Source organism: Manis pentadactyla, chromosome 19 (assembly GCF_030020395.1).
Source record: "Manis pentadactyla isolate mManPen7 chromosome 19, mManPen7.hap1, whole genome shotgun sequence".
Taxonomy (NCBI): Eukaryota; Metazoa; Chordata; class Mammalia; order Pholidota; family Manidae; genus Manis; species Manis pentadactyla.
This window is the reverse complement of record NC_080037.1, coordinates 1,697,657-1,834,998: the sequence shown is the minus strand read 5'-3', so window position 1 is coordinate 1,834,998 and position 137,342 is coordinate 1,697,657. Positions and strand designations below refer to the sequence as shown.

Genomic DNA, 137,342 nt, shown 5'->3' with positions numbered 1-137,342 from the left:
GGACAGACATTCCCGCTCCCGGAATGAAGAGGTCGCTGGCCCCAAGCAGGCTTTAAATCCAGCAGGACCAAGTCCATCAGGCTTCACAGGAACCCTCCGTGGCTCCAGGCCACCGCCTCTGGGCCTGTGACGGCTCTGCCCTCGGGGCTACCCTTCCTTCCTTTCCTCATGTTTGCAGCTGAGTTGATCAACCAGCCAATTTCCCGACTGGAGGGTTTTGGAAGGAAGACAGCCTTCTTTCATTTTTTCCTATCTCTGCCAGCGATCCATAATTACATCTGCAAAGACCCTGTTTTCCAAATTAGGCCACGTTCACAGCTTCTGATTAGAATGTGGTTGTGACTTTTGGGGGCCCCCATTCAACCCACCCCCTGCTCCGATCCATCGCCTTGCCCAGTATATCCGAGTGGGTCAACTGAGACTGAAAGTGGGGAGAGTGCGAGCCTCCGCCTGGGCTGGACTGGCTGTGAGCTCACTTTGGGCAGGTGCAGCGGTGCCCCCCTCCGCCGGGGTGGGGAGGGCCTCTGGGGCAGCCGCTTGCCGGGTCTCCGTGGGCCTCCCTCACCCCCACCTGGCTTGGAGGTTCTTCTCTGTCCCTGACCCAGCTGAGATGTACCTGGAGTGATGGTTCAGAACAAGCCCCTCCTGGCGCCGGAGCAGCTTTCTCCGCCAGTTCCTCTCCACCGACTGGTGGGCGTCCAAGTGTCATTCTGAGTTCTGAATAGCCATAAACATTTTTAGTCCAGATTCACAGTCTCTCTGGCAATATAACTGGGATTAAAAACTCACTGTGATTCTTATGTTTGATCCTATTTGGCTCCATAAGCCGATAACCGTGCCTACAGTCCTTCCCTTATATTGGCTACATTTTTTATCTCATGCCTTCTTTCAAATTATTTGTAAGTTTCTCAGTCAATAGGGCTTTTGGTGGGAAAAAACACGTATCCAATTTCTTTTCTCTGAACTATTTTGTTTAATTGAAAATATCTGCTGGTACCACACAGGAGCCTGGGTGTGAAACTGCACCCCATAACTAATAGGTGGAGAGCTGGAAACATTTGGGAAAGATCTTTAATCACCACCATGCCCACAGTTCAGTGTTTTCAGAATTGGAGCTGACATTATGTTGATCGAATAGAGCACGTATTGAAACAAGGAGAAGTCCCTTTTTTGTGAACTACTAATGTTTAGATCCTCAGGAGTTAGGCCAGCTTTGCTGACTAATACTGACCCGTAGGCACCATTACACCCAGGACTCCAGTTAGCTAATGTAAAAACTAGGATAGCTTCAGCTGTGAGGTCTTTTCTGTCTGTTTGAATGAAGCTAAGGATATGGTTACAAGTGAAAATAAACTGCTTGATTAATTTTTGAGGTTTGATGCGAAAGTGCTTAACAGACAGCACAATGGATACTAAGGTTGAGAATGTACATGATATGCAGTAGCCGTTACCTAATGCATTAGGATTTTTTGGATTGCAGAAGCAGCAGAGCCTCACCCCCACCCCAGCCAGTGCACCTGGGCCATTAGTAGGAGCAAGAAATGCAACTTTGTATTTAAAATCCAGTTGAAGTTTCTTTGTTGCCTCAACAAAATCTTTGCTTAACTAGCTGAAACCAAAATTGAAACTGTTACTGGGGGCTGGAAGGACCAAATGGCAGGTGTCTTAAATTAGCAGGAGATTGTATTGAAGGCAGGCGGGGTCATGGAATAGGTTGTGAAGGAAAGCTGAGAGACCAAAACTACTGCAGGGCTCGGGTGCCTGAGACCCTCAGGAGCAAGTGAAAGTGAAAACTAAGATATACTCGGGGTTCTCTTTCACTTCTGCTTTTTCCCGTAGATCAGCTTTTTTCTCTTCTCACCTCCGTTCAGAAAATATGGCTGTGGACAGGTGTTTTTTAGTTTTATACATTACAGTTTGGGTCACTTGAATGGGTGAACTTTGTCCCAAGTACACAAGGAAATCCAAAGAAATGGATTCACCTGCGTGGGGCACTGTTCTCACCGTGGACCCAGGAGCTGTGGTTGCAAATGCAGCCTCACCGGGCGCCTGTGGAGCGTGACGCCGCCGTGCTCCCGCGGGGACTTCCTGCCTAGTGATGCAACTGAAGCAAGCTTGGAAGGGGTGACACCTGCACAGGTATCTTCACTACTTAGTCCAATGTCCTTATTAGTAGTAGTGTTGTTTCCTAACTAGATTTGCTGGTCAGTTGCATAGGTCAAATCAACCACTTGTTTTGGACTCATTTAGGAGGAGTAAACATTTCCTTTAACACATGAGGATGACAGAACAAGCAATTCATGAGGATGAGGCCAGATGTTTTCTAGATGAACTGACAGTGTTTTAGAAGGTCTTTTATACACATGATCTATCAGTGGAAAAATGTTGGAGAGGCATTTATTTATTTCTTAGGACACTACGGGTCTCAAAAGGCATCAATTACCACACTAAGTCCTGGTCCCTAAGTATTTTATGTCCCAGCCAAGGAGTAATTTTCCACCCTTTTCTCTGGGTGTCTAAGCTATCGTAGCAGCCTGCAACATCAAGACTATTGCTTAGAGACGAACCCAGTGACTCACAGCTTAATAGTGACTCCAGAAGCTTTGGCTGACCTCTGTCCCAAGCGTGTGCATTTATCCAGCTCTTCTCTCCCAACAGCAGATGCTAACACCATGCAAACCTTTGCTGTACTTCATTAATCATTTAACCGTGCTGGGTCCCTATTTGTAGGGCACATATATATAGTGCATTGCAGGGAAAACTCATGCCTACCATTATTTCCTTTCCTGAAACTGGAGTGATGAGAGCCACTCCATGTCAAAACGACATTTTCTTTGAGCCTGACTGTGGGATTCTGGTTGGTCCCCCAGGTCAGAGCTATTTGCTGTTCCTTATTTTACCTTGATACGTACATTTGAAAGAGATGTATAACACGTTTAGAGTCTGATTGTTCAACTCTTTGCAACTGAAAGGGTAACAACTGCTTTGAAGGAACAGGGTGAAGGTTTTGAAGGACTCTGGGCTCCTGGAGTGGGTAAGACAAGGGCTTGGGTGGAGAAGTTTCTGTATCTTGTCTTTTCTGTGAATGTTCCAAACTGTTCCTTTGTGAACAAGAAGGGCCCATATCTGAATTTTTTAAAATATCTTTCTCCAACATAGCAATTTTGGCAGTTATGAGATTAAAATATAATTAATATCATTTGAAAATGTAAGTGAAGGTAATGTTTACTCAGAATAAAGCTTCAACAGAGGGGTGCTTGAAGCAAATGGAATGCTGGTTTAAAAAAAAATTCAAATAACCCAAGAAGAGCAGAGAACTAAACACTGTTCTGAGTCACGTCAGCTCCCAACACTTCGGTGTCTGTCTCTCTTGGGTAAGTGCCAGACACTGAGCTCACAGTGATGAACGAGAATAATACCAGGTCAGGAAATGAGGCCAATGGGAAATACATGGGCATATGAGTTACAAAAATCCGTCTGTACTTCAGTTAGATCTCTGGCCCCAGCGTTAAACTCCAGTCTGAAGATTTTGTGTGTGTTGTATTCTACAGCTGCTGTCTTACCTGACTTTGATGTGATGGGGTAGCTTTGTTTCCTTGTCTTTTTTGATGTTAGGCCTCTCTCTGGCTGTTTACAAATTCCATTGTTCCTATGCTATTAAAGTCTTTAATGGGCCTGTTAGGAGCAATGCAAATCGGAGGTGATGTTCATGAAAGTCAGACGATGCCAGAGCTGGCTTCAGGGGGATTCTTTAGTTCTTCCAGTCTTCAAGGCCCTCACTGGCAACATGGTGGCACTGAGCTACATCGCCCATGGGGTTTCAGTGAGGGCACCTTGTCTAAGTTACAATAACTCAATAAATGGCAGCCTTCACAGCTGTGAACCATGGCTTATGAGATGCAGGTGCTTCGATGCACCACTTACCAGGGGGATAGTGAAGCGGGTTTCTCGCTGGCTGAGGACTAATCCAGACGGTTTTTAAGTTCCCTTGGATTTCAGGATTCTCTGCTCCCTTGGCCCACTCTTAGCCTAAGTTTGTATTATTGTCATTAAAGAGTAATGTTTGGCATGTAAATCCCTGGGAATTGGTTAAAAGAACCCTTCACTCATCTCTTAAAGGCTCCAGCATAATAATGGACCGAGGATGGGCCTTCTGCCAGCTGCCGACCCCGGCCGAGTGCTGACCAGACACCGGGAGGAGGGGCGTGGTGACCTGTGGCGATGGTCCCAAGGCCTTGGGTCCAGACGTCCCCAGTTCTGACTGCTGTTTATAGCCTTCATTTCTGGAGCGCGTAAGTAAGTCACGTCGAAGGAGCTTATCGGAGGAAAGCAAGAAGCTACAAGGAGGCTAGTGTCCCTTATATAATTATGACCTTGGATACACTCATCCTGAAAGGTGCCCACTGGCGCACACCTGGGTTACACTCGGACTTAGGAGTGGACGTGAGAAAGTGAGAAACAGCATCTCTGTGCTACTCACGGGTCTTACGTGCTCAATGCCAAATGCCTGCATTTCCTGCTCTGTGCAGCTGCTCAGCTCCCCCGAAGCAGCTACAGTGAAACAGTCTGGGATCTGGGGATTCCTGTCAAGCTTCATCCCCATTCCCTCTTCCTGTGCAAAGGGACGGAAGAGAAAAAGATGTTGCTGCTGAAGCTGCTGTCGGAGGGAAGGGACGGGACGGAGGGTCCACACCTCCTCCCTGAGTACCCGCGTGCACACGGAGCTCCCCTGCACAGGATGCCGACCCTTGGTAGGACCGGGATTTGGGGCCTGTTTCCTCGTGTTCCAGGGTCAGGGGTGACGGTCAGGTCTCCTACCTTGGGGGGAAGGTGGGCTGTGGCAGGTGTCATAGGAGGAAGTAACTAATGGCTTTATAGAGTCTCTAAGCAAAAAACCGAGCAGTGAAATAATAACTGGGTAGTCACTTCTCAGTCATCTGCTAGAAGAACATGGTGAATGAAGCTCTGCTGGAAAATTCCAAATTATTCAGCAGCCATGGCTGTGTGGAAATGTCTGAAGTCATGATTTTCTGTGTCAGTCCAGGATACAGTACCAAGCATGGTCAGACAGGTAAACATTCGTTAGCTTCATGAGCACGATGTTCGTGCAGATTATTTGGTTATGACTTCAAAGGCGATGCGTGGAGACAACCAAGTGAGGTACTTGCCAGAAATTTTACAAAAGGGAAATAGAATTGCCATCAGAGACAACCCCCTATTGCAGCTCAAATACCTAATGCCAGTTTCCTAGTTAGGATGGTGGGATTTTACTGCAGTGGAAGCGACTCCGAGACCTCCGTGGTTCAGACATCAGGGCTCGTTTCTTATTCATGAAACGTGTCCTCCACCTGTTGTCTGCAGGAGCCCAGCCTGGGCCCTAATGCGGACTCACTCCAGGGCGTGCCTGCTGTCGGGTATTTTGGCAGGTAAGGAGAGGTCACTGCTGGGACTTACAGGCCCCCATCTAGCTGGCCCACTTGGTACCTGTTGGTCAGAACTAGTCCTGTGATGTCCCCAGACTCGGGGGTCTGTGATGTGTGTTCAGAAGGGTCAGTAACGTGGCAGCTCCACACCTTCACGACTGGGTCCCGGGCCAACATGATCTGTGATCACAACTGGACCGAAACAGTTAATATGTGTGAGGTGTGTGTCAGTGGGATTGTAGAGGAAGGTCCCCTGCCTTAGTACCATGGGACCAGTCGTAGATTGAGGCGCTGGCTACAGTCAGTCAAGCCCTCGCCAGGAAAGAGGGGTTTAGATAGACAGAAGCAAGCATTTAGTTCTCCTGGGAGGTAAATCCTGCGGCAGAAAAGGAAGCGTCAGTTAGCAAAGCCTGATGTCCTTTGACACCTGATTCTGTTTCCCCTCTTTGCTTACTTTATGGACATCAAGCAACCTCTCAGAATCAGGCTTTCCTTGACGCTCCTCTACAGGAAAGGAGAGGTCAGGGACAGGCAAGCCTTAGTTCACTTAGTCGTTTCATTTAAAATCAATGCACTGATACTCTAGTTGCATAAATTATTTTCATGTGTGCTTAGTCAGCTTGACGCAGCACCCTAAGCTAAGTTGACCCCAGGGTGCTGAAGAGATGGGCGGAAGGCAGACGAAGGTGGGCACTCATCTGCGGAGCTCACCGAGGGGTTTCCGATGGTGTCTGTCAGGAAGTTGGCTGGCTTACCCCGAGTGGCCTCCCCTGACTTCGCACAGATCTGCTCTGTGGAGCCCTGGCCTCTCCTGCCACGTGCAGACGGAGGAGTAGGCAGAGGGCTCTCAGCAGACACTACATCTCCTGGCACCTGGACCTGGGGCTTGCAGCCTCCAGGACTGTGAGGGGCAGATCTGCAGCCCGCGGCATTTTGTCGCGGCCCCACGGACTGGGGCAGGCTCGTGGGAAGGCAGACTGGCCACGCAGGAGGCAGATAACCCATGTTTCAGTCATTTGACACCCCAAACACCTCTGCTTTCAGCCCCCGTTTGGCGCTCTCCCCCCAGCCTTCCGTCCCATCAGGCCCTCTGCATACCAGGACGGAGCTGCCTCAGACAAGGTGCTTTCAGGCCTGAGCCCCGGGCAGTCCAGGCGAGGAGTGCAGGGGAAAAGTGAGGTGTGATCGTGACCCTCGGGCCAGAAAGCAGGACTGCGGTGCTTGGACGATCCGGACAGGGAAGGGGGTCACTGCTGGCGACTGGACGCCGGGCAGAGCTGGGCATTGCCTGGGCCATCAGCTCACTGCCCCATCCACCCACCTGGACACAGAGGGGAAGCCTGTGCTTCTGAGCCAGGCTGGCCATGAGACGTTCCAAGCAAGGCCCACGAGACGAGGGAGGCAGGAGTTCTGGGAACCTGGCTCCCCAGGAGGTGTCCCCGAACACGAGAGGCTCTGGCTGCATCTCTCAGGGTTTCCTTGGTCCCTCACGTCCACACTCTTTAAGGAACCCTTTCTCTCTTCAGGGTCTGCCGACAGCAGCTGGTCCTCAGCCCTCATTTCCAGAAGTGAACTTCCGCTCAGTTCATTGCTGGTGGGTCCCCAGTGCTCTCCACTCGGGCGGCGCCAGGCAGAGCGTGTCACGCGACCAGCTGGTCGGCTCTGCGGACTCGAGGCGTGGATTGCCTGCACTCCAGTGCCATGCATTTCTGTCTCCTTTAATCCTCTTCCTCTATTTTTGCTTGTGTTTGCCCAAGCTCACTCCACACCCCTCTTCACTGCCCAGACCCCCTTACTGCACATGCAAATCTAAGGAGGCATATGGAGCCCTTGAATCTTTTAATCCAGTTGAGCGGGGGCTGAATTTTCCAGGGGGTGGCCCGTGGCTGAGACGCCTTCCTTCTGCTGCAGAAAAACAAACAAAAGCCCTCAATGAGGAGCTTCTGAGAATGTTCATTTTCTTTCAGGATTTAAAAAATTCACTTTCTTCCCTCTCTTGTCTCAGGGGAAGAAGGCTCTGCCTTAATGACCTGCTGTCTGAATTTCCCTCTTTTTCTCTGTTGTTCATGTATAACAAAATCAAAAAGTTTCTGCAAAACTTGGAACGCTTTTGTGAAAACAAAACCAAGCCATCAAAACAACAGAAAACACTTCTATTTCCTGAGTAATATTTTGGCCACGCTGAATTGCACCACAACCTTGAGCACATTTCTGGAACACAGAAGTACTGCCAGAGGATGAAAACGAAGTCTGGGTCAAGTGGAAAGAGACACTTTGTACAGCAAACCTTAGAGCATGAGCCCCTCGGCCCCCTCGTAGACGGGCTGCTCAGGCGAATGCAGCCTGCACACAGCTTTTGGGGAGAGGAGGCTTTTCTTTGACGTTGGAAGATTTTCATTTTGGCAGTGGGAACAGAGGCAGAAAAATCCAGAGCTGCCAGCTGGAACTCAGGGCACCATTTAAAAAAATGTTGGGGCAATTAGAGCCGTCTTTTCCCCAGCAGTCTTCCATGGTGACCGGATCTCACAAAGGCTAAGAGTTCTTTTCTTGGTGCTGCTGGGGATCCTGACCCTTGGCATTGCAAAAATGTTGGAGAAAGCCAATGAGTTTGCTGCCAGGCATGCTCTCGGTGCCTGGCATCTTGCTTCTGCCTTTCTCAAAGTTTTTAATTTGCTTGGCAGCGATGTGCCAATGAAGCTCCTACGGAGCACATTCCATGTTCTACAACTGGAGTGGTTGGTGCTACAGTGTCTGTCACTGAAATTGAGTAATAAAGGTTACATCCCACTTCACAGAGAAAACAAAATCTCAGAATAGATATCTGATTTTAGCTGTTTCTCCCATAAACGGCTTGCAAGCCGTCAACACCGGAATGAAAAAGTAGCTCATAAAAAAAGAAAAAGCAATATTTATTAAGGTGCTTGATTGAAAACATGCCTCTTGGAGTCCCAGCTTTGTCTCTTATGTGGGCAAGTTAATCTGTGGCTCAAACAGTTTAGTTTTATCGTCTGTGAAATGGAGATATGAAAACAGAGCCCGCTGGGTAACTATTCAGTTAGACACTGTGTGTGAGGACTTTGATATGGTTCTCTTGCCTATGTTACAGACTCAAAAAGTGCTCCTCGTTTTTAAGAGATATGGATACTTGCAGACATGACCAGTCACCCTCTGGTAAAGTATTTTTCCTGGAATTATGTGCATGCAGGTTTCCTTGTTTCTACTCCAGGGACCCCCTCCTCATGACCACGTGTGCAGTCAAAGTGCTTAGAATTTGCTCTTCAGCCTCATCGTCACTTTGTTGAATGTTTCCCAATGCGAGTGCCGACACTCCCATCTTTTCCTAGGAAGACGGGAATCCTGCTGAGACTGAAGTTTGGAATTCCATCTTTTTATTTCCCTTGGGTTAATGTGTTGTCTCTTTTCTAGTGTAAAAACAAGACAACAGGCCCCACACGGAGTCATTCAGCGAGGCCCCCACCACCAAGTCAAGACTCAGTGACAGGGTCGGCTCTCCAGAGGCGGAACCTTGAACCAGCTCATCGGGAGCCGCCCCATGGGCACCGGTGAGGTCGTCCGCCCGCAGACCCCGGCCACCCCCTACGGGAAAGCGACTTTGCAATGACCAGCCTGCCTTTTGCCTCCTGTAACTTCCTCGTCCCTGCCCCCATCTGCCTGTAAAAGTCTGTCATTTTGTACAGTTCTTCCCAGCATCTTCTATCTGCTAGATAGGATGCTGATTCAAGTCCATTTTAGCCCAAATAGACTTAACATTTTTCAATATGTCTCAGTTTATCTTTTAACACTGGTCTCAGCTCAGGAGTAGCTCCACTAAGGGATGAGTTTTCCTTCAGTTTACTCTCTCTGGATGCCCAGTCTCCACCATGTCGTGTCCGTCCTTCACGGATGCTTGCTCAGCCTTCCTACCTCCCCTTCTGTTGGGTAGGAATCCATCCTGCAGGGTTCACCTAACTGGCCTTAAATCTAAATACTGCCCTGATTTTTTTCAGGCTTTGTTTCTCCTGTTTCCGTATCTTCTCATGACTAGCTTTGAAGCCTTTAAGGTTAGGAGTGCCACTTATGTTTTTCTTGATCTATTGTCACCTTGTAGCTGTTGGCAGAGTGTGGGATTCAAACCGGGTGCTTAATGAATAGTTGCTTACAAACTCTTTCCTATTTCGAAGCTGAAGGCATGAAGGGACTCTCAAAAGAAAGATTAACTCGAGCCACCCCAAATGGCAGGTAAGAATGTGGAATTAATCATATGAATACTAGTCATGAATCAGCAGATGGCATTTATATATGTTTTATCGTATCTAGGTTGACCTCATGTGGGGGCCAAGGGCAGGCCACCCCAAAATGTGCCGCTTGGGCATATCGATTACTTTGAATTGAAGCAACTGGAGAAACAGCCAGTGCAGGACCTCTGTCCCCCCTGAACACAGGGACTAAGTCTCCCCAGGGAAGGTACCCTCCCTGCGCCTGGACGTGGACAGGTGTCCTTGTCACAGGGGCAGGGGGTGCAGAGCCCAGGAGGTGGCAGAAACTCTTGCTGCTTTTACTAATTTCCTAATTTCCTAATTTTCTACCCCAGCCCAACTGCCATTTGGGGTCCCTTGCTAACTGAAGCTCCTAAACATAACTTTTCTTTGTCCAGTGAATTCCACACAGATGTACTATCTCTTTGACTAAGATGTATTAAAAACTGTCTGCTTTGGTCATTTCTTAGGGTCTTCATTTCATTACTGGGCCTCTGTGCCCACGTGATGAAAATCTGATTTTCTTCTCCTGTTAATCTGTCTCCTGTGAATTTCCTTCTTAGACCAGCTGGAAGAACCTTGAAGGGTAGGAGAACGTTCTTCCTCCCCAGCACTGCCGGGAACTCAGTGAGGGAGGGAGGGTTTGCTGTGGTTACCTTCATGATACAGAGCAAGACCGGCCCCGTGAGAAGTGAGCTTCTTGCCCCAACTTGTGCAGAATGAATACTGAGAGCAGACGGGGAGCCGGGGAGCCTGACCGTACCCCACATGCTCCCCGTGGGCCTCTGCCACCACGTTCCCCACGCAGCTGATGAGCCGACCCCCTCACACCTCCTGTGCGCATCTGATCCCAGGATGCTGTGTCTGTCCCACTGGGCCTGAGAAGCAACAGGCCTCACTGTAAAGGAATTCCTTTCCTGCTTTTCTTATCTGAACTAGATTACCCAAGATTTGTGGTCCTGGTTGGGGCAGACTGTTCGTATTCTAAGATAAACGGTTGTCCTTCAGGGAGGATGTTTGTCTTGGAATTTAGCGATTACCTCAGGTGCCCAGACTTGGAAGTCGGCAGGTAGAAGCCAGCTGCCCGATGCTGGGTGGGTCACCCAGCAGCTGCCGCCTAGCCTGCGGGTGTTGAGGACAAAGAGGCTAGCCCCCGGACCACCCTTAGGCGCTCTCTCTCCTCCGCTGTGATCCTTCAGAACTGCTCTCGTGAGCCAGAACTTTGAGAAAGCCCGCCACAGAGCTTGTACTGACTCTCAAATCCTGCAAGAGCCTTCTTTCGACTTCCAACCAATTCTCGGGGATTCGCCCTGGGGAGAAAGAGCGGCCATGCAGGACTTGGATGCAAGCTGGACATTTGCCTCAAGCATGCGGCGCTGTCTTCCCACCAAGGGGAAGAAAAAATCAGAAGCTCCAAAAGAATCTCATGGAGATTCAGATCAACAGTTTAAGACACAGAATGTCATGGAAAAGTAGAGGATGCTGTGACTTTCAGTAAGTGTGTTATGCTTGAATCATAGCGATAACAATACACTGAACAATGAACAAACATTTAACAAAAGGACCATGAAGTATTGTAAAAGAGTATAGAGATATGAAGGAAGCCAGAAGCTTTAGTATGAAAATATATGAGTGGCCAAAATGAAATTTATTAGAACCTGTGATAGATCAAAATACAGTTTTAATGCAGTCATGGTGCTGTTTATCAACAGGAGTCCAGAATATTTCATGTCATCACCCTGAAGGAATGAGGCAATATGAAGACTGGCCAAGACTACAGCTTGGTTTCACTCCTAACAGTTCCACTTAAGTCATCTGGTTGAATAAATCAGACCTATTGTTTGTCCCTTCTCTGCCCTGATCAGTTGCTTGATGGAACAATTTAGTCATAGTGGCTGAATTACGGCAGAATTAATGGTCTCCATAAATTCAGTCTAGAGAGGATTATGTACTTTTTGGGTTAGAGGACACCTTGAAGATTTCCTCATCCATTATATGGAACCAAATCTGCTTTAACAGATCTCACCTATAAAATCTCGTGCTGGAAGGAATCTGGGAGGATTCGGGATACTTGGCAGCAAAATCTGACCCTTGCCTCTTGAATGATACTGGGAAGAGCTTGGGCTTTGGGGTCAGAAGACTGGAGTTCAAGTCTTAGTCCTGTCTCGGATAGCTGCCTAAACGTGGGCAAGTCACGTCTCTGGATGCCCACTTGCTTATTTGTAAAACCGTATGGTTGTTATTATGTTTGTGGCCATTGGTAATAATCGTGAATACAACACACGTGACTGGGACCAAACTGGTCCTCGGAGATGGAGATGAATTTGCACTGGACTCGTGCTATCAGTGCATATTTGGCAAATCAATGAAGAGGCAAGCACAGGAAGTATATGTTAACGCTCACATCCTGCAAGATCCTTCTATGTCCAGCCATCCAAATCCTTTCCACTTCCTCCATGAAGCCTTCAGGGACTGCCTTCTCTCATCAGAGCTACAGTGGTTAGCTTCTGAGTTTTGGGGTCATAGATTATATTTTATTGCTCTTGGGTGTTCTCTGTTCTACCCAAGTAAACCGTGAGCTGCTCAAGCATCAGAAATCTGTTATTTTATTATACCCCATTGCATCAATGTAGTGCTGTCCCCACAAGGAGTTGTTAATAAATACCTGTTGACAGATTATTGAAGCCTTTTGCCCGATGATGATGATGAGGGGCATCATGTGATGGCAAACAGGGAGACAGAACACGTAACGGATGCAGTCGGTTGCTGTGTAAACTATCAGTAAATGTAACGATATTAGTATAGTATCATTAGTTTTGAAAATGCATATTAAAGCCTTTTTGTTTTATGAAATTCACTGCATTTTATGAAGGCTACCTGCATTTTTATTTTCTACTTATCTTGTATGATATAATCAGACCCCAGTCTGTCCCTGAGTATTCATGAACTATTTCCCTCAGGTGAAAACCTTTAATGAGAAATGTTAAGTCCCCAAACATTCTGAGATAACATTAAATTTAAAACCTGCTGGAAGGCCTGGTTTTTGTACAGAAGTTTGCTTTTCTTTGCAATACTTTTCCTGCCACCTCACTGCTGTGTTTATGGTTAGCTAGTACTAATTCAGTGGAGGAGCACCTGCTTCAGGTCAGAGACTGTAAACTAGCAGATTCAGAGGTAAATGTGACACAATCCTTGTCCTCAAGGAATTACCTGTCTGGCAAGGGGAGCGTCATTTTGAAGAGTTCCCGTAAATCATCATGACAACTGCACTCAGCACGGTGGGGCCCCCTGAAGCCCTCCTCACCCAGTCTGGGAGGGATTGGGGGAGGCAGGGAATGGGGAGACAAGCAGGGGACACTCCCTGCTTGGAGGGCATTGGTGCTTTAGCAAGACGAGGAACCTAAACCCCTGCGTTCTGGGGTATCCGCGCTGGGGTGAAAGGTCCCTCTGGTGGGTGACTCTGGCGGCAGAAGTGCTGACGGGCCCTGGAGAGAGGCGGGTGGAAGGGCCTCCAGGTGACGTGGTCAGAAGAGTCTTTACACTTGAGCAAAGGTAGTGTAGTGTGACTTTAAAAGGGGAGACAGGTAACAACAGGGAGAAGGGGGCTAACTGGGAAGCTGACACGGAGGTTCTGGAAGGAGCGATATGTTCTGCTTGCAGTTATTTTTCACGGAACTGTAGAATCAGGTGTCGGATGCACCTCTTTGATTCTTTAAATATTTCTATAGTTAATAGTTAATAAATACCTATTTATTATTACTATTAAACACTGCTGGGCATTGGGTACAAAGGGACAAAGAGAACACTTAGTCTCTGTGAAAACAGGACAATGCACAAGCATGTCAAGGAGTAGGTGTAATTAGGTATCTGACCAGTGAGGGGCTTCTAGCCCACCCGGCAGTCAGGGGACATGGCACTGCGGGTCAGCGGGGGAAGGAAAGTTCAGGTGCAGGGGCACAGGGTGTGGACGGGCACAAAGACACAGAGGGACGGGTCTATTCAGGGAAATGCAGAATTCTGCAGGGTGGTGGAGGGTGAAGGATACTACACACTGAAGGTGATGTATGACTTGCTCAGAGGTGTTTAGGGATCATGAAAGAATTTTTAAATAGATATGCAACATACTGGAATTATGTTTGGAAAAAGTCTTCTCTCTGTGGGTGGATGTATTTCCTGAAGAAAATGTGAAATATGGGAATAAACCCGTGAGTCATTTCTTTAGTGCGATGTTCGGCTGTGGAACTATGGGAAGCAGAGCACCAAACCTTCCTCTCTTCCCGTTGTCAAAGGAAAGCCTTGAGTCCAGGTTGGCAGAGCTCAGAGAAGGTGGACCAGACTCAGCCTCAAGGTCCCCTCCCACCAGCTGTGTGACCCGGGCCACTCACCTGCTGTTTCAGAACTTCGCGCTCCCTATAAAGGACGTCGCCAAGCCAAGCTCCCAGAGTCCCAAGTTCTAGACCCAGCTCTGCCACTTACCTGTGGGGTGCCGTGAGCATCATTTACTCAGTGGGTGCCAGCCTCCTCTTGCTAAGACATGGGAAGTGGACTCATGACCCCCAAGTCCCCCGTCAGTGTGAAGGAGCCGCCTCACATCCACAGGCTGGCTCAGTCTGTCTCCATGACTGCGTGACGGACAGTCTATGTGGACCCGGTCCTGGGCCTTCTGTCCCACTGGCCCACCTTGACCCTCCAACTCTGCAGTGGCGCAAGGGCTCCTCTGTGTGTCACTCACCGTGCGCCTGACTGCCACCTGCCTGTTAGTCGTTAGCCTTTCTGGATTAGCAGTTGGCATCATGTGTGCAAAGCACAGGCACGTGAGATTACGGGTTTAGAACAAGGAAGGGTGCCATTCTGGGAAGGGCTGACCCCCTGCCACAATAATCCGCCTGTCCACCAATTTCCATTTCTTTCTACCTCTCTGCAGAGGCCCCCTGATTCTCCCAAGGCTCACCTGTGCATGGAGGGCTAAGAGCCTGCCCTCACTTTGCATTTCTGTGGGGTGAAATCCTTCTCCAACCTGAGCTGTGCTGTTTTGTGCTGTGAGAAATTTTCAATTCCTTCATCCTGGAAGCCAGTGGGCAGAACCAATCGGCATGACATCGAATTTCTCAGTAGAGGACAGGTGGGTATGACTCTGAGCGTGTTTGGTTTCCCTAGAACATCTTCCTGAGTGGCAGTGGGAAATGAGCTCGCCTTTGAGTCTCCCAACAAAAGAGGCCCACAGAAACCCTCAGGTTAGCTGAGACCCACCGGTCACCGAGGGGAGACGCCAGACACCGGCGTGGTCTGGGAGCACCTGCCAGGCAACCGTATAACCAGGGCACCCTAATTCTGGGAAGCTGGCTTCACCGCTTCAGTCCAGCTAATCACCAGCTAACCCCACAAGTAAACTCTCAGTGGGAGTAACGAGAAAAAGCAAGGGTCATAAAGCCGACATCCGTAAGTCATCAACTGGCTGGGGTTTGTCTTGGAGATCTGCTTTCATTTATTCATCAAATATTTGTTGTGCAAGGGATACATCAAACACAATCACTGCCCCCCATCCCAGAACTCATGTGCTCTATGTGACTTAAAAACAGCATGAAATTCATGCAGAATTCACCCACTTTACCCCCACTGAGCCCTCTGCTCTCAGTCCCCTGGCCTCTTCAGAGGCTGGTCCGTAGGCTCTGTCTCATGCCCACCGATCATCTCATCCCAGGCTGGTTGCTTGGATGTTAATTCCAGTGTGGCATTCAGGCGGCTGGTATGGCAACGTACACTTTCTGAACACGTGGCACTGAGACTGACTGGTGTTTTCCAACAGCGCCGTCCTTAGTGAGTAGCCCTTTCAGGGATGGAGTTTGTGGTCGCCTGCTGATGCTGGCGACAGAGTACAGGGTTGGCATCCGCTCTTTCCACATCTTCACAGAACCCCCAAGACCCTGGTGGAGCCCCACCATTTGCAAAGTGCTCTTATACAGACGCTCAATCATGGATCGCTTGGCGCTTTCAAAGGTCTTCCCAACAAAAACCGAAAACTAACCAGGAATCCAGATAAACTTGGGAACATTAGGTTCAGAGGCCCACGATGTGTAAAACCTTGCCAGGCACTAGACACCCGCCAAGAATAGGAGAGACGGACCTCTGCCCCCAGGGCAGTGGGAACAAAGGCACGGGGTCCTGGGGGACCTGAACCCGTCTCAGAAGGGACAGCACGTTTCCTGGGGAAGCTGAGCCCAGGCTCAGCCCTGAAGGACACACAGGACACACGCTATTGGTGGAGGAGTTTTAAGTGCTTGTTTCTTATTGGCCGTATGACAGAGTCAACATCTGTCCCGCTGCCTCTGGGGTTGGTGAGAGATGCTGGGAAGAGCAGGTGATTCTTTATATTAAATTAGGATCCCTAGGCAGCTTATGAGATGAAAGGGTCTGGTTTATAATCTCCCCCTTTCCTTGAAGCACCATATGCTCACCTTTCAGCCAGAATGTGGTCCTAGGGCTGACCTGCTTGACAGCTGGTAACTGTTTTTGTTTCATCAGATTCAAATTACTTTTCTTTTTTGATTATAAACAGCATCAATGATAACTGTTTTTTCAAAGTTGGGAAAGGCAGAAAGGGATTAAGAAGAACAAAGAAATAAAAGTAACACTATAATACAGAAAATATTATAATTTGCAAATGTGAACATTTCTATTCAGCATTTTTCACTGATGTAGACATGCATTCACAGTGATAGCTGGGCTCCTCCTGGGTGTGCCAGGAAGAGGAGAAGCCTGTCACACGACAGTATATTTCCAGTGCTTAGCGAGGCACAGCAGAATCTAATAAATAGGTTTTGAAGTACATAGGAGTTTTGGTTGGTTTTCAGTTGTCAGGAGCTAATGCATATTCTATTCTGTGAAAAATTACAGGTCCCATGAAAATCTGAGCTATGTGTGACTATATTATTACTTAAAATGAATTTTGATGTAAGTGTGCTTTCTTATTCTTGCTCTACACAGGAGTAGGTGGGTAAACGAAATTCAGCAGGTTCACAGGAAAGGGACGACACACCCGTGCAGGTCCAGGCACCATTCTGCAAAGGGCTTTGCTTCCTTCCCTGACCCTGGACCCCAGAATGGAAACCACGCTCAGGTACCACGTCTTAACAGAGTGATTTAGTTTCATGGACCAAACAGAAGTGGTTTAATTAAAATCAACTGAAGTTTTGTAAGGAGAGCGGATGCTCCGACTATATGGCCTGGGTTTGCTGGCCACATTGCTGTGCACAGCTGTTGGGGCACAGGCTGCCTGCAGAGCTGTCTCCCCTCGTTATCAGGGGAGAACAATCTGAGAGCCAAGAAGAAGGCCAGGGAGACGGGGGGCTGGAGGCAGGGGGTCCCTGACCGCAGGTGGGTGGGAACGACCCACAGAAGAGGAGGTGCCTAGGCTTTAAAGCTGTACTTGGTTCCTTATTTTTGTGTTTGTGGATTCACAGATGCTCTTGTGAGAACACATTCTTCTGAAGGAACTAAAAATAAATGTTGTGTTTCATGTCTGGGTCAAAGCAGTTGACCATAAAGACAGTCCGTGTGGATGAAGACCCAGAGTAGAGAGAGGCCTTCCCGGGTCCTGGTATTGTGTGTGGGGTGTTGGCGTTGTGGGGGTCAGGGAGGGTGGGGTCGATGAATTCCCTCTCCCTAGATTTCTGGGAGGCCTCAGCTGAAATGTGAGTTGCAGGTGGATGAGGGTAAATTGCAGTTAGCGTGTCCAAATAGCGGCACAGCTTCTGGTGGTGATGGGAGCCCCAGGCTCTCACCAGGACCTGGTGATGCTCGGCGGGCCACCCATGCCCTCCTGGTGACACTCTTATTTCCCAGGGCAACTTTCCTAAGCCCATCCATCCCTTTATGCCTCCCGTGTACTGTTCGCATTGTCTGAAATGCCACCCTCCCCTCCCTGCCCCACGCCCCCCACTCTCTGCGGAGAGGCCGCCTGCCCCCGACTCATCCGTGGGGACGGGGATGGCTTATCTGCTTGTCTGACTCCTTCAGTCCACAGTCCTCTGGAACGCAGGAACCGTGGTTGGCGTATAACAAGCACTGAACAATTTTCTGTTTCAGTCATCGAATAAATGAATGAACGAGAGCGAAGCGTTAAGTCCCACCTCTTTTCGGGCTTTTCCTGTTACTGACCTGTACTGACATGCAGCTCACCTGAGGACCATTATTTCTAATATATGCTAATAATACTTCCATTCCTCTTCCTACATTTATTGGGTACTTGTCATGTACAAGACATTATGAGGCCTCCCTTAATCCTCACGACAACCCCGTGACTCAGACACTAGTAACACTAGTACCCTCTTTACTGGTCAGGAAACACAGTCTCAGGAAAGGCGGTGCCTGGGCCAAGGCCACGCGCTGGGAGGAGGCTGAACCGGGTTTTGTGCTGACAGGCGGAATGCAGGGCCCACACGCTCTCACTCTCCCAGAAGCCCTACCTGCCCTTTGGGGCCACGCGTGGACTCGGCCTCCTCAGAACATGCTCCTGCACGAGGGTCTTTAGTCTCTATTTTCTCATCTCTCCCCGGTGGGCTGCAGGCCCCGTAAGGTGGGAAGCGTGTGCCCCTTCTCCCCATTCTACGTGAGCTTGTTGGCAAAGGGATTCCCGCCCCCACCGGCAGATGAGGAGGCAGATGAGGAGGTGGAGGCCTGCAGACCCGTCTGCTGTTGCTCAGCTGCCCCTGCTGGGGCCGGGCTAGGCCCTGGGCACCTGGCTCTCACGCCACGCTTCTCTGTAAGAAAGCACCCTAGGAAAGCCCGCTGTGAACAACCGGGGGTGGATGATGGCGTGCACAGAATCCTAATCGTGGGAGACCACGCTGACGACCAGATGGGGCCCCCCCAGGGTGGGAGGGCCTCGGGCAGGGCCGCGGAGCAGGTTGGTGGAAGGGCTGGAGCAGTGAGCGCTTGTGGTCAGAGGGTGTGGGGTTAGCCCCAGTCCCACACTGAGTTCTTGCTGACTGGCATCTAATAGAAAGTATTAGAAAGCTAAGTATTCAGATTGGAACCAAGGTGAGAGTGTCTTTGACTGCTGTCCTTCACCTGTACGCAAAGAACAGTGTTTCTGCTGGTAAAAACCTTTCCATTTATTCCGCTTGGCCCAGGCCTTCCCTGGGTGGCTTTGCCGCTCTGCTCCGGACTTGTGTCGGCCTTCAGGCCTCCGGCCTGCCCTCCGGGCACCTCCCCACCCATCTGCCTGCCCTGTTCTCCCAGCCCGGTGCCAGCCTGTTCTCACCGTGGCTGCCTGGCCAGCCCCTTGGCGGGGTTTGTCTCCCAGCTGAGCTCCACACACCAGCAAAGGCCTCTTCCCAGCTCCACCCTGAGCCAACACTGCAATTGCTAAAATATTAATAGTCCCTTTGTGAAAAATAACACAGTGAAGCCTATTGTAAATTAGAATTGCCCGCCTTCCCCTTCCCAGGAGGGGGCCTCGCCAAGCACCGCCAGCTGATTGTCACCCCCGGCCGCACAGGATGCACAGCAAGGTGGGGGCCCCATGGCCGGCTGGCTGCTCTCCTGGGCCTGCAGGGGGAGAGGAGACAGGGCAGCGCCGGCCTGCAACACGGCGGACTGTGTGCATTACGGGGACAAGTGCTCCCTGTGGCTGAAGATGCACGTGGCACCCTGGTGCTGGGAGGGGCTGAAGGGCGCCGAGCACCACCAGGCTGGGTTCGAAGGTAAGAAATGCGGTTCCAGCCTTTGCCCAACCTTAATGCCCCTGGTACTTTCTGTTTTACTGGTTGGACTCCCCCCATCACACGCTGTCACGGCCATCGCTGTGTTCCTGGCGCCGTGCGCGGTGCAGGCACGACAAGCTGTTTTCTGAATGGACGGATGCGTGATCAGGAAGGGGAGGTGGAGGGCGCAAAAGCTGACCCTTAACATCTGCAGCCTGGTGCTGAGGTCAGTATTGTCATTCCTTCCACGATGAGGAGAATGAGTGCAAAGGGCTGGGGACAGGAGTGGGGAGCATGGGGCTGCCTTGCAAAAGACGCCCCTAAACTGCACATGGTGGGGAACTGGACTCCCCCCGGCCCAAAGCAGCCTCTCCCGCGCAGAAAACCAGGACCAGTCCCGTGAGTCTGCCAGTAGCCTGGGACTGTGGGGCACAGGCCAGCCTCCCAGAGCCCTGGCCACACCCCCTGGTGCCGTTTCCCAAAGCGCCTGCCCTGGGCTCCCCTTCTCTGACCTCTCTCTTCTCCCTTGTTTGCCTTACTGAAGGCTGATTCTCAGGGGCTGCTCTGATCCCTGCCTGTTCTCTTTAGGATCCTCTTCCGGTTCAGGAGAGTCTTCCAGTCCTGCCTCTCAGCTCCGCCCCAGGCCCGCCAGTCTCCCAGCTTCCAGGCCCCTCACCCCTGGCAGTGAACTTCCAGGCAAGTACAGCTTATGTGGAGGGCAGAGGGGAAGCAGGTCCCCAGGCCTGGGGGCTCCCTGGGTTTCACCCGACCCCGCGTGGCTGCAGCACTTTTTCTCTTGTTTGGAGGAGCACCACCAGCCGGCCAGGCAAGCCTCCCTTCAGGCGGAGCCCCCTGGAACAGCGGCGTTTCCACCAAATGGCTGCCATGCACGTGTTGAGGGTGACAAGCGTGGTTTATTGTGGATTTTATTAGAGGCGTGACACTAGTTGGAGGGGCCTAGAGGGCTGGTGTTGCGGCTACCGAGCGCTCAGGGAGCCGCCCGGGGGTTGGGCAGCCGAGGTCCTCGGCCAGACGGGTCCACAGCAGACCTACACGCTCACAAAGTCACAGTCGTAGTCCGTCATCCGGCACATGATGAACTTCCACTGCCGATCCCTGTGGGGAAAGTCAGATCAGGCTGGGTGAGGGAGGCACGGAGGCCGAGCCACCGCCTGGAGAGGTCAGGAGCTGGAGGGACACCCCACGCCATGTGGGTCTCAGGAGACACCTGAGTGGGTCTCCAGGAAACCAGCGGGGAGCCCCCCGTGCGCCCCGGCAGGCTGCACCTCCACGGTGACGCACGTGGCTGACGCAGGGGCTGCTCACCAGGCTCTAGCCCAAGGGTACCTCAAGGGCACAGAGGCCACCCGCTTGGGAAACAGGCATTGATTTAACATTGTCTCCATTTGGTTGTAAAGAAATCTCCTCCTCCACCGGACATGCATTTGTTCTACACTGTTTTCTTGACCACATGCTAGGCCTTCAGCTGTGCACTATGGGTTTCCTATTACAGGTGCCCTTACAGAGAAATGAAGTCAGGGAGATGGACCTAAAACCCCATACAGTGAAAACGAAAATGCCTGCCTATCTTGCACAACAGAAATCTAATTGCATATTTGTTTAAGAGGTCAGGCATGGGTGTGAGAGGATGTGGAATTGCTCAATTTTGAAAAATGTAGTGTGGATACATTTCAAGGAATGTTCTTTGCTAAGGGCAAGCCTCTGCTCCTTGTCTGCCCATTTAATAAAAATGTGTGGGGTGCCTGCCTAGCAGTAAGGTGCATCTCTGTTCTTATCTCATTAGCATCATTAGCAATGGAAACAGCAATGTGGCACTACTGCCGAGTATGGCCCACGGTCTGGGTGAACCACATGCCCTCTGTGGGTTCTCATTTAATCCTCACAGGGCTCTGTCGTTTAGGTGAAATGCTGAGTCAGGGAAATAGGAGACTTTCTTTAAGATAATTAGGTGACAATTTCAGATTCCAAGTTTGTTGAATTCAAGTCTTGCTCTTTCTCCTACGCCACAATGTCTCCACCAGTAGATACACAAAACCCCCTTAGGGGACGTGGCTGTCACCTCCTTTGCAAAGTCCAGATAAAGGGCAAAAATGTCATTCCTTATTTATATGATTGTGCAAATGCTTCCAAAGCACATGGGTCCTTCCACCTTAGAATTCTCCTTCTCCCTTTTCTGCCTGCAAGGCCTTTCCCCCTTCTCTCTATGCTAAACACCAGCCCTGACAAGGTCTCTGTCCAGCCTCTGATCTAGGAGGTGAGACTGACCACTGTCAGTTCTGGAAGAAGCTCTTGCTCAAGCAGCCTAAGGCAGACTTGGCAACTCTGAATCTGCTGCTCCGGTTCAGAACACTGGGAATAGGGCCTCCCAGGACAAGTCGTTCAGAACCTGGGTCACCACTCTTAATTAATACTTACTCCTGCAGTTGTCAACAGAGGACCTGGCTCACTTTGGAGATCAGCAGTTTGGTGGCATGTGTGTTTATCAGACGAATCTCATTACTGCAGTTAAGCCAGGCCTTCACGCTGTCTTTTCAGAGGCTATTAATGATGCTGAGCAAAATTCAGACTTGATTGTATGAGGACTGAGGACCAAGAACCTACCCAGGAGACTCACTGGGCTGGTCTCTGGTTTCCCTCCAGGACGGGGGTTTCCCAGTAGTAGCAACTTTGCCCCTCCAGGGTGTTCAGTCATCACAATCGTGTGGGGCGGTGGGGGGAGGCAGCGCCTGCCAGGTAGGGGCCAGGAATGCTGTTAACTTCTAGAATGCACGGACAGCCTCCTGCGCCAGGAGCCGACAGAGCACAGGCCGAGTGACTCGTTCCAGGAGGAAACCACGAAGATTTGCACATGGAGGGAAAGCTCTGCCCGGACCCTGTTTCCAGGGCCAGCAGAGCGGAAGGAACCCTCGCTGTGACCTTTAAGCCACAGATCACTAGTGACCGCAGCAATGCCGTGAGCATAAGCCTTGTGAACCAGGGCGGGACACAGTACCTCAGTTTTCCAAAGTTCTGGGTCTATTCACATAACTGAAAATGTCTCAGCCCACAGGAACGGGACAAGTCAAACTGCCCAAAATACATTTATTTTGCCACCATTTGGGAAGGTGTTCTTTCCTTACTGGCTTCTTTCCTGCCTTCTCAGACAGAGAATGCAGAACCGATACCCTGAGTGACTTGGAGTCACTGGGCTTCCTCGGCCTTTGAGTTCTTAGCTCTTTCTTTCCCTTAAATCTATATTTAGCGTGTGTTGCATCATTCAGCTATTCTCACTGGTGAAGCAAGTTGCATTCTGAGTACTGTCATCTCTTAATTTGCTGCTTCTAGAAAATAGGTAACTAAGCTAGTTAAAAATGTATCTAAAGTAAAAATGATCGATGTGAGTGGCTCTCCTGTGAGTCACCACAAGGGGGTTTGTTCACGGAACCTGAGCACATATTGTGTCTTTCCAGAGTTACTTATTATTTCCTTTGGTTTTTGCTCTTTAAAATTCTGGGCCATATGCGATATCTTCAGCCAGGCTTGATGTCACTTCATTTGGAACATAAATATACATGGAAGTGCAGTGACACTCGAATCCATCATAGCCCAGTATTTGATAGTTCATGTAGGTTCTGTTCTGTCTGCAAAACCCTTGTTGGTAACTTTTCAGGAATTCGCGGGCTCTGTAAAGTGATTATTAGCTAACTCAAAGTAGGTCCAATTGACCTTTGAAAGCCTGAATGTGTCCACACCTCCCCCCTTGTTAGTGGGGAAGGGTCCTGTCTTCTCATTGTCCTGCTCTGATGTGTCTGGGAGCTGGGTGTGCGGGGGGTTAAGAAGGTGGGTGCGTTTTTCCCCTGGGTTACGTCAACCCTCCCCTTCATTTCTGTGTGGCTGGGAATTCGTGTTTTTCTACTCTCCAGGCCTCTCTTTCTCCTTGTTCTCCCAAAGTGGGGGTGACATGGCCCACGGCACTGGAGAGGGTGCAGGTAGTGGGAACTCTGTCAGCCTCTTTGCCCTCCGTTCCTGATGGTCAGTGAGGAAAGTGCTCTTGAGACTAAAGGAAGGGAAATGCCCTGGGCACCAGGCTGAGGGGCTCCTGCACGGGAGCAGGCTGAGACCCGACCTCCTCCCCACGGGCGGGACGCACCCTGAAAACGCACCCGTGTGAGCTGCCCGACCCCCTGCGCCCACCACCCTGTCAGTCCCACTCATCCTGGACCAGGTGGGAAACTAAAGCAGGGAAAGCCCCAGGTCGGGATCTCTGCAGGCACGGCCCTTGCATGCAGCCTGCCCCCGGCTCCTGCAGCTCCCTGCCCGTGGGAGGCTCACCTTTCCACCGCAGAGAAAGTGGTCGTTGCTCCCCGGATGTAGTAGTCGTAGTTGTAGGAAATCATGTCCATTTCTTCACCATAGTGCCCTGGATATTCTGTTGTCAGCCTACATGGCAGGAATAAAAGGTTAGAGGAAAAAGATGAGGCACAGTGTTACTGCCAAGCACAAACAGACACGGCATTAGAACACTGTGGAAACCAAACCGGGGCCAGATGCTGTCCACTGGATCGTCCAGGCTACTTGGCGAGCTGCGTCTCCACTGCTCAGCTGCCTTCTAGACTGAACTATGCACTGAAAAAGATGTAGCTGACTCCCCAGGCCTTGAGGAAACCCTGATTATCATCAATAGTAGCCCAGTCCCTTCAAGTCCCTTAGAACTGGGTTCCCAAACTGGACTGTGAATCATCACTGGATCATGAAATCAATTTAACTGGTCCTTGCTAAGTGAGCTTTAGAAAGATGAAGAGATAGAATAGAATATACCAGAAAAAGCACTGCATACACTAAAATTCTTATGTACGTGTGTGAAAACTGTTTCAGATGCATGCATGTATTTACATGGTGTATGCACTGCATGATAGTTTAATATGCATTTTTCACTGTGGGTCATGACCCAGAAAGTGTTCGAAATAATATGTTAGTTACAAACTGAAGAAAACCCTTTGAAACTGAAGGTATTTTTAAGGCTGATATAGCATTTTCTCATCTCAGATTCTTAAAGCACTGAAATTAGCATCAGATCCAACTAGAATCAACGTACGATGGCTGCCTCGTGCATCCCACGGGCTGAGCCGCAGCTGACAGGCCCCGGCTGGTTTGCTGTGTGACCAGGACACGTCACAGAGCTGAGCCCAGATATGTGTTATCACACTTATTTTAACAAGGAGAGTAGAGAAATGATTTAGTTAGATAAAGAGGCCAATTTCACTTATTGTTAGAGGTCTGGATGAGGACAGGTTCGGTTTTTAATAGTTAAATGAAGGGATTCTGAATCGATTCCTTAACAGAAGGTGACTCAGTATGGGTTTATCAAACTCCACCTCTATCGTTGATGACCGAGCAGTTGAACCTAAAGCCAACCTTCAGAGAAACAGGATCTATTTTTTCTGTGCCCGATCTGAGGGCATTTAGGGGAACCGGATTATTTGGAGGCGTGGTGAAGGTTCCCCTTTTCAGCCATGTGCCCCGCAGTGCGCACATTGGCATGTGGGGCCTTGTCCCACAGCCCCAGGTCAACTGATGTCACATCCCAACCTTATCCCACTTGGGAGGACACACCAGAAACTCACACAGACTCCCCACCACAAACACTGGAAGAAAACCCCAGTATTTACAAGCTAACTCCCCAGAGTGGGATAGCTGAGTCAGTCATACTTCAGCTTTTTTCAAAACAAAGATAAACTGGGAATGTTTCCCTACCCATTCTTTGGGGCTCTGTGTGCACTCAGACATTTCAGAGGCACTTCTTCAGGTCAACCCAATCTCTAATCGGTTTGTTCCTATTCTCTCCACTTCCCAATTAGTGCCTTATTTTAAATATCCTATTGCAGTGTCCTGTTACCTGTCGGCACCACACAGTTGGTTAGCATTTGATTAAAACACTGACCAATCCAAGGAGCCCCTGGAGGCGTCCCTGGTGCACGGCAGCACGTACACCTTTGTGAGCTGGTTCGAGGAGAAACCCAGCATTTGTGGAGCTGATGTGTTACGGGTGGCGACATTCTGAATCCACCTAAAAAGAGGATGTCTCTCTCTGACAGGTAATCATTGAGAAGTTTCCTAAATAAACAGAACTGGTGTGTGCCCATCCTGCTGCCGAATACCAGAACAGGTAAGCCACAAGGAATGGGGAGACTTCAGGCTGGGCTAATTGGCCAACACTTGGCACCCCCACAGGTGCCGCCTCAGAAACTGTTTGAATTATTTTTGCAAAGATGAGAAAAATAAAACCCAAATGCACTCATGCATAAATGAAAAGCACCCTCCAAGAAAGAGCAGGAAAACCGGCTGAATGGGACCAAATGACCAGGGCCGCTGCAGTCCTGAAGGCCCTTCCTGTGGGGAGACCCGGGCCCTGGGTGTGACGTAGGGCGTCGCATATCTGTGCCTGTCCTCTTGCAGCAGTTTGGAGATTTACGTTTCAAATTGTTCAAATATGCATCACAACATGGGGCCTCAGTTCCAGGGATACCTGTGGCTCAGATTAGAGGAGGAAAGGCCCTAAGCATTTTCCAAACTGTGCCTTTGGAACTGGGTTGCTAGCTCCCCGTCCAGGCCCAGGGCTGGTCAGAAACCACATGTGTTTTGACTCATGTCAGCTTTTACGAGCCAGTTACGTCACAGTCACCCTCGTCCTGCACACGGGCAGGGACAGCTCCACCTCCACCTCTGTTTTCACTACTGGATGCCTGCTGAATATCACCCTGGATGCCTGCTGCCCGTCACCCAGGACTTCACTTCACCTGGCTGGGTCTCGTTTCCTGCTCCTGACTGAGAGCTCAGCAGTGCGCAGACAGCACAGGGTTTGGAGGCACAGGGACCTGCTTGGATTTAGTCGGAACTTTGAACAAGTCACAGCCTCTGCCCCTCAGCTCCCTTGTCTGTGTAACGGCACCATCGTGGCTGCGTGTGAGAAGTAAGTGGACTAACACCACACCTGGCGGGTGCTCAGTGAATAAAAGTTGCCATCATCAGCATTGTTAGGAACTGAGTCAAAGTCTAGGAGTTGAACTTATTTTACATCCACTCACATTTACTGGCTGATTAAATGAATGAATGAATGGAGGAATGAATGATTGTCTCTTGGCTCCAGTAAAGGGGAACAGACTTGAGAGAACGCAGCAACAGATGTGGTCTGTGCCTGTGAGGTTTCCTTTGCTCTGCGGGGTCGTAGGGCCAGGCCTCGGTCAGCCAATACTTGCTAGACTATCAGCCACATCTCTGAAATTTCTGCTCTTGAAGTTTGAGCCCAGGGAGGGAGGCATCAGCGACATGCAGCAGCAAATACTATTCATTTCTGAAATATAACTATGGCACAATAATTACAACGGCCACTCTGATGAGACGTATGATGCGTTCTGGGCCAGCTCAGAGGGGCTTCCCCCAAAACGAATGCTCTGTGCCTCATGCAGCACAAGGCTACCGCTGTTCACAGGGCACAGAAGCATCTCAGTGCAAGCAGCGGGTCCCGTTTTCTCAAAGCGTGGGTGTCTCTGTCTCTATAGTAGCAGCTTCAACCTTGCTTGAAAGAACAGCGTAGAGGCTGCTCTTCTGGCAGGGCCTCTGGGAGCAGTGCAGCAGCAGGCATCTGAGCAGGGCTGAGGGTGGCCCATGACTCAGCAGAGGTGCCTGGGAGGCCATCCTTGCCCTGCCATCATTTCTCAGGGAATGGTCCGGTCATGCAAACACAAGCCACCCCGCATTAAAGCCTGGACAATGGGAGAAGGGGTTAAAGATTAGCTCGGGGTGCAGAGGGAGGGGAGAACTTTCTGGTTACTGGTTTGCTGTTCATGAGAACGACCTAGGAACAAAGAGGAACCATCGTCTGGCTTATGACTTGAGCGTAGGGAGAGGGGAGCTAGGCAGTGAGAACGCAGCATCTGGGAGCCAGAGAGTCTCGGGGTTGGAGGGAACTGGAGGTCATCCATGCTGACTCTGAGGAAGGACATTATTTTTTAGGTCAAAACCTATTATCTAGTGGAACTAAAAAGGTCACCGAGCTGGAAAAGAGCCATTTAGAAAAGAAAATAGATGCTCAATTAAGAACAGTCCTTTCCTGGAACTCATAGTGGACGCCTGGGCAGCCTGGGCAGGCCGGCAGGGACAGGCGGCAGGGATGGCCCAGGGCGTGGCACGGTGCAGCTGGAGCTGTCTGGAGACTGGGGAGTTGCTGCCAACAGTCTCTGAAGGGTCGTGGCTGCTTCTGTGACACCTCTGTGGCTTGCAGATGACTGGACTAAGACTTCAATTGTCATATATAAGTATTTGAGTGTAAAATGTAGTCACGTATCCTACCAGTGGGGACCGTTCAGTGACGGCACATCTGCACCTATCAGGAATTCGCTTCCCTGCCAGGGTTCAGCGATGCTCTAAGAGTTAACAAGGAATGGCCCAGACTGGATGGGGGTGGCCCAGCAGCCCCCCTGGACCACTAAGTCCCACCCTCACTGGTGGCTGTTGGGTGATCTGTTTCTCCTGCAGAGAGGGGTGCTGTGCCCGAGTCCTTAAATGCTTGCAGACACTCATCCAGCTGGTTCAGGACAATGTTGGGTTCAGTGCTTGCAGAAGGCCTTTCAAAGCAGGAAGAGAAAAATGTCCCCACCCACACATGTCCAGGGCCCTGGGAGGAAATTCAAGCTAGCTCAGTAATGTAAGGGAAGGCCTCCAAGAGGAGGCTCACCAGCAGCCCTCACACAGTGGGGACCACATGGGGAAGCAGTTGTCACTCTGAAGGGCTGTTACAAGGATCAGAGAGAGAACGCAAGGGAGAGAAGTCCTTTGCAACCATAAAGCATCACGTGTCAATGTCAGATTTCATCCTCGTGACTGTTCCTAGGGGCCTGCAGCACGCCCTTCTTTATTTGAGACATTTATTAAGGGCCAGGCAAAAAGCTGAGGTGCTGAAGAAATAAGACCTGATTTATGCCCTGGAGGCTTCATTCAATTTAGGAAGACATAGACTATAATGTGATGACTCAGGCAGTTTAAAGATGCCACCGAGATGTCTAGACACCCCAGCGGGACGATGACTCATGCCCGCGTACTGTGTGCGCACTGCAGTCTCACTCTGCTGCTTCTCCACGGTTCCCTTTAAAAAGTACCATTTCCTGGGAGACCGCGGCAGCGCTCAGCTCTGCCAACCATGCAGTCGGGGATCCATGCAGCCAAAGGATACGCACGAGCCTTCCTCAGTGGGACGGGCCTCAGAGTTCAGTTGTATGTCTTCCTGAGTAATTCCCTCCCCTGTCCCCAACCCTGTGGTTCTACCGACCATCAGGGACACATCTGGGTGGTGGTGTGGGGTGCAGAGGGTGAGAGTGGGGGTGGGGGTGGGGGTGGGCAGACCAGTGCAGACCAAGGCCCGTGTAAACTTTGCTCTGAGGACCTGCGTGTCTCAGGCAACTTCAGACACGTTGCTCAGCCCTCTGTCTGTCTTGAACCTCAGGACTTTGTTCCTACGAATATAATGCCAAGTTCATTAATTTCTTAGCATCAGAGCAATCAGTAGGTGGCATCTATGGGAACTGAAAGTCATTTCTGAAGCACTTGAGGAGGACGCCTGCCGTTCGTGAGGGGCAGGGGGAGCCCGGAGCCAGCCCCCAGGTGGCCCCTGAACTCAGGGGCATCGTGAGGGATTCAGTGGAATTTTCAGACATAAAGGCCTGGGAAGCTTCCTTCAAGTAGCTGCGCTTAGGGAGGTGACACAGGTCACAGAAGCCACGGACCACGGGGATGCTGGGAAGAGCTAATGTTTTCCTCCTGTCCCCTCCGACCTCCATCCATCCCCCACGTCTGCTGTGTGACAACTTCCCTGAAGCCTGCAGGACTCAGTGTCTTGCCTGCCTTTGCACCCAGAGCTCGGGGCCCTGACTCCACTCCCCGTGGTTCTGTCTGGCCAGGAGCCAGGTGGCCAGCCTGTGACGTCAGACACAGCCTGGCAGCTGTCCCATCATCTGGCAGAAATGTGGCCTCGCTGTGGGGCGGAGGAGCTGGGCCGTGTGTCTCCTCTGCTGGCGGGGCCAAGCCAATCCCCACCAGCAGCCTGTCCAGGTGGCGGACCCTTGTCCCCTGGCCTAACCAGTTCCTCGAGCGGGCTGATCCCTGACTGCCATGACCTTGGGCCAGCTGCCCTAGAAAGCCTGTTAGCGGTTAGTTGGTCAGGGGGCTGGGTCCCTGCTGCAGCTGGGAGGGTGAAGGGGACTCGGCTCCAGGCCAGGCCAGCCCTGGGTGATAGCAGCCCTCCAGGCAGGTGTATTCATTTAGGCCTCACGAACTAGGGAGTAGGCTACGGGTACTTGTCATTGAGTGCCCAGGAAGTGAGGGGCATTGTTTCAGGGGCTCAGGCCTCCACCTGTGCAGTGGATATGCTCCAGGGCACAGGGGCAGAAGGGGGGGCAGATGAAAAGAAACCTTCTAGAGTAAATAATACAGCTTGTATTTTCTGGGCCCTCTCCCGGTACGCCTGCCCTCTTGAAGTATTTATTCAAACATTCATTCCCTAAGTATTAAGCAGATGCTACCTTCTGAGCACCATGCTGGCCACTGGGGATGCAAAGAGCACGGGGGTCCCTGCATTCCCAGGTGCCCCCAGCCCAATGGGAGAGCACAGCTCGTACACAGTGGCGTTTCATGCACAGTGGCAGGCGTGGAGGGCAGGTGAGCCCCGCACCCCATCTACAGCCCACGCAGGGCCCGGGCCCACTGCCCTCTCACCCCCTCCTTTGCACACGTGCCTCCCTGGCCCTGCTGTGCACCCCGACCCTGACCTGATGCTTGAAGCCTGATGAAGGAAAGTCTTGCTCCTGTGGTAATGGATTAACTGCTAGCTTGTTCTTTGCTCTTTCAGATAATCTATCCCCATTCTAACTGGCTTTTAATGCCTCTCAGAAAAGGGAGGCAGATTTCCTTGTGAGGATGGCCTTCTGGTAGCAGAGCAGGAGGGGAGGCTGGGGACGCCAAGCTTCTCTGGTCTCAGCGGGCAGGCTCCCACCTGCTGCTGCCCCTCACTGGGGCCGCTCCTGCAGAACCTTCATCCCGTCTTTGAAAATGATTCCAGGCGTCTGGATTGCCTTTTGCAAAAGCCCTTGTGGGGCCAAGAAGTTTCTAGGGCTCAAAACAGTCTCAAAGATCTTTTAACCCTGGGGGTTTGGACTTTGATCCCACACCTGCCCATGCGCGGCCTCCCCGGAGTCTGAGGGCTCCTGAAATCCTTGTGAGCTTTTGCACAGATGCACTTAAGTGTCTTTTCTTTTTCCCGAAGACAAGGCCTATGGCTTTCATCAGATGCTTAAAACTCAGAGGCCCAGAAAAGGTGGTCATCATTTTGAGCGATGGAGTTGTGGCTCCATAAGAACTAGTGGCCTTCTGGAGAGGGCCCAGGCACAGGGGGAGGGGGCGGATGGAGGCCGGGGCGACACCGAGACTGGACCTCCAGCTTCCCGGGGTCCACACCAGTGCCCTGGCCCTCTGCCCCACCCCTGGAGATCTTCAGGGCTTTCCTTCTGGAAGGGTCCCAGTTATGCCCTATAGCCTTGCCATGCCTGCTTCTGCCATGGTGGGGAAAGAACTGCTTTGTGGGGGCCGTTCTGGAGAGCTGGGAGGTCCCTGCTCCATCATTCAGTGACCGACACTGGCAGACCTGGGGCTCTGCATTCACTGCTCATCGCTGCCGGAAGCAGGGAGAGGTTAAGCTTCTGCAGTTCCCTGCCCCCCGAGACAGAGCGCCTCACCTGGGCGTCTGTGCAGGGGGACTGTCTGCTCGCAGAGAGCACGTGCAGCCCGTGAGCCTGCCCTTCAAGCCTCGCACCGTGCAGTGATAAATCACCGGAGTGAGCCAGCCTTCAGCGTGGACACCTCAGTGCCTTTGTCCAAGGCAGAAACGCCTGGCTTTTCTGCAGACAGGTGACCCTGGGCCACGTTGTGTGGTCAATGCCCAGTGTGAGCTGTCAGGGCGAATAAACATACACACATTCTGCTGGTCAGGTTGAGGGCTGAGTCAGGGGGTATCTGCATCAGCCAGGGGGGTGTTGGGAAAGGAACGAAATTCCACAGGCTAGAATGACAACGATCTAGAAAACACTAGCCTAGTTTCTCAGGCTATAATTATATACTGTTTGCCCCTGTGGCCAGGGACAGGGTTGGTTTCTTCCAAAGAAGATCTGCAAGGAAAGACGGGTTCTCAAACAGGCCCAGGAGCCTGGGATGTGATGAGAGGTCCTCGTGACAGAGGGGAGAGACCTGGGGCAGGAGCCAGCACACTTCAGCTCCGGAGGCGCCGCCCCATGGAACGGCTGGGCGGCTCCGGGCAAGTCCCTCCCTGCTCTGTCGTTCCATTTGTTCCCTTTGCTGACAAATGAGGGGTGTAGGGACGCTGGTTTCATGACCTGCAAGGTCCTTCCCAGTGTGAATATTATTCGGGCCTATTCCTTCATTCACCCCATCCACGTGCTAGCGGCTGCGTTCTGAGCTTACTGCTGACAGGCTTATCTAAAGCAGAAGCGGGGACCCCAGCGCCCCCCATGCTCCCCTCCAGCCTCGGGGCAGTGGGGGCCGAGCCTGGCTCACCAGCAGGAATACGGACATCGCTTGCTGTAGCGACAGCAGAAGAACTGCCACTCGCGATCCAGCACCGACTCGAAGTAGCGGCTCTGGAACCCGGCCACCAGTCCGTTGTTGGAGCACGTCTGGTACCTGGAGAGAAGAGGAAGTGCCACGTGAATAGGGACAGTGACACCCCCACAGGCCCCTTCCCAGCCCCCAGCCCCCACAGCTGCCGAGTCGGGCCGTTTTCCACTGACCTAGATTCCTAATAATTTATTCCATTTTTTTTTTTTGCAAATAATACTTTGCTATATTTGTAGACATGACATACGCTGACCATTAAAATTCAAGTGTTTCAGCATCTTTCACCTGAAGGCAATCGGGAGACCGCTGCTCCCACCAGACCTCTGTGACACGCAGTCATTCGGAATGATGCGCAAGTGGGTGGATACGGAGGCACCCAGATTTCACAAGGACTAGACTATGTTATTCATACCATTTAAAATAAAAGATACTGTAATTCCTTTTCCTTGAATTTAAAATAAAACAAATACAACAAACCGATGAACTCCAAATATGCATTTCTTCTGCTGAGGAGGTAAGCCCTGGAAATCGAGCATAGGACGCCCCACCCCACCTGGCAGACAGAGCAGAGATGGGCCAGATTGGTCCCGGGCACCAGAGCTCCAGGTTCTCACCACCCATGCAGGCATCTGTCTACTGCCCACTAGGCTGTAAACCCCGTGGTCAGACGTGTTCTGCTCCCCCAGGGTCCGGGCCACTTCGGCCTGGGGAGTCCCTCCTTATGGAGCTGCGGCAGGCCGGCCGAAGCCCTCAAGGCTCTTTGCAAGGCTAAGGGTGCCTTTCCTTTCCTAGCTGCTCAGTTCTAAGTCTGCGAAGTAGGTAGCCCCTCCTCTCCGGTCCTCTGACCCTCCCTGCACCCCGTTGTTCCCCTTTCATTCTTCTTGGGAGGCTGCTGGGTGGGAATTGGCCCCTCTCATCTTCACTGCACCCTCCTAACAAAGGCTGGCTTAGAGGGCATGGTTATTTGCACCCGCGTCCTGTCTGCAGCACAGCTTTCTCCTGCTCTTGGCCCTGGTCCCACTGAGCGGTAGGTGTGCTGTGCCTTGGCCGACGATGAGGACGCTGACGCCCACCTGGCCGCGGGGGGCTCCCACTCGTGGGAGTGGGCAGTCTCTCTAGCCCTCCCACCGGGCGTCTTCAGCTGGCTTCTTGTCTTGCCACCCAGCCACTGATCATGGTCCCTCTTTGAGGAGCAGAGTGGGCAGTTATCTGTGTGACATGGCCTGACAGCTGCTGGAATAAAACCCTGTTTTCCAAGTAAAGACAAGTTTGCAGAAAACACAATAGATCAAGTAGGAGTGACTGCCCCGTGGGTGGGGGGGACCTTGCTGACCTTTGGTGCCGGCTTTCACTTTATTATTGCCGGACATGGTTTTGTAGGTCTGACAAAACTAGACAGTAAATATATTTCATATCTCTAGTCAGAAAGCTTCTGTCCTTTTCATTCATTGATAATTAATCAATTCATTCATACTTATGTATATTCGAATGTGCATTTATTTATTTGCCCATCCACTCCACATACTTGTCCTCTGCTGTCCTGTACGCTTCACTGTACCTCCGTGTTGGGAGAGGGACTGAGAGATGGGCTTGGCACTGGGTCACCCATCAGGTTAGCCTGGTTCCCTGTCCCCAGGACTTATAAGAAGTTCTGACAGACTGAGAGGGCTCAGCTTTGCAGCTACAACACAAGTCAGGACAGGAATTCAGGCCTGTGTTCTTCCACGATGGGGCCTCCTTTGCTTGGCTGCTGTTCCGTGTCACCAGGAGTGGTGATGCTTTGCAATCACCGGGCGCCTTTCAGGGAGCCACAGGCCTGGAACGGGTCTGAGGGTCTGGGAAGTGCCCGGGTAGCTTTGGGGCAGACCTCCCAGGCCGTCTTTCTATCCTAGTTCTGCAAGGTGAGAGAGAGGCAACCTCGACAGAAGTTCTAGGAGTTGTGAACAAAGCTCATACGTGCCCTGTGATCTACCCCTTAAACCATGGCTGAAACCCTGCCGTCCCCCCCATGGCCCTGTCTGAGCTGGGCTGGGCCATGGCTTCCCTGGGGCTGTGTCCTGCTGTTGGGGGCTGTCCTGTGTACTCACACCAGGATGCCACTCCCGTGGCAGGTAGTCAGTTCCCTTAAGGAAAAATAGATGCTGAGAGTTTCCTGGGCAGAGGTGCTGAAGGCACCAGTCTCATGAATCCCTGTGCTGTCAGCCAGGCTGATGACGCTGCCCCGGGAAGGGTATGTGGGCACTACAGGCCAGAGCCCAAGAACATGTGGTGGCAGTCAGGGAAGGTGACAGGATGGGACCTCTGCCCACAGCCTGTCCACTGCCTTCTCATTTCAGTAGGCGAGCCTGCAGGGGAGTCTGGCAGTGCACGTGGACAACATGAGGACATCGTTTGGTCCAGAATCACATCTTCGCAGGGGTACCTTCTCATGCGCATGAGGGGCCATGTGGCAGAGCAGCTGGGAGCTTTGGCGAGGCAGCTGGCCTGGAGCTCCCACCCCGTGTTGTATCGCTGCAGGCGGCTCCATTCCCACTGGCAGCGTCAGTTTCCTCCTCTGTAAGATGGGCATTGCAGCGCTGCGTGCTTAGTAAAGATTCCGTGAAGACCAGGTAAGGCAGTGCGCACGCAGCTCCGGGGATGTGTCTTAACGTGGAGCCCGTCTTCATTGCAGTGTTATGCTTTCATTTAGGCACGTGGCGGTTGGTGGTCGGCTCTGTGAACACTGCCCTGGGCTCCCCAGCCACCCATCAGGGGAGCCTATAGACACATACCTTCCCTGAGCTGCTCCCCAAAACCAAGCTCACAGAGGTTGGTCACCTCATAGCTGGTACAAGGTGCTGGGGACCCAGGTACTTCAGCTGGGCTGCCACCCCCAGAGGCAGCGAGTCCTTGAGGGAGCAGACAATTGACCTTCACTTTGTACTCCACACAGTGCCTGGCCCAGGGTGTTTAATGGGAGAACAGATGGACGGAGGACGGATGGCCCTGTCCGTGATCGGAGGTGGGTCCGACTCGCTCAAGCCCAGACTGTCCCCACCTGCTGTGAGATGCTCCCTCTCGCCACCCCTCAAAGGCCGGAGGCTCAGCTTTGTCTCATGTCCTTGGCACTTTGGCACCTGGCACTGGAGAGTTTCTAGAAGGACAAGCACAGGCCGTTGGGACCCCTTCCTCTGACAACGGCTCTCATGGACTTTCTGGGAACATGGCCGTCCTGCAAGGGGCTGACCCCAGGGCCATGTCCCTGAGAGCACGGACGGACACCTTCTCGTCTACAGCAACACCCCTGCACCCACAGTTCTGCTTCCGTGGGTCAGTTACCCGGGTCAACCACAGCCTGGAAGCAGATGGCCCTCCTGGCACATGGTCAGGCCGGTGGTGCCCACAGCCACGTCACAGTGCCTACGTCCTCCACCTCACTCCATCCCATCCCACAGGCATCCTGTCATCCCACATCATCACAAGAACAGGGGTGGACATACAATATTTTGAGAGACCACATTCACGTAACTTAGCATATTATTCCTATTCTATTTTATTAGTTGTTGTTAATCTGTTACAGTGTCTAATCTATGTATTAACTTTACCATAGGTGTGTATGCATAGAAGGAAACTTACGCTCTATGGGGGTCTGACTGTCAGTGGTTTCAGGCATCTGCCAGGGGTCTTGGAACACATGCGCTGCTGACAAGGGGGCCTAGTTCATGTGCAGTAGCAACAGGACAGACAGGAGGAGCCCTGGCCACGGAGCCAGCAGACATGAGCCATGACCTCAACGTGCTGTGCGCGGCCTCATCTAAGGCCCTGGAGGCTGGATGGAACGGTGTCTCCAGAACTCTTCGCCAGGCTAGAAAGTGGAAGTGCCAGGGTTCAAACTCCGATTTTCTGAGGCCAGGGTGCCCATCCGTGAGCACCCAGGATGCCCTCTGAGACTGCCTTCTGCATCTGGCCTGTCCTCCAGCCAGGCTTCTCTGCCCGTTTTCTGGGCCCTTCAGGGTGCCTAGGGCTGTTGGCCGGGCTGAATGGGAGAGGCTGGGACAGGAAGGTGTGGGCACATCTTCTGTTGGTGAATTTTGTGCAGTTTGTCTCTTTCTGGTCTCTGCTCATCTCAAGCCAAACTTACAGAAAATCCACCTTAACAAGTTGGGAGGCAGCCTGGGGTTGGATGTAGAACCAGGTAAAAGAAATGGCATCGCCTCGGCCAAGGGCTTCCCCGACCCTGCCAAACGGAGGGACTGCTGGGGTTGGCCTCTGGCCTCCCAACTCCACAGACATGCAGACGTGTGTGTCCCCAGGCCCACCAGCCCATCCCCGACATTCAAGACACTCAGAATGCACACTCAGTATCTATAGATGGTAGATGACTTACATGTCCCAAAAACAAGACGGTACACAACGGGGGCCTTTGTAATCTAGCGATTTGTATTTCAGCTCCAGCTTTATAATCTACCAACTGCAAGACCTTTGTCTGTGCTCTACGTTCCACAGAGCAGTCATAACAGGAAGGCTAAGACACTGTTACAGAGGACTTATCACGTGCCAGGCATTGTGTGAAGCTCTCTATCTGCATGGTTTATTTTAATCATCAAAACAATCCTATAACATGGGGTCAGATAATCCATTCCCCACCACAACCACTCTGGATATATAAAGAGACTCAGGTTGAGAGGGTCAGGTATTCCCTAAAGGTCACACGGCTGGTAATGCACGTACATTTTCTCATTCAATTCTCACCACAGTTCTGCGGAGTTCTCGTTGGAGAGGCAGAAACCAAAGCTTAGAAAGTTGACCTGATTCGCCTAAAGGTAGTAGTAGTGAGACTGTATTTTGAGAATTATTCAATTTGACTCCAAAATTCTATCTTTCCACTACTTCAAGATCTCTCAAAGAAGCACACGCACGCTCAGAGGAAGGTGTCTAGCTCTGTGGAAATGGCTTATTTACTGGGAAGACTGTGTCTGACAAGGACCCAGAAGGAGGTAGATCCCCTACTGGGACAGGCCACGGTGCCACGAGTTAGCAATGCCTGCCTCCTGGTCCCACGAGGAGCGTATGAGACGGAGCCACTCAAGGGCACAGGCGGCACGCATGGGGCCCGGGCTACCAAGCTCTGCGTTGTGCACCTGCGCCGCTTCCCACTCCGGCCTTCGCGCGTCATGTACGACGTGAGGAGGAGGTTCCGGGTCACACCCCCAGGGCTGGGATGCTTTGACCCTGTTGGGCGTTTGCCTTTGAACTCCCAGCAGGGACGCTGGCAGCCTGCATCCTTGTTTATAATCTTCCCATTTTGAAGCGATTTTAGACTTACAGAAGAGCTGTCCCAGTGGCACGGAGGACTCAGCAGGCCCTCCACGCAGCTCCCCTCGCATCGGCCTTCTCTGCTCTGGCGCTGTTACCATTTCTGTATGAAACCAAAGCTTGTTTGGAATTCACCAGTTTTCTCACCAATGCCCGTTTTCTGTTCCAGGATGCAAACCAGGATACCATGTGGCATTTAGCCCTAACGTCTTTTGAAGTAAAGAGTTTAATGTTGTACTTTTTTAAGCTTATGGGGATATTAAGATCTTTGGGGTGGTGGAAAGCTGTGGAAGAACTTGTCCTACGGTAACAAGTGCGTCAGCCTTCCACTACCAGAAGGAGGTAGTTTAGAGTTTCAGAGATCTAAAAGGACCACCCTGCATGGTGGCAAATGCCCAAATGAGATGTGGACGATGAAGCGGAACCCCACCCAGGCACTGGGATACTGAGGCTCAAGAATGGGAGCAAGATGGTTCCCTCAAAGGAACACCTGCTGGACTCTCTGCTGAGGGCGGTGGGGACGCTGGCTGGGGTTTGGAGTGGATGCCTGGAGCACCAGCCGGGCTGATCTCACCTTTCAAAGGTATTGGGTGGGGCCTGCTATGGGCCAGCATTATTCTAGACGCTTGGGAATGTCGTTCTCTAGGGAGTTGAATGAGACAGCGTCCCTGCATTCGAGCAGACAGACACGGCCCACCAAGCAGGTAGGGCCAAGTGCACGTGAGGAAACAGAGCAGCCAGGGACTAGCAGAGGGGGGGGTGCAGGCTCAGAGGAGGAGGTCTGAGAAGCCTCCCTGGAGGGCAGGTGCCGTGCAGACTGCATGCCGCGAACCACGGTCAGGACGGGCGGCTCTGTACGGACAGGGCCTTGGTCTCAGTTAGAGTCGGATTATGGGAACTGATACCCTGTCCACATGCCCGGCTGCAGATTCTCCCTGCTGTAACCTGCCTCCGTGGGATGGCTTTCCTGTCCCCTCCTCTCCGTCATGTGGCTTATCATTGGTAAGTTCATGAATTCAAACAAACAGCTATAATACAAGCTGCCATGCTGAAACGTCTTCTTGAGATTTTTGGAGCCAGGTGCCCATGGCCAGAATACTGTTCCCTGAAGTCACCCATGTGCTGCTGGCTGTGCAAAGCCAGCCTCCCAGAGTCCCAGATTCGCTAAGCTGGCCCGACCTCCCTGCGGCGGGGGGGCGTATGTTTCAGGCTTAGGTTTGCTGAGAACCTCTGCACGCTCCCCTGCAGGCCCATGGGAACGTCCCCACCAGCCTGCCAAGCGACTGTCACACCCTTTTTTTTCCCCCCAGAATGAGAAATCAAACACCCAAGGCCATAGAGCTGAGAGGTGATGGTTGAAACAGGAGCCGAGAGTCCAGGTCTCCCAATTCCCAGACCAGAGCTCCTCCCACCTCACCAAGCTCAGCCTCACTAGCAGCACTGCATTCCACATGGGTCCTACAGCCTGTGCCCACTCAGTGACACAGGACCCCCGAGGAACCTGGGGCATGCCTGAGATGGCAAAATGCTGCCCAGGGGACCCAGGTCGAGCCTTGTGGAGGTGGTGAGGGCACCGCACGCACCCTTCAGGATCTGGCACCGTGGCAAGCGGGCCGCTCCGTTCGAAGACTGTGCTCCAGGTAGCGTGTGTCCCCAGCAGATCCCATGTACAGTGTCAGATCTGCGTTCCAGGCACATCCCTGCTTTGGAAATGACCCTGCAAACTCAGTTAGTTACACGAGGCAGCCAAGTTGCACAAAGCCATCAGCGGCTCTTCCCCAGCACAGACTGCAAGCCTGCAGCCAACGAGATGCTGTCACTGCTCCCCAGCCTCTGAGCAATTGCTTTCGTTCCAGATTTTTCACGGAGCCTGGAGTCCAAACTCAAAGCAATAGTCATCTAAAAGAACCGCCTCTTGGGTAATTTAAAAAGAAGTCTAAAAAAAGTCCTGGGGCAGCTGAGGCGTGTTGTAAAGAAGCTGTTTTTCATGTCTGCATTCTTCACTCTGTGATTAGTGTGGGGAGGCAGCACGGTGGGCCAAGGCAAGGAGCAACGACCCGACTGCGTGCCCCAAACCGCGGGGGAAGGTGGGTGGGGGAGAGTGCGCCTGTCGGCGTCTCGCTTGACTCCCACTGGCCGAACAAAATCACGTTTTTATTTCCACACCCTTCCTCTCTGCTCTTCTTCAAATAGCCTGGGAGTTAATGACAAGCCAGACACAGCTTGGCAAGTTCATGACTAAACATCATTCACCTTCTCTCCCTCGCAGGGATAAACACAAGGGATCAGCAGAATGCAAGAAAAATCCAAGTGCGTTTTTCTGGGCCAAGCAGAGCTCAGAGCATTGCAGCTGCGAGGACTTGCAGGGTCAGCCAGGGTGACCACTCATTGTTCAAATGAGGTGGGTGTCAAGGGAGCTGAGCCCCTGGCCCAGGTCACAGGGCAGGTTGTGCACCGGGATACAAACCCAGGCCTCGTGGTGGAGAGCCCAGAGCTCTTCTTTGGGAATGTAAGGAATCATCTCTGAGAGTTGTTTTACTGTGGCTCTAAAAAGGGGTGTTAGGAGCTGTCCTGCTCATAAAATGGCCCTAGCTGGGGGCCCAGACAGACAGGAGTAACAGGTCATTCCCACGTTCCGTGCCGGGCTGTGGGCCTGGCTCCAGACAACCTTCAGAGACTGTGTCTTTGAGGCAAGGCTGGGCTCTGAGTCAGCCTTCCGTCAGAGGCTGGGATAACTGCATCTGCTCCCCAGGGCAGCGGGCTGGGCCAGGAAGGCGCAGTCAAGGGCCTGCATCCTTCTGACAGCTGTTTGAGCCCCTGGGTCCCCACCCCTGCAGAGGGGGCTTCTGCCTGCTCATGCAGGCCCCCCCACCCAGGGAGAGGGGCTTCCGAGGCCCCGGGGCCCTGGCGGTGCGGGCTCTCTTGTAGCCCCCCACCCCCCGGACCTGGCACAACCGCTCTGAAATCAGGACTCACTGGGTCCCGACCCCGGTTCCACCCTTTCCAGCAGAGGAGGCACTGGGCCCCAGCCGGCAGTCCGCCTGCCTGGGAAACGGCACAGGTTTGCTGTGAGCGGTGAGACAGCCACGCAGGGCCCTCGGCATGGTGCTTGCACCGGGTACACACTCAACCAGGGGGCGGCGGCTTCCAGGACTCAGGGGGCCCCTCTGCCCCTCACACCCTTCCCTCTCCTCTCCCGTCACCGTCTGCCTGCCGGTCAAGTGACCCCCCCAGAATTTTATGCCTCACCTCCCAGCCCCTCCAGAGCATATGCCACCTGGAGCCCCCATGGTCCTCTCTCTACAGGTGCCAGAGCAGCAGGCTGCCCCCCAGGGCCTCCTCGGCATCCCCCCTCCTGCCCCCAGGTCCTCCTCACCATGCCCCCTCCTGACCCTCCATCTGGCCACTGTGAGTAACCAGCCTACACCACCGCTGTGGGGATGGGTCCTGAGCCAGCACAGGGCTGGGACAGTCACGCCAGGGCCAAGCGCAGGTGTGGACCACGTCCACGCTGCCGAGCACAGCCCAGGCAGGTAGGAACAGCACGTCTTCCTAAAAGCCTTTCAGACACTGTTTTCCAGCAGGGGAACCTGCATGAAATCCAGACAGAGCCTCATAACTCAGAGACCACATCTAAGCAGGGCAGCAAGGAGCTTATTCAACTTCACTCCTTTTTGCTTAAATGTATTTGTCCCTCTTCCCTGTTCACTTGCCCTAAATCAGTATTTTCCAAACTGTGGTCAAGGTCCAGTTGTTCATTTTTCCTAAACTGTTACGGACCAGTAAAGCAGTAAATACATATTCCTGCAAAACTAAAATGCCGTTTGGATGTCACGACAATGTTAAATTGGTATGAAGTTTCCTAAACACTTCCAATCTCTGTTCTTATCTTTTTGTAGGCTGGCATACATCTCCCAGACCCACACCAGTCCCTGGCCCAAACTGGGGGCGGTGCTGCCTCTGGAAGGAGCAGAACCACAGAGGAACCCGTCTGCTCTGGACACCCCCACGCGGGTGCTCGTGCTGTACGTGGGCCACTCAGCACAGCCCTTCCAGGCCCAGAGCCGGCGAGGGCAGCGTCCTGGCCTTAGCGAGAGCTACTCCCTGAGCGCCGAGCCGACTCTGGGGAGGGACGTGCTGCCCTGTTCCCAGCCAGCGGGCAGGCTGCCCCTTACCATTCCATGCCAGCCCTGTTGATCTCCTCCCACCAGCACTCCGTGGGCTCCCCGAGGCTCTGGGGCGTGGGCATGCAGGCGTAGTTCCACTGTCTGTCTGAACCTTCCTTCTTGCTGAAGATGCTCCGCACGGCCACCACCACCTGCCCGTGGGGACACTGGTAACTGAAGCCCTGCCGGTTCAGATTCACCCAGCCATCGTCGCCATAGTCGTGGTACTGCTGGTACGGATACCCGTAGTCGCCATACTGGCCCCAGGCCACGGTGACCAGGGGCAGAAGCAGCCACAGAACAGTGAGGTCCATGCTGCCTGGGCTCCTGGCAAGGAGTGTCCCTCTCCGCCGGCAGGGCTGACGGCTTTGGGCGGCCGCCGCCAGCATGTGGCTCCCAGATGTGGCCGAGGAGGCTCCAGCTGCAGTGTGTCATCGTTTAAGCAGGAGTTTTTCGGCGCGTACATACTGGCAGTAAGTCCATCCGGCTTGTTTTAAGGTGGAATTCTAGGAAAATGTAGGGAGCGTGCAAATGGAAGCCACTCCCCAGAGAAAGAACTGTGCAGATAAGTCAGAAAGCTCAGCCCCTTGGCCCCTCGTGTCTCAGCCCCTGGCCTCTCCCTGCACCCTCCCACCCCCCACTAGCCTTCCAGGACCACGCGGATATCCAGAGAGTGATTTCCAAACCCCAAAATCCTCCGGTGCCAGGATGGAGTCATTGAGATCTCTGCACGCCTGGATGCCTGTTTCCTTGAGGTTCTCAGCCTGCCGACTTTTAACCCCAGGTGTAACCACAGCGTGCCCGGGGGCAGGGCCGCCTGAGAACTCGTAAGTCACACGGGGAAGTGCTCTGGGCCCCTGGAGAGATCAGCTGGTCATTGTCTCTACACATAAGCATCCGTTTAAGCTGCTTAAATAGGATCCAGAGACACCTAGAAACTGTGCTTTGCTCTCAAATACGTAATGAGTTCAAGTTGAGCAAAGCCACTTTTGAGCCTTCGGAGACTTTCCCCTTCACACGGAGTTTTCTTTTAATTGAGGTGTAATCTACATAAAATAAAATTCATCTTTTAACCTGTTCAGCATGCGGTCACGTAACTCAGCCCCCTCATTGTGACGTAGAACAAGTCCCCCACCCGCAAAGGCCCTTAGCTCCTTGGTAGTCAAATGTTCCCCCAAATCCAGCCCCTGGTGGCCCGTCTGCTTCCTGTCACTATTTTCAGAATGCCAAGTGAGTTGGGTCATATAATGAGCAGTCTTTTGTGTCTGACTCTTTCCCTTAGGGGTCTTTTGAGGCTCACCCATGTCACCGTGTGGGAGGAGTTCGTTCCCTTGTTCCGCCGAGTGGGGTTCTCCGGTGGGGCTGTGCTGCAGACCGCTTGTGAATTTACCCGGGGAAATACATCTGGGATTTTTCCAGTTTTTAGTAACTATGAATAAAGCTGCTGTGAACATCCACGTACAGGTTTTTTTGTGAAAGTTTTTATTTCATCTGGGTAAACCCCTGGGAGTTGGATGACTGGATCCTAAGGTAAGTACGTGTATGTTTGATTTTCTAAGAAACTACCGGTACCTGCAGTGGCTGGACCACTGGACATCCCTGTAGAAAACTGCCATTAAAAAATATATATTTTTGCCATCTTAATAGGTTAATTCTCGTGGTATTTCAGTGAGGTTTGGATGTGCATTTCCCTAATGACCAGTGATTTTGAGCATCTTTTCATGTGTCTTGTCCATATGGTTTAGCTGTTCAAATCTTTTGAGCCCTTTGGGAGTCTCCTAAGCATGTACTATTTCCCAGTTTTCATCGGAGTTGTCCTTAAGGAAGTTTCTTAAAATTGTGGTTGTAGAATAATTATCTGTTTATCCCCTGATTGTAAAAATGTGGACCCCTGGGCTCCAATCTGAAACTACTAAGTCATAACCTCACAGGAGATGCCCAGTTATCTACAATTAAAAAAAGTTTTCCAGGTGATTTGTATTCACACCAAAGCTTACGAGCCACTCTCTTAAAGGATGTGAAGCCAGCGAGAGAACCGCTCTAAGCCCCACCCCTTGCCCAACCTGTAGCACGTCACTGATGGCATTCAGGAGCGGCTAAATACCAAGGCAACCTTGAGGGACAGTTACCCTGGGAAAGAAAGCAAATGTGAGTCTGTGTGTGTGTGTGTGTGTGTGTGTGTCTGTGTGTGTGTGTCTGTGTGTGTGTGTGCCTGTGTGTGTCTGCCTGTATGTGTCTGCCTGTGTGTGTGTGTCTGCCTGTGTGTGTGTCTGTGTGTGTCTGCCTGTGTGTGTGAGTCTGTGTGTGTCTGTGTGTGGCTGCCTGTGTGTGTATGTGTTGGACACACATTTTGCTCCGATGATCATGGCTACCAAAGGGGGCGGGTGTGGCTCTGAGCTGAACAGGTGTATGAGCCTCAGTTTTCCCTGGGGGCCACCCTCTCCTGTCACTTCTACCACTAAGTAACTCTCCCCAACTGGCAGCTGGGATCCTCCGAGCTTAGAATGCCTACTTTGATTGGAGCTGGAGCGATGATCTTTCTCAACCTATCAGCACTTGAGAATTAACCGGGGACCTTCTGAAGAACACAGTGTGTGAACCCCACTCCAGACCCAAGACATCAGAAGCTTCTGAGCAGGGCCCAGGCCTTTAAGCCTTCCTGGGTGATTCCCATGTGCGGCCAAGGCCGAGAGCCCCTCACGGGCTTTTCGAATCGCTCCTCCTGAGGTTCGGGCATTATATCCTGCATTCCGTGTGACTTATGAGCGATCTTAAACCTTAGAGAGCTCCAGGAGGCAATGCAGATCGTTGTAAGCACTTATGTGCATTGTACACTCATTTTCCAACAATTTCCAGGCCCTGCCTGCTCCTGTTTCTGCAGGCCCCTCTCATCCTACAGCTCAGAGCAGCCGTGCCAGACTCCCAGCAACGTGTAAAAGTAAGCAACTTTATTGTTTAGGCCAGTTTGGGTGTAGATGCCGTTGCTTAGAGCTGAGAGCATCCCAGCTTACGCGGTGTCTCAGGGGAGGCCAGAAACTGCTGGGGGCTCACAGAGAGCGCTTCCTCTGAGCAGACACGGCCAATGCCAAGTTAATGCATTTACAGTTTGCCACGTGTTTTCAAGGAGGTTGTCCTATTTTCTTTCTCACAATCTTACGATATATATTAAAAGGCATCATTGGGCTCCTTTTTCACAGATGAGAAAACTGGGGTCAGAAAATGTTCGGGCTCATATTCCTACAGCTGGAAGGCTCCGACCCTCTGGCCTTCTGATCGCTTTTCTCCCAGATTCTAGAGCCATAGGCCAAGGTGCACATCTGCTCCCTGAGAATGTTTCTGGCTTTGTTTTCTTCCCCGTTTCTGAGTTGGCCGGCTAGGCTCCTCTGCCAGGTACCCAGCTGCTGGTCTGGGTCGGGTGTGCCTAGCACCGTGGCACATGGGCTGTGCTGGGGGCTTTGCCTGCTCTCTGGAGCCACTGCCTGCCTCCTGCTTGTGTGCTGCCCGCACAGGCAGGGACAGGACAGAACCGAGGACTGCAGCCCAGTGTCCTCCCAACCCTGTCAACAGCCTGGAGCTGAGCACGTTGCACACTGATGGCTTCTATTTTCCATCACAGCTTTTAAAATGCTGCAGTATTAACCCCTACCAAAATAATGCAACTCTTCAACAGCGGGCTCGCTTCTTCTGAACAGAATACACCACGAATAAAACGGCAGCATTTCTGTGGGGTTGCCAAAGCCGTGCAGGGTGTGTGTGTGTGGTGGGCTGGGGCGGGGGTGTATGCACACATGTACTTTCTCACAATCTTACGATATATATTACATACATACACACACATCCCTGCACTTACACATATGTGTACACACTTTCCTTTCATTTATCATGGAAATAAATGAGATGATACATGGAAAGTGCTTGAACAGAGCTTGATACTAAAAAAAAATATGTCACCATTTGCAAGATGGTGCCCTGGATTCTCCCTGCCCCACTCTCTGCATCTCTCCTCCTTCCTGCACGGTGCCCTGGGAGATTTAAGGGCTGCACCAATGTGCTCTCCTGTCTGCTGGCCCCTGGTTGGCCTTGGCCAATAGGAGGCACCAGTAGGATGTGGAAAGATGAGAAGAGGGGCGTGGAAATAGCCCCCAGGCTCCCGCCTGCCTGCCAAGCCCCAGCTGGCAGTGGTTGGGTTTCTCTGCATGGGGCCTCAGCGGCTGCTGGCTGGCCCCTCTTCCAAGGCTAGGGAGCTCCCGTGACCCCAGCCTGCCACTCAGGCTGGTGGTGGCGCTCAGCGGCGTCCAGCCCCAGCGTCCCCAGGCCCCCCTTGCCCTCGCTCACACAGTTGTGCGGAGTTCTCCCCCTAATTCCCTCCAGGTGTCCCTCTTGTGCGGACGGCTGTTTGCTGCCTATGAGGGGTAACTGGCTAGCTTCAGTACAAGGAAAGCCCGAAACGGTGTGTGTCCCCAGCTGTGCGCCAGGCTTCCCCACTGGGCCGTGCAGCCTGTCCCTGGAGCTCCCTGAGCAAAGGAGAAAGACACCCCAACCTGCCTACTCACCTTGCCATGAGTCCGGGCGCACACCTCTTACACTCTCTGTATTGCATGTCATCCCCACGGCCTCTGAGGGGCGTCCTGTCCCAGGTCTGTAAAGGGGATGACAGGTGCACAAGGAGAAATTTACCCACTGTCCTCCAGGCCTGTTAGGACACAGAGCCTGTGCCCTAAACACGAGGGAACTCTCACGTCTGCCTCTGAATCACCCAGAAAGCTCTTTGCAAAAAATTGGGCTCCTGCTCCCCATTCCAAGACTGCCGCTGGTCTGGGAAGGACGTGGAACGGGGGTCCACGACAAGCGTGCCACGCGGTCTGCCTGGGGAGCTCATCTCCTCGCCGCCCCTGCAGAATGTTCCTGTGTGAGATCTCAGTGTAAGTCCAGGTCCTGGGGAAACCTCTCGACCTCCGGGGCTCAGATGAAGTCCTCAAACCCCATCTCATGACACTATGACACCTTCCTCATAGCTCTCTTAAGACACAACCTTACCTTGATTTTTGTAATTACCTGGCAGCATCTGACTTCCGCCTCTGGACTGTATGTTCCCTCAGGACGAGTTCTTCATGGACCCACTGTTCTTTTTTCAGGGCATAATAGTTGCCTGATACATAATAGTTGTTGAAAACATTCAACAAACATTTTCCAGATGTCCGTTGACTGAAGTCAGGAGACTGAACTAATGATCCTGAGGTTGCTCTGAGCCCTGCGACCCTGTGAGTACCGACCTTTAGGAGCAAGGCATGGATCCTGTTTGTGGGCTGCCTCCCAAGACATGAAGTTCGGGTCAAGAAGTAACTCAGAAACTACGGTTTCTCTGATTTAGCGTTGCTGGTCAGATGAGTCCACGAGAACCGAGCAGGGGTCTGGTGAGCAGGATGGTCGGCCGCTGAGCGGGGGCCACGCCTGTGTGTTCCCTGCTGCACCCCGAGGCCCTGCGTGGGGCTGCTGCACTGACTGCAGGCATGGAATCAGAGTCTCCTTGCTGGGATGAGTTGAAATAGGCCAACATCAGTGAGGTGGAGGCACTAAGTGACCATTCTGCGCAGTGTGGCTCGGCCAGCGCCCCCTTGGCTGGGCATCCCCAAGAAAATGCAGTTTAACTCAGAAACCTCACTAGCTACCAAGCGGCTTTATTGTGACGAGCTCAGTAACCAATCCATACACCCTGAGGCATTCTGACTTTAAGCCTTTTGACCCCAGGCCCTTCAGAGCACCCCATGGCCTTGTCCTTCAGGGACACGCTTAGCCCTGTTACTTCCACTACAACCGATAGCACGGCCGGGTTCCTAAGTCCTGGTTCAGTGGGTTAAATAGCATCTCCCAAAACTGCTGTCCACCCAGAACCCCCCAATTTTTCCTTATTTGGAATAAAATGAAGAAAAAAGAAGACCCTTTGCAGATATAACTAGTTAAGGCTCGCAAGGTGAGATCATCTTGGATTTAGGGCGGGCCTGTGGGCCACTGACAGGTGTCCTCATAAGAAGAGGAGAGGACACACAGAGACACAGAGAAGCAGGGTGTGGCCATGGGGCACAGGTGGGGGCGAGGTAGCCCCAGGCTGCGGACCACCCTGGATGGCGTGGGGCCAGCGGAAGCTAGGAAGAGGCCAGGAGGATCCTGCCAAGCCTTCGGAGAGGCACAGCTCTGAGGACACCGCGGCTCAGATGTCTAGCCTCCAGCAGTGAGAGAATACATTTCTGTTGTCTCCAGCTGCCAGGTTTGTGGTTATCTGAGAGGCGGTCCCAGGAAAGGGATACCTCTGGCTTTGAGGAGCTTCCTCCGGGGGGACAGGACCGTCAGCCTTCTGGGTCCGCCTGAACGAGATGCAATCCCTGCAGGTCCCTCAGATTTCCTTGCTCTGCCAGCTCCCTGTGACCCCTCCACACTGTCACCCAGACAACACCATGCAGGGCTGGCTTCCTACGGGGCTGAGGGGCTGCCCCACAAACTGGGAGACGGGGGCCGGGGAGGAGGGGGCAGGGCTGTCATCAGAGGGGAGGAAAGGGCAGCACAGAGCGGGAGGGGTTTAGGGCGTCCTTGCCCCCCAGCCTCCCTTCCACCGACTGCTCCGAGGTACCCCCTCTCCTTGAGGACATTCCAGACAAGCCCAGACCCCCAGGAATGTGCCGACAGGCCTCGGCCCTTCCTCCCCCCATTCTGCCCAGACAGAGCCTCAGCATTCCCGTCCTGGTCTCAGGCTCTGAATTTAGCAAAACCCTGGGAAGAAGGGTGGCAGAACTCGAGCAAGTTAACTAACGAATGTCTCTGTACCTCAGTTTCCCCTCTGTAAAATGGGAAAATGAACAGTTTCTCCCTCATTCAATCAGTAAGAAATAAGTCAACACATGTAAAGCACAGGATGGAATCAGGTGCAAGATAATGGCCGATGATGTTAACTGTTACAGGGCATAAGGAGATTTTGATCTTGATACCAAATACTATTAAGAATTCTCTATTAAGTGCCACTCCTTCAGGAACAAGATATAAGTATCTTACTTTAAAGAGATCAGCCAAAAAAAGGGGAAAAAACAGAAAATAGAAAAAATTAAAAAATGGCATGTGGGGAAGGCTCGTTTGTGGAAACAGGCCCAAGAGAGCAAATATTGTTTGTGCTCTGTCTCAGTTCATAAATAATTTTTAAAAATTTCCAATTACCATAAGAGAGAAAACAAACTTCCTGCTCCTCTTCCCAAAGGCAAAGGGCGCCCGGCTGGCCTGGCGGGGGACCTGCTGCGGCCTCCCCTCCTCGCAGCTGCGGCGGGGCTGCCATCTTGAGGCCACACGCTGGGCACCGGGCTGAGCTCCTGCCGCCCACCGTCACACGCGCCCCCTCGACAGCCCTTGGGATGGATTAAAACATTTTACGGATGCGGAAACTGTTTCACAGAAAGAAGCTAAGAAATCGCCAAGGTCACACAGGCGGACAGCGCAGCACCTGGGCTTTGAACCCCCCAAACCCTGACTTTGAGGTTCACAGCGTCCTTCTTCCCTAGAGTGGGGGGCAGTCTGAGTTTGGCCCCCAAACTGCTTCCTGCAATGATGGAGAAGTGCTGATGGAGACGAGTGTAAGGCGCTGATGCCCCCACAGAAGTGACCCATGTCCTCTGACTGCGAGGAGCTCTGAAAGGAGGGCTCCATACTCTGCAGCCCTCATCCGCTGACTTGTCCTGGCCACGAGGGGCTAAACACACCCACACACACCCCAACACATACTCACACCCCCCCCAACACACACACACACACACACGGCCCTTAGCATCTGAAGCAGGCTCCTGGTGCATCCACAGGCAGCTAGAAAGCCCACGCTTTCGAATGAGTGTGGGGCCCACGGCAGTCAGCCAGGAGGCCATGTGGGGCGGGGCTCAAACAGGAGGACTTCCACAGCCTCCTGTGTTGGGGAGTCGGGGCCCCTGTAAACTCGGCGCGCAGCGTCCTCGTCCCTGGCGGAAGGCCCTCCCTGTTTCGTCTCTGCTCGTCCTCGTGGGGCAGGTTCCCCCTCGCCTGGCCTGGGAAGGATGTGTGTGGTGTGCTGGGAAGGTGGGAAGGGCAGTGGTTTTTCTGAGCAATGAGAAAGGACATTTTCCCATGGGTAATCAGAAAGGAAGCACGCCCGTAATGTTAGCAAACCCTTTAGAGTTCCTGGGATAAAAGACATTACATAAGCCTGGTCACTACTGTGGCTGGAAGGAGGGGCCAGCGCAGGGAGGGTTCTGGGGGCTGAGCGGGGACTCCAGGGTCTCTGCCACCTTCCTGTCCTGGCAGGTGACCCCTTGGCCCGACTACCCACTGGCTTGCGGGCCACCGTCAGGTGGATGAGCAGACCGAGGACCAAGCGTTTCCCCTGCGGGCCTGTTCTTAAACTGAATCATGTGCATTTGGGGTGGGACAGAGCATATGGAAGCGCCTTGAGGCTCGGGAGGGAAGGGCTCCCGCTCTCCCGTCCTGTGCCTTTCTGCACAGGACGCATTACGGAATCGGCAGGTACCTCGATGACCTGAACACTTACATGTCGCTGATTCTGGCATGATTTTGCTGGACTGTTTATAATCTTTCTTACCAGTTTGTATGAATGTGATACCTGGACTTGGAAAAAGTATTCGTGTTGACAGCATGTATTCCTCCCATCCAGGAATGTAGTGCAGTTGCACCTTTACTATAGCTAAACATTTATTAAAGCTCGCTGGGGGTCTTGGATAAGTCACCCAACCTCTCTGAGCCTCAGTTTCCTCATGTGCTGAACAAGAGACTGCAGAAGATGAGAGGCCTTTTCTAGCTCTAACATTTAAGGGGTTCTGTATTCAAAATATCATCTTGAAAAAACAAGTGCTTTTCTTAGTGTTGACAAAGTTTCTGTCTCTGAAACCTTGAAGTCATCGTTAAATTACTGGTTTTGGAAAAGAGGCAGTTATTGAAAAAGATGAGGAGCTGGCATCTCCTGGTCTGGCCCTGCTCCTTCCAGGGGGATCTTACTCAGCCACGGGAATTACTATCAGTCACCCCAAAGTACCGTGACTATTGTTGCTTCCGCCTTGGCACGATCTCCTAACAGCACAGGATGTTCTCCACGTCCCCATTTACCCAGCTCGCCAATCCACCCTGCAGACACCAGCTTAGATGGCACCTCTCTGGGGAAGCCTTCTCCAACCTTCCCATCTGGCGCAGTCCTATTTTACCACTTCCCCGACTTTTATGTGCTCATTTGTTAATTTTTTAGAAAGAAACTTTTTTTAGATTTTAAGATACCCGGAGGTACAAATTCTATGCTAGTCCCCCTTACATTCCATTCCTAACAAAGCACCTGGCCCATTCTAGATGCCGAAGAAATACTTGTTGCTGTGTAGAATTTTAGGCTCTGAGCAGTTCTTGAGCATCAGCGGTTCAGTTCCTCTGCGGACACCTTCACGGCTCTGATCACCCGTCGGCCCTTCTGAGAGCCGCTGCCCAAAGGGCTGCTCCGTGAGTCCCCGGGGCTCCCCTGGAACCCGACAGGTGTTTGGGTACTTACCATATAACTGGCTGAGAAACATGTGATTGTCACTTCCTGAGACGGAGAGGCGAGTAATGTATGCAGGGCCCTGGAACCATGGGTGGCCCCCCTGCCACCTTTGTGGAGATGACTCAGATCGGAGGCAGTGGCCTCAGAAGGGCTCTGCTCCAAGAAGACCTCGTGAGAGAGGAAAAGCCTCATTCACCTCCTTCTGTGTAAGTCCGAGACCGAGCTCCCCAAACCCTAAAGGGTAGGACTGCCTAAATCCAAACCCTGAGGAAGGAGACCCATCTATACATTTTCACTTCAGAGTTCTTAAAAGAAGAGCCCAGAGAAGGCCAGGGATAAACATCTGCGCACAAAGTGTCTTTCATATTCATAGTCTCTATAAACACCAGCCCATGAGGAACCCCTCCCTGCTGCCTCTTAGCTACTAGCTGATTTTGACTGGGCTTTTCGCTCTCCAAGTATAAGCAGTTTCATTTGTGGATTGGGGAAAGGCATACTCATTTGGGGGGTTTTGCTGAGAACGAACCCACTCCCTTTCCTTTCTCATGGCCAGGTTATCACGGAAGGGGTCTGGGAGTCTTTTTAAATTTGCCCCTGGTCCTGGGTTGGACAAAGGCAGGAGGTGAAGGTATAGTTCTGGTTAAAAGCCAAAGTCTTTGATGAGGTTTGAGAAGCCTCTTCTTCTCGTGGATTGGAGGGGTTGGAGACGACTCCACGGGGCTTTAGAGCAAGTTGCTGCTCTCAACATGCTTTGATGTCTCAAGGAAGAAAACCTAACTCTCTGAGTCTCCTCAGTTGTAAAAATCGGGATAACAATACACCGTTCTCAAGATCCTCGAGCTAGCACAAGTGCTAACTGTGAGGGGCCTGGCTGAGTCACTGCTCGGGAGCTGAGAACCAGTCCTATGCTGTTTTCTAGGCTGCCGGGTCCTGCCCTCTGAGGCTGCACCCCCACTGCTCACCCGGTAAACGTAGAGGTGCAGCTGGAATGCTCCCCATCTTCTGCCGGTCAGAGAACCTGCTCACATAAGCAGGTGTACCGTGCGGTGAGGGGACAGGGGGTCTGGGTCAGCAAGGGCTGCCTTGGGCCCTGGGGTTATTTGAACTGTCAGCCTGTGTGTGCCCAGCTGTGAGGTTGGGGTGAAACAATGTCTGCCTCACTGGATGATGGCATGAGATGAGGGAACGCACAGCACCTTCTAGCCCTCACTCCGTAAAGGTTGCCTGTTCATCTTGTAGGTGATGAGCTCAGCTTCTCCTCTCTGAAACTTGATCACATTGCCTGCACGTCTTCTCAGCATGATATGGTCACACTGCCATGTGTTAAAATTAGTAGCTGACATGAGACTCTGGACAAAATTGTGTGCCCCTTGAGGACAAAGACTGCTTGTTTCAGCCACGAGTTCCTGACAGCCAGTGGGTACCCAGGAGAGGCCCCACAGCCACTGTTGAATCACACTGGAATGATGAACGAAAACAGAAAACTCCTCCTGCCAAACAGGACCAGCTCGAGAGGAGCTCTGTCCCCCAGACAACAGCAAAAACAGCGAGAAGCACATCAAATTTAACTGTCCCCCTGTTAGGTAGAAAGATAGACACCAGCAGCAGGCAAAGGGAAGATAAGGTTCAAAGAGAAAGCCCCCCAAACTCTGCCCAGGGAGGGGGTTCCATGTGGAGACAGCAAAGGCTTTGCAGGGACGTGACATCCTCCTGAACCAGATCCCAGTGGGTGGAACTACGAACGGCTCCCCTCACACCTGAGCGTGGGGAAAGGACATGCGCACCGAGCAGGATCTCCATGGGCACCTGTAAACCCAGTGACCCCACCTGTCAGTCAAAGAGGCACCTCCCAGCCAGAATGCAGCATGTAAGCCCCCCACCTAACAGATGGAGGCCTGTGTCCCCTGGACTCTGGCGCTCTCCTCCCGGGAGTGCATTCAAATTAAACTTTCCCTCTGCTTCACTGTGGTGTCTCTGCCTTCCTGTTCTTTGTTGCGGCGACAAGATCGAGGAGAAACACCTGCCCTGTAGCAACCCTGACAGTGGGTACTTAGGAAACTGGTGGAGAGTGGAAGTGATGGAATCATGCAAGTAAAAATTCTGTTCAACAGAAGAAATCATTTAGAAAAATACTGATGTGTTGGAACGGAAGGACTTAGGTCCTAGAGCTGAGGATCTGACCCGAGTGTTTGGACAGCACAGGGTGGATGGACGGGGCAATTTCCCAGGTTCACCAGGAAAGGGACTCAGTGTCGCTCAGCTGCTGACAGAGAGTTTAACCTTTCCAATCCAACTTTATTTACTCTCCCCCAGCTAAAGACCAGGCAGTTTACACGTTGTGTATGTAGAATAAATATTAATTGGTGGGTCACTCGCAGCTAATATTTATTCATCCCCTTTGTTTGTTTATAGGACGTGTGCAGACAGGCAACCCAAGGACAGTTCCGGGATGGGTGAGACCAGGTGAGGGGAGAAGAGAATGGAAATTAAACATCTGCAGATTTCCACTGAGACCGCTTCTTCCTTATCTATGAAACTTTATCTCCATTATTGCCCAAGAGGCTATTGTGCAAATGCCTCACACCTGAAAGACCAGTTGGATGGAAACTGGTATGAGGTCGCAGGTATGCGGGCAGATATGGGAGCACTTTTCCATGAAACAAAAGCAGACTGCACCTCCCCAACCGTAGGGCTGCCTTAGGAGACCGGACCCCTGCCCCAGCACCTGGCATGAGCAGGTGCAGGTGTGGTGCGGGAGACAGGGGGTGGCCCCTATCCTAAGTGAGAGCCTGCTTGGGGGGCCGGCAGACCTAAGCGATACAGCGTGTCCTGGTGCAACCCCAGCTCCTTGCCAACAGTGACGGGCCATGTACAAGTTTCGGTGAAAATGATATGCTTGAAAATTAACGTTAGTGTCTATTATTTGCCAGAAGGCCGGGGTGTTAGCGGGGACGATTCTAGGCCATATGCTCCAGGTAGTCCACAGACATGTCCATGCCTGCGTTCTGCTTTGCACTCATGGAGAACATCAGGCAAGATGCTTTACCTTTCAAATTTGGGAGGAGGCAGGTGGTTTCCCAGCTGGTAAAATGAGGGGATTGGTGTACCTTATCCTTGAGGCAGTGATCCTTAACATTCAGGAGATCATAGACAACTTTGAGAATTTGATGAAAATGGGTGACTTTACCTCCAGAAGAACATGCATACCTTAGACTTGTAGCAGACATTTTCAGGGAGCTTATGGGTCCCTTGAAACCACCCATAGGCCATGGGGCCCTGCTCTAAGGGTTCCTTCTTAATTTTTGGGGCCTTTGAATTCATACCCAAAGGAGGTGAACTCCAGGGCACTGTTTCTGCCCTCACACACATTAATTTTAAGTTCCATATTCCAGAGTATTAACTAAAAAATGTTTTTAAAAAAATCTGTTATTCCCCAACTTTTAACCCATACAGAATTATAAAATTCTAATCAACAACTTAAATTACATTAGCCTTAGTTTCCTTGCTATATGTTTGTAAATAGAATTAAATTTTCATAATGAATCAAACTTTCTCCTTGCATTATGACTTCAAAGATATTTCCCCAGGAGAAAAAAAAAATCTTAACCCCAGATCGTGGATATAGACAAAGAAAGTCATCGCATTTTGATAAGAAGTCATACGTTATTAGTTCTTTGGCCTGATCTGGGTTGAGGAACCATCCTGATGGGACCAGCACTTTAGAGAATGTGAGGAAATGAAATGCAGGATGGCCTACTTTGCAGAAGCCCCGTGTTGACACAATCACAGATTTCCCTTTAAAACTCTGCTTCGTGAACTGGAGCACTTGAAGGATTGGTCCGGCAGGTCGGAAAGGACACAAGCAGGTGGAGGTGAGACGTGACAACAGTAGGAGGTTCCAACAGACGGGGAAAATGTAAAGAAAATATCCCATCATAGCATGACTACAATCCCCATTTGGAGGAAGTATTAGATATCTTAGCAGCTTCCAGATCACATCCTCTTTTCTTGTTAAACGTTTGTTCAGTCTTACTCCTTCATGACTTTGCAAATCCAGGTCTACATCAGGCCCCACTGTTCTTCCTGCAGATGCTTCCTTCCACCGTCTCTTGGCAGAAGTGTCAGAGCCAGGAGCAAAAATATCTACACGTACCTCCTCCTCCCGCGGCAGCGTCTGAAATCCCATTAGATTCAGTTCCTTGGGCCCACGTGCTCAGTGCCCACTGGGTCCCACTTCATACTGTCAGTATTTCTGGACTGGTTAAGGCTTTAATGGGATTATAGTCATGAATGCCATGGGAACAGGGTCTGAGTCCCATTTCTCAGAGCTAGCTGAGGCTGGGGCATCCAGGGAACTGGAGACAGGCCGGGCTGGGATTTATATCAGGGAGGGAGGGAGCCGCAAGACGCAAGCGAGAACGCTGCTGCTGAGACGGGGTGTGCGGGGCAGGGGGGCCTCTGCAGCAGGGACGGTGTTTAAAGAGCCAGTGGAAAATGCACAGGGCACAAGCCTCCTTCTTTTCCACTTCGCCCCATGTAATTCCAGTCGGTTACCAAGAAATGACATAGACCACTACGGTCTCAGTATGGCGGTTGTTTCACTTGGAAACCTTTGCACATGGTAGGCAGGAAAAATATTTGTGGAAAGAATGAAATTATCACCAACACCCCTGAGCCATATGACAAGGTAAAATTCCTCTCGTTAAAATGCAGTTCCCAAGCCGAGGCCCGGAGAGCGGCCTTTCACGGCTAACGGTGTGGCCGTCTGTCTGGAGAAAGCGCTGGGAAGGCCATTCTCTGTAATTCTGCGTCCCACGTTTCTTCCTCGTCATGGAACCTGCGTGTACCATTCTGTTTCTGTTGCTTTTCATTGGGACCGTGTTGATAGCAGATCTTCTCAACGACTCATCCTGTCACTGGCATTTGCTGAACATCAGGCAGGTGCCGGGCATGGGGGAAAGGGGCCGGCGGTGCCTTGTCTGCATCAGGAGCACGTCGACAGTGTTCCTGTCGCTCAGAGGGGGCGACTCAAGTTCAGGGAACCCGGGTCACCCGGCTGGAAAGCCGTGAGCGGGCTCCCAGTCCAGGCTGCGGGCTTCTGAGTCCGGACTCTCGAGCCCTGTGTTGAACCGCCTGTGCTCCGCGGTGGGGGCACCCAGGCAAGCTTGCTGGCGGTGAGAAGCAGCTCCCCGCAGAAAGTGCAAATTGCAGCAGAGGTTAAGGCTCCCGGGGAGTAACGAGCAGACCGGAGGCCGGTGCCCCGTCACTCCACTTGGTCTGGAAGTGGAGAGCTTTGACTCTAGGAAAGCTGAGCCCAGCAGAGCCCGCTGCTCATCAAACTACAAGGTGCCCGGGCACGGTGGGTGCTGTCTTCACGATCTGCTCAGAGGTGCGGGTGACAGAGCAGCTCTCAGGTCTGACAGTGGCCGGGAACCACGCGATCTCTCTCCCACCCCTTCCCAGTCCCAGGGGACCCTGCAAACCCAGCCGGCTGGTTGGGTCCTGCTTTCCTGACAGTGCGGTGCCCTTTCCCTGGGAGCGGCTCCTGCGCTCACCGCCTCATCCTGCTAAGCCAGCTGGAACCACCTTGCACAGCCCTGCTCCCCCCGTCCAGCAGTAACGGCCAGGCCGGGCCTGTGCCTTAACCAAACCCGCCTGGGCCGCCCTGGGCCGCCCGTCCTCCTGTGAAGCAGGTCACGTGGCTTCCTGAGTCCCGAGCATCCCAGAGCTGGAAGGTGAATGCGGCCAGTCAGCACCTGCCCTGTGACTGGCTCTGTGAACGTAGCCTCGGCTCACCTTCATCACACGCTGCAGACATGGTCAGAACACCCCTGATTTCCCTGCTGGGAGGCTGGGGCTCAGCCGGGTGAAGCACACGCCCAGGGTCAGCGCAGACGACATCAAAGCTGAGCCTGAAGCCGGCCGGCCTCGTGTGGGGTGGACACTTCCCGGAGACTCCTGGCCGCCCGCCTCCCGCGGCTCCCGCGTCAGTGTCTTCCCGGCAGGCGCTCACCCGGCAAGCACCTCCCTCTCTGGCCCTCCTCCCGCTGCAGCCTGACTCTGCCCGTGACACTGGGAACACCTGGTTTTGCAGTTGTCTCCTGCAGCCTTCACCTGAGGCCGATCCACCTTGGCTAAGGTCCCTGCACTGTTCTCTGAAATTTCAAAACTTTGCCCACAGATCTTTCAAGAGCCGGCGCTGTTCCCCACCCACGGGGCCATCTTCCAGAACGCAGAGAGCGTGGGCTCCGGAATTAGATGGGTGGGACCCAAAGTCAGCACCTGGTCACTGCGTGACCCGGGCAAGTCACTGAACCCCTCTGAACCTTAGTTTGCTAGTATTTACCTCCTGGGTAACTGTGAAAATTGGTGACACTATTTATAACAGGCTTAACAGGGAGGGGACATAGCAGATTCTTGGTAACCCGGAGCTGTCTTTATAGCTTCCACCACCTTAGCGGTGGTGCCTCTGTCTGTGCCTGTCCCTCTCTGCAGGGTGGAAACAGTCTGAGCGCCCTGACTCTTTGATCCATTTTGCAAAAGCTTTATAAGATCCTGTCCCCAGTTACTGTAACAGACTGAGAGCTCCCTTGGCGGCTGACGAAGGAAAACCCTGACCCCCCAGGCAGAACCCCACAGCCGTCCCATCAGCACACAAGGCTCTTTTTCTCCAGAGCTCCTTGTCCTGGGAAAACATTTACTTCTACACTTTTCCTCTTCTGTTTAAGCTTCAGACACTGAGGCCCTCCCTGAGCTGTTCCAGGAGAGCAATGCTCTTCCTGCTTCTCATCAAACTTGTGGTGAGTCTGGGGTGTTGTTGGTCACCCAGGATGGGTCAGCTCACAGAGGTCAGCTTCTCTGGCATGTTATGGGCCGCCTCCAGTAACCTTCTTTTGACCCCATTAACAACTCACCTAATTATGCTGGCTGGTTAGGGATTCATTGATATTTATTGAGCACCTATGAGGTGGTAGTTATTATAAACATAGAAAATATAACAAGGCCTGATGGAGAAGCGCGGGGGCCGTTGCTGAGTAATATGAGTGTGTTCCTAGAGGCACAAAGTCCTGTGACGTGCCAAAGAGGAGAAGGAGCTCCAGCCTTGTGAGCTGGGGACAGGACACCTTGATAGAATAATAAAAATACACATTTGCTTAGATGTTCCCCAAGCCCAGGAATGTGCTGTCCTCAAACCCTCACGGCAATTTTCTGAGATGGAAATTATTATCACTCCCCTTTTTGGAGGAGAAACCGAGGCCTGGAGAAGCTAAGGGCATGTCTGTGGCCCGGTGTCCGAGCACACGTGGATGAACCTGCACCTGTCAGCAGGCTCTGCCGCCTCCGCCTCGTCTTGCCTGGCTTTGCGCTCAAGGCTTTACGTGTTTGTGTCATTTAATCCCCACCCCAACCCTAAAGGGAGATTATGTAAGAAAAGTTAGTCCCCGGTCATGGGGCCATTTGGCCCTTAAGTGCAGCGATGACACTTGAGCCCGGCCTTTCGGGTGGAGCGGGATCTGGGCAGAGGAGAAGGGCATTAGGGCTCGAGTGTGGTCTGGGTGAGGGACGCGGCACGCCGTCACAAAGCCGACGGAGAGCAGTGCTGCCTGGGCTCAGAGTGCACAGAGCAACTTCACAGTCTTCCTGTCATTACAGACACGGGCCTGCGCAGCCCTGCTAACCCAGAACCCCTGGGGCCAAGGGTCTGCACCACTGAGAAGAGCCTCAGAAGGTTCCAGTGCCCACAGTCCTTTACCACCAATCAGTGTGGGGCCAGTTCTCAGGGGCTCTGGAAGAGGAGGGGAGGCTGAAGGGCACGCTCCCTGCACCGGTCCTAATCCGCCCTCATGGTGTAGCTGCAACCTCAGACCATGGCTGAGACCTGGTCACTGGGGACACACCACTGGGATAGCAGAGCCCTCTCCTCAGGCACGAAGGTGCCTGGGCTGTGACCATAATCATGCCACAGTCAGGAGAAGGGGAGCTGGAAAGAGCAAGGGAAGGCAGAGCAGAGCCGGGGCCCCAAGAGCAAGAAGAGTGGTGACTTACAGTCAGGATGAAGGACACAGACACGGGCCCTGTGAGTGCACACTAGTCTGCGAGCTCCGTAAGGCAGGGACTGTGTTTGATTTTACTCACCAGGTCAGGGGACCCTGGTGTACCGCCAGGATGGAGGCATGCATTTCCCGGCTGCCCAGCGTGTCCGCTGCCCACAGCTCACAGCCACAGCCTTGCCCTCGGGGGGAGAGAGCCCCTTGCCTGGAGTCCTGTGCCCTCTGCGGTCGCAGCCCACAGGCCGGCCGGCCCAGCGGTGCGGAGGGCGGCCCCTTTCCCCGGTCAGGACAGCTCTGGCGGGCCGCCCTCCGCTCCAGAGACGCTGGTTGGGACTACCTCCCAGTTCAGCTCCTCCCGCCAGCCGGGCTTCCCTCTTACACACTGCAGATGTCATTCCCCAGAGCACTTCTCAGTGCACCTGCTAGCAATCTGCCCTTCACAGTCTGTTTCCTGGGGAGCTCAGGCTAAGATGCTCATTGTGGGTTCAAATAACACTTGTGCAAAGCTGAATGAACTCTACAGAGAGGTAAAGCTGCCGGCAAGTCAATTCCATTTTATAGAAACACCCCTCAGGGGAGCAGTGATGGAGGCCGTGGCTCCACAGTATCATAGTTAAACATCTCATACGACGTAAGAGCACCTCCAGTTAACGATGCTGGCGTAAAGTGCTGCTTCTTGGGATGACGGACTTTTAAATGATTACTGCAGGGCACACTGGACAAAAAAGCACAAAGTGACCATAGTCCCATCATCCATCAACTAACTATAAAAATCCTTTAAAAGTAACGGTGCTTTGCCACATGTAAAATCCGGTAGGCAAAGAATTTTCGAATGGACATTAAGTTCTCATTAATTCTCACCTGACCAAATTATCCGAAGGAGAGAGTGTGGCCTGCGCATCCCTTGGGTCCATCAGGCAGGCTGAAATCACATTAGCATGAGTGGATCAGGAATACGTGAATTAGATTACCGCTGGCTGCTGCGTGTGATCATTAAGACCAGCATCCTGGCTGGCGGAGAATGCGTGCTTCGCAGCCCAGACACCACTGAGCTCCTGCTCCTTGCAAGTCTTCAATATTCTGTGTAATAAGCAGTATGTGGCCTCTTGGTTGAGATTCTGCCCACCCCATATATCATGTTCTCTTCAGAGGCAATCATTCGTACCTCAGGAAAGGTCTCGTGTGTGCCAGTGGGTGGTTTCTGATTGGAGCCCAGAATGACATGCGCAAGATGGAGAAAAAGAGGCTCCTCTCCCTGCTACTCTCAGTCCATCTCAAAGACTCTAAACCAGGTCTTCCGTTTGTCACTGTCACTCGGGCTGAGTGGGCAGGGGCCTGCCTGGGAATGGCCGGTGTGTAGTCTTTAAAGATTCCAGGACACTTATCCCAGGGGAGCCTGCCGCCAAGGCTTGTCAGAGCGTCTGCCACCCAGGCATCGGGCTAAGTCTCTTCGTTCCGGGCACTCTGCATTCACTGTCTTGAGTCTCCATGAAAGCCAGATGTGTAGACGATATAATTATTTATGTTTATTTACAGATGACAAATTCTGAGCAGCAAATAGATGAACCAAACTGCACAGTGATGAAGAGAGAAGACCCGGGTGGGATTCAATCCCAGGAATAGACTGACAGGCTCCACGGGACATTCTGCTCCTTAGTTTTTGTGATTTCAGCTTGATGAAAGCAGAGTAGAAGCAGGACCCCAAAGGGAGAGTGAAGCTTTTGAACCGCCAGTTATCCTGGAGAAGTCAGCTAATTCCCGGCACCCTTGGTGACACCCTGGTGTAGGAGCCCACTCAGATCAGAGGGTAAAAAAAATCCAGAATGCTGTCAGGCCATCTATTCTCCATAAAAAAAATAGGTTAGATTGAAAGAAAAAAAGAAGCTCCATAAAAAGAGTCCGTGAGGAAAATTGTCTGCCTTAAACTCAGCTGCAGATGGAGAGGGGGAAAAAAATAATTGTACCCTGAGAGTTTTTAACTGAAAATTGGCTCTCCTGGGGGTTTCGTACCAAATTCATATTAACTATTTAATTAAAAATCTGCATGCTGACATTTTATACCCAGGTGGAGCCCCACCGGTAGCTCCTGCCATCTGACTACAGTGGATTCTTTAGGGAAGAATATAGTTTCAGCGGGACATCGGTCTCATAACACTCATTCCAACAAGAATCCACCCAAAGCATGGAGAAAACAAGGTGCCGTGAGTGACAGCCACTGGGAAAGAGCACACGGCAGAATCAGAGCCCCGGGGGGCTTCACACACGGGGTTTACCAGCTGTGACATAGAAAGTGTGTGTATTTAATTAAATATGGAAGATGTGTGAAAAGTATGTACAAGGAATAAGAGACTGTAGACATGACAAGGGAGAACTTGTGTGAGAAGAACGTGTGATCCTTGAAACTTAAAAGCTCCCTGGGCAAGCTGGGTGGCAGGTTACGGGTGGCTGAGAGGGTACGTTTATCTATGAGCGGTCCGTCTGCAGGAATGAGCCAGGACCCAGCAGACACCCAGTGAGCCGGAAAGCAGATGTTTGAGCAGTGGGCGGCTAGATGATGCGTGAGGTCCTGTCAGAGACCCGGAGTGAAACGGAGCAGAGGCAACCCTTTTTAAGAAGGATGATTGCCTGCACCCCCAGTTTCGGAAACCGCAATGCAATCTGGGTGAGTCGTAGCGTTTGCTGTTGCCTGGGCACCACCAGCCTCAGGTTCTCCCAGTGTCATGCTGCCTGGATGCCCCCCTCGTGCCCCTCGTCTCCTGTGGGCTGGCATTTGGGAGGCTGTCCCTCTTTGCCCTCTCCCCGTCCCCACACAAGACTGCGTTTCGTCGCCAGCCAGGGTCTTGCTGGCCTCACACATGCACCGGGTCTGGGTTGTCAGGGTGGGCTCATCCCCAACTCTCTTCTCACAGATGCCACCCACTCCCTTGGCTTGGCAGTCCTTAAATGATGATCTCCAGCTCACGTCTTTCTTCTCTCCTCGGTTCTTGACTGGGATTCCAGTGGTCCGTCGTGCATCTCTGCTTGGCTGTCCAGTTCAGACTAAACTCATATTTCCACCATTTCCTCACTCGTTCCTATTGCTCTTCGCATTTCTTTCCTTGGGGATCCCACCACTGTCTCCCCACTGCTCCAGTGCAGCCACCTGTGGCTTACCGTCCCGCTCACATCCCACAGGCAACCAGTTCATTGCCCGTGGGTCCTGGCCTCCGTCCATGCCCTTCCTCACTGTGGCCACTTGGTTCGCCAACCTGACCTCCGTCGTTTCCGCCAACTCCTGCTTCCCAGCTCTCCTCTGTCCCGTCTTCCAGACTGTATAGGTAGAACGGTTCTAAAGCCCTGCTCACATCTCCCTTGATGTTTTCTAAATAAATTATCAACCTCTCAGCATAGTCTGCAAGTCCCCTTCATGACTGGGCCCCATGGTTCATGCCCTGGCCACACCGTGGAGTCTCCTGGGTGATTTAAAAAGTGCCAGTGTGGAGGGTTTAGGAGGACGGGCCTCAGACCCTTAGTCTCCGGTGACTGAATGTCACTGATTTATTGGCCTCCACGTGCTGACTGCCTGTGTTTGGTCAAATGGCATGAGAGGTGCTTTATGGGAACTGCCTTGATGCCCGTGAGATCCCACTTCAGAAATGACCAAACAGGCTCTGGGATGCTGAGTGCCCTCCCTGAGATGGCGCCTGTTAAGCGCTGGTCTCTACCTGCACAGCGTGTACAACGTGCATGTTCACATCCTGTCTCTGGAAGCGAGGTGTGATCGACAAACCGGTCTGTCCGTATGGCTTTTCTTCCTGGAGCAGATTCGGGATGCGTGGAAATCTGTGTGCAGGATGCCCACGGGCAGGTTGTATAGACCTGCTCTGCCAGCTCCCCAGCCACGTCCTCACTGGCTCACCCCGACCCCCTTAGCCTGATGTCTGCAGGGCACCGAGCTCCACCCCAGGTGAGCGTGGAGCCCGTCCTGCCCCAGGGGAGCCTCAGCTGTGGCTGGATGGCAGCCTCGGGGACCCTGAGCCAGAGGCACCCGGCTCACAGGGTCTGATTCTTGACCCACAGAAACTGTGAGATTGTGTTTGTTGTTTTCAGATGCTACATTTTGGTGTAATTTGTCCCACAGCAAAAAATAACAAATACTGGCTGCGTACCCTCGAGCCATGTTTGAATTCGGTACACTCATTTCCTCATCTGTAAAACTGGGAAGAACACCGCAGGCTCCCGGGGCTGATGTGAACTCCAATGAGAAGATGCAAATGAAGGCTGCTTATAGGCATAAAGTGGGACATAAAGTAAGATATCCACTCGAGGAGAGTTCACAGCTAGAAGCCTTTGCAGTCTTATTTGTTTAATGCCCTGTGTTATGGGCTCCTAGAATTGAGGAGCTAGAGGTGTGTGCTGGCTTCATTGTATCTGCTGGGATGATGCCATAGTGCCCAGCTGTGCATTTAATTAATTTAACATTCAAAGGCTATAAACACCTCCCTTTTTTCATTTGTCAGCGGCTAATTAACTCCCATAGTAAAAATCCCAGCATCCACAGCGGGTGTTTTAGTTCCCTCTTTGTGTATAACCCAAGGACTGCTTCCTCAGAGGAATTCAGGAAGGGAGGGGGGAGAACCGTCCTGTCTTCAGAGCCTTGCCTGCCTCTCCCTGGACCCTGGGTCGCGGAGCAGGTGGAATGACTGTGATCAGAAATGCTGGCTCCTGAGAGTTGGAAACCCCGTCCATGTGGGCTCAGAGCCACGGAGCTCACCCACTGCTGGCGACGGAGCCTGCGAAGCCCCATGTGCAGCTCAGGGCCCAGCAGGCTGGATGCCTCTGGCCCAGGGTGTCTCCTGAGGCTGCGGCCAAACTGTAGCCGAGGCTCACCTGGGGCAGGACGGGCCCCACGCTCACTCTGGGCTGAACTTGGTGCCCTGCGGGCATGAGGCTAGGGAGGTCCGGGCAAGCCAGTGAGGACGTGCAGGGCATGCCGGCAGAGCGGGTCTTTACCACCTGCACCTGAGCATCTTGGTCTTCAGAGGAGAGGATAACCGGGACGAGGCCCAAGGCAGACAACGTTCACCCTGCTCTGGTATGTGGAAGCAACAGGGAGATGCACTACCTGGACAGAACTGCTGAAACAGTACACTGGTTCCCATCTTGTTATTACCTCACTGCATTAAAAATAATAATAATTCCTTCAATATTTTGGGGCACCTGTTGTTTGCAAAACATTGCTTAAAGTTGTGGGACATTAAATGTTGGAGAAAAGACCCTGGTCCAGAGGAGAAAATAATAATAGCACCACCATCCCAGCACAGGCACTGAGCACTAGGCATTGCGTTAAGGTTGTTTCTTCACTGCCGCAAGAACTTCGATAGGAAGACAAATCATTTCTATCAAAAATGAGGACTAAGGCTCAGGAAGGCAGCAATTTTTTCCAAGGTTATACACTAAAGCATGTCTTGGCCAGGAGTGGAGTGAGCCAAGTGTCCCCAGAGCCGCCTCTGTGCCTCCCCCCACCCCGGCCCACCCTTCCTTTGGTTGTTGATAGCATCCAGGGACATGTATGAAACACTTTGTAGGACTATGAAAGCATCTTCATACATGGTCTTGTTATTTTCATGACAAATCTCTGAAACTGGTGTTGGGTCTGAGAGAACTGGGCTCAGGCCGGCCTAGGGTCAGTCAGCAAAGCTGGGTCAACCCGAGATGCAGTATGAGACCCAGGCCAGAACACAGAGTGGGGCCCTTCAGGCGGGAAGCCCCTCAGGTCAGAGGGCAGGAGCTTCCTGGGGCAGGGAGAGGGCTCCTCGTGGGGGGCAGGAGGGGTCCTCGGGGAAGTGTGTCCCTCCAGGATGAGAAGAGCGGGTAGAGGTGACAGAGGCCCTTTCTGTGAGGGGTGTGTGAGGGTGCCCGTGTTGGGGCAGAGTCCTTGGCTGAGGGTCTGAGGCTCTGGGTGCCGGTCCCCTCTGCCCTCTGCCGAGCCTGCTCCTCCCACGGAGGACAAGGTGCACGCAGCCCACAGCGTTGTGAGTTGAGGGGACTGGGTGGGGTGGTCGGAAAGTGACAAAGCATGTTACAGATAGGAAGCCTTATTACCCCAGTGGCAGACAAGACAGGCTGGAGCATCAGCATCTTGCAGAACTTGTTCAGATCCCAGGGGAAGGCCCCACAAGATCCCTGCATCGGAACCAAGCTCCAGGGCACCAGCCAGTCCTGTGGGCCCTGAGCCTCAGTGGATGTTTGGAGAAACACGACTGCCGAGCATCGTCCATGAAGACGAGCTGCTTCTGGGATCCTGAGGAAGCAAACTCCCCAGGGAGAAGCCACCTGCACGCCGCTGGTGTGAGCAAGGCCGTGGGACCGACTCATCGGCGATGCTCGGATAGCCCCTGGCCCCCGGCTCCGCAGACGCCGGGCACACTCACCTGCCGCGCCCCAGCTCCCACCTGGAGGTCGTCTCCTCTAACGCGCAGCTTCGGGGAAACTTCTCTGTGGCAAAGCCACAGATTTGCCGTAGAAATGTCTTCAAATGCATAAAGTAAACTGCCTAGGATTGCAAAGGAGACAAATGATATTGAAATGTACTCATCGAAATATTAAAATATTTGTGACATGTATATTCTCTATTAAAGTATTACACAAACTATCCAGCAGCGGGTCTGATAAAGGACAGGAACTTCCGGAGGCCGTTTGATCACCCGGGAACCTCTCTGCTCATCGGTGATGCCCCGCACCGGAGAGACCCCCCCCACCGCCCGGTCTTCCCAAGGCCACGGCCCTCACCAGGACAGGCTTGGCCAGCTGACCTTCCCGTCCAGCTTGGAGGCGGGCGAGAGCCAGGGGCAGATCACGCCTCCCCTGGGAACGCGTCGGCCCCGCTCTGGAAGTCCTCCCGCCGTGGGGCGTCCTGTACCAAGGCCGCACAGTGAGGCCCAGCACACAGACTGGGGAACAGCTGGGGGCCCCAGCCTCCCCCTTCCTCCGCTCACGGAGGCTCGAAGAGGCAGCAGCACGGCCTCTGGATCCTCCTTAAACTTTGGGAGCCTCAGCGGCGGGACCCAAGCCCCTCCTCTGGGTGCGCGTCCAGAGCCAAGCTCTGGCTTCTGACTCCCTGGACGGCAGCCACGGGGCCGCCAGCGTGTGGGGGAGAAACATGGAAAATAACACTCGGGCCAGAACAGCACCGAGCGTCTCTGGGTTACCCCAGCCGGGGGGAGGCTTCTGCGCCAGCGTCTCGGGACAGAGACCGTGCCCTCCACCCCCACGGGGCTCATCAGCGCGAGGGCTGCGGAATGGAAAGAACTCGAAGAGACTGAAGCGCAGTCTGGGAAAACTGCAGTTCATGAATGAAAGAACCGAGTCTCGTCTTCATTTTCAGCCCTGGGGGCTGTGTGTTCCAGGGAGCTTAGGAAATCTACCTGGGTCCAAGCCTGCGTTTGGTGGCATCTGGTCTGTCCTGTGCGTGCCCCTTTTCTTTCTTAACTTTTTAGATTTCAGGTGCAAAACATGATTTAATCAAACGCCTCAGCTCATGGCGCGCTGTGAAGTCCCTTCCTTGGTCTGTCCTGGCTCCCCTCCCCCGCTGTCCGCTGCTGTTCCTTACCACTGAGCAGCACCTCCCCTAACATGTGTGACGTGTGCTCCTGGTATGCATGCATCTGTGGGAAGTATGCAGTGGGATTTGGTGTATGTATGTGCTTTAACGTGCATGATAGTGTCTCACTGTACTTCTTACCTTGTCATTTAACACCACGTTCCAGTGACTACTCACTAGTACATTGCTTCTGAGCTGCATAATATTCCCTTTGATGAAGGACTGCACTTTGCTGCTACAAATAATGCCACGGTGTACAGTTTTCCATGTGGTGCCTCGTGGGCCTGCACGGGACTTTCTCGGGCATGTCCCCAGGAGAGGGACTGCTGAACGCAGGCACGCACTGAGTCCCCCAGAGAGGCCAGACTGCTTTCTGGAGAGACTGCCAGTTCCAACTCCCACCTCCTATGCCTGTAGATTCCTATTTCCCCAAACTGGTGAAGACTTGGAGTCCTCTAGCGTTTAAATTTTTGCCAATTGAATGGATATTAAGTGGCATGATATTATTTTAATTGCTGTCCCTTACTATGGGGGAGGTGAGAACCTCCTGAACTTCAGTCATTCGGGTTTCTCCTTTGAGGCATCGCCTAGCTGCATCCTTTACTCATTTCCCTACTTTTTTCCAATGTTTATAATTCCAATATATAATTCCTTCTAACCTTACAGTTTGTGCTTATAGAGTCTTGTTTAAAACAACCCCCTTTTCCCACCCTCAAGTCATTTTTTTCTCCCACGTTGTGCCTTTGACATTTTGGTTTTGAAGCCATTAGGAGCTCATTCTTTATATGGCATGAATAGGAATGTAAATTTGTCCTTCTCAATAAGTGAGCCGGCTTTCCCAGCACCACCTGCTAAACAATGTATCTGTTCCCTGCCTCTAGCAGACATCATCTCATTACCCACATGCTCTGTTCCTGGGCACGCTAATGGGTTCCCTGTGTTCTCGCTGTTATGTTGGTGTGCTATGTCCCCCTTGCTGTGTGTGTGTGTGTTCACACACATACAACATGGGCAACTATTTATAAAGCTTAATTCTTCAGTGTGGCTGTAGAAGCAGTTTATCAAACTTCTCAAAAATTTCTGGAGCAGATACTCAAACACATTGAATATATAAGATTAATGTAGGGGAGAATGGCAAATTTATACTGTCTGATAATTCCATGCACTCGTTCATTTATTATTCATGTATTTTGAAAGACAATGATTTGAAGGATGTAGCATTTGAAAGATTTATTCATAAAATTTGGTGCATTCTTTGTTAATTTCTGTTCCTAAAAACTTGAGGAATTCTTGGTACTATGAAGGGCATCTTATTTTCTGTTACGAATGTTTCTTGTTGGTTAATGATAGTGCAAATTGGATTTGTATCTGGCAGCCTTAATGAACTCTTACGAGTTTAGCAGTCTATTATATTGTGGGTTTCCAGAGCATGTGGGCCCCTGAAACCAGATGCACGCTTGTGCTTGGCATTTCTCATCACTAAATCTTCCTAAACCTTTTCCGTGCTGGTTGGTCCTGTAACAGAAACACTGGCTATTGTTTCCTAGCATTTTCTATGCCAGGTACAACCCTAAGAACTTTACATGTATAGCCTTACTTGATTCTCACAACAACCCTATTTGATTTTATTTTTATCCACACTTTACAAATGAAGAAATGGCAGCTAAACAGTGAATTATCTCAGATTACATAGCCAGAAGCGACTGAGATAAGGCCACGTATCTTTGACTGTAAATCCCAGGCCCTCTAGAATGGAGTTATTTTAAGCCTGGGTGTCAGATCCGCTCACAACGAGCTAGGTAAAGTCCCTATGTCCCACCGATATGCACACTTGCTATGAAAAATGTGTAGTTTTTGTAATTGAACCTATGCTGTGTTTGTTCTGATTCTGTTCATTTAACTCTAATTTAATATAATCTCTAGCATAATTATAATAGATATATTTATATTAACCATAATAATAAGACAATTAAAATGGTCTCTAACAGTAAATGCCAAATTGGGGACTGGTATTTTTGTTTTTCATATACTTTTGTCTTTGCCTTTGCGTATCTTCATTTCATATTTATTTTTCTGATAAATATTGTGTCTTACATAAGTATCAGTTGATGACATTTAAAAAATTTAAAGAAGAGAAAAGAAGTGCTTTGTTTTTCCTTTTTAGCACTGATAGTTTCAAAAGCAATGAGCTGGAGTGTGTGTCCGTTCAAAAAGGCGTCTCTTGCTGGCATCAGTGTCTGAATGCAGCATGGCAGAACGAAGGTCATGCACCAGTCTGCCTGGGTGCCCGGTGTCCTCAGCTGTTTTAAGAAGGCGATTTGTATGTCTGAGATGCTCCAACCGAATGAGAGCCGTTCTGAGACAGCCCTTCCCTACAAAAGGACGCCTGAGAACGTTTCCTTGTGACGTCCCTTTCCAGCCTTCTCTGCGACTGCAGACCTCAGTGTTCAATGGATGGGATAGGCGAGACGCACTGCTGGGAAACATGAAGAGACGCCTGAGCTCTGAGCTGGGGAAAAGGCTTCTGTTTGAACAGAAACAACCAACCTTTAGATGCAACAGCCCCCCATCTGGAAAAGAACATACTGAGCTTGAGTGTGGCGGTATCTGCAGGCTAATTAGGTGGTTGTTGACAATGTTACTGAAGCTTTTTTTATTTAGAATATTAAAGTACAGTATTTGAACGTAGATTGAAGTATTTAAGCTGTCAGCACAGACAAGCTTATACAGTAATGTTGAGATACGTCATTGAATCTGTGACAAAATACATAGCATCTGTAGAATACTACAGAATAAAAAAAACAAGTAAAATATTTCAAAAAGTTTAAGATCCAATTAAATATAAAAAAAGTTATATAGAATAGTCTTCCACCATCATTCGATATGACGGACAAGTCAGTGAATTTACAATCTGTTTGTGTTAGAAACATCACTACCTGGCTGTGTTTCTGAGTGTATAATGCTGCCATGTTTCAAGCATAATAATTAGTAGAGCTAGCAGAAATAATATGGCTTTTACATTTGGATTTTAACTTTCTTGTATGTCACTTGTACAAAGATTTTTATAGCAGCCCTATTTAGCTCATGGAAAAAAATGGGAAAAAATCCAAATATTTAACAATAGGAAAATTTTCAGTAAGCCATCTTTGCAAGTATAATGAAATGCTTATTGCATAATCCTTAAAAATAAGTAAACAGAATATATCATTATGTAACAATAGCTCTACAAAAAAGTATTGGGACTGTCAAATAGAGACTTTGTCGAATATTTACATTTTAAAAAGAGCCAGAGTTAAGGTAGAAATGCAAGGGAAGCCCCCCCTAACATGTGTGCCCTAAGTAAGTCCCAGCCCTGAGCCCATCTTGCCTGGAAGTACCCATGTGTCTCCATCTCAGGAACTTTTTAAGATGACTGTAATTTAGGGCTATAGAAACTATAAATTATCTTTGTGTGTGTTTACATGATAATTACTGAGGCCTGCAGAAGCTGAATTTTAAGTTTATAAATAACATTAAAGTTATCATTTTAGTAACTTTAAGCCAATATTTCATTTTTGTTTTTCGGTTCTGTATCTTTGATCCAGATTCTCTGAAGTCTAAGTTTATATGCGTTAGTTGGGAAGAGAAGTGGGGAAAAACACAAAGGGGAAAAAAATCAGTGATTGATTGGCTTCCACTAAAAAAGTGTCCTGGTCCCAAATTGGAAGGAATCAGTTCCATCATCTGCTGTTGATACGGATGGATCCCTAGACAGAGCCTCTGAAGGCTGTTTCTTTTCTGCTAGTGACCGTTATTCCCTGGATGGCGGTGAGCATAATTGCAGGGCTGTTTCCCATGAAGAAGTGGCCATAATCGAGAACACGTTGGAAAAAACTCATTTTTCTCTTGCGACAGTGGGACAGTCTTTCATACGAGTCCCAGTTCACTGAGAACCCCGGTCCTATGCCGGGTCCCACACTGCGCACGGAGAGAGGACCTGTGTGCTCTTCCGGAGCTGGGGGTGAGGAGTGGACCACAGTTATTTCAAGAGGGAGGAAAAGTTGCTCAGACAATAATTTATGTTGCTTGCTTTAATACTAATTATCCTAACCTTTATATAAATATGTGTGAATGTAAATAGGCAAACATGAAAAAGTTATAGAACCAGTAGGAGTTGAAGAGCCTTGCATCTGAGCTTCTGGCTGCCCCGTGGTCAGGGGGTCCTGGGGGTCACTGCTGCCCCTCAGCCTCTGGGCTGGGTCTCACCAGGCCCTCCCGGTTGACAGACAGCACAGTCAGATAACTAGCTCCTCAGTACCCTGCAAAGCAGGGGACATTAGCATTATCAGATAGCACACTTACCACGTTAAGAAAATCTTCATTACAGTAAAACAACCTTTGTTGATTATCCCATATGACCTAAGACTTCTGATCACTAGTCTGCCCTCCCCTCCTTCTGCCCCATTACTGTGGTATTGAGGCAATATTCACCTGCATTCTGGGCCTGCCGCTGTGAACTCACGTGTTGATAAAGCACAGAGAATTATTATTCTCAAGTCTGTTTTCCAGATGTAAAGTCGGTAATAGGACCAGCATGTCCTCCTCCTTGAGAGAAGAGAAAAAAACTAATGAAGCTTCAAAAATCTTCCCTGAACACCTTCAGGAGTCAATCCACCCTCAAGAGGCCGTCAGACCTACTCCTTGGCCAGGGAACCTGCCGCCTGTTGTGGAGATCACTGAGTCTGTCGTGTGGCTTCTGCAAAATCATGTCCTGATTCCTCATTAACACAGGTTTTCCTTCTAAAGTTACTTCCTTTGATGTAACTGTTTCTATCTACAACTTGTTTATATCTTATAACCTCTGTTCTCCTTCACTTTTTGCAAAGTAACAGAGGAAATCAAAATTGCTGTGGTATTTATGGCCGATCTCTCGACTGTGGGAATAAATCATGCATCAATTTAACAATTCACTCAATAAATATTGCATCATGCCCTGTGATAAGAATATGAAAACTGAGTAAGATATTTTGGACATAGATACCAGTGATGGTCACACAACCTTGTAAATGCAATTAATGCCACTGGATTGTGTAATTAGAAGTGGTTAGAATGGAAAAGTTGATGTTACATATATTTTACTGCAAAAAAAACAATGCCCCATAACAAAGACATTGGCCAAGACAGTCCTTCCCATCTCACGCCCACCGTCTGGCAGGGAAGACCAGCCACGAACCGAAGTGTCCCAGGTCAGAAGAGAGAAGAGTGTGTTAGGGCACAGTGGGCACCGAGGCGGGGGCTGTGAGCCACACTCAGCTTTCTGTTTGTTACTGTTTGTTTTGCTTTTTTAGTGGTGCTGTTTTGGAAGGCCTCTGGGCTGGGCTTTCAAAGATGAGTGATTCTGCGCAGCTCAAAGGCTCAGGCTTCCCTCAAACGCTGGATTCTGCATCGTGGTTAGCAGCATGCAGATGGCTCAGTCTGACCCAGTACTTCTTTCTACCCCCATTTGCCTGTCCTACCCAGAGCCTGGACTTCTGTGGGACACGGGAGGCACCAAGGGTGCAAAGTTCAGGGGCAAGTGCTGGCCCTGCGCCTGCGTGGCCCTGAGGAGTGGCCGCCTGACATGTCTACGCCTCTGCTGTGGGACTCAGCGACCTGCTCCAGTTCCCTGCTTGCTCGTCTCCCTCCCTGTGCAAACTACCAACTGGGTCTCTGCACCTTCATGTCTCTGGGGGCTAGTGCAAAGCAGAGCACATGGAAGGTGCTCCATAGAGGCAGCATTCTTCAGTAAGCATTTTAAAAAGAATGAATGAGTGGCCACAATCCACCATGTGCCCCAGGGACACACTCTTCAGCCCGTATCTTCCCCATAGCTCCATCTGTCCTGTAGAGCTGGAGTTTGCTTGAGGCTCCTGGTCTCTGAAGGCTCCCCAGCCGGTCCCTCCTCCGTGCATCCCTCCTCACCTTTTTCCAGCTTTTATTCCTTCTCCCTGTGATTGATTTTGGAAGAGTTGCTCTGCCTTCAAGTGCACTGAGTCTTCTCTAGGGCCTGACCCACTGTTGGTCCCGCCAGTTTGCATTTCAGATATTACAGTTATCTGGTTCTTTGTTATATTTTCTTTACATCCTGGAGCATGTGGAACATATTTATAGAAGATGTTTCCATGTCCTTATTCACTAAGTCATCATCTCTATTATTTCTGCATCTCTTACTCCCTGCAAAGCTCTCTACCTGTGCTAACGTTTGCTTCCTGGCCGTCTGTCTTTGGGAGTATGACCTCACTCATTCCTCAGGGCATCCCTTCCCTGTGCACTTGAGTGTGTCCCATATGTTCTCCTGCACATGGATTCCCCTTGCTTGTGGCTGCTCCATCCCTCAAACAGAGGCCATGCTTTATTCTTGGAGATTAATAATGGCTACCATGAAATGTGCTTTGACACGGTTCATAATACTATGTTGGGTGCTTTTCCTGTATTTTCTCACTCAGTTTCTGGGTTTGTATCTGGATCTAGAAAGTTAGCTGTGAAACCTCCAAGTCCAGCCGTGGCTCACCAGCTTATGAGACTGATGTTTCCGTCAAATACATATAAGAAATCTGCATGAATGCATTGCATAGAATCAGTCTGGAGGTGTCACAGAACTATGAAGCCCGTGAGGACTTGGGGGGCCAAGTTCCTAGAGATGAGGGGTCCCTGAGAAGAGAGACCCATGCACAAAGCCCTTTTCCATGATGGCACCCACCAGTTGGGAGGCTGAGAGACTAAGAAGCAGTTAGGGATCGGAGCCCACCTGCAAGGAGGGGGACCTGATACACTGCTCCGGAATTGTAGCAGGACTCATGAGGGCTGAGGCCAGACCAGACTAGACCTCACAGAGGTAGAAACCCAGTTTCAAAATCTCAACCCAGGACAGGATTAAGGCGATCTGCCTCTTATTGAACTGCTTGCAGTAAGTGGAGATCCTCCGGGGAGAGAGCTGATCCCTTCTGAGGTCTGTACCGGTCAGTGTTCATGACCACCCATCTGTGCAGGTCAGCATCTCCCGCCGCATGGACTGATGCGACAGCTTCCTGGGGACCCAAAGTTGAGTGAAATGAACAGGGTGCTCGCCCTCACGGAGCTTATAGCAGAGGAGACCTTATGAGCAAAGAAATGTGAGGGAGGAGGCAGAAGGTCACAGGCCTACAGTCTGGTAAAGGGGAAACACGTGGATCAAGCAGTTGGTCACCAGGTAAACCAAAATAACACGTGCTAAGCTCCACGTAAGGGAGGCTCACGGTGCCGTGAGCACATACAAGAGAGATGTGACCCTGATCACAGAAGCCGAGGAGACCTTCCCAAAGAAGCGCTTTTGGGCAAAACTGAAGAGCTGTCGCTTAGAGCAGGGCTGTGTGATCTGATCCCAACCTCCCTTTGGAGCTTCATCTTCCGTCAGTTCATCGCAGGCCACCTTCTGCGTCCACCCACCCCCTGCTCAAGGCTCCCGGACAGCTCTGAGCTTCTGCTGGCCCACTCTGGGCACCCTCACACATGCGGCTCCCTTTGCGTGATTGCCCCTCGCCCTCCTCAGCCAAGCAGTCTCCTGGCTGGACCACACGTGCCCCTTCGGAAACTCAACTAAAACAGAGCACCGAGTTAGCTACGTATGGTAAAGAAAAGTCTTCAAGCGAGCAGGCTCCAGGCCTCCTTTAAGCTTTCAGCTGAGAAGTGATCACATAGTATTAGCTTCAATTCAGAGAAGTGATCTATAGGATCACTATAGGATCACGTCTCTGAGGCTGGGCAGGTTCGTAAGCCACCTGGGCCCACTCTCCTCCCCAGGGTGCGTAAGGGCGAGCATTGCCATTCTGCCCCGACAGACACCAGAGAAAGTATGTTCAGAGGAAAGCAAGGACCCAGGGGAAGATTTTGCTTTGCATTTAAAAAAGGAAGCATGAAGGAAACTACTCTTGCCTGTTTGGATTTGCCATCAGCACGTAATGCTCACAGCTGTGGTGCCCTCCTCGGACCGTGCAGGGGGTCATCCCAAGATGCCAGCTGGCCGGGCACAGAGGACAGGCAGAAAGACCCTCGGTCTTCACGATATTGTCTGAGCTGGTGCATTTACCAGCCTCAGGATGAAGTTAATAGCAAAACCGGATCCTGGTGGCACTGCTGGGGCATGCAATCAAACCTTATCTGAAGTCAACCCCAGTTCTGGAATTTTCCATTTCAAGATCCTAATACATTTCCTCTGTGTGTGTGTGTGTGTGTGTGTGTGTGTGTGTGTGTGTGTGTGAGACCTTGGCCAGCCACATAGTCTTTTTGTTTGTTTTGTTTTTGATATTTTTTAATGGAAGTGTAGTTGACGTACAATATTGGTTCCAAGCATACAGCGGGGTGATTTGACAGCCACGTCCACCGGTAAGCGCTCACCCCGACTGCTGTGGTTACGGTCTGCCACCACGGAAAGGTGTTCCAGAGCCACTGGCTTGTTCTCTACGCTCAACTTTCATCCCTGCAACTAAATCATACTGTGATTGAGGTTTCATGCCTCTTTATCCCCTTCACCTATTAAGTTTCCTTTATTTTTAAGCCAACTTTAATGTTTTTGGTCATGTACCACCGGCAGCCTCCCGAGAGGGCAGTCTGTTGGAATTACCCAGTGCTTTATTCTCATTTTACAAAGAGAAATAACAGAATGAGGCCCACAGGTGGGAACTGGCCAGTCAGGCAGGGACGTGGCTGCCAGTCTGATACTAGAGAACAGACTTCCTGTCTCCTGGTCTATTGTTTTCCAATAAGCTTTTTGGTCCCCACAGTTGCAGAGATGGGTGCGATTTTCCAGCTAAGTTAGGATGCCAGGCAGCCTTTCACTTACAACACTAATGAAACTATTCCTTTTTGTGGCTACTTGGACTCTTTGGAGATTTAACATTAAGAGGTTTTTGTGTCCGTGGAATGAAATCAGCCTGGGAAATCCTGCTTTTCTAATGTCTTCTTGAGCGTATCTGTGATTTGCATTACTAAGTGTCCTCCTTGTGGGGCACACAAGGCATGTGACACATTCCTCAGAGTATTTCCATAGCAACCGGCAGGCATAAAGAATGCTTTGCTGAATCACAGAGTTTAGGAGTGGGTATTGAGTCCCAAACCTGATTTCCCCCAATTGCATGTTTTCCTTACTTGTGTACATCTGTGTGTGTCCCTGTGTGTGTATGTGTGTGTGCATGCATGTGCTTAAGTGAAGTGTGTACAAGAATGCAACTGGGGCAGCTCTGTGGCTAACTTTAATTTTTCCTTTTTATTTTTTCTTTCTCACTGAGGAACGTCCTTGTGTCTCTCATTCACCTTCTGTCCTTTCCTCCCGCCTCCCCCCCATCCCCACTCCTTCTCTCTAGGCATCACTCTCGTGGAAACGATGTTTCCAAGTTCCCCCCTCTTGAGACATGTCACCATTATTTAAACAGGGAAAATCCTCTGTTTCAGTCGAGCGTGTGTCATGTGCAGTGGTTGCTATGGAAATACTCAGAGAAAAATACCTGAAAAGAGGTGTCAAAGTGAAGTTTTCTCCAAGCGAGGAGTATAGAAACGAAATGAGTTACTTTATGAAGCAGTGTCCGGCTGGTCGCCGACGTGTGGACCCGAAAGCTTGGGTTTTCTAACCCAAAGCTTGGATCTCACCGTGCCGGCAACACGCCCGCAGAATGGCCTGCTTGCAGAGGCCTGAAGGCTGGTGTGTGGTCCTGCTCCGCTTAACAAGAAGGCACCTCACCGAGGCCACTCGTCTTTCCCCTTCCTGTTCCCAGAAAAACAACCACGTGCCCCCTTTCCCCCAAAGTGCTTAAATATAAACTACGCTTTCTCATTAATTCACATATTCATCAGTATTTGTCGAACACCTGCTGTCTTCCAGACACCGGGAGGCCCTGAGACCCGTGGTGAGCGGGATGTGAACAGGAAGCCTCCGTGCTCAGTTCCAGCAACGCCTGCTCTGCGCAGAGAGGAGGAGGGGGTCGGGGCCGCAGTGCTCCCAACAGCCTGTCAGGCGGACAGGTGCAGAGCAGGGAGGGACTGCTGTCGGGATGGACAGCTTCCCTTTCCCCGGGAGAGGAGGCGGTGTTGATGCCGGGGTGGGTAGGTTTATAGTCTTCATGGCTGAGAGCTGAGGGTGCTCTGGTTGCTGGTTCTTAAGGCAAACGCTCACACTCATAAATACTATAAACTTACAGAGGCCAAAGGTCACTGGGGTGGTTGGGTTGCTGAGCACCTCATTGCTAGGCTGACAGTAAGATGCCATCTCGCCACTGAAGTCCGGCTTCCCTCGACTTCCGTTCACCCCAGGAATGCCAGCCGCTATTGTGTTCTACCCTCGTGCTGCCTTAGAAACAAAACATTTATTTTTTGTCATCTCTACAACCACTGCTTTAATTCAGGGCACGTTCGCCCCTTATCCAGATGGTGTGAACAGCGTCCTGACTGCCCTTCCTATTTCCGGTCCAGCTTCCACACGGAAAAAGGAATTCAACTGCTAAAAAAAAACACAATTCTATTAAAAGAATCCCCAGGGTCCAAACCGTTCTGTACCTTTTCACTTTCTTTGAGACGAAAGTCAGCGTCCAACAGCCAGCCTACAAGATGCTTCCCGATCCGGGGCCGGCCTCACCCCCCCCACCCCTGTATCTCCTCCTTGCATTTTCCTTCCCTAAATTGCACTGAAATGCCCGCAGGTCCTCACGTCCCACCAGGTCCTTTCTGTCCAGTTCGCCTCCTCCCCCTGGCTAGCTTTTTCCAGGATAACTGCTAATTTATTTCTCAGGTCTCCTCCTTGCTGTCATTCCTCCACAAACCTCTCCCGATCCCCCAGGATTGGAGTGGTTGCCTGTCAAAAGGCACCAAAACCATCCTGGCCACCCCCGGTCACAGCATATTCATTCACCCCTATCTCACTCTGGATTATGTACACATATTAAGACAAAGTCTATATCATGTTTACCACTGTATCCCCAGCGCTCCGCACAGTGTCTGGCTTATAAGCAGAAAATTGTTTGCCAACTAAATGAATGAATGAAGTTTTCGCAGAAGGTAAAATTGTCACTGAGGATGATCAAACGCATTGTCTGAGTCCCTCACCTAGTAAATAAACAGTAAATCTGCACCTTGAGCCCCTCCCCCTCCCCCGGGTCCCCTCCCCCATCCTCCCTTCTCTTCTCCCCATGATTTGCCGCCCTGGAAGACGGCCTCCCTGAGGCTGACTGCCTCCATGAGGACCACTCCCCGTGCGCATTTGCAGCCCGCCGCTCCCTGCGGGTCTCCAAAGTCACCTCCAGGAGCTTGGTCCGCATTGCCTCTTAGCAGGATGATGGGAATTTCAGGCCTCATATCATCTGACTGACTCAATTTCTCTTTTCAAAACATTCTTGGAAGCCTGATAGGCCAGACATGCCCCAAGGCCATTCTTGTCCCCAGCAGTGAGCTGGTGCGGGGTGCACATGAGCACAGGCTGTAGGAATGCAGAGGTCCAGGGCCCAACTCCACCGGGAGGGCCGGTAAGAGCGTCCAGAGAAGTCATATAAGGGGGACTCGTCCCAACAGCATCCCAACATCGTCCCCCCTCTTTGGGTCCAGGAAGGCAGCTGGTCCGTTAGGCACACCATCCCCTCCTGCTTGGAAGGGGGCCCCGACCTGGAATGTAAACACCCGGCACCCGGCTTCGAGCCCGCCACGGGGGCTGCACTGCCGTCCCGTCTCGGCTCCCAGCTCAGCCCCTCTGCCGAGTCCTACTCCAAAACCAGGTGGGATGACAAAATACAGGATCTCAGCTTGAACACAGAGTGTGCATCCGGTGTGGACTGTTCTTTCGTTTAATTAGGACTTGCTGTTTGCTGCGTTCCTATGATCTCTCTTCATGAATTGTGTTCGTTACTCATCCTGTAGACTTTGAACATGTGGCATCTATGAGGGAAATGACTCTTTCCCCTTTGAAAATCATCTCGGCGCATAAACAAGGCAAACTGTGTGTGTGTGGCCACCTGTAGCATTACACGCGCCGCGGTAGGTGTTAGCTGCTCTGCTGGAACAGGGCCAGGCTCCAAACTGCACAATCGGCCCGGCACTTCCCAGGGCACACCGACGTCTGCTCAGGGCGTGGGAGCTGCAAAGATGAACACAACGGTCTCTGCTGGCACAAGGGTTCTCAGAGCAGGTCAGGAGTCCTATCCACGGACAAGCGGCTACGATACGAGCCACACCAAGATAATTATGCCTTCTGTTTGTTTATCCTGGTTCAGTCTAGGAAGAAATGCCATCGACATGACCTCATTTGATTCTCACAAGGGCCCTTGAGATGGTGTTACTTCATTCAGAGATACAGATGAGCAAGGCCCAGAGAATGTGAATTCATGTCCATGTTCCCACAGCTTGTAACTAATGGGAGTTCTTTAAATCCCAGCCTAGTTCTGGAAGGACGGGAAGGGAGACACTAGCATGAGCCGAGGCACAGGGAGAGTCTCGGTGTGAACGGGTGGAGACCCTGCCTACGGGAATAGAGGCGGGAGGGGAGGGAGCAGTCTGGGGTCTGTGACCTTTAGCTGACACCGTCAACATTAATGCAACAAACATGAACTGAGCACTGGGTTAAGTGCTTCACATGACTCAAAAGAAACCGGTCCTTCCCCTCCAGGATTATGCAGCGTGAGGGAAAACAGACCTAACACAGAAGAGTCGGTCCCCGAGAACACCCACACGGGGCACGCGGTGAGTGCTCTGGGCGGAGGGACCTTTATTTTTATTTGTTTATAGTCTATTGTGTTGACAGATTGAAGGACTGCAGGGAAGCTAGTTTTTAAGAAGTGCGTGGAGATTACGTTGCTCTAAAGACATCAGTGTTTCAGGAAGATATCAGACATTCAGCTGGGCCTTGAGAATGAGGAGTCACTTAGAAGCTGTGAGTCAGGGGGCTGGGTCCTCGGCGCCCCGCAGGCCGGGGAAGGGCGCGGATACCCCGCCTTGCAGCAAACGAGGCCCTTGTGGGACAGGGGAGGGGAGCAGGGGGGAGGCCAGGCGGCAGCCGGGCCCTGACCGAGTCTGATGCGGAGACCTCGCTTCACCCACTTCTTACGTCATGTTTTGAACCTGGTCAGACCAGTTATCATAAACGCGTTTTACAGGTATAAACACTCTTAGGGGGAGAAATGACCCAGTCACAGCCACGTTATTAGGTTGCAGCAGAGCCAGAGCTCAAAACTGGGTCATTTTGATCTCTGGATCCATGTCACCTGCGTTTTCACGAGGAACTATTTCGTATTCCGTTTCATTAGCTTCAATCGCAGCTCATCAGTTGAATAAATTGTGGGGCAAAGATATCAAGTCCAAATTCACCAAGTTTGGGGAAATCATGAAGAGTATTTGATCGGACTTGGGAGATTGGGTGTGTTCATGTATGTGTGAACAAGTGGTGGGTGGGGGTGACACTTTCTATAGGGACTTACTTAGTTAAAGGTGGTTCTTATTTTGCTACTAAAATGAAAGATAACAAGAGCACATTTGTATCTGGTGGGAACAACCACGGGGCAGACAGAGGCTGGGTCAGGAGCCAAGTACTGACGGAGGTTGGAGGGCAGGGGCCAGAGGGCAGGTGGGGGAGGGAGGGCCACTTCTTCAGCGCAGAGCGGGACAGGGGCGCGGGCCCCTCTTTGTCCCAACTGGTCATCCTCCCCTTTTCTCTCTTTTCCTGCCTTCCTTGGATTAATTTTTTATGATTCTATTTTGTTTCATTTGTGTATCTATGACTATTCCCCATTTTTCTAGTCGGTCGCCTTAGGGTTTGTAGTATATCTATTTAAACTGCTGGAGTAAACATTCGAGTAATATTATTCCAGTTCGTGTCAAGTCTTACAAGCAGAGGAACCCCCTCCCCTCGCTTCTCCCCTCCCAGTCTTTGTTTTTATTTTGTGCAATAAAGATTTGCTCTACTACCTTCTCACCTGCAGGAAGTCGGCTGCCCTTATCTTTGCTTCTCTCAGTATCATACAACCCTGTCCCCCACCCCTGGAGGTTTCTACGTGTTTCTTTACATCACTGGCTTGAAGCAAGTTGATTACAACGCATAGAGAGGAAATCTGCCGTCAGGACAACATGATAAGAGACTGTGCGAGTCAGGCTGCGTGTGCCTCGAGAAGGCCATGCGGTCGTGTAGAAATGAGCTGGGAAAGGGTGCCAGCAAAGACTTGGAATAAGACCTGGCATGAGGAGGAGAAGGACAAGGAGAAGAGAAAAAGGAAAATGGAGAATTGTTTTCTTCTCTGAAATATAGAAAAGATTGATATTTCGGTTCTCTGTTACACCAAAAGTGTACACATGAGAAAATAGTCAGAAATCAGGATGGATTTTCATTCTACATAGAGAATGATCAGCGTGACCAAAATATGTTAGGATCTTGGTATTTAAAACCTTCGAGAAGGAAACAAGTCACTTTGATGAGTTTTAAAATATTTACCTTCTCAGAAACTGCAGATTGCACCAGATTATGCCCTGAACTCTTCTCTTTGAGAATCTATCAATTTATGAAGACAAATACATATAAAAAGATTTTCTTAGGGTGATTTAAAGGCCCTTTGAACTTGATACAAACTGATTCTGCAAAAGAATTTCACGAGAGTAAGATCACATCTGTCAGACTCCAAGGACAGGATTTTCATTTCTGCCCGGCTACATTCCATCTGTGTGACCTTGAACTGGACACTTAACCATGGAAGGCCTCATCTCTCCAACTATAAAATGAATGTTACAAAATTACTTCTCCTTATCCAACTAATTAGAGTATTACAAGGATCAGATAACTCAATGCTTGTAAAAATACTTCACTGACTATAAAAGACTATGTATGCAAATATTACTTCTAACTTTTCATCCATAAATTATCTTAACATAGCTCAAGGGGAAGTGAAGGTCCACGAATGCACTGAGTTTATAGTTTACAACAGATATATTACACACAAAAAAATAGAAAAGATGGTAGGCCAAAACTAGAAAAGATTGACTCCACCTCTCCTTTTCAGATGGCAGTAAATGTAAACTGCCCCACAGAATGGACAGTCTGTGAGTTACCAAAGCCAGCGTCACCCATTTCCAGCAGGGGTGGAGCAGGACATCGCTCAAGAGGAAAACCACTCTCTAAAAGCTTTGATTTATTCCTATTCCCTAAATTTATGACAGCAGGTTGGTTGACTATGCCATCCACACATAGAGAAAAACAGTCATTTTTACTCAAACCAAGAAGAAAGTGAATTTTTTCCTAGGCCAGCAATACAAGGGCAGTGAGATACACTGGGTATAAAAGTTGGACCCCTAGTGGATGTACCAGGAATAAAATCTAAATCATAAACTGAGGGAAGACAACGAATGCCCGGGAGTTAGCAAGATCTGCTTTGAAGCAATAGCAGTATGCCATTTTCTTTGTAGATGGAAAGAACTTTTCTGATACTATTTGCTGAGATGTCTCATTTTTTTTGTAGTTTGTTTTTAGCACTCTCTACAAGGCCCATAAAAAATATGCCCATTCTTGAAGATTCCTCATAGTTGTCCAAATAAGAATTTTCCCCAATTCCTCTGGTAACTTCCCCGATCACCCACCTGTGATCTGACGACTCCTATTGAAGCAGGGTGTTCACCAGTCGGAAGAGCACAGGACTGGGGCAGACGGGAAAGTTTATGCCCCCGTTCATTTCTTGGTGTGCTTCATGCTGTGTGCGTCAGGCCCTGTTCTGCGCACCTTACGTGTACTGACTCATCCCAGGAACAGTCACTGAGCATAAACTGAGTGAGTTCTTATGATATCTGAGCCCCTATGCTTGTTGTAAAGTTGTCCTTTTCTCAAGGAACTCAGAACAAGTTAGGAGGAAAAGGCAGATAGCGTACTGTGCCGTAGCTTCTGTCTAAAAGCAGGGATTGAAGAGAAGAAGCCTGCCTGATGTTGGGGAAGGGAATACGGGGAGGAGCAGGGAGACCCCGAGGGAGGCGTCCTGCGGGCCAGCTGACCCGAGTGGGGCAGCGGCGGGCGGGGAGGCTGCAGGTGCAGGGGGCACAGAGACATTGCAGGTGTGCACAGAGCTAAGCGGAGGAATGTACGCAGTCCTCTGCCTGAGCAGAAAATGGAAGTCCACTGAAGAATTTTATCAGGAGAATAAGAGGTCAGATTTGTTTTGCATTTGATATAGTTCACATAATTTAGATAAGCTGGTGGCACATGGGGCACACGGCTGAGACTGTACCACCAGCCAGGACATTGTTCTGTTAGAGTAAATATCAGCCCAGTAAGGGACCGTGGTACCTGTGATGAACCACTGGTCAGCTTCCTTCAGTGCACTGGACAGTCACGAGCTGTGAATCAGTTCCACTAAGGAGATCCACTTCTTTAACCTCCACTAAATTTCAAAATGTCCTCATTCGTTATTTACTTGAACGGGGAGTCAACGGTCAGGCCCATGTCTGGTTAAGGCCTAAAAAGAAGGGGAAGGAGTTGCCCCCCCTCCCCCTCCCACCTCCTAGGCTGTTTCAGCCATTGACTAGCCATGCGTCCTGCCCCAAGCCTCCCTCAGGCTCCTCAGCCATAACGTACATGGACCAGACGGAGTTTCAGTTCTGTTGAAACTTGAAAGTTCTAAGAAGCAGTTTCTATTCTGTGTAACATTTTCTTGGTTTCAAAGGGAACTGGAGACAGATATATACGTACCCTTATATATCTTATCTCTGCATTCGTGAGTAGGACAAGTAGCTAGAATATGTATGATAATTAACCTCACAGATCTGCAACATGAACGCTGTAGATTTAAACACACATACGGCACTCATACTAAATAGTACATAATACATTTCTGTATATGCCAGGATTCTAAACTAACTACCCAGAATATTCTTATGTGCCAGGAGAGTGAGTCAAGTATATATTTTTTAACTTAAAGCATTTAAAAAAATTCCTTCCTTACTTATCTTTGAAAGATGTTCTGAATCTGTAATTTGGGAAAGGGTGAAAACTGGCTAATGGCTGAAGTTAAGGAAGAATTTCAATTATTTTTTAAACTAAATACCTATTAACATTTAAATTACATGTCAACAATCATACTCAATTCTTGAAATGCTCTATTGGGACAGAACACAAGCAGTCACCTCTGTAAAGTGACAAGTCTCAGGAGCCTGACATTCATCGTGATGCATTTCCTAGCAGGCAGTAAGTAAATAAGAATGAGAACGGACTTTGCTTTGTTGAAACCTGGTAATAATGTCAGGACTTGCTTAAGCCTACAAATGATTATCTTTTGTATTTGAATTTAAATAAGACCTGGATTTATGGCCTGGGTTGTTCTTTCTCTTGAAGGTGTTCACAGAGGGGCTCTACTCGCACCCCCCCGAGGAACCAGGCCACCCAGACAGCTCGTCTTTATCATCTCTGGCCCTCCTCTCAGGTGACCCCAGCTCACCGGTCAGATCTGCCGCCTACCACCCGAGGCATTTAACATGGACAGAATGAATGAGGAGCCACGCCAGGGCCCACAGACCAAGGATGAGGCAGTCTGTGTGTACATGTGCATCGTACACGGGATCCACTTCTCCCACCACCGTTTATCAGGCTGTCCGTCTGTTTAAAATAAAGACGTGATTATTTCCCACTCTGGATGTCAATACAACCTCTTAGGCAGTTTTCCTCCAACAAGATGCACATGTGTGGGCACATAGGGACTGAGATGCACATACACGCTCTCCATGAGGAAAGAGAGCAAATCTGTGAGGAAGACAACCGAGGAGCGTGGGGTGGGTGTGCGCACCAGGTAGTCATGGGACTGCTGGCGGCTGGCGGAAGGTCAAGGGAAAATGCATGCCTGGAAGAGAGAACGCCCTGTGCAGACATCAAAGCGTGGTTTCCGAGAAGGGCAATTTTTATATTGCTGTTGGCAGGGATGGACTCCCATTCAAACCATTCAAAGGCCCTACAAAAGGCTTGGCATAGTCCAGCCTTGCTGGGAGCTGGCTGGGACTGTGGCATTTACCCCCTTCCAACCCTTTGCACTGACAGGACACCTCCTTGTCTCCAGTCTCACACTGACCGCTTGCGGAGATTGCTTGCCAGCCACCGTGACAGGGGCAGACAGCGGGGGTTTTGTAGACAGTGGCACAGGGCAGGAATGTGGAGCCGAAATGCATGGAGCCGCATGGAGAGGCTGCCTCCAGCTGGTAGGTCCGTCCTGCACCTGATTGCTGTGTTGGGTGGTCTCTCAAGTGGGGGTCTGCCCTGCAGGGGCAAAGATGATGATTTAGGGCACAGGATGAAACCATCAGGAAGCTATTTATGTTAGTTTACATTGAATTTCTGTTTTCTGTGTATTTTATGATGCATGATATATTAGGACAATAGTACTTGTATTACAAATAAATACATTTATTTATTGAGGGGACAAACTAAAACATTTTTCCTGAGAAGGATGCATAGTTAAGTACGCTTGCAGGTCGCTGGGGCTGTTTCTCAGGTTCTTTCTCGCCTCTGGAAGAGGTCCTCAGGTTCCCGAGTCCCGCGCTGCGGCCGCTCCCTCACATTGTCGTGAATCACCTCTCTGCAGAATGCCACCTCATCTAGAGGTAGTTTACGATGTCACTGTTTTTCTAGGAGCTAGCTCTTTACACTTTTAATTTTAAAAAATACAAAGGAAGGTACAATTTACATGTAGCTCTTAACTGGCGTGAGAGACATTAGAAATTTATAGGGGAAATGAACAATGTTAGGTAGTGCAAGATTCAGGCTATTCCTGGGCTATTTTATGGGGCTAAATAATAAAAAAACAAACCCAAAACCACACACCCATCCAAAGCACATGAGCACAAAACCCTCCTTAAAAGGTGCGATTACTGGCAGAAGTGATTCTCAGGATAATAGGTCTTCCATCTGTTTTTGAAAATGATTAAAACAGAGTAACGTGTCAGCAGAATCCAGCTCTGCTTATCTCCATTGGCAGCTCCAAATGCCTCCAGCACCAGGCTGTGTGCCGCCCCTGGTGCACCTTTCCCAAGGGTCCCTCTGTGTCCCCAGCACACAGTGGGGAGAGTCCTGTGGCTGAAAAGTTTCCTACAATATACTATCCTGACGGTTTAACCAAATATAAAAACAAGTAAAGCTGAGATCTTTGGGGTACTGATTGGGGCCTTTTAATGGTCAGTAAATACCTGCATGTGAATTCAACTCCAGCAGAGAGAAGACAACCTTGCAGCACCTGGATTCTCGCACACATTCTAGGTAAACCTGTATCTAAAGTATCATAAGTGATGCTTATGCCTTTGGGGGAATATCCAAGTCCCTTGGTCCTTCTGTTTACTGAGATTTCTTCTGGGAACGAAACCAGAAACTAGATGGGTTTAGAGGGGAGGAAATTTCCTGCCTTTCACCTGGCATGACTGTGCTGAGCAGCAACCTACTGGCAGAGCTGGTCCTTGCGGGAGACACAGACCACGCTGAGGAGGCCCTGAAAGCTCGCTTGGGGTCATCGACTCAACATAATGTGTGTCAACACGTATCCCCAGGTCCACGTGTCCACGAGGGACTTCCAGTCTTCCCCATGCCTGCCCTCAAACCCGCCGTACCCGCCACCTCATTCCAATTTCGACAACTCCCCTTCCAGCGTGGTGGACCAAAATTAGAGTCACTCTTGACCCCTCTTTGTCTTCTGCACATACACAGTGCATCAGGCTGCCCTGTGGACTGCACCGTCCAGACCCATCCAGACCCTGCTTCTCACCACCCGCAGGACAGTGGCCCCCCTGAGCTGCTCCCATCCGTGGCCTGGCACGAGACAGTTACCTCCTCACCCTTCTCCCGGCTTCTACCTTAGAGCAGCAGCAGGAATACTTTACAATCTGCCTCGGCTCCCTTCCCACTCTGAGTGCCTGCATGATCCTCGCCATGGTCCGCCAGCCCTGCACCGTCCGCTGCGCCCCCACCTTGTGGACTGTCCTCCTGTTACCCTCCCCTTGTCCGCCCTGTCCCAACTACTGTCTCCACCTTGCTTTCCTAAAATATGCACACACGTTTGCTCCTCCCTGAGGGACGTGAGATTCTTTTTCTATGTGCTGGAACCTTCTTTCCCAAGGCAGCTCCTTGGCCCACTCGTTACCTCACCAGCCCCAAAACCCTGACTTAGCCGCCTTGCTATCACTATTACGACCAAGCCCACCACCGCACGCCCACCACCCCTCTGCATCTAAGCTCTCTCACCTGCTCTATTATTTTTCTTATGTACAGTAGAAATTAATCATTCAATTTATTACATATTGTCTGGCTCCCCCAGTGAGAACGGAAGCCTGATGAGGTCAGAGCCCGTTGCTGATGGTGTTTGCTACCACCACCCATCACAAAGCGGAGCCCATCACGAAGGCGACCTGTATTCGCTCAGTGAATGAATAATGAAACCCTGTAACCAAAGGCTTTATTCCCACACTCCATACTCTATAGAAGTGTGAGTTTAAACATCAAGCATTCAGTAAATCGATTAGCTCTGATTGATCTTCATGATTATAATTATCATGGATATTTCCCAAATTTCAATATTACCGAAGAGCTATCCCAGTGTGTCAATTAAACAATCTTTTCCCCAGATGTTTATTTGGGGGATGCCTAATGACTTCTCTTCAGTTATAGAGACCTGTTCTTCTGAATTATTGTTTTGCATTAGTTGTTAATCTGGAAGCTTCTTGTTAAATGCAAATGGCCCTGGAGAGGGGACACTTTGAGGCACGATTGTTCCTTAAACTGCTCCCCACTGCCAAGGAAACTGCAAATCCCTATGCAAATTTGCTGGGAATGAGAGTAAGGATAATATATTCTTTTGCATTTGATGCTATTCTGAGCGAGGTTGCTTTCTAAGTTCTCCCCCAGATGGATCTCTGGTAGCAGATAGAAGGGGGGCTGGTTTTCGTGTGTGGCTGAACAGAAGTGCAGAATCGAGGTCTTCTCACTGCTGCCCCCTTTGCCTCTGCTGGTTCATCATCACCCACCTGGAAATACTTTCATATTCTTCATCATATATCCATATACATTTTCTTTCCCAGTAATATCAATGTGGCACCCAAAGTCTCATTTTATTATTCCTTCCACTTGAGACACACAGACATCATTTTCTTCCCTGTGGTTTTCTGTATATTTGTTTGTAGACATAAAACTCACTTTTCATGCTTATCTTTACCAAGAAAAGTAAGATAATTCCTTTTCTTTATCCAAACGATCAAAGGACATGTGCGCTTTTTGGAGCCTGACTCTGAGCATCTACATGTCACGCCCGTGCAGGTGTATAAAGAGGACGAAGGTTTCCCCAGGCCCATAACCAGTGCCATTCTCCTGTGCCATCACAGCTTTGAAAAGTAATGCAATTAAAAGTATAAAATCTCAATATCACTAGTGTTTATTGATCGGCTACCATAACACTGGGTCCAATGTGAGGCATTTTCACATTTTTACCAGAGTTAAACCCTCACAAAAATCCTGGGAGGTGGTGCTAATCCTGTTATACCCGTGAAGACATAGATGTCCACCCAACCATATGTGGCAGAAGTGACCCTCAAGCCCAGAGCTCTGACTCCAAGTCTAAAGTTTCTGGATCAATAACTGGTGCAGGAAGAACAGACAGCCTCATGCAAGGGGGTGAGGCTGGGTCACTGGCTAGTTTCACGGAACACGAAAATCAACTGGAAATGGATTAAAGACCAAAATGCAAGACATGAAACCATAAACTTCTTAGAAGAAAACATAGGCAGGAATCTCTTGAACTAAAGCAAAAATAAACAAGTGGGACTCTATCCAACTAAAAATCTTCTGCACAGCAAAGGAAACCATCAATACAACAAGAAGGTAACCTACAGTATAGGAAGCTATATTTGCAAATGGTACATCCAATAAGGGGCTAATATCCAAAATATGTAAAGAACTCATACAACTCAACAACAAAAAATAAATAACTCAATTGAAAAATGGGCAGAGGACCTGAACAGATAGTTTTCCAAAGAATATCAGATGGCCAACAGGCACATGAAAAGATATGCTCCACATTGCTAATCATCAGGGAAATGCAAATCAAAATCACAGTGAGATATCTCCTCACTCCAGTCAGAATTGCCACCATCCCCAAAACAAGAAATATCAAGTGCTGGTGAGGATGTGGAGAAACGGGAGCCCATCCGCACTGCGGGTGGGAACATCGATGGGGCAGTCAGGATGGAAAGCAGTGTGGAGGCTCCTCAAAAAACTAAAAGGAGAAATATCATATGACCCAGTAATTCCACTTTTGGGAATTTACCTCAAGAAAACAAAAAATCACTGATCTGAAAAGATACGTGCACCCCTGTTTATTGCTGCATTATTTACAACAGCCAAGATATGGAAGCAACCTAAGGGTCTACCAGTAAATGGATGGATAAAGAAGATGTGGTACATATACACAATGGAGCATCAGTCAGCCTTAAAAAGAAAGAAACCCTGCCATTTGCAACAACATGGATGGACTTAGAGGATATTATGCTCAATGAAATAAGCCAGAGAAAGACAACACCATAGTTTCATTTATATGTGAAATCTAACAAAAAAACAAAATAAAGATAAAAACAATAAACCGCTATCCCATTCTCACTGTAAACCACCAGCCCAGGCAGGCTGTGACGCCTTTCCAAGTCCTGCAGGGGGACTCCCTGCTGCCCTGTTGAAAGAAGGAACTTAACACAGATCACTTATCAGTCAGAAGCCTCAGCAGTCGGGGATTTTCTCATCATAAGCCTTAATAACTGGATAGCATTTCTCATCATAAGCCTTAATAACTGGATAGCATTTCCCTCTCCTTTGCGCTCCTGTGTTACTGAGTGTGGGAATCCGAATAAAACTGGATCATTCGTTCACTTCCTCTGCTTAGAAGACACCTGCCTGCCTTGGGGTCTGAAGTTTCCAAAAGCTGACCTAGGGTCCCGACTAGAGCTATTAAGAATGGACATGTCCAGTGGCAAGAAGTTCAATGAGACCAGTGAGCGCAGTACAGGCGTGCACCAAACACATGCAGATAGTGACGTGAATGAAGGGGCAGTTCTGCTGACTACATAATTATTACTTTAATTACGGTGGTACTATAAAATTATATGTATGTATCTTGATTGAGTTAATAAGCCAATTGCCTAGCAAGGCTTAGAGGTGATGTCATGTAAAATGTGTGACGTGGCATGTGTCTGTTTTTATTTTATTTTGTTTTATTTTGCCATTGTCTGTGCCTTTCTAGAGAGGGCAGAGGTAGAGGGGGCCAGAGGGAGGAGACGGGCCGGCCCCAGGCCTTCTGAAGCGGGGTGGCTTCCGAGAAGCTCAGACATGGGAAAGAGGGTCCAGAGAAAAACACAAAAACAGAATAAAATCCCCTCCCCAACAACCAACCACAAAAAGTTAAAAACCTGTCCGCATGGAGATTCAGTCCAGCCAAGGTAAAGACACTTAATAATGAAAACAGACACATAAGTTACATAGGATATCGGAAGGGGGGAAGTTCCACGGAGGAAAATGAAGCAGGAAGGAATAGGGGTGCCGTCAGGCGTCGCCTCTAAGTCAGCGGGCAAAACATTCAGAAAACGCCTGAATTGTCTTCTGAAGAAAAATGTTTCTTGTCTTGGCTGTTCAGGCCTATCCTGGGGCGGGGTGTAGACGTGGGAAGAGAAGAGGAGCGGGACTCCCCCGTCCATCAGTACAGGTTCCCCCACTCCAGCCCTTCCGCAGCGCCAGTTAAGGAAGTTGCCCAGTTTCACACAATCTCTTACAGTGGCAGAGCCAAGATTCACACTCCAGCCCCATGACGTACGAGTTTTACTTTGCACCAAGCTAACTTCTCCAGTGTTCTGTAATTTGATACCTCCTTCCAGTAATAGCTGAGTAGAAAGAAGAGTGCGGGAAAAGTATTTTATTTGGAATAAATGTCCAATTACTTTGGCTCGGGTGTTCCCACTGCTTCTGCTCTGCACTCCATCTCACCTAAGTGGTCCTGATTGCTGCCAGCATTCGTGGGGGACAGGAAGGAAGCAGAGAAAAAGTCACGGCCATCACCTTTGATGGTCCAGCTGCTCTGGTGACTTCGTAGCAGAGCTTCCCCTGCCTGTGTGCCCCCCACTATTCTGCTCTTGGTTTGTAAGTATTTTAAACACATCCTTCCTTGGGAACTAAACAGCCACAACCTGTGATCATACTCGCTGTGAACGGAAATCTCATCAGCTCAGAAACATCAGGCCGTCTCCTCGAAGCCAGGTCCTCGGCTGTGGGGTCCCTGGAGAGCCCCACCTGCGGCCCTCCATCATACCCGTGCTTGCTTCTGTCATAACAGGCAAAAGAACAAAGAGTGTGTGTCGGCTATTCCCTTTGGCAGCCAGGCAGGAGTAAGTGACATCATGTAATCATTGCAACGATAAAATAAGCAGCTGCTCTGGCCTCTGAGCCGCACCTCCTCTGCTGCCTTCCTGGGGTCCCCCTGTCCCAAGCTCAGGACACCCACTGCCCTCACGGGGCTCCAGGCCTAACAGGCGGGTCTGTGGCCCCCTCGTTTTGTCATGGAGTCTTAGGTTCGGGAGGGCCCCAACCAATCACCATGTAGCACAAACTCTGAAAAAGGACCCCGGACCGCTTGGATGCTTTCTGAGATGGGGAACTTAGCCTCTGAGACAGTCCAGCAAGGATCTCTTGCATCTAAGCTCTCAGGCATGGCTCAAAATAACCCTGGTCAAGTGGAGCTGAGAACATGGCCTCAGCCTCCTCTCTCCTCATCGTCTTATTGTCTTCATATCTTTCCTCTAAGTGTCCGCCGAGTATCCAGCATGTTGACCCACAAATAAATGAAGGACCATATGAAAACGTGCTTTAGCCACCTAACCAGCAGGCCATACACTTGGATAAGAGGAGAAAGGACACAGGGAAGCCTTTTTTTAGCTTAGAATGTACAAGCAAACCCAGTCTGCCAAAGGCTAATTGAATCCTCTGTCTACCCATATTCCTGTTTCCCCGTGGCATCGCGCTTTTACCGGAAGAATTACATGAGGCTGGAAACTTGAGCTTTGGGTCGTGACCGGATTCACCTCCTGTCTCTCATGTGTTCTATCAGAGTCAGGTTTTTAATGGTGGTGGGGGGACCTCCCTTTCTCCTACTGAGAGCACCTTGTTTATACCAATGTTTAACATTCTGTTAATACCTAAGGCATGTCCTGTGTTCTCGCTCGATTAGGATATACTTGTTTGCCTGACACACGATCCTTTGCACATCATAGGTGCTCAATAAACATTTGGAGAACGAAATAGAGGCAGTGATCACTCCTAATTGTAGACCATTAAGCACTGAGAATAAATACTACTATCTCTAAAATTATAATGTAATTGAAGGAGAAAATACAACTTAACCTAGCAAAATTCAGTTACATAAGACCTCTGGGGATAATGTTTGTTGCATGCATTTCTAGTACTAATATGAATAAATACTTACATCTCGTTAAAAATATACTTAGGTTAATTCAGGCAAAACAGTAATCCAGGCTCACAAATGGATTTGCTAGCCCCGGGAATCAAATGTCCTCAAGACAGCTGAGGATCGGAGGGACACAAAAGCCACCTTGTAAACTCAGCCTTGCCTTTGCATAATGAAAACTCTCTGTAAATAACTCCTCCCAATTAAAACGAAAACTTCAAGGCTTGGGCAGAGGTCAGGGGATTACCTAAACTGACTTTCCATGCACAAACCTGGGGAAGTGGGAGATTGGAGAGTGGGAATTTCCCTAAACTAGGACACTGAGGGGAGTCCTGGGTAGGTCCTGGGATGCGTCCCCACCCACTGTGCTCCAGAGGCTGACGTGTCTGATGGAACCTAAACAGATAGGAGCACAGGTTGGGGCAGGTGGTGCTTTACCAAGATCAGGACCAGCAGCCAAGCAGTAACTCTGAGTTTAGCTAAGGGAAAGCTTGTTACCCTGCTTGCAGGCTAAAAGTAGCCTGCCACATGTTGATCCTGTGGGAATGGAGATTTGGGGTACCAGGTGACTTTACACATGCCGTGGGCTGCATGACAGAGAAGGTGCCTTGAGCATAGGGAAGCTGAATTTTTCTAATATGCTGTGACTTTCCTGATCCTTGCTTCAGAGGGAGACACTATTTTCTGGGGTATTAGCTATACAAAGTCCTGGGAAAGATGGTCTGGACATGCAGAAACACGAGGACTCATGGAGAATGTCTCCCAACATAGGGACCTAGTATTCTAGTGACAAGGACAAAAATATGAATGAATGAATGGAATTAGATAGTAACCGGCGACAGGAAAGACAAGACCAGCGTCTGGCCATGAAGGCTGGCGAGGAAGGCTGTCCTGAGCCGTCTTGCAGGGAAGGCTTCACGGGGAACCTCGTCCGAGCAGACACCCGGGCCGATCGCAGGACGGGCCTTCTGAACTCCCGCCTCACGAGCGCTCTGGGAGGACAGCAGGCGGTGGGCAGGCCGAATGCCGGAGAGCGCTGGGGGCACGTGAGAAGCAGAAGGACCCCAGCAGCGGGCGGCGAGCAAAGGGCGAGGGGCGGGAAACGGGACTGGAGAGGAGTTAGGGGCGTGTTATGCCCTAAGTGCCAGGGAAGAGGTTTTCTCAAGTTTGATAGGCTGTCATTTGGGAAATAAATAAACCGATGTGCAAAAGAATGAATGATTTTCCCTTATTTCCTGGAACTGAGTGATAACGAAAAGGTGACTGGGTGGGGAGTGGCAGAGACACCTTCGTCCCAAACAGTGGGCAGTCCTGGAGGCTCTGGGCCTCGGGAAGGGAGTCAGAGGGTGGCACGGCCAAGATGAACCAGGAGACCAGGCACCCAGGGTCTGGGGAGGGAGGCGTGTGGGGCGCTGGCGTGGCAGCCCTGCAGGAGATGAGGCTGGGGATAAGTAAGCAGGGGGCCACCTCTGCCACCGCTCACAGAGGCGTCAGACACTGGTGTCCTGGAAGACCTCGCCAAGTACAGTCCCTGTCTTTCTGATTTGGTTACAGTGCACTTTCAAAGAATGAGCCAGCATCTCTGTGGGAGCAACGCACATGTGTATACATGTGTGCTCATATATAACCATGCACATACACACACGTGTGCACATATGTATCACGCCTACCCACACCCCACCCACCTGAACATTGTGAGAAGTCAGCAGACAGCTGTCACTGCCTCAGAAAAATACATGGTTCCACAAAAGGATTTTACATTCTTAAAGTCTGCTAAGGGTTTTGTCATTACTTTTCTATTATAGAAAGTTAGAAAAAGCAGAAAGTTAAAAGCCAAACAGAGAAAAATAAACCTATTCACATCTCCCAGATGTTATCTTTAACATCTTGATTATTCTCTTCCAGCACTTTCCTATGTGCAAGTTTTATTTGTCTATTTGTTAGCCTACATGTAAGCCTGGATGATTTTTGGAATGTCAAAGAAGGAACTGGTTTATGAGATTTCACCCCAAGTAGACTGTCACGAAGGTCACGCCCAGTATTTAGCCGGGTTTTCTGTTTTGTGTCGGCCCCGCGCTGCGTGTTGGAATAGAGCAGAGAGCTCAGCGGCCCGTGCCAGCCCACGTGGGCTTCTGCGGGCACGTGGAGGCCCACGAAGGCTGACCACACGTTTGGCTCTTCGCAAAAACTCCCCAGACACGGCACTTTGCCCCTCCCCACGGTCATGAGGTCGCTGCGCCCCACCAGAAGGGCTTGGAGCTGGTGCAGTCCGAGCAGCAGGGCTGCGGGCTTCTCCTCTCCTGATTGCTGGGCTCTTGCTGACTTCTCTAAGCCACCCACCTCCGGCAGCGCGGGCTCCCCCCTGCTCCCTGCCCCCCGCCACCCGGCAGCACAGCACAGGAAACCGGAGGTGGCCCTGCAGGCGTCTCCCTTCCTACCCCGGGGTGAGCAGGTGTAAGGCTGGGGGGAGCAAGCCCCTCTGGGCCAGAAGCACCCCATGTCGTCCTCACCATGGACAAACAAAGCCATCAGTCCTTCCTCACCAGAGCAGCCAATCGCCCAGCATGGAACACAGTCAAGGCAGCCGGGCACAGCTGCTGGGGACCCAGCGGCACGTGTACATGGAGGTGGTGGCTTCTCAGCCCCCCACCCACCAAAGCTTCCCTCTCCCAGGAGGCACAGCCCCCGTGTTGCCCCTCTAGAAAGCATCTCCCTGAGATAAGGAACTGTCGTTTCTGGAAATCCTGGGCTCAAATGGACTGACCACTAGCTACAGCGAATCACTCAGACAATTCTTAGTTATTAATCACATGGTAACATACACAGACTCCATTACAACCTGGTAAGTATCACTAGGAGCCGCCGGCCGGTCAATGCTAATGGGTAATTGAGGTCTGGCCCTGCCAGCCCTGGGTCTGCTGCCACCGGGGGGCCTCCCAGGAGACAGGGACAGCAGGAGGGTGCAGAGATCCCAAGTGGCTTGAAGGAAAACTCTATAAAGCAAACTTTACATACTTGCCCGTTTGGCACCAGACGCACCCTGATTCATCAAGGTCATTCTCACAGTGACCGGTAATTCTCCGAACTTTAGAATCTATGCAGGCAATCCACTTCTCCCTTGGCTGTACTAACTGCCTTTGAAGCTAGGAAATTCCTTTAACTCTGGCTAAACATTACATAGTACACTGCCTGCTCTGAACGGCAAGGCCTAAACCGTGCAGTAGGTCCCTGGAGAAAGAGCCGTGTGCTTGAGGCCACGATACGTGCGTCTGAGTCATTTCCAGTGGCCTGACCTTGAGCAGACTCTGTTTCTCTGGATTTGAATATCATTCAAAACTGTGCTTTATGGTAAAATATATCCTAGCTCTCTGTTGTGTGAGGCCCAGAGAGGATTAGTTCACTCTTCCGTCTATCGTCTTCCTATACTTTGCACAGATTCGGATCCTAGAGACGCAGGTGCCCAGCATTTTTAGCTCCTCCCTAAACTGTGATTCCTTAGGGACACATGGCTTTGAATCCCCTTGGTCTGTGCGGTGTGTGGCTTATAGCACATGCTCAGTGACTGACCATCATCCCGTCCGCCCGACTGGGCTGTGACAGTCCGTTAGAGGGATGTCTCAGGGCTTCCGGAGACCCAGACGAGACAGTGCCCAAGAAAGTGTGTCACGAACTACTAAACTCTTTGTGATTCCAAGGTGAGGCCATTATTTGCAAAGCAATGTTGTTTCATGCTCTGAGAGGCAAGAGGGAAGGTGGAGTGGGGCGGGCAGAGCAGGAGACTGTAAATTTTATTTTATATCAATTTCCAATATTAGAAATATGGGTAATTTTTATAGGGATATGTCTTTGTGTTTCTTCAAATTAGAAAAATAAGTACACATCCTGCCCGTTAGCTCCTTCAGGATTTACCCGGGGCGCTGGGCTACGTCAAACATTAACTGAAACCAAAGCTTGCCAGGCCTCTTAACATGTCAGTATTGCCAAGGGAATACTTTTCTCTGGTTTACATTGCATTTCAAGCTTCCTGAGGCATTGTTTTATTACTTCCTTTATCCTCACAACAATCCTGATGTTATCAGGGCGATTATTATTAACTTAATTTAATGAATAGAGGAACTGAGACCAGAGAGATTTCCCAAATTGCCCAAGATTTCAAATACAGTGGACAAGGCTAGAATTCCAGAGACCCAAGTAGCAGTGGGCAAATCTGTGGTGGAGACCCCAAAGACAAATTTCTGCCCCCTGTTTTCGGCAGAGCCTGGGGCTTCCAGAAGAGCTGCTACCTGCTGACAGGTGGCTTCTGATAACTTACTTATTGCCGCTCATTGTGTTGTTCACTGAGCGCCAATGCACGGCTGACGGACACTGAACTGGGAATCAGCCAATGGGCTTGAATCTGGCCCTGATGCTAAATGAGCTGTGTGAATTTGGGGACAGTCACTGAACCTTTCCAGATGTCGCTGTGCTCACCAAGTGCGGACGGCCCCACCCGCCCCACCAGGCATCATGGGAACGTCTGAGGCCGTCACATATGGGAAGCTGCTTTGTAAGCTGTAAGACAATTGGTAAATGTTGGGCAAGTTATTTGCTTACAAGCTTCTGAAGGCAACTTTCAGAGGTACATATTCCCAAGGCCACCAAGAAGCTAAGAAAATCTAGGAGGAAAAGCACAAAATCACTCTCAAGAGGAGGAAAGACATGTTCCCACTCCATGGGCCACCTCTGTCTCGGTCGTGGGGGGTCCCAGGGTTCTTTAATTCCTACTTACTTTTCCCTCCTGGGACACGGATGTCTTCCACAACCCCCAGCCCTGCATACCACCCCAGCTGTGACAGTCCTGAGTATGTAAATCGCTCTCTGGGTTCTTTGCGTGAAGCTTTGCAGTAAGATAAGATGTGTCCTAAATTGTCTCTGCCCTTAGTCAGTTATCATAAAAATTCTGACTTTCCTGTTAATGTACATCTGTAAGTAAAGAAACAGGAAGAAATGTGTTATGGAGAGATACTGTTCAGTGGTCAATGTAGGGAATCTGACCACAGAGAGAATCTATCACAGAAAATGGCAGACTTTGTAGGGTGACCACACACTAAGCCCAGTCTGGAGCAGGAGCGGCTGGACTGGGCATGTGTCCACACCGTTAAAATGACACCACATCTTGAAACGGCCCCGTTCACCCCACCCTCAGATCTACCTCCTCATATTGACCTCACAACTTACAAAATCTCTCTAATAATTATTCTTCTAGCTTGTCTACAGATAGTAAATTTTGTTTCTCCCAACCCAATCCTTACTCTTCCTATTGTATGTTCTTGCATCTTTGTGTTACCTAAGACCTCTGTACAATCCAGTGACGGGTAGAGATGACCTTAGTGAGCATTTCGGTCGGATCCTTTCAAGGAAAAGATACTAAGGTTTTGGGTATGGTGTTCACATTATGCATGTGTTGGATCCTCTCCTATGGTTAAAGAACTCCTATTTGTTTTATTTGCGAAGTGTTGTATTTAACCACAAAAAGTGGTTGAATTTATATCACATGCCTTTTCTCTATCTATTGAATTGCTTATCTGATTTTTCTCCTTGAATTTGTTAATGAGGCAAGTTACATTATGGCTTTTTTCCTATCAGTATCTCTGAATTTCTGGAATAAACTGTCCTTGATCATGATGGATTTAAAAATAACAAATTTGCATTTTGTTTATAAATCAGAGTTTTCCCTCAATTATCCTTTCTGGGCTGTTCCTATCTTGTTTTGTTATCAAAGTGTGGAGAGCCTCATGAATTGACTTGAGTTTCCCTTGCTGTCTTTGCCCTTGGAAAGAGCTTAAAAGATGGAGAGTATGTGTTAAATTGTCTATTTGATGGGTAAAGGTCCTATATGTGTTTTCTAAATCAACCTGTTAGAACTAATATTAAAATACTTTATTTTTGCCAATTGTTATTTGCTTGAAATATTTGTCAGTTTCTCTTGGTAATAGGTAATGATCATTATATTTTCCTGATGATTTATTCTTTTAATCACTAAGATATAACTGTTTTTATAACTATTAATGGTTGTTTTAAAATAAAAATTTGTCCAGTTTTGAGATTTCTTTTTTCCTGATCCATCTTTTATTTTAGAATTTTCTCTATTCTTACTTTTTAGTGATATGAATAGTGGATGCTTGTCATTTAACTTGAAATTCTCTGCTTTTTCTCAGTCAGTTTAATCTCTTTATATTTATTTTGATTACTGATATATCTGTACTTACTTCTTTTTCATGTGTTTTCCATTTTCCATGCTGTTTATCAGATTATTTTCTCTTGTACTATATACTATCAAATTTTCTTTATCCCCCTTTATTAAGCTACTCTTTTGAACATATACTGTGTTTGGTTTCTATTTTTTAGCATGGATACCCAATAAAATCTGATTTACTCCATATCTCTTATTGAGATATGAGAAATTTGTAATGTGTTAACTTTAACCCTTTTCCATTTTCATGGTATTCTACATTAGTTCCACCTTGTTTTTAAACTTCCCAAAATAATATCTTTATATATCAATAATTATTTTGATTGGTCCTCATGATTACCAAATTCTTTACTTTCTGTTGCTTTTCATATCTCTAACGTTCCTTCTGGAATAATTTTCCTTTTTCTGAAGTATACCTTTCAGTAGTTTATTTCAGTGAATGTGATTAGTAAACTCAGTCTTCTTTTGTATGAAAATAATTTTATTTTACCATACCTTTCAATAATAGCCTAATATTTTGAGGATATTATTCCATGTTATTCTTGGCTTGTATAGTTACTGAAATAGACTAAGAGTCATTATTTTTCCTTGTGGGTAATCTGTCTTTTCTCTCTGGGACCTTAGAAAATTTATTTTTCCTTACCTTATTCTGTGGTTGCAGCATGAAATTTATCCGCTCTGGGATTGCTTTTGAAATTCTAATATGAGGACTTTTATCTTTCTTCAGTTTAGAAAAATTCCAATTGGTATCTTTTGACATTATATTTATTTTGTCATTCTCTTCTTCCTGATTGTTTTTCTGCTCATTTGTTGCTAAGGCCTTCTTAAGATGCACATATGTTAAGATTTTTACCCCTGAATTCTTCTGTCCTAGATGTGTTTTGGTGGGGACCCCCTAGTGCTGATTTGTGGAGTTGAACCTGCAAAGCATTTGCACTTTTGCTTCTGCCATGGCTCCAGGGTTTTTGCCAGAGCAGGTTGGTTTCGTGCTGATTTCTAAAGCTGGGGTTCTTGCACCGCACAGGTTATGGTGAGTTTAGACTCTGCAGCCACTGCAGACCTAATTTGTGACCCCTTTTCCATCCAGGGCACCAGTGCATAGTCAGTCCCTTTTCAGTATCTCAGGCAAGTATGTGTAGTTTGTTAATCAATCCCTTTTCTGTGGACAATACTGCCTTAAGAAGATCTTAGCAATAAATAGGAGACTCCATTACATCTGCTCATCTCAAATGGCTTCGGGGCTCACAACCTATCCTCTGTGGGCATGATAAAGCCCATACGCATCTCCTAAAATTCACATCCAGGAACAGCTGTGCCATGAGCCGCTATGACCTCAGGCTCTTACTCCACCTCTTTACTTCGAGGTTCTCTTTATTTCTGGTAACTGTGGATTTCTCCTTCTTTTGAGCTTAGCAATATATGTAAGTTGTGTTGGCATATTTCATCCATATCTCCTATGTTTGGAGAACGAAGAAGTTCCCGCCACTGAATTACTATCGTCTTCAAAGCAGCGTTGGGGTGGCACCTGCCCTGGTGCGTCGCCTGGAAGCTTGAATACATGCAGGGAATCATCTCAGGGCTCTCAAAGCTGCGCTGCACCTGCTCCGCCCGCCGGTTCAGCATGAGTCTCCAGGTGGCTCGGTGAGCTTTGTTTCTAGTCCTTATTGCAAATTTAATTTGATGTCCTAAAATCTTTTCCTCTTAATATAATGAGGTATCTCAACGTTTCTGGATGTTTGTATTGAAAGACCATGAGTTTTTATGACAGAAAGACCTTTGGTAAGTATCACCTATGTCACCTGTGTGACGCTGAAAAATCCAGGTAAGTTGTCTGGGTTTCCTCACATGGTAAATAAGGGTAAAGATGCTGCCTGGTAGAATTGTTGTGAAACGGATCTATTTCCTATATGGGAAGATGTTCCACTTGATTCAGCCCGTACAGCTATTCATTGAGTGTGTACTTTGGGAAGGCATTATATTTATAGTAATATTCAGACTTTGCATGTCCAGGCCTAGCTATTGATTTTTGGTCACTGGAATTGAGCTGTCAGATTTAGAAAATAAAAACGCAGGACACTAGCAAATTTGAATTATATTTGAATCTCAGATAAACAACGAATCATTCTTTAATATAATATGGCCCGTGCAATATTTGGCCTGTGGAATATTTGGCACATCCTTACACTAAGAAATTAACTTGTTTGTCTGAGTTTCCAAGTTAATTGGGCATCCTGCATTTCATCTGGCTTCCCTACACTGGATCTACCCTTTTAAGTTGAACAATAATAGTCATTTGTGAAAGTTCTCCCACATATGGGTTCTGACTTCGCCAGTGTCCTATTTTAAAACAGAAAGCTCAGCTCAGCTACACTTTCATATAGAATCTCTGCTCGAGGCATAAGGGATTTTTTTTTTGATCAAATGGTTCTTTTCTGCAATTAAATTCCAGACACTATTTTTGTTTTAACTGTCCTTCCTTTGGGTTTAATCAACCGTGTTTGCAAAGACATGAGTTGAGTATAGGATTTTCAGACATCCTACAAGTCAGCTGGTCTTAAAAGAAGGGGGACTGAGTCCTGAGCACATGGTAAGTTAGGACGTTAGTATTCAGAGAGGGACAATTTCTTGTCTGTTTTCTGACCACTCAGTGGCCTTGGACAGTTACAGTCTGTAAGTCATCGCTAATTATTCACTGGCCAGAGAGCACTGGAAAAACAATTTTCTCTCCAAGTGTCTGTTTCCCATCAGAACATCTAGGGATTGTCCTTCCAGACCGCTCAGGGGAGCTGCACTCGAGCAGGACAGCACCACACATACAGTACATGGTTCCCTGGACCACATTTGAAGCAACAGAGATTTCCAGAACACAAAAAGCAGAGAAATAGGAGGCAGGGCATGCCACTAGCAGAGGTGAAGTGAACATGCCCTCCTGAAGGGCCCTGCAGTGGCCCTTCTTGGTCTGGGAATGAAGCTCATTTGCCAGGCTGTTCTTATTCCAGGTGCCCTTCTCCTCACCCTGATCCCAGGCTCTGTCCCCTAAGGGAACAAACACTTTACTTCCTCCCTCCCTTATGCCTGTACCTTGTCACCAGGAAGCACCATGTCCTTTAAGCCCGAGGCAGAGGGGGGCTGTTGTGCTCACTTAAACGAGGAAAGCACACGTTTTAGAGATTTTCTCATTTCCGGTGTGTGTGTCACCGAGACCCCTGAGTGGTGTTGCCCGTGACTGCCAGGAAAAAAGCACATCTCTGCAAAGTGAGGGTGCAATGAGAGGAACCCATTTCCCCTTGCTTTTCTCCCTCTGTTGTCTTACTTTAATAACCAAAGAAGAGCAGGTGTGAAGTTAGCCGCGAAATGGAATATGGCTCAGTGGAGAAACCATGGTGCCCCGAGGAGAGCATAGAGGGGGACACAGGAGGAAAACGGAGAGGGAGGGAAATGCTTCTCTACCAATTCCCCTATTCGAGAGACTAGAACAGATTTGCACAGAACGACCTTCCTTGCCGCAGCAGATTTTGCTTTGCGAAGTTGTGAATCATGCAGCGCTACAAGCTCAGTGGATGCTGTTACAGCCAAAGCGCTGCAGGTGCGTCTGTCTTCATTTACAGTGGCTCCTGCAGAGAAGGGGCTGTGTGTGTGTCTGTCTCTTTATCCCCGTCTCTCTCATCCCTAGCACTGTGCCTGACACACAGGACATGGTCATTAAATGTAGCATTAATGTAGTTTTGTCCAGTCCAGGGACCAGACGAGAGGAGTTGGTTCTTGCTATTCACCACAGCTGTGTTCTAGAAAGTCTCTGCAAACTACAGTTTACTAAATACTCATCTGTTGTTTCTAGGAGAAATACAGGGTTATTCTTGTGAGCTTCTGGTCATATTTTTGTCAATCAATATGCGACCTCGTTTTACATATGTTCTATTAAAGATGCCGTATTTAATACATATTGTTGATTCATAAACATCGAACTCCTGGCCAAGCCTATATGGACTTAGCCGACACGTGTATGTTCTCTGTAAGGCACATCGGAGTGTTCTTGCTCCAAGGAACGTTAGATGGCACTCAGCACTACGCTTGGGGCTATTTTAGACAGTGAGATCACCAAAAAAATAAAAAAGCCCCAAACGCAAAAACCATGGCACAAAATAGTGAAAAGGATGCTTATTTACAATGTGAGAACTAAAGAAGGCAGAGTGCCCCTGGGCTTGACCTCAGCTGGAAGTGTGCGTGTTAATGACTCAAATTTCTCCTCTGCACATGTCCACAAATGACTGCAAAACATGAGTGATGATTTTGGAGTTACAGACAAATTTTAGCAAAAAGGTGAGTTGCTGACACAGAATGTGTCAATCATAAAGATTAACTGTGCTCTGCAAGCCTTCGGTGTCACGCCTCGTTGCCCAAGGCAGACTATGTTACATGAGTAGAACATTTCATCACCCATTCATTCATTCATTCATCCATTCATTTGTGCTGGATGACACAGAGCTTCTGGCTGATGCAAGGCAGTGCAGTGCTCCAGGGCATGCTCACATCAGCCGGGGGGCTGCAGGTCCCATCTCGGTCCCTTCCCACTTCAGACCATTTACTTGACTTCTCTGAGCCTCAGTTTTCTAATCTGAAAACCACTTAAAAGAGTTGCCATGAGGATTAAGAAATACTTAGAGGAGCTAATGTACAACATGGTAAACATAATCGACAGCACTGCATTGCATAACTGAAATTGGCTAAGAGAGTAGAACTTGTACGTTCTCACCAAAAAAGATTAAAAAGGTAAATATATGGGGTGATGACCGTGTTAATCAACTTGAGGTAGGGAATCATTTCACAATGTACACAGATACCAAACCACCACGTTGTACACGTTAAATGTCTTACAGTTTTGTCAATTGTACCTCAGTTAAAAAAGACTTTAAAATTTTTCTGAATTTATAAAAAGTTTTAAATTTATAAAATATAAATAAAAAGAATAAACATTCAGCATAGTGGCTGGTACATAATGAGTGTTCAAAAATGTAAACTATAGTAATTTTTATTGGTATGTCTTATAAGTTTCAAGGACTTTTCTGAGCTACTCTGGTGCTTTAACCTCTATCAAGTTTGTAGGGTCATGCTTGAAGTTTCATGAATTTCTATTCTTTCTGGTTTTCTTTGCCTCTCAATTTTTTGTTCTTCTTTAGCTGAAAACAGGGAAGATTTTTTTTCCACATTTCTTTTATCTGCCTTCCCAAAAGTCCAAGTGTTCCAGTCCCCATGGCCTGCCATACACAGCAGCCGAGGAAATCCCTTCTCCTCCCCTCTCTGCCCTTGCCTGAGCTGGGCATCGGAGCAGAGGTTTCAGGACTGAAACCACTTAGCAAAGCCCTCCTCCTGGGAGAGCTCAGACCTGAACCATCTGCCAGGCCCTGCTCCGGCCAAACTCGCGTGCGCTGGCAGCCTGAGGCCGTGGGAGCTGGGCCTGTAGCTAAGGAGACGGAAGTGAATAGAGAGCTGGTTTAAGCGAGGACCACAGCAGCATAGAATTTTGCCTCGAAGAATCTTTAGACACAGACTAGCTGAATTTCCTCAGCATGCTGGACAGATCACCTCTGAGGCCCTGTGTCTGTTTCTCTTGGCCAGATTCTACTGGGACAGATGTTTGGATAAATGGGCCACAACAACAAGTGGGCCCAGTTTTGGTCCCATAATATTTCCTAGAATAAAGAATGAAATCCAACATCAAACAGTAGGTGCCAGAGAAGGAAAGGAAAGTGGATAGGAGAGTTGTTTTTAATGTCTGAGTATCAAACGGAACTCTCTGGGCTCAGGGATGAGGTACTAGGGGAACCTTTTGGGACACAGAGGTCTGTGTGGAAGCACCATTGTCACCTGTCATGCTTCATTTGGCCTTTCTGTAAAACAAGGATGCAGTTTGAATCAGAAACTCCTTTCCAGGTTATTTGAAAACTTACTATGAAGATTTAAGCTCTTCTGCTAAAATACGTTGTGATTTGGAACTTGACCTCTTGCATTTCAGTTTATCTGTAAAATACGGCAAAAGTTAGAATATCTCTGAGACTCTGTGAGCTCTAATATTTCACAAAACAAGTCTATGCCTCTTTGGTTTACTGGATGTTGGAAACTAAAGGTTAGACAGGCGACCCGCAGGCAGCCAGCCCTTTGGTCCTGGTGACTCTACCTCTGGGGGTTTCTCAGTCTGATCTTCTTCCATTCATGACATGCAAGCCCAGCCGATGCTCCAGGTGCTGTTTGCAATTCCAGTCCACCCACTTCCACCAGAACTGAGCTCCCTAGACACAGCTCTGACCATGTCACTCCCTTGATCTCAAACCTTCAGTGACCCCCTACCATGAACAGGATAGATTCCAAACCACTCAATCCAGCCTTCCACAGGCTGGCCTCTAACTAATCCCACCTCCCTCAGCCCCTAGCAAATCCACGTGAGATCACCCCACAGGTCTCGCACATGCCCACCGCCCTTGTGCTCCAGGCCTGAGGCCCAGTTTTGGCTTCTGTATGAAATGCTGTCCCTCCCTCGTTCATGTTCTCCGTCACCCACTTATTCATTAAACAAAGCCTTTTTCTTCAGTCCACTCAACTTTTATATCTTCCAAGAGATTCACAGAGAAAGAAATAGCTCTTCTTTCTCCCACAAAGGATGCTCGTGACCACATTTCAGCACTCATCCCAGAGCTGTGTCAAAGTTCTTAGATGTGTTACTTCAGTCGGCTCACGAGATCTGGAGGCCAGAAGCCACATACTTCTCACCCCTGAGTCGCCAGTAACCCCCACAGTGAGCTTTCTGCAGAGGTGATCAATAGCAGCTTTTTAAAGGTGAATTCAGTTGAGTCACTCCTAGAAGTAGGCAGTCAGTGTAAAGCAGAGGTCCCCACACCGCGTTCCCTCTCAGCTCTCCTGCCAGCTTATGGTCTCCCAGTAAAGCCGAGGATGCCGGGAGGTCTGGGCCTCCGACTTTGCCCCGCGTCTGCTCAGAGGCCCCCCCATGCCAGGACAGGAGCCGAAGTGACAGGCTGTGGAAATCGAGGCCTGCCCTTTGTAAAGCATGAAATCAGATGGGAAGTCCTCTCCTTACTCAGAACTGCTGCTAAGTCAGTCCTCTCGGCGGCCCATGATCCTCTCGCTCTGGGCAGAATGAGCGCAAGAATTAATGTTGGCCGTTCAAAGCCTGCTCCCCTGGCCTTCGCTGGGTGGGCGGCAGCAGGCCTCTCCGCCGAGGAGCTCCGCCCTCCGGGCACGGGGGCTCCACCCTCCGGGCACGGGTGCCCTCGCCTGCTGGAGAGGGGAGGGTGCCCCCGGAAGCAGCGACAAAAGGCCTCCTGTCCAGCCCGCACTGTTCCCACCCGTTTGGGGCATTCGAGACGTTTGTGCGTTGTTTTCTCCTGCACTTGGCAAGACTGGGGGGCACTGAGCAGTGGACGGAGGGGGTGGCTGTGAGCGAGGCTGGCCCAGCGCTCCTCAGGGTGGGTGCTGACACCGCACAGACGTGCCCCTGGTCCCCGAGAAATGGTCTCCCAAGGCGGCCACAGCGCCTGGCATGGCTCGTGGGATCACAGGGAACCATACGGCTCCCTGCGCCGCAGGGCACGGGTCCCGCCCGCTCAGCACGGCCGTCGGACGGACACTGCGGTCCCCGCCTCGAGGGACTGAGCTCCACGGAGCCACGTTCCCAGAACTACTGGGCCTCGGGACTGACGGAGACCTTAGTCATAGTTTTAAATTTTAGATTTTTTTAATCTTCAAGAATTGAACCTTTCGAAGTGTGAAGTTATAAAAGCAAAAGCTGAGTCCCAGAGAGGCCCGGTGTGAGTGACCCGCACCCGCACGGGCCGGCCCACGCCGCCTCCACCGCGCCGCCCTCCCCGCCCCCCGCCCCCGCCCCCCATCCCGATGCCGCTGCTGTTCCCAGGGGCCGGAAGCAGAAGCCCGAAGTCTGCCCCTCGCAGAATCCCAACCGGGGCGGTCCTGGGTCAGCCGCGACCCGGAAAGGCAAGCGCACCCGCGGAGGGCAGGGGAGGGGCACAGCCCGGAGCAGGGACAGGGTGCAGGCGTGGGGCCTCGGAAGAGAACAGACATGATGCCGCCTGGCCGCGCCCAGGCACCCCCGTCCCCCCCATCATAGCGCCCTGGGTGCTGCAGCTGAGAGCATGGGGGGCGGCTTCCCGCAGCTCCGCGCGCTTCCCGGGTCCCGGAGCACCCGCGGTGGCGTCCCCCGATGGGCGCCCTCCCAGCTCCGGCCGCTAAGTCCCTGTATCCAGTCCCTCCTACTGGAAACACTGAGAATGGCCGCTGACTCCTGACGCTACCCTGACTGGTAGGGTTGTTCCTAAATTATCAACTACGCCGATGGCTTTCAAAGGCAATGAACAGTCAGAAAGTGTCCCAGGGGATGGGGAATCAGCTCCCAGAAAAGACCACCTGCTCTCAACGGAGGCAGGTCTTACTTGGTGAGGCCCAAACCCCGCTAATGAGAAACAGCTCAGTGTTTAAGTGATCGTCGTAAACACCCTGAAGGAGGCGGGTCGGACTGCTTCCACAAGGCATCGCGCATCACAGGTGCAGCCGCAGTAACCCCGGAGAGCAGACGTGTGGATCAGAAGCGTTACGTTTCATGTGCCATGGACCCCTTGGCAGCATAGAAACCTATCGACCCCTTTCTCAGAGTAATGTTTTTCAATGCATAAATTATAACCTATTACAAAGAAAAGCAATTTAAATAGTTCTCAAAATAGCAAAATCAAATCCATGATATGAGTAAATATATTTACATGTTTTGTATTAATCTACGCTGCAACAAGATTGGGCTCTACTGTACACCTAATAACTAACATAATTTCAAAGTGGTGATGAGCATACACAACATTTTGATATAGGTCTTCAAAAACTGCAATGTGGTAGAGTTTCTCCTGCAAATTTGTGGTTTGTTACCTGCAATCGTAATGGAACAAAATAATAAATCTCAGTTAGAAGTTAGCAAAAGTAACTGGGTAATTTTTTTCCATCCATACTTATGGACCCACGGTCAAGACATCCTTGTTTAGATGTGCGGGGGATCCATTCTCACACATCACGGTACTTGAAAGGAATCTGGGGGCTGGGATAAGCTTCAGAACCCCACACACTAACAGAGAGACATATCTGCAGTCCACAACCTATAATGTGTGCACGCAATATTCTTGACGGAAGAAAGAACAGTCAGACTTAATAAATTCAATTTCTCCACTGTACAGAGAGGTCAAAAGGATGACCCAAAGCCGTATTTCCATGCCAGCACCATCTGGGGCAAGTTAGATGCAGGAGGGATGGCCTCTCTTTATTGAAAAGCTGCAGAAGAGACCTCTCTCTGCATCTTCCCTTCCGAGGGAGCAGAGAGATGAACTCCTCATCCTCGTGTTGGGAGTGTTCATGCACTCCATGAGATGTGGAGGGGAGGAAAACATCATAAAATTCTTCCTCATTCTCCTTTCTGAAAGATGATCACATTTGATGTAAGCATTCATCTTGACTTCCATCCCAACTCTGAAAAAGTGTGAACACTGGGAACCCTTAACAAAAAGGAGACAAAATTCTATTTCTCTCAGATGGTCTGAATAATATGCTTGAAATCTCAATGCCTTGGAACAACACAAAAATTGCTTGAATATTTAAACATGCGTTTGTTCTTGGGAAACAAAATGTTCAGCTCTAGTGGTTGCCACAGCAACTGCCTGGGCTAAAAATACAAAACCCCACATAAGAAGACAAAGTCTGTACCAAGCAGGAAAGGGGAAAGAACATGGCATTTCTCCCAAAGGAAGATCACTGGCAGGCGCCAACCTGTAAAGACAGGGAAGGAGGTTGGTCTGCGGACAACCTTTTCCTGGGGGAGATGAACCTGGACCAGGCCTTACACCCCCCACTTGAGCGCATCCCTTCTCCTCTCGTCTACCTTGTATCCTCCTCCTTTGCCGAAAACTGCGTCCACCCCGAGTGCGGGCAGCCCACCACTCCGACTCATCCTGGCCAACACGCAGAGACAACTGGGAGGGGCTGAGCGCCTGCCCGCAGCACTGCAGCCCCTCTCGTGGCTCCTGCCTCTGCTTTGGCCTGACCTGTCTGCTCCTCCTCCCAGTGGAGACGGAACGAGGGGTTGGTCCTCCTGCCCCAGTTGGGATGGCTTTCCCGCTGTCTCGCACACGCACCTGGCTGCTCCTGCCTCTAAGCTTTGACTCATGCCGTCCCTCCATTTGGAAATACGTGCTTCCCCCTTGAAGCCATTTAATTCGTTCTCTGTGTCCGGCTTGCTTTAAATGACACCTCCTTCCTGCAGCTCCCTTTGTGCCCAGGGTCTCTCCTTTCTCCGAGGTGCCGTTTCAAGGAGAACTGGCACCACAGATTTTTTTGTGTATACATTTATTTTGTCTAGATTTGAGGCTCTGGGGAGCAAGGATCTTGCAGTAAACTACTCAGTTCCCAGGAGGGCCCAGCACAGGGCCCAAAGCACTGGTGCTTGATGGGACGGCCCCGCCACTCTGGGAGAGGAAGGGGGAGCTGGACTAGGGGTTGGCGTTCGCCTCTGTGGAAATCGGCAGCTCAGGGCACTGGGACGCACCTACGTCAACAATCTCTTGATTAAAGGCGATCCCAGGGATGGTTCTATGTGATTCTACACAAGAACCCCAGGCCAATTGCCAAAGCCCCTTGAGCCTGCACAACGCCCCCGGCCACACGCTACTCATGCTTTTGTTTAAGGCATAGCTCAGGGGTAAGAACACTGATTTCATAATAAAATCATATTCCAAGGCCCCCAGGGTATGTTAGATGGTGTTTCTCTACCACAGGAGAAAGACAAAGGATTTGGAACCAGCAGAGCGCGTCTCAGGTCCCAGCCTCACCCGACTCCCCATGGACGTAGGTGATGGACGGTGGACCAACACAGGGACACCGGTCACCTCTTCTGGACAAAAGGATTATTTGTTGTGACTGTGAGGTCACAGATGAGGGATACATTAAAGTGCTTTACAAAACACAGCTGGTCATGTAAATTGTAGGTGTCACCGAGTTAACAGCCTCCAACAAATAAAGCCAGAAATGCAATCTCCCAAACCTATTTGTATTCACATTTCCCTTAGGTTCAGTCTCCATTTCTAACTCCTATCAGCCTCTATTAAGTCAGCAGGGCTACTTTGCAGGTAGATTTTATCTCAGGCATCATCCCAGGGAGCTGTGGGTCATTACCCTGCAGCTCAGCATTTACCCCTCACATAATAACGCCTCATACTGTGGTGCTTCCTGTTGGCATGGAATCTCTCTGTGTCTAAAGCTCTCGCAGATTCGTGAGGGAAAGCGGCCTCACTCACCAATACCAACTCTCACGTGAATTATCCATCGCCTGCCCTTCTGGTTGAGGAGAGCGAAGTTCCAGGGAGGAACCGAGTGTGGAGGAGTGGCCTATGAGGACCAGGACAGACTGGGAGGACGCCATGCAGTAGCCCCTCCCCCTTCTGCAGCCGAAGCCGAGGCATGTGCTTCCCGGTTGCAGGATGAGCCTGCCTCCAGAGGCTGCCCAGAACCGGAGTCAGTGTCCCTGCCGAGGCACAGATGCACATCACACATGTCATGCGTGTGTTTTCTGGGGATGACAGCCCCACTCGGCACTGAGAAGGCCTCCAAGAGATGATGCAATGCATCTGTATGACCCACAGTGCAAACACAACGCCTGCAGGCAGGAGGTGCTGTGCTGGGATTCAGCACACTTTGGGGCTACTTGGCACTCAGGTTGCAAATCAAGTTTCTCTGGAAGATTCCTAAACCCTTTAGGCTACAGTGGCCTTGCATGTAGAGGCTTTTGTCCATATTATCCTTTCAGAAAAGGGAGACCAGCAAGCTTAGCACATCTGCTCTTTTTTCTACCTGTAGACTATGCATAATTATGTTCAGTCCGCAGTCTGAAGAATTCACTTAAAACATCCTACACAAATAGCCTAAAATAGTCCAGGTTCTGTCTCCAAGAGTCTAATTCCCACCTAGATCTTGAAGAGAATTTGAATTAACATTTCTTTATGTTACTCTTCATAATGCCCCTGGGGATATTGGATGCCTCGAAAGAAGCCTGCTGAATTCAGACACAGTAAACGTTTTATTTTCTCATTTATTCTTTTAGTGATTTGCTAGGCCTTCCCTGAAGACTACCGGGATTAAGAAACAGACTTGTATTGGTGACAACAGTAATTAGAGTTCGAATCTAAGGAACTGGTGGTGGGACTGGGCTGGGTTACTACCGTCCACCTTCTGGGGGATAAGCCTTTGTGTTCTGGGTTGATGCAAGCTTGGATTTGAAACATAACTTTGTCATTTACTCTCCGTGTACTTTTGAGCAAATTGTGTAACCTCTGAACCTCAGTTTCTTCATCTGTGCAAAGGGATAATTACAGCACCTATCCCATAGGTGGAAGGTAAAAGGGCACAATGCATACAAAGCATGTAGCTCAGTGCCTGGCACAGAAAGGCCTCCATGAATGTGGATAAGAAGTAGTCTAGTAATTGGGCCCCATATCTAACTTATTCCACAAATATTTGCTTGTAATGTGACAGGCACTGGGTTAAGCACTTTGCATCCAAAGATGAGTAGTTGCTGGTTCTAACTTCGGAATAGCTAAGCACCCAGTGTGACAAATGAGGAGGCTCTTACCTAGAAGGCAGCTGCAATATGGGGCAGGAGCTGCAACGGGGGTCACGGCAGGGCGTTATAATGCAGTGCAGACCAGGGCCACAGAGAAGCTTCCTAGAAGATCTGGTGTCTAAGATAAATGTTGAAGGATTGATAGGCACTATCTGGATGAAGACGTGTGGGTGGGGATAACGGAAGACTGTTGCAGAGGAAGAGAACAGCAAAAGCAAAAACACAGAATATGATGTCAAGGACAAGGTTTGAAGCAGGGTGGGGTTAGGCCGTGGAGGCCTTGCAGGCTAGGACAAGGGGCCTGGGCTTTTTCCTGTATGCATTTGAAAGAGCTGAAGAGTAATAACATGGCTAAATTTATGTCTTAGATAGATTATTTGTTTACAAACTGGAGAATCTACTCAAAGGGACAGGACTGAAAGCCACTCAGTGCAACAGTGAAGGCGCTCTTTCAGGAACCACAGAGAACCCAAGCACGCACACACATGCACTGGTGCACATGCCTGTGCACACACACACACGCACAGATGCACACACCTCTGCACACACAGGGGCACATCATTTAAGACTACTTAGAAGCAAAGATAGAGTCTTCAGAGCTGTCAGAGAAAAGGACATAATACTTTTTAAGAAGCAACCATAAAACTGGCAGCTGACCTCTCAGCAGAAACAACGGACGCCACATTTGAAGCATGAGAGGAAGATAACTGCTGGTCTAGAATTCCAGGCCCAGGGAGAAGCCCCCAAATGAAGATGAAATAAAAACCTTTGCATTCATCTCCTGCCTCTGCCTCCAAGCCTCAGGCTATTTAGTCCAGGACATGTGCATGAAAATATCTACTCAGTGAGTTCTTTGGGATAAAGAAATATAGTCCCAGATACAAGTATGGAAATACAAAAAGGAATGAAGAAGAGCGCAAAAGGGAAATACATGGCTGAGTGTCATAAATATTCACTATATCAAACAATAAATATCATGTCTTATAGAGTTTAAAATATATAGTAATTAAAATCATACCATCAGTAACATTAAAGGGAAAAAGGTTAAAACTGGTTAACCTTCTAAGGTCTTTGAGTTCTCACAGAAGTAGTAAAACTATTCATTGACATTAGTCAGAGGTGTTTAGTGTAATGTCTATGGCAATCACCAAAAGAAAAGCAAAAAAGTGTAACTAGTAACATTAAGGAGGGAAAGTTGGAAGTAATAAAATGCTTGTTTATCAAATAAGGCAGCAAAAACAAAAAAATTAAAAATGAACAGAAAAATTAAACATAGTGAATGCATATCAAGATGAAAGGTTTTACCCTAAATTACATTAAATGTACATAGATATTTTTACTGAGATGTAATTGGCATATGACATGGTATTAGTTCCAGGTGTACAACATAATGATTTGATATTTGCATATATTACAAAATGATTGCCACAATAAATCTAGTTAACATCCTTCACCACCCATAGGTACAAAATGTTTTTGTTGTGATGAGAACAGTTAAGATTTACCCTCCTAGCAACTTCCCAAAGTGCAGGACAGTATTATTAACCATAGTGGCCATGATGCACATGACGCTCCCAGGTCTTATTTATTTTATACCAGGTGGTTTGCACCTTTTGACATTTCCAAAGGCCTGTTTATCCGGTTCCTTTTATCCAGTACACCAAACTGTGTTTTTTTGCTTTTAGTACAGCTTGTAATTTTTTATTGAAAGGTGGACATGGTGTAAGAAGATGCAGAGGCATTTTGAAGTCAAGAGCAATGTTAAATGGCCTGAAAAATTAGATCAAAAGCACAATAGGGTACGTTATAGTTTCTCAGTAAATAAGCATTGCATTAATGAATGAATTGTATAACTTACTTCTATATTGAGAAATTAAAAGTCATTTATGGTAAGGAGGGAGTCAGTGGTAGGAGAAAAATGGAGACAAAAAGTGCAAATCTTGCAAGCTTAGGTATGCACAGGCTGTGCGCTGGAGACGACAGAAGAATTGCTAAGTGTCTGGAGGTCAGCCGAGGGTGGAGGGCAGGAATATTTAGAGGAAACCGTTATCTGTGCCTTATTTTTCTTTATCTCCCAGCACTCCCAGCTTGGGAACAGAAGTGGAGCACACACACAGGGACACTGTTTTAGCCACAGGCGGTGATAGTCAAGGTCCTAGGGTGCCAGGAAAGGAGTAGTTGACATAACTGATCACTGGGTCCAGGCTTAGTCGGATGGCAAGGAGACAGAGACAGAGAGAGAGACTGAGAGAGCAGGGAAAGAGAGAGATGCCAGGGCCTGCGAGGCAGGCGAAGACCAGAGGGCGTTTGGGAACAAGGTTTGCGTAGACCAATAAGAAGCTGTCAACGAGGAGCGTCTGAGCGTGAGTCTTAGAGGTGGAGCAGAAAGGAGCCCGCCGTGCACAGCCAGGGCACGTCCACTCCTTGAGTGGCGTGAACACTAACAGGGAGCACGTGGAAGAGGAGCCCCGTCATGTTGAAGCCACCGTGGAGGACACAGCAGGGACTTGTGAGATACACCAGCTGGGAGGGAGTCAAGCGGTTTGCTGCTGCAAGGAGGCAGGCCAGGCGGGCAGCGGTCCCGTGAGGTGTACCACAAAGGGCGCGCAGGGGGGAGCGAGCCTGTTGATTTTAGGGGTGAGAAGGACTGGATCGGGTCAAAGTGCAGGAGTGGGGGCATGAGTGTTGCCTAGAGAAGTTCATTTGGGATGGAAAGGCCTTGCTGTCTTGTGATCACTAAACCAGGGCCGCCCTCCTGGGCACACGAGACCCCGCCCGCTGCCTGAGCTCTGGCCGCAGGAAGGGGGGCGCGGGGCCGGGTAACGCACGCCGTTTCCCAAAGTGACTTAGAAAATCCCTACTCTTCCCCCCTTCATCTGATGGTCCAAAGCAGAGGATCCCGTGGGAGATGCGGCTCCAGAGCCCTCGGAAAGGGGTTGACAAGCTTTCTCAAAGGGCAAGATGGTAAATATTTTAGGCTTTGTGAGCCAAGAAGCAAAATCAAAGATATTGTGAGTGTACTCATATAACTATTTAAAATATAACCATTTAAACAAGTAAAACCCGTTCCTAGCACAGGGACTGTACAGAAACAGCCAGCAGGCCGATCTGGCCCACGGCCACTGTCAGTTGCTCCTGCCCCAGGCGGTGGGCGCCCAGCAGGGGCGAGCGGGGCCTCTGGCTGCACAGCGCAGACCCTCTGGCCGGCCCACCGCACTTCCCACAGGAGGGAGGAAACCTCTGCCGCGCAGAGCTCCTGAAGGGTGGGCGCCATTCATCACACATGCCGTCCTAACTGATAAAGCGGAGAGGGGTTTGGAAGGGGGGGGATGAGATTTAACATCTGTCATAGGCCAGGCTCCGTCCCAAGGAGCTTGCGTGCATCATCACTGAATCTTCATAAAAATCAGAGGTAGGTGCCGTTATCCTATGCATTCACAGATGAAGAAAACAGGCATTAAGTGAACTGCTCCCATCGCCGAGTGAAGGAGAGCTGCACCCAACTGGACCCTAAAAGGCTCCGGCTCCACGCTGTTCTCTGAGCATCCCCAGCGCGCTGCCTCCCAGAAACGGACTGGGCCGCCTGAGAAAGCACCGTGCGGGGGTGAATTCTGCTTATTTATTATGCACTCGTTCATAATTCATACCTTGTCTGGATCCAAGAATGACCTAACTAAGGTTTTGGTGTTAGGAGAATGCAAACAAACTGACCCAAAGTTCCCATTAAGAAACTAATATATGGTTGTAAGCCCTGGAGAAAATGCCTCCGAGAATCTGGTTATTGCTAAAGTAAATAAAAGAGCTCTCTGCCCAGTAAAATTCCACGCCCTCAAGTCCACAGACCTCCCTCGGAGTCTTCTCTCTCATTCCTCCCACGGTTCTAACAAATTTGGTCATCTGGTTTCAAAACCCTAAGCAATATGTTCTCAGGTGAGCACAGGGCTACTAAACACGGCCGCATTATCCACAGCGGGACCCTAAGGGGACAGACCATTAGTACAGGGGCCACAGAAATACTCACGGGTGCCGGTCAACATGGGAGCCAGGGGCCTGTGGTGCCTGAGGACATTGCCGTGTTATTAGGGATGGTACAGAGATGTGGTCATGAGACATGGGCACTTAGACAACATGAAAGGCCCTGTCACTGGGCCAGTGTTAGAAGAACGTGTATTTATCAAATATTCCATTAAAGAGTATCGATTTAAAACTAGGATTGTGCACCTACAAAGATAGTGATTGCCTGAAAAATTCACGTATATGATGCTTTTCACTCCTCCAAATGTGGGGAAAACAAGATACTATCAATAGATCGGGAAGAACAGATAATGACTTACTGGTGAACTCTGCAGGTAATGCAACTACTGCTGAAATTCAATGAGTTGTCTGTTTGTCTGAGGAATATTACAAACAGATGAAATGGGGGAGGGTGTGTGCAAACAAAACCTGTACTCTGTATTAGTATAGCATGTAAACTTCCCAAAGCCAACAATCCTGATTGGTCATTTTTCCAAATTAAATTTGGATGCCAGCTACCCAGGTACCTTGGATGAAGAGTCTTTGGAAGAGGGTGGTGAGAAGGTAGTTTTCAGGCTGGTGTGCAGGTGCCTGGTGCATGCGAAGGACAGAAAGGATGACGGCATGTACTCGGGTGCCCTCGCACAGGTGGTATTTGAAATCCTCTGGGTCTCTTCACAATCCCTGGGACGTGTGCCCATGCGTCAGTCACACACTGCCATTGCTTTATGGGGAGGGAAGGAATGGCCTATTGGGATTGCTTTTAACAGTGGGAATTTTTAAAAACTGTAATTACTTAAAACTCACCACTGACGTGTATTTCAAAGGATACCTTTGAGCAGCGGCTAAAGAGTCAGGGCGGTATAAGGGGAAAGTAATGAAGAGAAATCCCAGCACGGCCACCTGCAGCCAACGCCGGGCAAGTCGCTGCTCCCCGCAGTCTCCTCATCTGTAAGAGGAGCGGATTCGGTTGGAAAATGCCTCTGGTCCCCTCCGGCTCCAACAGGCACAGCGGTCTCTGCTGCTCCCTGCCATCGCTCGAGTCTTGATGACTCAAGAAGGACTCCTTGCTTGTTAGCCATGTAGAAAATTGTCAGTTCTAATATAAATCCAGTATCTATCTTTTTATTTATGTATGGGTCTTAGATTTCCACTCAGTTTCTATCGTTTGAATCAATAAATCTTGGAGTCTAAGAAAGGATAACGACCATCCAGTCCCCTGTTCACTGAGACGGAGATTTGCCCAGGGCCACAGCTCACAGTGCGGTCAGGAGGGGGGCCCTGCCCCCCAGCCCCCTGTTCCCCATTCTGTGGTCCTGCCTCTGCACGATGCTCTTGAGGCCATGTCCTCAGGATGACTCCAGGGCACGTTGGGAGTCCCCCAGCTTCTGACATCAGCCTTAGAGGCAGCGGAGCCGATTTATTTATGATGAAGTGGAAGGTCTCTGAAAAAATTAATGAAACGTTGCTTAAGAGTTTGAGTGGGTCCTGGGGTGAGGACCTGGCCTCCTTTGCTGAGACGCTAGTCAATGAAAATGTCTGTGTGTAAACATGTTTCTGCTGAAGTTTTTCCATTGAGACTGAGGGGGGCAAGCTGATGGGGACAGTGAGCACTGACCTCAGCTGACCCAAAGCTTGTGCCAAGATGCAAAACAAAGCCCCAGTCAGACTCCAGTCGGGGTTCAGGGAGAGGGCAGTGAAGGGGAGGGCAAGGGAGGGCAGCGGCTGAGAAGCACAGACACTCGGACGATGCCCGCTTCCTGACCAGACGTGCCCTAGAGAGGCTGCTCATACTGACGTCCCAGCCCAGCTGCAACAGCAGTCAGTTCATCCGATTTTTGACCCGCTTCCTAAAGAAGGACTAGTTGAGTGAGTCTTGAGAATTTCTGGCTTCTCCAAGGGGCATCTCCTGAGCTGGGAAGGGGGGGCCTCAGGCCAGACGGACTTGTGCCCACTTCCCAGGCATCGGCAGGACCGCAGTGAACACACACACATGGTCACAGGAACCAGGCACAGCCGTGATGGTCCAAGGCAGAAAGTCCAGCAAGTTTAAGGTTCATCCGTGATGATGAATCCATAAAAAGCTATGAAGGATTCTTTTGGAATTTTAAACTTATGCCATAGCACCTCCAGGCGCTGCCCAATCCTTACCTTGAGATGGAGGTGGGGGAGGCTGGGTTGAACCCACGGTGTCCCAGTTTACTGAGTCACACACTGTGTGTCATATGAAATTTAGGTGACCATTAGAGCAAAGGTAAGCGATCGGGGCCAAGCACATGTAGGGCAGCAGTCACCAACTCTGAAGTTGATTAATCCACTTCGAATACACTTTGCAGAACCCCAAGCTGGGCTGCAAACGTGGCCCCGGCCAGGTGAGGCAGAGCAGGAAGCAGCCCTTGGGACAGCCAGGCGCCCGCGCACTGGCTGAGCTCGGTGGGGAGGAGAGGGCACGGGCACTGCGGGCATCGGGGGAAGTCGATCACCACCAGCCTCCACCCCATCACCCGTGGAAACATCCGAGCTTGTCATATAATAATAACACCAATAGTGATGTTTACTGGGCACTTCCTGTGGGTCCAGAGCTGATAGACAATCCCAGAGGAATGTTACCTGGTTACAAGTGTGTGCTGAGCATGTGCCGGGGATCGTGCACGGAAAGGGAAGGGGCGTCGCAAGGGCAGCCCTGCCCTTGAGAGGCTGCCTGTCTGGCAGCGAGGCCGGGGCCCAGGCCGCAGAGTCACCCTCTGCAGGGACGTGGGCTCCCGGCCCCGTGAACTTGACCCCACTGGCTTCCCGGAGAAAGGGACTTGGTGGGGGCGGAGGAAGGGCCGACCTGTTGTCAGTGTCTGGCTCAAGGGTCTCATTTAATCGCTCAAACACGCCTCAGAGGCAGGCACAGCTGCGGCATCGGCTCTGGGTCTCAGAGGTCCAGTCATTTCCACAGGTCCTCCCAGTAACAGGAACACCGATCATCTCAGCACTAACGTTGCGTTGTCGACTCACTGAGCCCCGGTTAGGTAGGGGCCACTGGAGGGGTCATGTGCAGAAAAGGGGGCACGGGGTGTAGGGGTCAGACAGTCTGGTCCCTGATCCCATAACCAGCCGCCGGGAAACCTGAGGCCCCAACCTCCGGCCATCTCAGTCCCAAATCTGTTGCTTCTGTACAGCACATGTGTGTCTATGTACAAGATGTATGTATTTAATTACAGCAACTTCAGTTTAAAATAAGAAATAACTTCTTAACAAAAGAGAATTGCCCCGAAAGAGAATGGACCCTAAGCAGGGCACCCTCTGCCCCAGGATGGGCTGAAGGAGAGGCCGGTGATCAGACAGTGTGCAAGCGTCGTGACGGGGACAGGGGACTGAGCCAATTGATCTTAAAGGTATGTGAGGTCCGCGTGTCTGCCGGAGAACTGCACGAGTGGCCTTAGTCAGACTGTATTTTTTTTCCATGGGATTTGCAATCGACTGACTTGAAATCTTTATCATTTCAAAATAGCATGCTAAAACAATGTGAAAATTGTTTCCCAAACACTTACAGGATTTATTTCTGCAACAAGTCTCAGAGCAGGGCTGGGCTCGTGGGCAAGCAAGAGACCTCCACTGTGAGCCTGGAAACTTCCCCCTCTGCCCCTGACCTACTAAATCCGGGTGCCCGCATGCGATCACCGCGCTGCCCTTATCAGCTTACACACTGGCATGGATCCTTCTTTCCAACAGAATTCTAATTTTGTTCAGATGCCGAAGAGCCTGTTAACTCAGGGCACACCGTGGGACTGATGGGGTTAATACATAATTCAAGTAAGGTAGAAATCAAACGTATAAGCACATGTGACTTGTTTTTCCCACACACTCTGATGTGTAATCAAGGGCTGAGTGATGAGAACCAAAGCAGTTCTCACGGCTCGGAGCCACCTCCACACAGTTTTGGTGTCCTTGAGAAGCGTCGCGACCTTGGGCTAGATTCAAGGCCGGAGAATGATGTTTGAGTTCATTGTAAGTTCATTTACTCAATAAATATGAGGAGCGCCTTTTCGGCATTGCTCTTGAGCTGTTAGGCCTTGAGCCCCCTGGCTGGTCCTTTCAGGTCTTCGACAATTCTTTGCATCTCCTCCCTTATCTGCGGGTCAGAGGTGGGAAGGCAACCGACACACACAAATGCTATAAAAGGTTAAGTCTTGATTGGTTTAAGTCAAGTATGGTAACTCCGTTGGCTTGGGAGGTGATCGGGTTAGGCATGAGCGTATGATGATTTTGGCTAAAGAGACGTCAAGGGAAAGCTCATGGAGGGGCCAGGGAATGTTTCTCTCACTGCTATAAAGGGACACAAGTTTAATGGTTTCCTCTTCTGCATCCGGATGTTGTCATGTACAACAAAGGAGCCCTCTGGCACCGCCAAGGGAGCCGGCCTTCGCCTCGAGGGCAAACTGAGGGCAGGTGAGCACGGGGACGCTCGGCCTTCATGGTATCAGTGAGCTGCTGTGCAAACCAGCTGTGGGACGTGTCTGTCTCTGCGCTTCTCTTTGAAAGAGAAAATAAGGAGCCTGTTGTCTACTTCTTCTTCGTGCCATTTGTCTTTGGGTTTGTTTGTTTGTTTTTAAACTTGTAGCTGAAAGCATCCTCACAGATAACTTGAATTACCACATTCACTCCTAGGGTTTGGAGCACTGCATTCCCGGGAATCCTACACGGGATCCCACCCTACTTCTCCGGGAAAGCTCTGAAATAAAAAGTTAGTAATGGTGAAAATGAAAAAAATAAAATAAAATCATCAAAACTATCACCCTTATCATTAGGCATCATGGAAAACATAGGTTTTTTAATAAATGAGATCTACATTTAAAATCTAGCTTTTCGTTTTCCCAGCTTGGTGATCTTGGGAAACATTATTTAACCGCCCTGTGGGTGACACCTCATACTTTAAAGGGAAGTGATGTAACAATACTGGGCAAGGTTGTTGTACGGGATGTGATGATGTATATGAAGCATCTGGAAACAATAATTGGTAGTTCTGTCCACTGGTCTCAATTTTCTCATCTATAAAATGGTATGATAAAAATTAGCTCACGTGGTATGCGTGAGGCTTATAAGAGACAATGAATGCATGTAATAGGCACTTTATATGCAAGTATAAAAGTCTTCTTGGGGATGGAGAATGGAGCGATCAGACTGACCAGGGGCTGGGCTCAGGGGCCTGCTGTCTCTTCAGGGGCTGGGTGACACCAGCGGAGCTGGACTGTTAGGATAGGCACACCGCAGGGAGGCAGAGAGCAGGGTGGGGGGCTAGCTCTGCTTAGAACCAGAAAACAGGGAGTACAGTCCCCAAAGCCATCAGAAAAACAGCTCACGGGGGCTGTCTGAAGCACATTTCTTTGATCAGCCTCGGCCCCTTCTCTCTGGCTCCCCTTCTCCCTCCCTCCAACTCCCATTAAATAAATGCTTTCTGTGCTCTTAGACACTCAGTGACTTTCAAGAGTTCTAAAGAACTTCTTTAACGGCTTTTATATCAGTTCCACTAACAAAATTAAGGTTGATTTTCTTAACTTTGGTCTCAAATGAGAGCCAAGTAGGCTTTTCTCCAAAGAATGCTGGCATCTGTGACTCCAGGGCACGAATGCCAGAAAGCGGCCTGGCCTAGGAGTTGTAGTTTCAGTGAAGCAGTCCATCTGCGGTGACCCTGAGCAGGCAGGCCGCTTTGCTTCCCAGGGCCGTCATTTCCTTGCCTGTAACACCGGAGAGACTGCCTCACGTCCCTCCTCTGAGCCTGGCATCATCCGTTCAGTGACCACTCGGCCCCTTTAGCTTCCTAGTCCGCATACATAGTGGTGTCTTTCTGCACAGCCCCGCCGTGTGTCCACATCTCCCCGTACGTATTTCTGCCTCACCTGGATGACCCAGCAGAGGTTACTGAGCTCATTTCCTCTGCCCCTTCAGGACTCAGTTAAACTACTTTCTCGGCCTCCTGGCAGAGGCAGGGCCACAGGACTGAGCTGTGGTCAGTGTGATGGAGGAAACGCTGATATGACACCTCCAGGAGTGTCCACGAGAGCGATTCTCCGCCTTCCCTCTTTCAGCTGTTGCTGGAACTGAACGAGCCAGTGGAGGACTCCGGTCCTCGTGCATGGGGGGGCCACATGGTGGAAGCCGCAGGTCCCACCTCTCCACCCTCCACTCATCCCCTTCTCCAGCCCCCGGTCCGAACCCCACTGAAAAGCTGTACAGTGTGCTGAACTGTTGAAATTAGGGGGTAACTTGGTATTCCATTTGTTAAACCACTGAAACTAGGGGAAAAGTCAATATATCATATCAGAGGTACAACCAGCCATAAAAAGTCTCTTTAGACCCCAGTTACTTAATTGCCTTCCTTTAAGAAATAAGGCAGATTGCAGGGCCCACTTGGATTATTTGGGTTCCACAAAATGGCCACAACATACACCTTCAAGAGATAAAAACAGAAAGGGGTGAAACAAGCTGTCTGAATAGAAAGGGAGTCTTGTTAAAGCCAGTGTTTCCTTTGCAATTGCCAAAGCGTGCGTTCCGGGAATGCGGAACCGAGCGCTGAAGGCCATACGTGGTCCTTTGCTCACTGCCCATGAAGACAAATAACCGTGAGGAGACCCCTAAGAAAACTGGGTGTCCTGTGGATCCGAGAGCTGACATGGGCCTTGGGGACCCCTACACGCAGGCCCATCATGATTCGGGTGAGAAGGAGAGAACAGAAGCGTGCAAGTCACACAAGTTAAGGGAAGAACTGAGGCCGCTTGCTTGGTTCCAGTGCTTTGCCCTTCGTGTCAGAAATTTTACAGGCCAGCCATTTATTAGGCTTAGAACAAGGACACTAAAATTTGTTAAGAAATATTAAAAGAACAGATGTTACATGGCTGTTGGTTGGAACTGAGAAGTTTCATAAGGAAATGAAGTAAAAGCAGCTGCCTGCTGCTCTGAAGGAAACCGGGGAGCGATGCCAGAAACATGGAGATGCTGTTGGGTGGGAGGGGAAGCTCAGGGGCGCTGAGTGTGTCTGAAGCCCCAGGAGATCGTTTTTTCATTGGCCTTCTCGCTCTAAAGAAGCCAATATGAAGAAGGAACTTTATGCCAAAACCTACCGATGAGTCGAGAATACGGAGGTGTGACACGTGGCCAGCACCACTTTGCCGCCTTCCGCACTGGCCCAGGCCACCCCACGCCTTCGTGTTTTCCTGCACCCTAAGTGTCTTCCTGTGGGCGCGTTTGAAAAGTCCGGACAATGGAAGTGGGGGCCAGCTAGACGCACAGAAAGGAGTCACATATTTAGGATAGTGTGAGATCGTCATAAAAATTTAATGGGTATGGATTTTCTGTTGCATTTATCAATTTATTTAACAAACATTACAAATTGCCTATTGTGTACCATGCCCTGGTCTAGGCACTAGGAATAAAAAGATGTATCCCTGCCCACTAATTTCTCAGGACTTAAGAGGCCAGAAAATGAAGGTAAAATGAGATAGCTTCCCCTGGACCTCATGGGGGAGTTTCTACCCTGTCCAGCTATTAGCAGCCAAGTTTCTGGGGGAACAGTTGGGGTGTTTGCTGATCTTCGAAGGACAGGTAATATTAATGAAGTAAATAAGAGGAAAGGCATTCCTGATAGAAAGAATAGCCCAAGTCAAGGATCCAGAGCAAGGGATGATCAGGAAAGTATACTGAATTCATTCTTTTTCTAGTGTATATGGTTATGGGTGTTGGGGAAGGCACAGGTGTATACCATTCTCCAGTAACCTGACTCTCATTGATGAAAACCTAACACAAAGCCTGTAACTGAAAAACCCAGGGGTAGATTTTCCTGTGTGTTTGATTAGATCTGCATGTCCCTCCCCACAGGCTGGCTCCCTTTCCCATCTTATTAGCCCCCTTTCCAGGAGGCAACTGCTTAAGGAGACTTAGTCACCCATACCCAGCTTCAGACTTCAGTCACCCATAAGTTATCCACACTGACAATTGTCACAAAAAAAGAGTTTTCATCCCAATAGTTCTAGCAAGTCTTGAATTGCTTCTCACTGGCCTGGCTTGAGTCACATGTGAGGTCCTGAATTACTGCCTTGATAGCACAAAGCTCAGTCCTACCACCCCAACTGCCCCTTCCATTCTTCATATTTTTCTCTGCACCTCAGCCTAACCTTTATTGAAGTTATCCTTAGTTTTGCTGTACAGTATAGACCTAAGACACATGCTTATGCAAAAAAAATAAAAGCTGGATGTCTTCCTGACACCGCAGACAAAAACTTAACCCCAAAATTGACCACAGATCCAAACATAAGAGCTAAAACTAAAAAACTCTCAACAGAAAACATAGAGTAAATTGTTGTGACCTCGGGTTGGGCAAACCCTTGTTGGATATGATACCAAAAACAAAAGTAATGAAAGAAAATAGAGATTAAATTTGACTTCATCAAAAATAAAAACGTCTGCTACAAATATTACCCCCAAGAAAATGAATAACACTCCACAGAATGGGGGGAAATTACGGCAATTATACACCTGATAACTGACTTGTAGTCGGAATATACAAAGAACTCGTAGAACTCAATGATAAAAGACAAATAACCCAATGAAAACATGGCCAGTGGATCTGAGTAGACATCTCTCCAGAGAAGATACACAAATGCCCAATACGCTCATGAAGAGATGCTCACAGTCATGAACCCTTAAGGAAATGTGAATCAAACTCATAACATACCACCGTCACGCTCCACAGTGACGATAACAGAATGGTAACAAATATTGCTAAGGAAGTGTAGAGACTGGGACCCTCATGCATTTGCTAGTGGGATGCAGGGTGCTGCAGCCACTTAAGTTTGGGAGGTTCTCAAGAAGTTAAACATGGAGTTACCAAATGACCCAATAATTTCACTCCTAGGGAGATACCCAGGAGAATTGAAAACAGGGACTTGAACAAACACATGCACACTCATTCAGAGAGGCACTATTCACAGCAGCCACAAGGTGGAAAGAACCCCAATGTCCATCAGCTGATGAAGGGATAAACAACAGGTAACACCCATGCAATGGTTTATTACTTGACGCTAAGAAGTATTAAGCGCTGATCATGCTACAACATGAAAGAGCCTTGAAAAATTATGCTAAGTGAAAGAAACCAGTCACAAAAGCCCACATAGGGTATATTCCACTTACAGGAAATGTCCACAAAGGGCAAATCTATGGAGACAAAAAGTGTATTAATGGTCCCCAGGGCCTGGGAGGGGGATGGAATGAAGAGTGACTGCTTCAGCATACTGAGTTTCTTTTTGGAATGATAAAAGTATTCTAAAATTAGATTGGGGTGATAGTTGCAAAATTCTGTCAATATGTTAACACTACTGAATCATACAATTTAAATGGGTGAATTGTGTGGTCTGTAAATTATGTCTCAATTAAACGGTTTATAGAAACACATCATGGGCAAAAGATTTGCCTGGACATTTCTCCAAAGAAGAAGTGTAAATGGCCGACACGCACAGCAGCAGATGCTTAACACCCGTGGCCATTGAGGAAGTGCAACTCAAACCATGCAGAGATGCCACTTCACACCTGCTAGGGTGGCTGTAATAAAAAAAATAAGAGCAAGTGTGGGAGACTGTGGGAAGAAATAGGAAACCTTGCACATTGCTGGCACGAATGTAGAATGGCTTAGCCATAGTGGAAAACAGTTCGGCAGTTCCTCAAAAAACTAAACATGGAAATGTCATGTGATCCAGGAATCCCGCTCCTGCATACGTACCCAAGACATATGTCTGCACAGGAACTTGCACACAATGTTTATAGCAGCATTATTTAAATAGCCAACAGATGGGAAGATTAACCAAAGGCCCATCAAGAGATGGATGGATAAATTGTGGTAGAAACATGCAACAGAATATCATTCAGTCATAAAAAGGCCTGAAATATTGATACCTGACACAAATTGGATGAAAACATTGTGCTAAGTGAAGAAGTCAGATACAAAGGCCACCTATTGTGTGATTCCATTTATATGAAGTACATTCCCAGAATAATCAAATCCATGGAGACAGAAAGCAGATTATGGGAGGGGAAATGAGGCGAGATAACCTAGTAGGTAGCGGGTGCTGTCCTGGGATGGGGAAAAAGGTTTGAAACTGGAGAGGAATGTTGCACAACACCGAATGCACAAAATGCCCCGGAATTTAAAACGGTTTTGTGTTATGTGAATGCCACCTCAACACATCAGACTCAAAGCCTAACACAAATCCAATCTTCCTTTCTGAGGTTTACGTGCAAACAGCAGGACAAAATCCCAGCTACTTACTCCGGCATGCAAGGCCCTTTACAACGTGCCCTGAACTTGCGCCCATCCCCCCCTCCAACTGCTACCAACCCCCCACACCCCAGGAGCCCTCCTGCTTACGACAAGGTCCCTTCCTTACTCTGCTTTGAGATGCGCTTTCTTATCAGCAGGCACGTGCTGTTCTGCTTCCCCAGCTGGACTGTGAGCCCCTCGGAGGCCCAGACATCATCGAACCCATCTCTGCCTTCCCAGAGTCTAACCCCGAGGCTGACGTTTAGTGGGCACCTAATAAATGTTTGCTGAACTGAACTGAATGTGCTGGAAACACTGGGAAAAATCCCCAGAACCTTACAGGGACTGCGAATGTGCAGTGAAGGGGTGAAATGGGGCAATTCCCTAGAATTAGAAATTCACCCATTTTTGTTAAGAAAACATTAGGATAGATATACTGTCTCATTCCTTTGTCTTTGAGGAAATAGCAAAAATAGAAAAAAAAAGAAAAAAGAGAGAAAAGAATGCAGAAAACAGTACACGCTCTAAAGGTTTGTTTGGGACGAATGAGGGGAAATGAAGTGGGTGACAGAACAGGAAGAGTCGCACCTCAGCCTTGGAGGAAATACCCAGAGCTGATACCAACAGCCAGGGACCTGAGGCCAGCAGAGGCAGGCAACGTGGGGGTCGGCGGCAGAAGGGAAGTCGGCCCAAGTCAGCCGCCTCTCGGGCCCTGGCCGCTCTAGCCAAGGCAGAGCTGAGGACGTTCACCAGGTGTCCGGCGGTCACATGGGATGAGATGGGGAAGCTGAGACAGGGACCGTGGGCTCAGACAGAGCAGGGCGGGGGCCGCCGGAGAAAGCAAGGCAGGATATTTACAGTCAGAGCAATGTAACTACATGCAAGGAAACCCCCTACCAAACCTCTGTGTGAAGCATTCAGCTCTAGAGTCATTCTTCAGTGAGATCAGTTAATACTCCCCAGATAAAAAAAAGTAGCACATGTTTTTATTATGCTAATCATCTGTAATTATGTGTTTCACCTTAGCATGCTAAAGGCCCAGGCCTATGTGCTGTCTCTCCTCCTTCAGACCTGATGAGGTGATATGCAAACTGGGCAACTAATTTAGCATGCAGACCCAGCTGTAAACAACATGGCAAAAGGCAGGAAGGATTCCACCTTAAAGATAAGATTGCATTTTAACACCCAGGAAGTTTAACAAGTAAGATTCTTAACTTACTCTTTAGCAAACAGACAATACCTCAGCCCACCTTGGGGGCTGGGCAGGCGGCCTTTTGTTACGCTCCCAGACCAAGACACCAGTATCCCAGGGAGAAATCAAGGCAGGAAATTCCTTATGTTAGGCTAATTTTTAATATTCAAGAGACCACTTAACAAGTCCACACCCCTAAGCCTTTTACCTGGTTCCCAAATATCCTCAACTACCTATAAATCCCCTAGACAGCGCACCACCCGGGCTCTCTTGTCCCCTCCTGGCTTGCACCAGGAGCTCTGTCTGTCCTCTCACTGTATCTCTCAATAAAAGCCTCCCTGGCTCTCCTACCTGGACTGTTTGCTAAGTTCATTCTTTGACTCCACAAACAAGAACCCCGCATCAAAGCCACTAGCACGACTGAAGTGTGTCCCTGCCTCATCACATCACTGAAGGGTCACCCAGGGCTTCCCCTGAAAGCACCACCCCAGCTTCCCGGCACCGAGGACCACACGCACCGTGAGTTTGGAAGTGGTATCTAGAAGCACCTCTGCCAGTTACAGTGAGAGCGAACACGAAATGCCCTCTATGTGCGGGGAGCTCCAGCCGAAAGTTGAATACTGAAATGAGTAATAAACATTATTTTAACTACAAAAGCTCGTAGCTTACTGGGATAAGCAAACAGTGATAAACTCAGCACTGTCATTCTGACCTACAGACGGCCTTATCTGTACAGTGGGGACCAGGACGTGGAGCTGTCTTGAGCGGCAGCTCTGAATCAGGTAGAGAGTGAAGGGAAGTGGGGCCTGAGGAGGAGGAGGTCTTCTCTTCCTCAGAAAACTGCAGCAGGAGCTCTGAGCTCAGGAGTGGGGGTCTACTGGAGAGTTGTTGGGGGGCAGGGCTGTGAGTCTTGGTTCTCTCCAGCCTCCCACAACACAGAGCACATGGCGGGCATGCCAATCTAAGTTCTCATTGAAGCCAGATCTACCAGGGGTGGCAGGGGTGAAAGCTTTCCCTGGCAGCCCCCTGAAAAATGCAACTTCCATCTAAAGGTAGGAGATCCCACATGGAAAGTGGTACATGGAAACTTGACTCCTAATTTGTCACCAAAGGCAGAAAAAAAAGCTTGACTCCCTGGAGGGGTCCCCAGGAAGGGCTAATTCCTTAATACAGCAATACCTGTGCGCGCCGCACGCAGACTAAGAAAAGGGTCAGAAACCTGCGTTCTTGCGGTGGGATGGGTCTGAAAGTCAAACTCCAGCCCCCACTTGGGAAAGGCGGGGCCATTAGTCATAGAGCCACACGTCCTGATATTTTTCAAGACAATTCGAGTCTCAAATAGCATCTCAGTCGGCATGTTGTTCCCTGAAGTAAGGTCTAGAAAACGGGCATCTTAGTCATGCCCCTGGTGGAAACAGAGATAGGAAGAGATCTACTCCCCAAAAGTGGGGACCTCAGTCAGATAACTCGGTAGTTGACTTGACAGAAAGTTATGCAGAAAATGCACGCGGGCAGATACCAACAGTGTCTACTTCTATGGGGACTCAGGCACCCAAGCCCCTACAGAGCTCAGGTGAGCCAGGCTGGCCCGTGCAGAGCGGACAGGGTCCTTTAGCTCTTTCACTAGGAACACCCAGAGTAAGCCATGCCCGCACTCCAGAGCCAGCCCCCCTGAATCTCACCACGACAGGCTAGGAGGGCCATGGAAAGTTGGACCCAAGGGCGTGTCTAGTATGTTTTAACGAGCATAATGATAAATCTACTCCAGAAAAGGCCATGTGTACCACTGCTGGAAAAGCTCTACTATCTGGAATGCAGTTTCCCTCCTCGGCCAGCCTGTGTCCTTGACACTCCACGGAAGGTGGTGTGAGGCTCTGAGCTCTGAGCTCTCCCTCCCGTTCAGAGAGACACCTCCAGTCATCACAATTCAGTACCTCTACTTACCCAGGGAGGAGTCGGACAGCATTCCTGGGGAGGGAACTCCTTCCCCTGCCCTCTCCCTTCCGGGGCCGGCCGGGAGGGCGAAACTCCACCCTAGGGAATTCCTGACCCTGGGGGTCATAGGCTCTTCTTTAAAAAGCAAATACTCATGGAAACACATCTAAGTCACTTAACTCCTTGCAAATTCTCTTTTTAGCTAGTCGCTCCTCCTCTGTAGAAGAGGCTGGCTCACCAGGAGTTAGGACGGCAGCTGAGGTGGGCGAGGGCGTGCAGGCTGGGGGGCAGGGGGGGGTGGCTCCAAGCACGGTGTGGCTTCCTCACACTGTGACAGCCCAGAGAGGGGACGCAGGAGGTCTGACAAGCCCGCAGTTTGATTCAGCTGTGAGACCAAACCTGACTCTAACATTTTGATAGAGGACTTGATAGGATAATATAAGACAGCTTCTGCTTGTTTGAAGCAACTTCATCTGGGGACCTGCGGTGGGCAGGAATCTAAGCTGGTGCCCAGATACCCTCGTCCTGGCACCAGGCGCGCCCCTCAGTGTGCGGGGACTGCAAATATGGCGAGATATGGCTGTCCCCATCACATTACATGACATGGCATTATCTTGTGGATGTTATCCGAGCTGCCCACGAGTTGGTCTCATCCTGGGAGGCGCTGACCCCGTCAGGTGAGCCTGGAGTGCAGTTTTAAAGCGACAAAGTTTCTCCACCATGTTGTGAGCAGTTTACAGGGACGGGAGGGTGCGTAGCTGCTGAGAGTGGGCCCTGGCCGAGAGCCAGCCAGAAGGCGGGGGCCTCGGCTGTATGACCACACGCCTCTGAATTCTGCTGGCCACACTGTGAGAGAGTGAACACACGGCACATTACGTGCAGCGTTTGTGGTGACTGGTTACGCAGCAAGGGAAAACCAAAACAGGCCCTGTATTGTCCATCTGTGCAGGAGCTGATTTTTGCTGGGAGCTCCAAGCACGCTGACTTACAACTTTCCATGGAAAGGGAAGTTTGATGCAAAACATCAAAAGTACTTAAGCTTTTTTTTTTAGCAACAATAAAACGTTGACTCTTCTCACTTTGAAAACTCAAAAATAGTTGAACAGATTTTCTTTAGAACTTTCCAAAAATAAAGATATTGTGCAGGGCTGAAATCATTCTGGGAAATGTGAATCTGGAAAGGAAAAAAATGCTTAAGCCATGTAAATGGCTCAAAATACACTACATGGTTCTGACCTAGTGGGGCTCTGGAGAAAATCACCCACTGTTCAAAATAGCAGAAATATTTGATCACTCTGATTGCATGCAAGGTACCAGAAGAAGCCGTATGCTTGGGGACGTCACGGTCACTCCAAAGGGTACACTGAGGGCCAAAGACAGAATCATGACGAAGAAGTCATCCTCTCATCCTTACTAAACACAGTTCCAGATTTTACAGACATGCCCGGTGCGGTGTACAGGGGGCACAGTCTTCTTGATGGCTTAAACGGGATTGTGATTACATCAAAACTCACAGGAATATACTTTCTCTTTTTCAAACTCTTCCTGGGCCCACATTGCTTCACCACCAGAATGAATGAATGAATGGCTAATCTCTGGGTCCTTCTCAGCTCTGAGATTCTGTCGCAAGATTCTTGCATTGTTTTACCTACCCAGCTTGTCAGTGTTGGTACCTGAGGCTGCAGAGGAAAATCAGCCCGTACGATGCAAGCATTGGCGAAGGGGAGCTGCTCGCAGTACAGTGTTCCATCAACATCGGTGGCTGCCAAAGCTGGGGTTGCAGAGCCGTCCTAACTAAGCCTGACTTTTCAGAACTTTTTGTCACCTTTCCAGAGCACTGTGCTTGGCTTCTCTTTCATTATATGGAGTAATTCAAGGAAGAAATTGATCCTTTGGAAAGAATCATCTATAATAGGAAAATTCCAAAAAGAGTCATGCTTAACCTTGACCTCTACTTAATATATTCCATTCACGGTTACTTGAAAAGTCCAGCACTATATTGATTCCTGTGCCCTGGTAGGTGTCTCTGCCTCGATGCTTCACCTGCTTTTCAAAGTCAACTTCCTCCAAATTACACATTTTCTTTTTCTTCCCCAGTCAGCCCATCCCTGCCAGATTTCTCTGCTGCTCTCGTTGTCTCAGTCACTCGATCTTCAAGTATTTGAGCCTTTCATTCTTCCTTTTCTCATGCTTCTTATCTGCACAGACAAGATCCTCCCTACTTTTCCTTTTACTTAAGATCAACAAAATGTCAGTGTTGTAAAAGGTGTTGAGACCTTATCTTTCCGATTCACTTAGAAAAGCGTTCTACACCCTTTTCACTCCACTCTCACTGCTTCCATTCTGACTTAAGTGTCTTCCACTGAGCTGTTGCACAATTTCTCCCTGCCTCCACATCCCCTCTCTAATTCATCCTACCTGAACTTGCCTCCCGGCACTCTTCACGTGCATATGCCCCGTGTACTCAGACCCAGGTCCTGGCTGATCAGACTATGGCTTGGAGTTGAGTTGAAAGACTGGAGGTGCCGTCTTAACTCTGAATCCGGACAAGCTCTTTGCCTCCCTGAGCCTCAGCTTTCTCTGCCGTCAGATCAGTGTCACATCCCTACACCCCAACAAAGGCACGGTGAGCTCAGAATTATGTGCAAAGTACACGCAACATTTCACATAAAATGCATGTTATGGGTCAATGGTTTTTCTCCAACCTTTCCCTCTGCTGTTTCACAAAGCAGGGCTGTTCCGCTTATTTCGAAAGTATATTAGAAACCCTCTTTCCTCTGCATAGTTGCTTTCTCTGATCCCTCCAGATGGATTTAGGTTTCTTTTCCTTTTTTCTGTTTGTTGGACTTTTAGATTCCAAATAAATTTCATCTCCCTTGTTAGATGCTCCCCTAAACTCCTGATCTATGATCACAGCCCTTATATCCTGTGACCCTTTGAAATGTCTAAAGTTCTGCACCGCTCATTTGGCACTTAGCTTTTGACAACCTGGACCACTTATCTTTTTACGTATGCTTTGGGTCCCCAATGAAAATATGAATAATTTGGGGGTGGGTGGCCTCTTTGCCAGCCCAGTGTCCTGCACAGACAGACATTCTATAAGCATTGGTTCCTTTAGGGATGATGACAGCAGCTCAGTTAGGAAGCATAATCAGACACTCTCATGTCAGTATGGTGACGCTCTTGATGAATTCTTAACAACATATTGGCAATTACACTTGGAAGCTGACTCCACAGAGCGCTTCACAATTGTTCACCAGTGTTTGTCAAGATATTCTCAGGAGGTGAGTAATAAAGATTGTTACCTGCCATTCTTTTTTTTCTAAACTGAGAAAAAGCAGTGTTTTAAGAGTGATGTTGAGCATATGCAGCACAAACATTGATATGAGAAAGTAAGATAAATTATTTTTCCTGACCCCCATGCCGTGCTTCTCCAGCCATTTTTTTTACTATAGGAAGGCAAAAAGTAACTTATTTAATGGAACTGCTAGTGGTCCTTGAAGATTGGGAGAGTATCTACTCCTCTATTCAAACTGAACCATTTTACCTTAGTACTAAAAAGAGATGGTTTTAGTGTGTCTTGCATGTCATATTTGGGGTTTTTAACTGATTTTTTTCTGATTAAAATAATGCAAATTAAACCCAAAGTAAGTAGAAGGAATAAAATAATAAAGAACAGAAATAATGGAAAATAGATAAAAACAATGAAATCAATAAAATCTCCAGCCAAACTTATCAGGAAATAGATATGACTTGACACCATCAGCAGTGAGAGAGGAAATATCACTGCGGTCCTACAGGCGTTTTAAGTATAATAAGGAAATATAACCAGCCTGACGCCAATCAATGCAGTAACATAGTTAAAATGGAAAAAAATGTCTTGAATAAAGCAAACTAGCTAACTTGAGAGCAAAAAAGATAACATAAATAGCCTTTTACCTATGAAGGAAACTGAACTGATAATTGAAAATCTTCCCCAAAAGAAAACTGCAGGCTCATACGATTTCATGGTTTGATTCTGCCAAACATTGAAGAAATAATGTCAACTTTACACAAACTGTTACAGACAATAAAAGAGGGAACACGTCTCAACTCATTTTAAGAGGCCAATATTACCTTAAAAGCAAAACCAGAAAAATATACTGAGAAAGAAAACTACAGATTGGTACCCTTCATAACATAGATGGAAAAATCTTTAACATTTTGGCCCATAAAACTGTTAAACACATTTAAAAGACAACACATCATGAAAAATGGAATTTAGTTCAGGAATGCAAGGTTACTTTAATATTCAAAAAGTAGTAAATGTGATTTACCATGTTAATAAGTAAAAAAAAGATAAGACAAATAAAAGATCACCTCAACAATTACAGAAAACATGTTTGATAAAATCCAACACCCACACATGATTTTAAAAAATGAAGAGGCAACATCCTCAGCATGATAAAAAGGCACATACAAAACCCTTATCTCAGTCAATATGCAAAAGCTCACTTGAAATAAGGTATAGATATAAATGTCAGAGATCAAACTATAAAATTTCTAGAAGAAGATAAAGGAGAAAATTTGGTAATTTGGAGTTAGGCAAAGATTTCTGAAACAGGACGCAAAAAGCATGAACTATAAGAAGAAAATTGGTAAGTTGATTTCCTCCAAAGGGCAAAGTTTCCCTCTTGAAAGGATACTGTTAAAATGAAAAGTCACAGACTTGGGGAAATATTTGCCAAAGACATATTCAATAAATAAATTTACATGTCCAGAATATATAAAGAGTACTTAAAGTGTAAGAACAAGACAACCCAATAAATGGGGCATGGGGCAGGGTGGGGAAAAAGATCTGAATATACTTTTCACCAAAGAAGATATACAGCTTGCATATGTGTGTGAAAACATGCTCAACATTGTTAGTATGAAAAATAATATCATTACCACTTTGAACCCATCAGAATGGCTAAAACTAAACAATAATTCCAAGTGTTGACAGGACGTGGAACCAGAATGCTCACACATCACAAAAGGTACCAGCGCCGCTTTGAAGAAAGATTTTCGTTCTTCCTTATAAAGTTAACACCAAATAATCTACTAATTGGACATGAAAAATATGTCCAAGGACCTCTACGCAAATATTCATAGTGGTTATTCATGATAGTAAGAAACCTGAAACAACCCCAGTGTCCAAAAACTGGCAAATGGAAAACGAAATTGGATGTCTGTGCAATGGGATACACGGAGGAGCAAAGTCCGGAGAATCCCCAAAGCCTTATGCCAGACACGGAAGCCCACACGGCATAGATTCTGTTCACACGAAATGTTAGGAAAGGCAAACCACAGGGCAGAAAGCGGAACGCAGCTGCGAGGGGCCTGGGAGTCAGGGAGGGAGTGCAAAGGGCACAAGGAAACCCTTGAGGCAACCGAAATACTCTGCACCCCGAGGGCGGTAGTAGTTATGGGTATAAACCAAACATCCGTCAAAACTCATCAACGTGTACATTTAAATTAGTGAATTGTACTGTATATAAATTATATCTCCATAAAGCTCCTAAAAGCAAGACACACAGATGACAGATAGCTTTGCTGTATTTCCCTTCTCTTACTTTTCTATATGATTTTAAAAGCTAAAAAATACATACACCTTATTTTCTATTTACTAAGTTAATTTCAAACAATAAACGTGTCCCATGATAAACATTTAATTCTATTTATAAACATGCCACTCTTAAATAATCATTCCCCTATTGGTGGAAATGTATATTGTTTTCAATTTTTCTCTATATTGTCTCTGAATAATACCCCCAAATACTTTGTGAATATACTCATGCAATTTTTGGATTTTTTTTCCTTATGAAAGATTTTTTCAAAGACAAAATTATTAGACCGAAAGATAAGAACAGTTTGAGGCTCTTAAATGCACTGTTAAACTGATTTCCGGGAAGCGTGCACCGATTTTCTCTCAATGGTAGTATATGAAAGGACCCGTTTGCCGCACTCCTGAATGTCATTGTTAACTGCCGTTGGAAAGATTTGCATGAGCTGCTCCACCTCAGCTTGGCCCTGGGCTCTGACTCTGCTCTGTACTCGGTGCTCGAAGAGCCGTCGAGATAACTCACCTCCAGTGGGCAGGTCCGCTCCATCCATCGCGGGGGAGGTGAGATGCCTGCAGGACCCTGGCTCCTGGGAGGGGCTCCTCCCGCGTCCTCTTCCCCGGACCCCCAGCCCACGCCCCCTGTGCTTCACTCTGCCCGGCTAGTTGCCTGTCGGTGACTGTTGCATCCTCAGGGTTCATGTCACCTCCTCTGCTTCAGGCTTCCGCCTGGCACCCCAGAGCCCATCTAAGCTCTTAGGTACAGCGCCTCAATTCCCCTGGGGGCTCAGCCGCACGGCGTGATCTTCCTCCACGGAGCACAGCTGGGCCTCCCCACCCCTCCTCGCAGGTCTCCTGCATCTCGCTCAACAGGCACCTTGTGCCCAGCTGCAAGCAATGATCACCTGAACACAGAGACGCAGGTAATGCCCAAGAGATGGGGCTAGGCTGGGTCAGATTTCAGCCTTCTTCCCCAGTCCCTTCCTGCAGGGCCCCACCATCCCCTCCTCCTCCTGCCAGGGGAGCCCTGGCCAGGTCCCGAGCCGGTTCCGCCTGAGCTCCGTCTGGCCCCGGCTGGCTCTGGAGCTGGTGTGGGACGGGGCAGTTTGCTTCTTCTCACTCGGCCCGTAGGAGTCAACACAGGCGTCGTCTCCTCCGGACCAGAGCTCCCAAGGCTGGCTTCGCAACCCCCTGTCACGTGCGTTCCACAAGTACGGCCCCTAGTGTTTGGGATACACGTCCCACCGGTGGTATACAAGTCCCACTCGATTGCAACCGTCCGGTCAAAAGGCCATGTACCACCACCACCCCTGAGATGTGAGGAGGCCGGGCAGCAGCTGGCAGCGTGCGTGGTCCCTGCATTTCAGGGCAGTCTCCTTGCTTCCACGCTTGTCTTCCCACAGTCTTCTCTTCACGCTGCAGCCATGCCGATCTTTTAAAACCACAATCATTCTTTCTCTTTGAGTTGCTTTCTCTTTCTCTCTAATTTCATTTCCGGGTGAGGAGCTCGTGCCACGCTTTGCCACAGTGGCTACCGACGTTTTGTTTCTTTTGGCTGCTGGTTTTATGGCCCGTCACTTGTTTTTATTTTTTGTCTGTATAACTACAAGCTCACAGACTTTCAAAATATGTTCAGTGAGTCAATCAAACAGAGTATGGTTTTAGTTCCCAGGGTGCCCATCGAGCAGCAGCGGAAGTCCCCTCAGACTGCTCCTGGCAGTGCGTGTGACGCTGCCCCATTTTTTATTATAGATTCTTGGCTTACTGACAGCACCGGGCGTACCATTATTTTGTTCATTTCCAGCCTCAGACTTGGAGTCAGCCCTTCCTCCACTAGCCCCAGTTCCTCTTCGCTGTGCAATGTTGTTTAGAGACCCCAATCTGGGCGTCTGGATATTCCCTGTCCCCTGACTTGTCACTGCATTAGGACTGTAGAGCGGACAAAAATGAGGGACTATGCATTTATCTTCCCTGTCCTGTACGACTACCTTTCAGGATAATCAAAAAAGTCCTTGTTGATAAGGTAATGTTTTCCTTTCAAGAAGCATTATAGTTGTTAAATGTAGAAGGTTTAATAAAATTGGAACTTCACCATTTAAAACCACTAATGAAATCATTGGTTCGGGCAGTGACCATCAGCAGACGCGAAAGCCGTTAAGAAGGGATGGTGGAGCCGTGCAGTGGGCGGACCAGTCTTCCCCATGTGAACCCCCTGATCCATTTTCACACGTCTCTGAATGAGGCAACCAGAGCGTATGTGCCTCACGCTGGAATGCAGTAAGAAATACACGGCACCGCTTATGAAACATCCTTGCCAAAAAATGTTAAACCTGAGTTTAGTCAAGATTAAGGTCTAATCTTTAGTTTGCAGGGCAGTAGGAGAACAAATAAACAAATGTAGGACAACCAACCTGGTTTACTCACCATATCAAGGAGCAGAAAATAGGGGAGGGCAGAGACGGTCTGTGGCAAATTAAAAGGGACGTAAAAGGCATTGCAATCCAATGCAATGATTGGACCTCATTTGGGTCCTGATTCAAATAAGGTGATTATAAAAGTCTTTTTTTTTTTTGAGATAATTGTGGAAATGTTAGGCACACTTAGAATTAGATGTTATTAATGAATTTTTGAGAAGGGAGGAACTGGTGATGGCCATCTTTAGAACTAACATACCATGATTTGGAATTACAACCAACTTTAATGAGATGTATTCCTAAAATGTTATTTTTCTTAATTTTGGCCATTTTAGTCATGAAAGGTATTTGCATTTATGGGGGTAAAGCAGGCCTGTGTGAAAAAGCACTGTGAATGCAGTGCTGAGCCCCCCGCCAGTTCTGCGAAGAGTTTGAACCGAAGGCTAAAATAGGATTAGGAAATGATGTGCGTTTCCTTTGCCCCCAGCTTTCCTAAATGGCCCTCACTGTGTGAGTGTTAGAGAGCTGGTAATGCCAGGTACCCACTTCTCAACTTCTCTCTTGAACTCCTTTGACTTTTTAATTGTCATTTTGATCTATAAGAAGCTTAACTTCAGAAAACAAGTTACTTTAAGAATGTTAATTCCTATGAAACAAGACTCTATTTTAACTTAACATTACTTTGACTATGGTTAGGAGGTAAGCATTTATTGGCTGACTCAGCAACACAGTGTTTTTACAGTGATAGGATTATGTACTATTCAATATTATCTACGTTTCATTTAGGAGTGAATTTTCCAGTAGCCTTTGAAGCCTGACCCTGTGATGTGGAGCACTGCTATTAT

General features: G+C 49.4%; 1 protein-coding gene and 2 long non-coding RNA genes across 4 annotated transcripts; 1 reads left to right on the top strand and 2 right to left on the bottom strand.

The window, feature by feature from the left end:
* Positions 1-20,277: 20,277 nt before the first annotated feature.
* DPT (dermatopontin) lies at positions 20,278-41,954 on the bottom strand. Of its 2 annotated transcripts, none has more exons than XM_036900385.2 (4): positions 41,532-41,934; positions 32,002-32,127; positions 23,716-23,823; positions 20,278-20,499 (listed from the first exon to the last, which is right to left on the bottom strand). In XM_036900385.2, exons 1-4 carry the CDS (start codon positions 41,909-41,911, stop codon positions 20,433-20,435), a joined length of 681 nt encoding a protein of 226 aa, XP_036756280.1. In that variant the 5' UTR covers positions 41,912-41,934; the 3' UTR covers positions 20,278-20,432. The 2 variants fall into 2 exon arrangements, with proteins under 2 accessions (XP_036756280.1, XP_057350983.1); XM_057495000.1 differs by lacking the exon at positions 20,278-20,499 and adding an exon at positions 21,908-22,130 and having other exon boundaries at positions 41,532-41,954.
* Positions 41,862-42,977, top strand: LOC130681675 (uncharacterized). The gene is made up of 3 exons (XR_008994913.1): positions 41,862-41,995; positions 42,167-42,349; positions 42,805-42,977. It is a non-coding gene; the product is annotated as an uncharacterized LOC130681675 (long non-coding RNA).
* A 22,557-nt stretch (positions 42,978-65,534) lies between these two features.
* Positions 65,535-135,075, bottom strand: LOC118919954 (uncharacterized). Its single transcript, XR_005027737.2, has 3 exons — positions 134,610-135,075; positions 71,170-71,283; positions 65,535-65,652 (listed from the first exon to the last, which is right to left on the bottom strand). It is a non-coding gene; the product is annotated as an uncharacterized LOC118919954 (long non-coding RNA).
* Between the last annotated feature and the right edge of the window lie 2,267 nt (positions 135,076-137,342).

Bases quoted from the DNA above. Each gene is read 5' to 3' on its own strand.
- DPT (XM_057495000.1), bottom strand. From the start codon at position 41,911: ATGCTGGCGGCGGCCGCCCAAAGCCGTCAGCCCTGCCGGCGGAGAGGG. The intron at 23,824-32,001 runs GTGAGCCAGGCT...CCTGCCATGTAG, and splicing joins CGATGTCCGTATTCCTGCTG to GCTGACAACAGAATATCCAG. The intron at 22,131-23,715 runs GTGAGCCTCCCA...CCTACCTGGCAG, and splicing joins ACTTTCTCTGCGGTGGAAAG to GCGCTGCCTCCCCCCACCGC.